Genomic DNA, 122,895 nt, shown 5'->3' on the forward strand with positions numbered 1-122,895 from the left:
TGTGGTGGCCTTGGGGACAAGCGAATCCCTGCCCACAAAGCCACCCCACCCCTTGGCTATGTCCCATTCCCACCTTGTCGGGAGCCAGGTGAGGTGGGGAAGCATCAATCTCCCAGTGGATGCTGCTAAAGCCACCAGGTCGATTCAATGTCCCTCGTGTCCCCAAGGGCACGGAGCCACCGCCACGCCCGAGGTGCTCTCGGTGTCCCCAGGCAGGTCCCTCCTGGGGTCCTCGGTGGCAGGTGCAGGGGGATTGGAGGCTCTCTCCAGCACTGCCAGAGCCATTAGTATTCCTGAGACACGGCTCCATCCCCTTAATAAAAAGCAAACACGGAATTGAAATGCCGAGCGCCGCCGGCACCTGGGGAGCCGCGGAGCGCGACGGTGCTGCCAGGCGGGGACCGAGGGGACAAGGCCCCGGCTGGAAGTGCCAAGGATGAAGCCAAGGATGAGTCAGTGTGGTTTGGGAACCTTGGCTGAGCCCTGCTCGCCCTCCTCCCAACACCTGGGCAGGTGCAGAGCAACCTGAGCCACACCCTGAGGCCTCTGAAGGGATGCCAGCAGGGAGGATGCCATCCTCCTCACGCCAGCATCACCACAGCCAAAATCACAGAGCCACCCAAAGCCTGAGTGGTTTGGGTTGGGAAGTCCTTAGAATCCATCCAGTTCTATCTCTGCCATGGCAGGGACAGCTTCCACTACCCCAGGGTACTCCAAGCCCTGTTCAGCCTGGCCTTGGGCACTTCCAGGCATGGAGCAGCCACAGCCAAGGCCTGCCCACCCTCACAGTAAATAGTTTCTTCCATGAAATCCCTCCCAGCATCGGCCCTCGGTGCTGAGCCCAGCAGAGCTGGCCCTGGAGCAGCCACAGGGACACCCAGCTGTCCCCTGCTGTCCCCCCAGGCTGGGATGGAGCAGTGCCAAAGGCACCCGGCACAGTCCCACCCATTTTATCCCCAGAGACCAGCCTGGCTGCCCCACACGCCCCCACCCACGGTGTGTCTTTGATGTGGGTTTTTTTGCCCTTTTTACTAAGAAAAAGACTTATAATTGCAGATGTGACCATTAATCCTCCCAACTTACTTTGTTCCCTTCCTTCCCTGCTTTCCCCTCCCTCCCTTCTCCCCCCACTGAGACCAAGAGCTTTAAAACTCTCCTTCTGGCTATTAATTAAAAGCAACCTCTCCACTGCCGTGAGTGTACTTGCCATAAATTAATAGCAGCCTTCTTAATCAAATCTTATCTCCTCTCCAAGCGCCCGGCGCGCGGGGCCGGGTGGGTATCCCAGCCTGCCCAGCCATGAAATGCAATTCCCAACGCTCCAGTGGCCTCGGCAGCTCCGCTCCATCCCCTCCTCCGCGGTGCCCGGACCTGTGCGGGCTCGGAGCGGCCACCTGGGCCAGCAGGGAGGAGAGGGCCCGGCCACCCGGCGCGGAGGTGGCTCCCCGAGGACACGCTCCATTTCTCAGCCATTTACCGCGTTTATCCGCAGCCCCTGCGGACGGCACTCGGCTTCCTGAATTATTTAGGAGGGGTTCGGTGCTCCGAAGCGGCGGGAGAGCCATGGGGGGAAGTTCTGCTGCCGGAGCTGGGGGTGGGAAGGCGGAGGGGCCGCAGCACAGTTTTTGGGAGGTCAGTTCCTGGACTGGTGAGCTCACGGTGTTCTGGTTCCAGCAGAATATTGGAGAACATCGTGCTTCCATTCCCCCATCCCGGGTCCCCATCCCTATCCCACCAGGTTTTCCTTCTCCCCACCCAACCCCCAGCCCTTCCTCTGAGGTGTGGGTTCCCCAGCCCCACAGCATTCCCAGAGAGCAGGGACAGAGGGGGACCTGGACATGCAGCTTCTGGGGCTGCTGTTCCAGCCCTCTCCTTTGCTGTGGAAAGAGAAAACAGCGCTGGACATGATTTTCCTTCTTATCTCTGCCCCCACAGTGGGCTGAGACGGGCACGGGGGGCTCGGGCTGGGCCCTCCCGCAGCACCACGGCCCAGGAGACAGCGGGGGCTGCAGGGGGAGCCCCAGTAAAAGGAGCTGAAGGGCTTTTCAGCCGAGGCACAGTGGCCGGGACAGCATCCTCTCCCCCCGGCTCCAATCCCACCGGGATCACTGGGATAAAACCGCCCTTGTGGAGCAGGGAAGCGCTGCAGGAGCATCTCACGGCGGCTACATCCCTCCAGCAGCAGAGCCCGGAGTCGTTCCAGGTGTTGTGCCCATCCTGCCCAGGACAGGGAAGAGCTGGGAGGCTCCAAGGCTGGCACCCGGTGCCCTCCAGCCGTCTGCCACCAGCACGTGCCCTGCGGTGACCTTGCTGCCGGAACACACCCGTCCCTGCTCTGGTGCCTCTCCGAGCTGCCCGGCTGCTCACGGCTCCGGGAGCTGCTGCTCTGCCGTGGGGAAGGGGCACGGGCAGCACGAGGGGCTGCTGGCCATGGGCACACTGTCCCTGGCTCAGGTCACAGCTGTCCCAGCTGGAGATGGGCAGCTCATCTCCATCCAGCCCCCCGTGTACTTGTCCAGCTGCTTTGGCAGCTCCTTGACACAAGAAAAAGGATTTTTGGGTCGGGGGTAGCTCTGGGGCTGTGGGGACACCTCCCATAAAGGGTGCAAGGATGTGTGCCCAGGACCCCAGGAGGGCTGGCAAAGGAGGGGAGCTGGAGCTGGCCTCACCTCCCCAGAGAGGAGCTGGGCTGAGCCCAGAGCTCCAGCACTGCTGGGCCGCTCCCTGCGCTCCCTCAGAGGGGATTTGGGGTTCCCTACATGCCCTAAGCCGATTGCTGAGGTGTGGTAACTGGATTAAGGGGGAGGCTGAGGGAGAGGCAGACCTGGAGGAGCTGCTCAGCAGAGCACGGCTCCCGCCCGTGTGACACCGCAGGATTTGCAGAGCTGCAGCTTAAACTGATTTCCTTCCCCTAAGCCTTTGGAAAGGTGAAGCTGCAGGAGGGCCGTGAGCTCTGCCCCCTCCTCACCCCACAAAAACCCCGCAGGGCCCCGGTATGGGCTGGCAGAGGGATCATGTCCTCACAGTGACCCCTCAGCCACCCACGTCCTCACACAGGCAGCGGCTCACATCCCCACGTTGGTCCCCACAGCCAGCCCTGCCTGTGATGCTGGGTGACATCCCACAGCCATCCCAACCCGTGACACTGGGTCACATCCCACAGCCAGCCCTGCCTGTGATGCTGGGTGACATCCCACAGCCATCCCAACCCGTGACACCGGGTCACATCCCACAGCCAGCCCTGCCCGTGGCACTGGGTCATATCCCATGGCCACCCCTGCCTGTGACACTGGGTCACATCCCACAGCCAGCCCTGCCTGTGAGACTGGGTCACATCCCATGGCCAGCCCTGCTCATGGCACTGGGTCACATCCCACAGTCTCCCTGCCCGTGGCACTGGGTCATATCCCATGGCCACCCCTGCCTGTGACACTGGCAGTGAGACCTCCAGGTGACCCCGCAGCTCCTCAGGGAGCAGCACAGTGACCCCAAACCCCCTCAGGGCCCTCAGCGCCCAGCAGCCCCCGTGGTGATAATCCCTGCTGGCAGCAGCCACCGCTCGGGGCTCTCGGTGACATCCCGGTGGCTGATCCGAGCTGACCACTGCAGGGCACAGCCACGGCCTCAGCACCCCCTCCCTGGCAGCAGCCAGCGCTGCCCAGATCCTCCCCACAGCCCTGTCCTGGGCACAGGTGACACCAGTGGGGACCACGCAGTCCCTGCCTGGGGGTGCAGGAGCAGCCCCCGAGTGATGCCCCCGGCGCTGTCCTCTCCTCCTGTGGTCCCCAGCGTGGCACTGGTGTCACCTGCGGGCTGCACGGCAGTTCTGCCGGTGTCATCCCTCATCCATCTCTGCTGGAGATCTGTCCTGGCACTTCCTGTCCCAGGGTGGGGGTAGAGGCTGCGGGGGGTGATTCCTGGAGCTGGCAGTGCTCAGGAAAACCCAGGCAGAGACCAGGAGCCCCAAGCCCAGCCAAGGTGGCCCTGGCCAGTGGAACATGGCCAGATCTGTCCTGGCACTGGCAGCAAGAGCCCCCTGCTCTCAGTGGCTCTGAATGGAGCTGGCAATGCCCACCCGGACCATGGCAGCCCCCAGGACAATGGATGGATGGATGGATGGATGGATGTCTTCCTCCCTCACTGCATCCCACCAGGCCAAGCCAGTGGGACACCCTGACCACGCTGCCATCTCCCCTTCCTCCTCCCACATCTGTCTCCAGGCCCATACTTATTTATTTATTTGTTAATTAACTGCTGTTTCCATAACAAACGCTCCAGCTTCTCCCAGCCTCCAACAGCCCTGGGGCTGGATTGTTAACTAGGATTTTAATTTGTTAATTAAAAGCAGGATGGCTCCATAACAAGCTCCTCTTCCACAGCCGGGGCTCTTGGCGGGCTCAGGGGGCCATGGGCAGCCTCACCATGCCCGGGTGAGCCCCTCCAGGGATGGGGCATGAGGGGAGGGGCTCACCCAGGACCAGGGGTGCTGGAAAAATGCTCAGGATCTCCCTTCTCCCAGCAGCAGTGCTGGAGATGAAACCTCCTTCCCCTGCAGTCTCATCCTGGCAATCCTTTCCCCAACACCTCAGCACCCATGTCCCCGGCCATCAGAGGTCCCAAACCTGCTGACAAACCCTCCTCTGCCCGCTGCAGCAGAGCCAGGGCCATGCCAGCATCATCCCCTCAGGCTTCCCATGGACCAGAGCCCGGGACAGCCCTCAGTCCCGATCCCTGTGGCACTGGGGACACAGCCAGGTGGGTAAGGTAAGGTTTGAACTGCTCCCACAGCCAAAGGAGAAACATCAGCCTGGCCAGGAAACAGGAATTTATTCAGCCCCACGGCTGGGAACAGAGGGGGCTGTGTGCCTGCCCATCCGTGCCGCTGGAAAAACCAACATTTCCCTCCCGGGAAACCCCAAACAGTCACACACACACACGGCTGCCTTGTGCCTGCCCAGCCCCGAGCCCGGGGGGTGACAAGAAGAGCTTTGTGCTCCGAGGCACCGGGCAGCCCCCGCCGACCCCGCAGTGCGATCCCAATCCTGGCCCCGGGGCACGGAGCTCCAAACCCAAACGCGTGGAGACGCCAGGAGCTGGAAGGGACAAGGGGCAGGAGCCCACCCAGCCCAGGGGGACAAGGGGCAGGAGCCCCCCCAGCCCAGGGGGGACAAGGGACAGGAGCCCCCCCAGCCCAGGGGGACAAGGGGCAGGAGCCCACCCAGCTGAGAGGGGACAAGGGGTAGGAGCTCACCCAGCCCAGGGGGACAAGGGGCAGGAGCCCACCCAGCTGAGAGGGGACAAGGGACAGGAGCCCCCCCAGCCCAGGAGATACCCTCAGGGCTGCCCTGCTGCAGGTGGCACGGACAGACATTGTCCTGCCAAGCCTGCCCCCCACAGGACACAGCCCCGTCCCCAGCTGGGGATGTTGAAGGAGCTCCAGGCTCTGGACAGAAGTCCTTCCTTCCCCAGCAAACTCCTTCCGACGGCAGAATCCCTCCGAAGCCCGCGATTACGCAGCTCCGCCGTATCTGGGTCACTGCTGTGAGTCACGGACACCCGGAGAGTGACTCAACGCTATTAGAGGGGCCGGATCCTGCGGCTGATTTTCCCGGGAGAGGCTCCAAAACACGGAGGAAGGGAAGGATGGACGGACATCACCTCCAGACCCCCTCCAGTAGCCGGACGCTGCCCGAGCAGGAGAGGGGTCAAAGTGCATCCCCCGTCCTGCGCTTCAGCCTTTCCCAGCCGAGCCCGGAGTTTCCCTACACGGATTTGGCAGGAACAGCTCCACACGCAGCTGCCAAGCGAGGCGGAGGTCCCAAAATCCCGGACCTTGTCCCCAGTCACCCACCCCACCGAGTGACACACAAGCCCGGGGCTGGGTTTGGCCCATGGAACGCGCTGAGTGCATCCTCGAGGAATTCCTGGAAGGACAGCACAGACCTGCGCTGCGAAACTCCGGGCTCACAGCGGCCGTGAAGGGCTGGGAAAGCAAAGCCACCACAGGCCTTGCCCTGCGGGAGCCACAGCAGCACCCGAGATATCCCTCCTGCCAGGGACACCCGTGTCCCACCCGCCCCTGCCCCGCAGGATGCTCAGCAGACAGACAGACAGACACACAACAGCCGCTTCCCAGACTGGCCCCGAGAATCCCAAGGAGGAGGCGTCGCCCAACCCAAAAAACGGCGGGGGAAGAAAAGCAGAGGAGAGAAACCACAAGAAAAACCCCGCTCAGCCCTTCCCAGGGCACTGACGCAATCGAGTCGCCAGCCCCGCGGGATGGAAAATGCTCTGCCAGCTGCCCCTGCCCGTGCCAGGCGGGATGAAGGCGCTGTGGCCGGAGTCCCCCTCCCGCGGCACGGCCCCGAGCCAGCGGGCCCCGGGCACTCGCCCATTCACTGGGGTGTTGCCCAGACTTTCTTTTTCCTAAGTATTAATTAGTCGTTGCATTGCTCACTTGAAACAGAAATAGCTGTAGCATGACGGCGAACATGAGCTTTTTTTCCAAAGCTTTCCCTTCCCAGACAGCCCTGTTGGCGGGGTGGGGGAGGGACAGGCAGCCTGGCATTCCCCCCCGGACAACCCTGAATTTCCAGGGCAGCGCAGCAAACTCTGGTCATCGCATTTATTCACACACTTGTGGCTCTCCCAGCCAGAGGGGCTTTTCCAGCCAACGCCGCGCCAGCGATTCCAGCCTGACGTGAAGCTTATGGGGAGAAGCCAAGCGAGCGAGACTCCCCCGGCGCCCCCGGGCAAGGGCTCCGGCAGCTCCGTGCCCTGCTCCCCGCACGCCTCTTGCTTCCACCGCCCTGCACAGCCCCGCTGCTCGCCAGGAAAACGGAGACAAGGAGGCGATGAAGGCACCCATCCTCTCCCTCCCCGACGGGGCCGGGTGCCGAGCGCTTCCAGGTGCTCAGCCGGCGGGGAGGGCTCTCCCAAGGGCGGCAGAGCTCGGAGTGAAACATCCCACCCTAATGAGTTGATTTTATTAGTTTGCGAACGCATTGAGAACTCATTATCAAAATAAACATCAGTTCACTCCACCGAGCACGGCACCGCACGCCCCGGCAGCGCCGCAGCTGCGGCCGCGCGTGGCTCCCGCCCCGGGACACCCCGCGGGCCCCCGGCACCGACCGGGGGGGCCAGGGAGAGCTGCCCACCCTGCCAAACCCCTCCGTGCCACGGCCTTCGCTTCTCCCTTTCACTGCGGGGCTCCAGGTGCTCGCTGGGGTGGGAGAGCTCCGAGCTCCTGCCGCTCCAACAGCTCCCCTGGGAGCGGCTCGGTGCGGGAAGCGGCACCGAGAAGCCCCCACGCCACCCCGGGCTCTCCAGCACCCCCGGGAGCCTGTGCGGAAGGTCCCCCCGGGGACAGCCAGGGCAGGGGACAGCGCCGAGCCCTGGGCAGGGCTGCGGTGGGACGCGGGGCACAGCGGGAGCATTGTCCGGCTCGGCAGGACGGGCTCCCTTTGGAAGCAGCAGCTAATCCCATTTCATCCCCCGTCACGGCCATCAGCTGTTTTTCAGGCATGCAGGAGGCGGGGTGCTGAAACCAGAGCTATTGTATCTGCCGGTCCCAACCCCCTCCATCCATCCATCCATCCATCCATCCATCCATCCATCCATCCATCCGTCCGTCCCTCCCATCCCCACCCTGGGCCCAGAGCCGGCATGGTGCCCACATCCCGCTCCATCCCCACCCAGCCCTTCATGGACTGCCAGGAGCTGGGGATGCCAGGTCCATGCAGGACCCATCACCTCCCTCCGAGCTCTGAACCTGACTCCTGATAAGCCCAGGCAAGGAGGAAGAGGAGGAGGGGAAGCACAGAGTGTCCCACCCTGCAGAGACCCGGGGGGCAGCCACCCATGGCACCCAGCGCTCGATTGCTCCCTGCAGGGGGACACTGGCTCCTGGGAGGAGCACAAATGTCCCTATAAACCCCCAGCACTGCCCAGCCCGTGCCCCAGGTTCCTGTCAAAGAGCTGGGACATGCTGGGGGGTGGCCCTGCAGGGTGGGGACAGAGGGACAGGTGCCTGCAGCCATCCCTGGAAGAACTCCATCCCTGCAGCAGGAACAGGGAGCACGTGTGTCCCCAGCCTCACTCTTGCCCTGGGGAAATGCCAGCAATTCCCAATTAAGGGAATTTGGACCCAGCATTTCTCTTCATCAAGCTGAAGGAGTCCCACCCCTGGGGGTCCACAGCTCATGGCCACCCTCAACAGTCCTCCCACGTTACATGTCCCCATTCCACACAAGGGTCACCACTCCAAGCTGTGGGCAGCAGGACCTTGCCAGGCACTGCAACCCCTCCCAGCTTTGTAGACCCCAATGTCCCAGAGAAACCCCTCCAGGGCCCAGTGATCCCACAGAAGGATCCCCATCCCACTCCCTGCCCTGGCAGGACCTCGGTGCTGCCGGGCACGGAGCTGGGAGGGCTCAAGGTTACAGCCGAGGACTCGTGGGTTGTGGGCTCACCCAGCAGTGCAGAAAGCAATTAGCTACCAGGGCTAAAATTAGCTCAGCGGCTTCTTCTGCTAATGGTCAAAGTCACCAAGGCTTCCCTGCACCCGGGGCTTCCTCAGGGACAGGGAGAGAGGACAGGAGCCAAAGGATCAGCTCACGTGTGCCCGGGTCCCCTTCCCGCTGTACCCAGTGCCACCAGGCTGCAGGACAGCAGCCAGCCCCATTGTCCCCTTCCCACTGTCCCCACCACCACTCCTGTCCTGTGCCTCAGTTTCCCTGCGCTGCCCAGGCCGGACGGAAGCTCCTGGAACGCTCAGGAGCTGCTGCATGTCAGGGTGGGTGGTGGGGACAATGAGGGCTGGCAGGGAGGGAGGGTGGCTCAGCACAGGGGACTCCAGCATTCCTGGAATGGCCACCGTGCCATCCCTGCGGCCAGCCCGGATGCCCAGCTGCTGGCACGCAGCAGCAGCTGATCCTGGGGCCTTCAGAGAGTCATGGAATGGGCTGGGTTGGAAGGGGCTTAAAGCTCTTCTCGTCCCATCCCTGCCATGGCAGGGACACCTTCCACAGACCAGGTTCCTCCAAGCCCTGTCCAAGCTGGCCTTGGTCCCCTTGCCTAGCCCGTGGTGGTGACACTGATCCACATAGGAAGGTGACACCCCGGAGCATCCACAGTGTCCCCAGGGATGGCCCTGCTCGAGCCCCCACGCCCCAAGTCTCCATTCCTGGGGGCCCCATCAGAGCAGAGAGACAAAGGGGGCTGGGGACCAGCTGCAGGCCGGGAATGTCCCCTGCCCTCGGCCCCCGTTCCCAGGGATCAGGTTTCCCAGTTCCCAGGCAACCCGAGCCCGGCATGGCTTTCCAGGCAGGCATTCCTGCACCCCCGGGGCTGGGGGCGAGGGGCGGGTGGGGCGGGGGCCACCAAGGGGGCCACTGCCTGCCCGGGGCACAGGCAGGTGCTCGGAGTCAGGCTGGAGAGAGGGGCTGCAAGGTGAGGGGTGCAGGGCACAGCCCCAAAGCTGGGAGTAGGGGTGGGAAATGTACCCCAAGAGCCAGTCCCCAAACCCACAGAGGGTGCTGAGGGCAGTGCCCATGCCAGTGGCATCACCAGCACGCCCGGGATGTGAGGGATGCCAAGGGGGGCGGGAGGGATGCCAAGCATGGCCAGCACAGCAGGGAGCTGCTGCCAGCACATTCCTGCCTGCTGGCCGGGCAGAATGATAGGAACACATCCTGAGGCTGAATCCATCCCCATGGATGGGGGAAACCATCCCAACTCAGAGCAGCAGCCGTGGGGATGAGGATGGTCCCTGGCATCACCAGCACACCTGAGTGGTCCTGGCACCATGTCCTTTCCAGCAGCTCCGTGCCACACTCCACTGCACCGGCAGAGAAGCTCCCAGGACACCCCAGTGCCCCCCACCCTGAGCCACCCCAGCTCCCCAGGGCTGCTGGATCCCCTCGGCTGCTTTGGAAGCCCAAGGCCCAGTGCCACAAGGGACCAGTGGAGCCACCAGCCCTGGCACAAGCGCGGGCACGGCGGGGGCTCAGCTCGCCCTTCGTTAGCACAATCACATCACCACTGACAGCAGCATATTTCTCCCAGGCCGTTTCTCACCCAGCCACACGCCAGCCACTCGTTAACGAGCTTGGGGCAGTAACGTGGGCTCAGAGGGGAGGGCACCCTCCACCACCCACCCAGCGGGTTCTGCTCCCACATGGTGCTGCCCCACGAGGCCATTTCACCCCAGGCACTGCCTGTGCTGCTGCTGCAACCAACACATCTCAAACCAGCTTGTGTAGGGCCTACAGTGATATGAGTGTGGCTGGAGCTCATCCCCAGGCAGAAACCAGCCACAGGCACAGGCTGGGGACAAGGACACAGCTCGTGGAGTGGCAGAGGCACAGAGGCAGGGTCACCCCTCGTCGCAGCACCGCCAGCCTCCCTCCTCGCGGTTTAATTATCAGCGCTTTCCCAGGTTCTCAAGCAGCCAAGCATCCTCCTGCTCCCTCCTTGCCGCTCTCCTCGAGCTCCTGCCTGTGCTCCCGCTGAGCGGAAATGCCACCGCAGCCCAGTCCCCGTCACTAAGGGACGAGCAGCACTTGACGCTGTCACTCACCCTGTCCCCGGATGGCACCGGGGCAGGAGCTGCTCAGCCACCGCCAGCTCTCCCTGCCACCAGCGCTGCAGCTGGATGTGGGTACGAGCTCCCATTTCCATCCCAGCTCTCATCCTGCGTGTTCTCCTCCCCAGCTGGCACCCCAAACCTTCAGGGACCAGTGCAGTGACAGGCACAGTGACACAGCCTGCCTGGGACAGGACTGTATCCCCCTCCTTCACTGTTATCAGGTCATCAAAATTTCATCATCGCTGTGCCCAGGCACTAATGGCTTCCCAAGCAGCATCAAATTTTAATCTTCCCTTCCTCTCCCCTAAAAGCCACTCTCCTTCCCGAGCTGGTGCCTTGCACGAGGTCACCAGCGAATGTGGCAGTGCTGGCAGGGACAGGAGAGCCAGGGCCATCCCCTCCTGCCCTGATGCCACCGGCACAGAGGAACCAGCAGCTCCCATCACCAAAGCCCTGGCGTGAGCCTGGCACCAGCATCACATCCGCAGGAAGGGCAGGGGCTCGTCCTTGCCCCCCTCCCGCCCAGTCCCACAGGGCACTGTGTGCAGACGTGCCCAGGCTGCACGCACGGGGACAGAAGATGCTGGAACTCCCCTGCTGCCACCTCTAATAAGCCTCTTTGGTGGAAGCTGCCCACGGCAGGCCCCTGCCCCAAATCCCGTCTGGAACCTTAAGCTGCCCAAATCCCTCCTGGGACTGGCCGCAGCCTCCTCAATCCCATTAGAGGTGCTGTGCCCGCACGGAGGGTCCCAGGCTGTGTCCCCACCACTGGGTGTGGGGAAATTGCACCTCTGGGTGTCAGAAAATCTACAAAGAGTGAGCAGGAGGGGGCTGGAGACCCCCAGCCTCCCCCCAGCTCTTGGGGATCCATTTATTGCCTTGTTCATCAGCCAAAGGGGCCTCTGCTGGTGGGCTGCCCGTGCCCCCAGCCCTGGCACAGCCCCCGGGCCCAGCACAGGTCGCACTGCGACAGCTCCCGCCCGGGCAGCGCTGCCGGCTGAGCCTTCCCCCGGCTCCGCATTGGGCTCCGGGTAATTAGCGCGAGGCCCCTAATCAATAAGTTATTTTTTGCCACGGGTAATTAATAATTACACAGCACAGACGGGCTGTAATTAAACTTCCATCCTGTCTCTCACGGGCAGCAAGGGACCTTTTTTTTACCAAGCACAGGTATGAAAGTGCCTCACCCCTTGCCCGGGCAGCCCCTGCGCCCCGGCCGGGGAGGTCTCGCGCTGTCGCCTCCTCCTTCCCTTCCCGATTGATCCCATTTTCCTTGGCTGCCAGAATCAATAGCCCCGGCACAAAGCGCTGCTGCCCCTCACTGCCAGCTCTGCCTGCCCCACCGCAGTGGGACAAACCGGAGCCTGGAGGAGCCCCGTGCCGGGCCGTTCCCAGCTCCGTCACCCCGCTCCCTGTCCATCCCGGCGGCACGCAGCGGAGAGCGCCGGCACCCCACGGGCACCACAGCCGGGAGGTGACCCTGCTGGCGTGTCCCCAGTGCCACCCGCGGCCGGGGAGGCGGGCACGTGCCAGGCTTTGGGAATGATCCCTCCGGCTCGTCCAGCTCGCCGGGGCCGAGCACCGAGCAATGTCACAGCGCCCGCGAGGACGTGACACGCGCCGCAGAGAGCCAGAGCCGCAAAGCTCGGCTGCTGCGCCAGGAGAGAGGAGCGAAGCCCCTTCCCCACCCCTCCGGAGCACTGGGACACAGGCACCCCACATCTTCCACCCCACAGCGAGACCCCGGAGCCCCACGGATAAATGGAAGGAGGTTGGGTCACCCCAGGAGCCCGTCCCGCGGGCAGGGAACAAACGGATCGCAGGGGAGCCGGCAGCCGGAGACGCCAGCCAGGAGAAGAGAAACTCGGCAAGGGAGTGAATCAATCAAAGAGACCTTCAGAGCTCCCCACACAGGGCCTGCCCGGATAATATACTGCCGCTTTAGATGTTATGTTCTGAACTTAATTACTGAGAAATTATAGCAGTGCTGGGGGAGGCTCAGGGGGAGCGGGAGCACGAGAGCGCTCAGGGACTTCTGGCTCCACTTGCTGCCACAAACAAGGGCAAGAAATGTCGTGGGTGAGGACCCCCGGCGCTGCGCTCGGCTGTGCCCCCCCATTTCCCATCTGGATCTGCTCAGTCCAAGCGCAGGGACAGAGGCAGCCACGCTGCAGCCCTGCCAGCCGGGAGCCTCCTCTCTGGGCCCGCAGGGACCCTGACGGCCAGGAAGGGGACCACAGGGTCCCCCTGGCTCCTCTGAACCCAAGCTGCACCCCAAAGGGCCACAAACTATTTTTCTATCCCTGTGGGCTAGCGGAGCATCTAAAAGCAGCCTGTGCTGTGCCCAAGCCCAAAGGGCGAGCAGCAGAGAGGGGCTCACCCTGCCGCCAGCCCCCAGGGGTTGTTGGGCTGCAGTGGGAGCCCCAGGCACCCACAGGGGATGGGGGTGCAGACTCCCCCAGCCCCCTGCCAGTTCGTACCAGCCACTGGAATTCGACAGGACCAATATCAGGGTATGAGCTGCTCCCTGGGAATCCCCCAAACTCGCACCCCGGGTTTTGTGGTACAACGGGGGTACCCGTGGAGGGGGGAAATGGGCGACGCTCACCCCTCGGGGTTGCTGACTCTACGGAAGGTGGTCCAGCACAGACTCTACCTCATGCTCAGAGCAACACGTTCCCCCCATCCCCAGCCTGAGGGCACTTATGGGGAAGGGGAAGGCGAAGGCAGAGCCACGCTGTTCGTCCCCCTGAACCACCACGGACACCGCGCTGCACCCGGCACCGGCGGGCCCCGAGTCCTGGCTCCGGGGAGGCTTTGCGAGAATCACGGATGCCGCTCTTCTCCCGGTAGGAGCTCCGGAGCCGCCTCGCTCCCATCCCCCGACTGGCACACCGATCTCCCAAGCCCGGCGTGGCAACAGGCTCGGTTGAGAGGTGCAGCGCGGGGTCCCCCCGTCTCCCGCCGTCCCCCGCATCCCCTTACCTTGGGCACCGGCTCCCGGGGGGCCGGGCAGGGCAAGCACGGCGAAGCAGAGCAGCCCCCAGCTCCGGAGCCGGGCCATGGCTCTGCCGAGACAAGCTGGGGGGGTTGCGGGGGGAGAACTTCCCCGACTTTATAATCCGGGCGGCTCCGGCGCAGGGATCCCCGCAGCAGCGCTGCTCAGGGGGAGGCGAAAGCGCCGGGGCGAAAGGCTCCTCGTGGGGCTGGGGGCGGTCCGCAGGCAGCTCCCCACCATCGGCAGCTTCCCCAGGGACGTGCGGAGCCGGGACCACCAAATCCGGAGCGGAGCCGGCAGCCGAGCCCCTCCCCGAGCGCTGCGCCCCGCGTCAGGGAAGGGGACGGGAAGCGCAGGGCGCCGCGCCCCCGGCCCCTCCTGCCCGCCCGGGCTCCATGGGGGCCGGGTCCCCGCCGCTCCGGGGCCGAGCGAAAAGTTTGGGGGCGGGGGGCGGCCCCTCCCCAGCGCTCAGCTCTTGCCGAGGGACATCCCCTCCCAGGCGGCTCCGGGCGACAGAGAGAGGATTCGTCCCCGGCGGGGAACGGGGGAAAGTGCGGCAGCGGCGGGCGGCGGTGCGGGGTCCCGCTCGGAGCCGCCGGCCTTGCGCGGCGGGCGGGCTGGCGGCGCCGCGCCGACCCCTTTCGGCGCTCCGGCCGCAGGTTCTCCTCCTTCGCTGGTCGGCGGCGGAGTGAGCGGCGGCGGCGGGGCTCGGCGGAGCCGGGGGCAGCCCGAGCCGGGGAGGCGGGGAGACGGCGCGGCCCCGAGCGCTACCCAGCGGCCGCGGAGGGAGCGGGCGCGTCCCCACCGGCCGCCCCCGGTTCGTGCGGAGCGGGCGGGTCCCCCCCGCTCCCGGTGCCCCCGCTGTGGAAACAGCGGCTCCAGTCTGCAGCTCCCACCCTAACCCACCCCTTGCTGCCCCAGTCCCTCCGACAGCACTCAGAGCATCAGCACTCTACCCCTGCGAAGGGGACACAGCACATCCCTCAGGTAGCTGTAAGGCAGAACTCAATGACACAGGATTACCAGAGCAAACGTTTTAGGGTTCTCACAAACAACCCCCCCAAAAAAACCAACAAAACGTTTAACCCCAGAGATGACCCAGCAGCACCTCCCTGGCAACACACCACCTCATCAGGCCTGGTCCTTCAATTCCTCAAGCCCAGAGCTCCCAACAGGATCACACATCCTTCAAAGATGTCTGTGCTTTCTGCTAGCACAGTGCCTTGCATTAGGTGGGGGAAAGCAGCTCAGTCACGGCTGCTACCGAGCATTAACACCCAAGGACCTGCACCATCTGCACAGGAGGAAATATCCATCCGGAATTCTGGATCAGCCTCCTGAGCACACACGGCACCTCTGAGCCAAGGGACCTGCAAGGATCAGGGTGAAACGAAAGCATGAGCAGATTAGCCTGAAGCCAGCCCCGGCAGTGCAGGGTCACACCAGGGCAGGGACGGAGGGAACACTCTCCCACAGGCATTGATACAAGTGCCTGTGACAATGCCCAGCCCCGGAGTGCATTTCCACTGCAATGTAACACTCACGTGGAAATCCTGCACAGCCCTTGGGGGGACAACGCCTGTGTGCACGTTGCGTATTTGGAGAGCTCCTGCCAAATTTCCCATCGACCTCTTGAAGAGAGACTGAACAATAACCCAGCTCTTGCCCACCCCGGCATTAATCAGCTCCGTGGCTGGCATTCTCAGCCGAGATGACGGGATCAATGTGCTGTGGGAGGCAGCAATCCTGGCTCACCCCTCAGGGAGGTGTTTCCCGCTGCCGGCTGGAGTGAGCAATGGGAGAGGCTGCCCTGCAGGGGGGAGCTCAGCCCCATCGGGGGTTCAGACCCGTTCCCCAGGCACCTCCTCACCCGCTGCAGCCACAATAACACTCAGCACGCTGCCAGGCCCCTTCAGGACCAGGGCTTTGTTCCATGAAGAACAGGAATTCCTGTCTCCAGGGCCATAAATCCGGGCCTGACCCTGGTGCCGGCACTGATTTATGGTTATTACCATTAATCTTTCTGAGCTGTGAGTAGTTTATTACCCACTTGCACAGGTACCTGTTTCCCCACGGTCACCCAGACTGATTGAGTCTGGATCTCACAGCAGTGCTCCCACCAGAGCACATCCCTCCCTCCCTGCTCCGTGCCAGCTCTCCTCTGCCCAAAACCCTCCAAGCAGGAGCAAGTTCCAGCAGGTAACACCACACCTGTCTCCAGGAGCGTGTGGAGGAGCCTGGAGCTGCTGGCACATCCCAGGGGTCAGGGAGGGCCCCACACTGCCACCCACCCGTGTCCCTGAGGACATTCCAGGGTGTCCTCCCCGTGCTGCTGGGTCACCCTGCCCCACACAGGACATTTCTCCATCTCTCATGAGTTTTGGCCCCCTCCTCCACCAGCATTACTGAGAATCCCAACTTAACCTACAATTTGGGGCAGCACCACTCGTAATTACTCCAGGAATGGTGACAGCACATCCCTACAGACCACCGTGAGCCACATCACACGACTCCTGCCTCTCCAAGACTTCTCTAAAAGGGGTTTTTGAGCTCCTCTGTAACCCCTGCAAGGGGGTCTCCAGCCCGCCCCGGCAGCTGCGCATCCCCGCATCCCCGAGCTGCGGCCGGAGCCGCGGCCAAGGAGGGGCCGGCCCCGCGGGCAGCAGGAGCCCGCCCCGGGGCTATTTGCGGATGTGAACGCTGTTATTTTGCCTCCTGCTTGAAGAGGGCGCATCAAAGTCAAACCCAAAATACGGCGCTGGGCTTGAATTAAAAACTCTTGTCTGAAACCAAGGCAAGTTCCAAAAAAAGATCAAGGCTTTGTTTGAAATGTAAAAAGTCTTTGCTGGGTTGTCAGGAGCTTTGGGGACCATCAGCACTATCCGGAGGCTGCAGGACAACAGCCAAGAGCTTCAGCTGTCCTCAGCATCCCTCGTCTTTCTCAGAGGAGCCACTGACTCCCAGCAGCATCCCTGTTCCTGGAGCAGAGCAGCGTCCGCGCTCCCCGCGCTGGGGAAGGGCGGGGAAGTGCAAGGAGAGGTCGGAAGCGCTGCCTGCTAGTGAGAGACTCCAGGAGCTCAGTCCTTCTCCGTTATCAAAGGGGAGAGGAGATGGATGGAACCACAGGCTGTCAGCAGCAGCGCAGGGAAGAGAAATTGGATCCGGGAGGCTGGGCAGCCTCACGGACAGCAGGGTAACGAGCTCCCACAGGCAGGAGGGGAAGGCAGAACGATCCAGAACAGCAGTAACCTGCCCGTTTCTAACAGGAAGGAGAACTCCAGCTGCAGCAAGGCTCCCTAACACCTTTTTGGTTTTGTAATAAAAATTGAAAGGGGCTTTTTTCTCCAGAAGCATCAGCTCTGCTGGAAGAGTCAACCCAGGGTAGCGCTGCAGGCCGGAGCAGCCTCTGCAATCATTTCACTGCTCTCTTCAAACCTGGGCTTAGCACAGGGCCCTTCTCCCCAGAGCTGCAGCTTGGGGTGAGTCACAGCCACCTCACCATTCCCTGGGCCCTGAGGGCCCTCCCCAGCCCTGGAAGGGCACACGCAGGCAAATGCCCCATTTTTGGCAGGGCTGAAGCTGCCACTCCTTGAAGGGCATCAAACAGGGCTCTACACTGCCCTGGGGTGCTGTGCAAGGAGCCTCCAAACCGGCTTGGAACAGAAACATCTTAAATCTTTGATGAGCTAAAAAAACACCGAGGATAGGAACGGCACCAGGAGCTCGCCCTCTCCTTCCTGCCAGGGCTGCTCCTCGCCCCAGCCCTGGGGCTGTCTCCCAGCATCAGCTGTTTGGGGCATCTCAGCCCAATTAATATCTTCCTTCAAGGCCGTGCTCGGTGCTGAGGGGGCTCTGAGCGGGCAGAGAGCAGAGCAGCATCTCCAGCACTGGGGGCAGGACTCCCACGGCTGAGCAGGAGCTGGCTCTCTCCTTGGAGAGCTTTGGGAATGAGCCACAAAGGGCCAGAGACTCTGCAGGGAGACCTGGGCCTGGCTGCCACCCCCCTGCTCCCATCAGATGGGCCCAAGTATTCCACAAATTCCATTCTGCTGGAATGGGGGGGTTAAGGGTCCCACCCCTCCAGGGGGGGATGTGGGGACGGTGGGACCCCCACCAGCCCCGGTTCCCCTTCAAACACGAGGGTTTGGCACACGCAGCAGCACCACGGCTCCCAAACCCCCGTGCTGGCACTGAGGTTCCTTCTCCTGCTCGGAGCCCCCTAACTGAGCCCCCCGGCACACCCCTCACCCTCCGGGTGGAGAGCACCGGTCCCAGCAGGGGGAGCGGGCAGGGCAGGAGCCTTTGCTTCATCCCGAGCTCCCATCCTCCTCCCCGCAGCGCGGGCGGCTCCCCGGAGCTCCGGGCAGCTGGCAGGAGCTGCTCCCGTGGGAGAGGGGGTCTGTCCCCCCATACCAGGATGGGGTGGTTCCCGCCTGGATCCCCGTGTGAGAGGGGCTGAGGGTGGGGCTAACAGCATTCCTGCTGCTCCAGACCCTCCCTGCCTCGACTCACATCGGTGAATCCTCCTCCAGAGCACCTTTGAGGCTGCAGGTGTTGGGGGGAAGGAACATTTCTAACACTGGATCCATGTAACCAGGACACCCCCAGCCCCAGACACACAAACTGCTCCTCCACTACCCTGCAAAGTCGAGTTCTCCTTTTCCTACGGGCTGGAAAGGGTCGAGAGAAACCCCAGGATGAGCCATGGGAAAAGCTGGCTCCTCTCAGCAGCAGCAGCAGGAGGGCAAAGGTGCAGCCCCCACTGCAGAGCTGACCCCACACCCCAGGACCACCAGCACAGAGACACCCACTGAGCAGCACCAGCCCCCACTAACAGCCCAGACCTCAAGGCTGAGTTTTTAAATCAGGAGATTAAAAATTTAAACTAAGGCTCTGGCTCATTTTAACATGATTTCTTAACATTTAAAGGCCACCTTCGGAGCGTTCCTTGGGAACAGCAGCTGGGGACCAGCCAGGTTTGCTGGGGGCTGCATCCAAGGCTCTCACTTAATCACATGCTTCCAGAAGCTGAGGTTTTTGAGGCCCTCACTGCTGACCTCCCCACAGCAGCCAGGGCCAGGCTGGGGGTGCCAGGGGCCCCCCAAACCCTCTCCCCTCAGCCAGAGCATCTGCAGTGACCCCATCCCTGATTCCCACACCCAAAGCTCACAGAAGTGGTTTTTTTTTTGGAAAATTCAGGGGGGGGGGGGGGGGGGGGGACACCAGATCAGTTTCTAGGAGATGTCACATGTGCTGTCACTCTCCCAGCACCCCTGACCTTGCCATCGCCACCTGAGGCACCCACACACCTGTGGGTGCCCACAGCAGCCCTGGGCACTTTTCACACCCCATAATTTGGGGTTCCTGCCAGCAGAACCCTACAAAAGCAATAGAGGCCAAAACCCACCTTACCAGTCCCCAGTGGGCATCACTTGTGGCTCATCCCTGCTGGAAAGGGCCAGGTCCAGCATTGCCTTGCCTGGCACAGGGTGGGCATCCCAGAGCAGCTGCACTGAGCCCACATCCCCACTTTACTCTGCACAGGAGATTTAACCAAGAGCAGCTGAAGCTCCTCCAGATGTGCTCAGGGAGGAGATTTAACCCAGCTGCAGCTGAAACTCCTCCAGATGTGCTCAGGGAGGAGATTTAACCCAGCTGCAGCTGAAACTCCTCCAGATGTGCTCAGGGAGGAGATTTAACCCAGCTGCAGATGAAACTTCTCCAGGTGTGCTCAGGGGGTACCTGGGCCCCCAGCCTGCAGCTTCCCAACTCCCTCCTCTGCCCGGGGAAGGGGGGAGCCCTGTCCCTGACAGCGGGACAGGATCCTGGCTGGGGGCTCCAGCCCTGCCTGCAGGTGATAAATAATGAGTGAAAATCGGGGAAATAGTAAATAATATATTTACAGACCTGCATAATGGATGACACCGAGCTCAGGCTGCAGCGAGAGATCCCTGCCTGGCAGGGGGGTGGGCACAAGTGAGGACACAGGGGGACACATGGCTCTGGCAGGTTCCCCAGGCCTGTCTCCCCATAAAAATCAGCCTTTCCTTCCCCACTTGTGTTCCCACAAAGCCCCAGGGGCCTTTTAGGGAGATGTAATTACCAGCTTCTCAATCAATCCCGTCAGCAGCAGCCAAACCTCAAAGTGAATTATCCCATAATTGGGTTGGGATGGGTCTGTGGGGGCACCCGGGCAGGAGGGGAAGGGGAGGTCCCTGCCCAGCCCCTCCCCATGCCCAGTCCACCCATCCTGCTGCATTTGCTGTTCCAGCCAGCTGGGCTCGGCTCAGCTCCTCTCCCCCCGGGGCTCTGGGTGTTCCTGGGGTCCCCACACCCCCAACATCACCCTGTGTTACCCCAGGGAGCATGGAAATGCTCAGAAATGGATTCTGGCTGGCTGCCACTGAGGAATTCTGTTTCCAAGGGGCTGTGGGTGGGATTTGCTGTCTCTGGTCACCCCAAGAGCTGTTGGCTCATGAACCATTGGCGAAGGACAAGGTTTGGGTGAGGGGTGAAGGGGCAAGTCTGAGCCCTGGCCCTGCTCCCCCAGCACATTCCTGACCTCCACAAACATCCCTGTGGGATACAGGGGGAAAGAGCCGACAGCTGGAGCAAATCCTCAGCACAACCTCGCAGGCAGGACTTGGGGGAACACACTGGTGCCTCAGTTTCCCTGGACGAGGTCCAGCCCGGCTATACCATGGTGAGATGGGGACAGGGGTGACACAGAGCCCTTCCTAACTGGTTGGTGCCACCACCTTGCTGGGAGGGAGGCTAGGAAAGATCCATCTTGCTGCCCTCTGGATGCAACAGCTACATTTCAGATAATTCCAGATAGTAAATTTTTTGAGTCCCTATAAGCTAAAATCAATATTGGCACAACTGTGCGTCATTAAAAACTAAATGAACACGACAAAGCCAAACTGCTGCCTATTAAACAAATGAGTTTCTATCCGCACAGGCACAGCGGGTTCCGAAATCCTTTATTCCAGGAGCAGAGCTTTTATCCGGGGGGTGGGGAGGGGCGGGAGCAGGGCGGTGAGTGCCTGCCCTTCCCGGGACACCGGGACACGCTGTACCGGGAGCTCAGCCCCGCTCCGCGCTGCCCCCGCCTCCCCGAGCTCGGGGCCGGGCTCGAGCAGGGGTTTGGCGTGCCAGCAGGAGGTGACCTCGGGGTGGGGACACTGGGACAAAGCAGGGACAAAGCAGGGTGCTCTGGGCAGGGTGGGATGTGGGAAGGGAGGTGGGGTGGGAGAGGAGGAGAGAGGGACAGGAGACGGGGGTCTTCTCCAGGGATGGTGTAGCAGTGCAGTGGTGACACAATGGTGACACAACAGTGACACAATGGCAACAAAATGGTGACACAACCTCAATGTCATGGCAATGCAATGGTGACACAATGGTGACACAACAGTGACACAATGGCAATGCAGTGGTGACACAATGGTGACACAGTGGCAGTGCAGTGGTGACACAATGGCAATGCAACGGTGACACAACTGTGACGTGACAATGGCAACACAGCAGTGCAACGTGCTCTGGGCAGGGTGGGATGTGGGAAGGGAGGTGGGGTGGGAGAGGAGGAGAGAGGGACAGGAGACGGGGGTCTTGTGGTGATGGTTCTCCAGGGATGGTGTAGCAGTGCAGTGGTGACACAATGGTGACACAATGGCAACAAAATGGTGACACAGCCTCAATGTCATGGCAATGCAATGGTGACACAGCGGTGACACAATGGCACCGCAGTGGTGACACAATGGTGACACAGTGGCAGTGCGGTGGTGACACAATGGTGACACAACAGTGACACAATGGCAACAAAATGGTGACACAGCCTCAATGTCATGGCAATGCAACGCTTACACGATGGTGGCACAATGGCAGCGCTGTGGTGACACAATGGGACTGCAATGGTGACAAAATGGCAGTGCAACAGTGACACAATAGTGACTTCAAAGGTGACACAACAGTGGCACAATGGCAGCGCTGTGGTGACACAATGGTGACACAACAGTGACACATTGGGAATGCAATGGTGACACAACAGTGGCACAATGGCAGTGGAGCGGTGACACAATAACAACATCATGGTAATGCTGTGGTGACACAATGGCAATGCAACAGTGACACAACAGTGTCACGACAATGGCAACACAGCAGTGCAAGGGTGACACAATGGGACTGCAATGGTGACACAACTCTGACACAATGGCGAGACAATGACAGTGCAACAGTGACACAATGGTGATTTCAAAGGTGACACAACACTGACACAATAGCAGTGGAGCGGTGACACAATGACAACATCATGGTAATGCTGTGGTGACACAATGGGACTTCAAAGGTGACACAACGGTGACACAATAGCAACACAACCACAACATCATGGCACTGCAACGGTGACACAATGGTGCCACAACGGTGCCACAAAAGCAGCAGTGTGACAATGGCAGTGCCTGGCAGTGCAAGAGCTGCACCCCACACCCAGCACTGCCTGACCCCTCCTGAATTGTGGCAGGAGCCCACACAAAACCTTCCCAGCCCAAAGCTTGGGAGTCCCTCCAGGGACTGGGAGGACTGACCCTGCCTGTCACCCTCACCTGCCACCATCACTCCTTGCTGTCACAGGCACGCACTGGGGACACTGCCAGCCGCCCACGGCCTGTCCCTGTGCTGCAGTCCCCGTGTCCTGATTGTGTCCAAGCTCTCCGCGCACACCCGGAGCTTTCCATGTGAGGAGGTGCTGGGGAGGGGGAAGGGGCCGGGGCCGCCGCCTCCCCCCGGCTCCCGGCGCTTCCAGCAGCAGGGAGAGCACCGGGAAAGGTCAGCGCGCTCAGCCGTGGGAAGGAGAGCGCTGGAGGGCGGCTGAGCCGCTCCCACCCGTGCCAAGGGCTCCGGGGGCGCTGGGAAGGGCTCCCCGTCACCTTCCTCCGGGACGCGCGGGGCCGCTGGAGCCCCGCGGGCTGTGCCGAGCTCTGCGCCCGCCGGTGGCTCCTGGTGGCACTGGTGACCTGCTCCAGCCCCCTGCCGTGCCCTCCCTGGGGACACCCCCCATCCTTCCCGCTCCTTCCCCCACCAGAACCTTCCTTTCACTGCTTTTCCTCTACTTAATATTCTAATTTCTTCTCCTTACTCCTCATCTTTTCCATTATGGTTCCCATTTCCTTTTTTCAAGCTTTCTGACATGGAAATATTTTATTTTTGGGAGCTCAGGGAAGGCCTTGCTTGGCACAGGTTCCCTGGACATCCTCTGCTCTGGCCAGCTTGGGGGACTGTGTGGAGGTGATCCATCTAGGTCCCTTCCAACTGGAAATACTCCATTCCTTTCTATCCAGAAGTGCTCCAATTCTGCAGCCTGCTTAGGATTTGGGAGAATAAAGGGGCAAAATGGGTGGCTGGGAGATTCTGATTGGGATTTTCCTGAGCAGAGCCCCCTGTCCCATTCTCTGGAGGATTCCAGAGCCTCGCTGGGCTTTGGGGGTGATGAATTGTGTCCACACGTGGAATTTTGGCTTCCTGGAGGCACCAACTGCCCATGGCACACATGGCACCCGTGCAGGGTGATGGATTGTCCCTCTGGGGACAGTGTGGAGCATCCCATCTCCTGCCTTGGTGGCACTGAGGGCTGTCACTTGTCAGCAGAGTGTGAAGTTCACCTCTGAGAGGAGGAAAAGTGACTGGGAATGGAAAACAGAGGCTTAGGAAGAATTTTCCCAAGAAAAATGTGCAGGATTCAGCCAAGGCCTCCATCCCCATCCTGCCTGATGCTCCAGCAGAGGGATGGATGGCAGGTATCTGCATCCCTGATCTGGAATTGCTCCCCAAGGAGCTGGGGAGAAGCTGCACCCCAGGAATGCCGGGTACAGGCAGAGGAGTCGATCCCATCCCTACAGAGCCGAGGCCGGGAGGCCTGGGAGCTGCTGGGGGAAGTTTTATGGTGCTCGAATCAATCAGTGGGAATCCCATAAAAGTCAGTGGGTATAAATGGGTTCCTGGGATAGGTTTTGACATCCAATTGTCTTTTCCATTTCAGTTGTCATAAAGCTCTGCAGACCCAGATATACAGCCCGAGCCGGGGTGCACACCACGAAATGCTGATGTGCAGCCACGTGTGCCACAAGCCCCGGCACACGTGCGCAGAGAGGCTCTGGACACAGCTTGGAGGAGCCCCCGCCCCTCCCCAGGACCCAGGGATCCATTTCCCTGCCGTTACCCACGGCAGGAGCAGAGCATGGGTGACAGGGGATCGATTTGTGAGGCTGCTCCAAAAAAAAACCTCATTTAAAGGAAAACTTAGATGAGCAAGCAAGTCGTACATCATCTCCCTGTGAATGGTTTGTCAGGCTCGGGGAGGTGAGACGCAGGGGTGGCTTGGGAGAGAGGGGATGGAGGAGGGCCCTGGCTGGGACCCCACTGCTGAGGCAGAGCACTGAAGGTGGGGGTCCTGGGAGCGGGGGTACTCCCCTTCTCCAGCCCCCCACCCTGGAGCTGGAATCGCTGGGCGAAGGTGACTCTGCCCCAGTGTAGCACTTCCAGATAAAGAGTTATGGATCATTTCCTTCTGCCCATCTGGCACTCAGGGAGGGGATGTGCAGGAGCAAAACCCCTGGCTCCGGAGTCTCCTTTTCCTCCTCCTCCCTCCTCTTGGCCTGTTTGGAAATGAGAGTTAAAGAAGCTGGAAGGGCTGGGAGGAAGAGCAGGGACAGTGTGGTGCAAAGATCTCACACAGCACACCTGGAACCTCTGGGGTTCCACACTGGAGAGCAGCACCCCTGGGTCCTGTGATGGAATCCTGTCATCCCCGGGGTCCCACACCAGAGTCCCTCCATCCCTGATGTCCCAGACTGGAGTGCCATCACCCTTGGGGTCCCCTGCCAGCTGGCACCAGTGCTCCTCTGCCAATAAGTCACACCCATGTCTCTGCCTCCCTTCCAAATCCATCTCTCCGGAGAGCAGGAACGTGCCGGCCGGGATTTATCCCCTCCCCGGGGCGGGTGACTCCGTGCGAGCAGCTGCCACTTTGTGTCACAGCCTGATTTCTCTCCCCTCGATTCGCAGCTCATCATCGGCTCCGGCGGTGACCGGTCCCCTAAATCACCGCCCCTGCTCCCGCTGGGATTGATGCCGCGATATTTCTCCTCTCCAAACAGCCACCCGCTGGCTGCGGCTCCGCAGGGACCCCGGGGAGGGAGGGCTGGGACAGAGGGGCTCCGAGCAGGCCCCCAACCCGTGGGGCACTCGGTGCTGGAAAAGGGGTGCCCAGGCAGGCACATCCCCGCACCAGGGCTGCTCTCCTGTTCCTGCTCGGCAGGGTGGGCACCCAAAGCCGCGGAGCTCCGAGCCGGGGCTTGTTCCCGGTACAGCTCCCCGGCCTGGCAGCCGCTGCAGCCCCGCGGCCCTGCCAGGCTCTGCCTCCCTGGCAAACAGCGGCTTCCTTCTGGCTGCCTGCAGGGCTGGGAGTTCCAGAGAGCATCCCGGTTGCTGGCAGGGCTGGGAGTTCCAGAGAGCATCCCGGTTGCTGGCAGCTCTGGAGCAGCGGCGCCGGGAGCTCCTTTGGCAGAAGGGTCCCAAATGCTCCCATGGGTGTCCCCAGGGGGCTGGGAAGGGCCGTGGCTGTCACCGCGGGGTGGCCGGGTGTGGGTGCACGGCCCCGGGCAGGTTTGGAGGTGGATGGTCCCCTGCACGGGCCACGCTCCTGTCGGATTTTGTGGCTGAGTGATCAGGCAGAGGACGCCGGTGTCCCACGGGGCTCCGCCGGGTCTGCTCCCGCCCCGCGGAGCTGCAGGGAGGGAAAGGAGAGATGGAGGGATGCTGTGCCAGAGCTGCTCCAGCCGGAGCCTGGGCTGCAGCCAGAGGAGGCTGGAGGTGGATAAAGCTCATCTCCTCCAGCATATGGAGCTCGGAGCGAGCTGTCCCCAGGCAGCGGCGGGGCGGGCACGGGGAGCTGCCCCTGAGCCCAGGGCTCCTGCCAGAGCCTGCCCACATCCACACGCTCCTGTCCCCTGCCAGGATCAGTCACTGCCGGCTGCCTGGGGAGGGACGTGGGCACTGATCCGTGCTGGCCCCGGCTCCTGGCACAAGGACGTGGCACAGCCCCACAGCCCCGGGGAGGGAGCGCTGGCTGCGGTGCAGGATGGAGCTCGAGGTCTCCATGACCTCAAAAGGGAGGAATGGCCCCTTCGAGCCCCCAGCTGGAGGCAGCAGGGACAGGCAGCTGGTGCCCCTTGTCCTCTGTGCCACACTCATGTGATCGTGGCCAGGCCATGGGGACACACATCCCTGGGCACTGGGGACAGTGGGACTGATTTAAATCCATTTTAAGTGCCTGTCCCCCTCTGTGAGCCCCTGTCTCATGTGACACTGGACTGTGGCATCATCAGGGCTGGACCCACGAGGTCCTGACCAAGCAGGATGAGACCCTGAGCCATGTCCAGCCTCAGGAATCAGGCTGAGCACAAGAGAGTTCAAGTCCATCTGCACCTCCCGAGGTGCCAATGAATCCCTCCCACTGCCACCAGCCCCTGCAGACCCCCATCCTGTGTGTCCCCAACCCCAGGGAGCTGTGGCCCCCAACGCCCTCCACAGCACCCCAGGACACTCCCTGCCACCCCCTGCCAGAGCCAGGGTCATGCTGGAGGAGGGTCCCCAGTGCAATAGCAGTAACAAGCTTCTGTTAAATAATTGAATTCCTCAAATTGTTCCCTTTTCCCTCTGGTTTTGGTACACATTTGTCACCGTGCCATTAGGCAGACGCTTTGCTCGCACTTCATTTATTCATAAGCGCAGCCGTGACAATGACAGCAGAGCTGAGCACAACTGCTGGCACGGGACACAGCCATCCTGGCACTCTCAGGTCTCACAGTGGCACCAGAGCAGTGACAACACCAGGGTCACAGTGGAGGATGGGAGCTCTGTGCATCCTGCTTGTCACAGCTTCCCCGTTTTGGGGACAGATGGGGACAATCGGCTCTGTGCCCTCTGTACCCCATCTCCTGCAGAGGCTCTGGGTGGTGGCGGTGCTGAGTGGTGCAAGAACCACCCCAGGACCTCTGGGGTGCCCAGAGCTGGACCTGCCCCAGCTCCCCATGTCTGGGGAGGGATTAAAGGTGAACCTGGCCTTGCTCCTGCTCAGCAGAGCCACAGTCACCATGGGCTCCTGCACCCGCACCAGGAGCCAGGCAGATGGGAGAAGCCATTACAGCAATCCTTGGTGCGCAATCCTTGGTGTTGGATGTCACCAGCCTCACGTGCAGCCAGGGACCAGCACCGTGGATTGCCACCAGACATTGGCACATGCCCATCCCGTGACAAGCTGCCCGTGCTGGGGGTGGCCAAGGCAGCTCTGGATGGCCACAGACCCACAGAGCCAGCTCCTGCCAGAGCCCCCAGGGGACTGAGCACCCGGAGGGTGCCAAGCTGGACTCCCTGATCCCGGTGGAGCACCCACAGGTCCATCCACGGTGCCACCTCCACGGGCTGGAGGGACATGCCTCGCCTTGCACAGCTCTGCTCAGCTAATTGCAGTAATTAGCCCGTAATGAAGCAATTATTTGAGGACGTGGTTCCATGTGTTCCTGCAGGGGGGAGGACGAGGGGGAAGCGGTCTCAGAGCGGTGGCAGCGGGCACAAGCCGTGTGAGCCGAGGGGACAAGGGGGGCACGGTGGGGGCACGGCGTTTTCTCCATGGGTTTTTGCCCGGGATTCCCGTTCCTGCGTGGCTCTGGTGAGAGGCAGAAGCCGGAGCCCAGGCTGGGACCCCGCGGTGGTGGCGGGGCGGGATGGACGGACGGGAGGGATGGAGCTGCGCTGGCGGGAGCTGCACGGACACGTTGCTCCCGAGGTCTGTGCCGGAGCCGGAGCCAGGGAGTGCCGGAGCCAGGCGAGGGGAGGCTGCCAGCTGGCCCGCTCCACACTGGAGCAGCGCCCGGCTGTCTCTGCTTGCATGGAAGGGGCCAAGTTAAACCCCCGCGCATGGAGAGGGGCCGGGAGCTGCGGAGCAAAGGCATCTCCAGCCCTGGGGTGCTGCCCACGGCCGGGGTGCCCATCCCAGTGACACCCCGCGGGTGAACCCTGCAGTCCCAGAGTGAAGAACCGGGGAATCACCCCTCTGCAGGGCTCCCGGAGCGGTGGAGGCACAGCTGGAGCTGTGGGAACATCAGGATTGTCCTTGGGGCCTGCTGTCCCCCAACCCCCCCCCCCCCCCCCCTCCCCCCCCCCCCCCCCCCCCCCCACTTGCACCAACCCTCGCTGACACCGGATTTCTCTAATTTCACCCCACTCTGGAGAAATAAGGCTCGTCCCAGCTCTGTTGAGGGGAATGAAAAGCCTCCCACGGCATCACATCCACCGGAGCACCGGCTTCCCCCCAGCCCCTCCGTGGCTCCGGGAGCATCACCCGGGGGTTGCGGCAGCAGAGCCCCGGCGCGGAGCGTGCCGGACAGGAACCGCGGCTCGGCGGGGAAGGAGCAGACGGGAGGGAAATAAAAGCAAATTACATCAGTGCTGGCATGGGCAGCCATCCCGGAGAGCTATTTCGGGAAGGGCCAGGCCGGCTGCGGGGATAAGCACTTGCAGATGTTGCTTGGAGCGCCTCGCCGGGCTCCTTCCGCCGGGACTGCGGGAGGGGACACTGCCAGCGCGGGGACACGGCGGGACGGGCTGGGGACCCTCCTCCTTCCAGCCCCACAGCGAGGGGATCCCTGGGTGGTGCTGGATGCCTGGTCCTGTCCTTGGAGCTCGGTGGGGATCCCCAGCACTGCCACATACACCGGGACGGCTCGGGGACTCTGCGTGGGGGGACACGAGGTGCCCGGTTGGTGGCCAGGACGTGGTGGCATCTCAAGGTGATTGGCAAGGGCAAGGAAAGAGAAACCTGGCCGTTGCCATGGTTACCACCTAACATCCTCCAGCACGGGCTCCGAGCAGTAATTCCGGTGTTGCATTGCCGGGATGGGCTGTGGCCGGGAAGGAAGGGATGGATGGCTCCCGGCTGTGCCGTTTGGTTTGGGGGAAACTGAGGCTGCCTCTCAGCAAGGAGCACTGAGAGCTCAGCCCAGGCTCGGCTGGGGGGGGATTCAATGCACAACCACCCCCCAAACGCTCCCAAATCCCGCTCAGGCTCCCAGCCCACGCAGGGATCCGGCCTTGGCTCCAGCTGCCGCGGGCTGAGCCCGGCTCGGAGCTGGGATCTGATCCCAGGTCTCCGTTACCCTCACACCAGAGCAAACAGCAGCTCGGGGTGGAACGGAGTCAAAGCAAAGACGTGGCAGATGTTTCTCCTCTCCCCAGCTCCCCGTTTGCTACGAGGGACACGATGCTGACGGCTCCCCGTGCCTGCTGCCCCCTGTGCCAGCTGGTGGCACGGGATGATGGGCACCGTGGTGGCAGGTGGCATTTGCCAGCTGCCCCGGCCGCTGCGGGGAACCGGCACCGCCGCCACGACAGGAGGGAGCAGCCCATTTGTGAGCTGCTGCCAGATGTTCCCCTGCAAAATAATTTGATGGAAAAACAGGGAAGGGAGAACATTTTTCCAGCAACATCTTGCTTTAATATTTAAAAAAAAAAAAAAAAAAAAAAAAAGGAAATAATGTTGGAGAAGGAAAGCAGTGCCCAAATTTATCCCCATCCCGTGCACAAACAAGGTCTGTGATGCTGGGCTCATCCCAGAGGGAATCCAGGTCCCACAGCCCCAGGGACCATCCCAGCACCATGAGGAGCCTGCGGGCGCTTGGCCGGGCGCTGTGAGGGCTGGTGACACTCTGCAGTCACAGCCATGCAGAGGTGACAGACTGACCCACACGGCTGACACGCGGATTTATTGCCGGCACAGGCAGCCAAGGCTCCGGGGAGCAGCCAAGGACAGCACGGTCCCTGTGTCACCCCAGCAGCTCCCCCGGGCCTGGATCCAGCCCAGGAACGTGGTGCCCTTGTCCCGACCAGCACCCGGCAGCCCCCAGGGGACACCAACCCCCATGGGGACCTCTGTGTCCCCCGCCAGCCCCACATCACCTCGGGGAACTCCAGGGAAGGCAGAAAGCCCGAAAATCAGACCAAGGGGAGGAGGAGGGGTTTTTCCACAGGGTTTGGTGTTCCTAGCCACATTCCTGCCTCAGTGCAGCTGGATGCCAGCGAGCAGAGGGGATGGAGTGGGGAAGGGAGCAAGTCACAACACAGGTGATGAGTAGATCCAGCCACAGGGCCATTGGCACACTCCAAATCCCCATCCCTTTTCCTTTTTCCATCCTTATCTCCACTCCCAACCCCTTTTCCTTCCCTTTTCCTTCCCCCATCCCTTATCACACCTCTTTCCCCACCCCATCCCATCCCATCCCATCCCATCCCACCCCACCCCATCCCATCCCATCCCCATCTCCATCCCATCCCATCCCAATGGATCATCCCCACCATAATCCAGGCCCACTGCCACATTGCTCCCACCATCCAGCAGCCCCAAACTGGGACCAGGTGGCTCAGGCTGAGCCAGGGCACCAACACCAAACGCCATCGTTGTCCCCAAGAAGAAAAAAGATCCCCTGGGAGAGGAGGGGGAAGGAGAAGAAAAGGGAAAAAAAAAAAAAAGTTCAATCAGCTTTGTAAAGGGCACAATTTACAAAATCCATTCCATATTTTACTAGGCTGGGATTTAGGGATTAGTCTGTAATACTTAGGTGGCTTTTTGTAATAAAACCCTGAGCTGCAGCAGCCTTGGGAACGGAGAAGGTGGCAGGAGTCTCCTCTCCATCCCGCGCTCATTTTCCCAGAGTTTCCTTCTTGTTTCTTTCTTTCTTTCGTTCTCTTTTTTTGATCTCGGCAGCCCCGTTAATCTGGGCTTTATCTGCCTATGGAGGAGGCCTGAGCTCTTTATTGGATTTTTGGCAAGAATAAATGATTTAGCTTGGGATATTACGGAGACGATTCCGTGGGATTACGCCACCTCATAAACGGAACAGCGGGGATCAATTCCTCACCGTGGGAATGCGCCTGTGCCTACGTGCTGCTGCTTCAGGGGGTGGGCACGGCAGCTATGGCACAGGTAGGGTGGCTGTGGCACAGATATGGCACAGAAATGGCATAGAAATGGCATAGAAATGGCACAGATATGGCACAGAAATGGCACAGAAATGGCCATCACGTCCAACCCCAACCCCATGGGCAGCCCTGGGATCAAACCAAACCCACCCAGATGTGTCAGGGAGGATGTTGGCATGAGGTCCCCGAGCAGGAACACCCACCCTGGGCGTGAGGTGGAAGGGGACAGCGCCTTCCCCTCTCGGGAGGATCCTATACCCACACCAAAGTTCTCAGTTCCCTCAGCACCAACCTCAGTGAATCCCAGGGGCAGGAGCAGCTCCAGCCTCTTCTCCCAGCTCAGCCCCACCCTGGGGCTGGGGGCAGGGTCCCTGTCCCCTCCTCAGCGTGCTGCTGGTGCCACCACGGTGTCCCCTCAGTGCTGTGGCAGGGGGTGGGCAGAGCTTTGAAGCATGGGGCTGAGTGGGTGAGGAGCCAGAGTGGCTGTCAATTCTCCTAATTAAAAAAATCCTTTGGGGAACGCAGATCCCTCGGCTGCCGGGGCTGTGTGGGAGCACAGCCGAGCCAAGGACCTTGGGGATAAGGGTTTCCTTGGGAAGCCACCCCTGTCCCTGTCCCCACACCTGTCCCAGGCCCACCAGTGATGCAGACAGGGGTCTGCAGCCCCCAGCCCACCCTGCAGATGGGAGACATGGCTGTTCCTTGGCATTCTAGCATGGAAAAGGCATCTTTCCTCCATTGTGCCACAGCCATGGATCCCACCAACCCGAGGGAAAAGCAAGGCAGGACAGCCCATAAGTCATGGCTGCCCTGAGAGGTTCATCAATAATGCACAAACCCAGGGCTGGGGAGGGCATTTCCCAGTTAATTCCATGCACGGGGAGTGCCCGTGGCCACAGCAGCACAGCTCCCTGCTCGCAGGGAATTCCTGCCTGCAGGACTGACACATTTATTAGCTCTCCCATAATTGCGTTATTGTGAGCATTGTCAGGAAGCTCCCTGGGAGTCACGGCCCCACACGGGGCTCCCAGGCAGGAGCCGGCTCTGGAACGCTGACAGAGAGGGATTTGATTGGGAAAGTAGGTCAGGATGGGACCTGTGGCCTCGGTGGTGCAGCCCGGAGCTGGGATTCACCCAGCTGCTGCACCGTGTCCTGGGAAGGGGATGGGATGGGATGGGGATGGGGTCAGGATGGAGAGGGGATAAGGGTGGGATGAGATGGTGAGGGGAGTGGCATGGAGATGAGATGGGAATGGGGAAGGGGATGGGATGGGGTTGGGAACAGGGACAGGATGGAGATAGGAATGGGAAAGGATGGGGTTGGGATGAAGACAGTGTGGGGATAGGGTTGGAATGGGGATGGGAACAGGGTAGGATGGAGTTGGGATCAGGAATGGACATAGGGTTGGGAAGAAGATAGTGTGGGGTTGGGGGATGGGGTTGGAATGGGAATAGGAACAGGGATAGGATGGGGATAGGAATGGGGAAGGACGTGGGATTGGGATGAAGACAGTGTGGGGATGAGTAAGGGGATGGGATGGGGTTGGGAAGAGGGAGGGGATGGAAATAGGACTGGGGAAGGGCAGGGGGTTGGGATGAAGACAGTGTGAGAATGGGGTTGGAATGGGAACAGGGATAGGATGGGGATAGGAATGGGGAAAGACATGGGATTGGGATGAAGACAGTGTGGGGATAGGGTTGGAATGGGATGAGAACAGTAATAAGATGGGGATAAGAATGGGGAAGGACGTGGGATTGGGATGAAGACAGTGTGGGGATGGGTAAGGGGATGGGATAGGGTTGGGAAGAGGGAGAGGATGGAAATAGGACTGGGAAAGGACTGGATTGGGATGAAGACAGTGTGGGGATGGGGTTGGAATGGGATGTGGTTGTGATTAGACGGGAACTGCTTTGGAGTGGGATGAGGTGGGGATGGGATGGCAGTGAGGACGAGTCCGTGGCTGTCCTGGGGGCGGGCACAGGGACAGAGGGGACAGGGGTGGCGCGGGGCAGCGTGTGCCCTGTGTGTGGCTGTCGAAGGCGGCGTTCCAGAGCCGCGGGATAATTGCAGCGCTGCCGCCCGGAGCCGAGCGGATGAGCCGGGCGACAGCTCCCAATTATTGCAGCGCAGCGGGAGAAAGGGAAAGAAAGGAAGAGAAGAAAAGCACAATTATCGGGGCCTCGGCGACGGCGCCGCACACGGCTGCAATTTCCAGGCACAGCCCCGCTCCCGGCGCGTGACACTTCCATTGATTTTAAATGGGCACTTTTCCATCTCTGCCTCCCGTCCTTCATCCCACAGACATCAGGATGGGCTCCTGAATTCCCCCGATGCTCCCTGGGCACCCCTGCCAGGGCCCAGCCAGCCCTTGGTGGGCACCCTAACACCACCCATCTGTCTGGAGACCCCGATGCTTCCCCCATTTCCATCTCACTCTCCCACCTTTCCCTCCCAGAGCTGCTCCCGGCTCTGGAATAGCAGCCCTGTATATTAAAAAAGGTCAGATTTCAGCTCTTGTGAGGAAGCAGAAAGCAGAGCAGCGTGAAGAGCCGCAGCTCCTGGTTCTTGGGGGATCAGGGATTGGGGGCACGGGGGGGGTCCCGGCGCCGGATCCACTCCCTGCTGCGGGGGATGGGCGGGCTCGTGCCGATCCCACATTGTCACTCCGTAATTGACAATTAAATTTAATTACACCTCTGAGAAATAACAGCGTGCGCTGGGTTAATGGGCCTGTCTGGAGCGGGGCGGGTTCCTCCCACTCCTGAGGTGGAGCAGGGGTGACATCCACGACGTGGTGACACCGTTTGCCAGGGTGGGGTGGCAGCTCTGGGGCTGAGCAGAGCTCTGGGGGCCCCAGCGGCGGAGCCGGCCTCAGCGTGGGGACATGCTCCTTCACCAGCAGCAAACCCATCCCAGGGCACATCCTGCACATTTTCCTGGGAATCCAGCAGCATCCAGAGGGAACAACGTCGCTGGCACCGAGCAGCTCCATGCTGGGGGTGCTGGAGATCCCCCAGCACGGGTGAATTATTTATCTCCATAAAAAACATGGAGCGTGGAGCTGCCCGGCTGCCTTTACCTGTTCCCATCCCCACTCTTTTTCCCTCTTTTTTTTTCCTTTAATTTTCTTTAAAGCAACATCACAGCTGTCTCCCAGATTCCCTTCCTGCTTTATGAACCTTTGGAGGCAGTCATTGGTGGCTCTCAAGGTTTCTGCTGCAATTAGAGAGATTTTCCAGAGCGAGGATCAGGTGCTCAGCGGGAGCTGGGGTGGTTGGAGGCTCAGCAGTCCCAGATTCCACATTTGGGATAACCAGCTCAGCACCGCCCTGGCAGCCTCCACAGCTCCATCCCTTCACACTTCTCTGTTTCTCTAATTAACAATGACCACCTGCAATTGCATAATTAGTTGGCTGATTTTTGCCCTCTGATCCTGTTCTCATTGGCTCCCTGGGGATGGGATGAGCTGGGAGCAGCAGCACCCAGGAGCAGCTGCACCCACATTTGGGGTCACACAGCACCCAGGTGTCCCCAGGCAGGGACAGGTTGGGTGGCCAAGCCTCCAGGTCCCCTCTGCTGTGACCCAGGTGCTCACAGACATCACCCCAGTGTGGCCCTCAGGGGGACAGGAGTGTCCTGGTCCCTCTGCCTGCCTGGAGAGCCACATGAGGCACAGTGGCATCTCCCCAAGGCACCCTCTGACGGGGCGTGGGGACATGTGCCAGGGCTGTGGGGACACCCGGAGTGCAGAGACTCATCCTGGAGGTCCCCGGTGCCACGGTGCTCCTGAGTGACACCAGACTGTGCAGAGACATCCTCAGCACCCACAGATTCCTGCAGCAATTCCTGGGATTGTGGCCTGCAGCATGGCACCGTGGCCCTGCTCTGAGGGATGGCACAGAGGTGACAGGGCCACAGCCAGCGCTGGGGATGGGTGACCCTGGCTGCTGGACACAGCACGGGAGCGCTGCAGGGAACGAGGCCAAAGCGCTGCTCTCTCCCTTCCAGTGATCATCGCCCTCATTAAAACCCAGCTAATTATTATTCAGGCTCATTAGCAATTATAAACTCCAGCGCTGGCACTTCATTAAAAAAATGATAACTTCGCACTTAATTGTGTTCCCCGGCAGCCCGAGGGGTGGGAGAGCTCGCCCTGCTGACCCCTGCCCGTGCCAGTGCCAGCACAGGTACCCACAGCAGTGTCAGAACCGGTGCCAGCCAGAACCAGCACCCACAGCACTGCCCAAACCAGTACCAATGCCCAAACTGGTACCCACAGCACTGCCAGAACCACTGCCAGTGCCAGAACCAGTACCCACAGCACTGCCCAAACCGGTACCAGTGCCCAAACTGGTACCCACAGCACTGCCAGAACCAGTGCCAGTGCCAGAACCAGTACCCACAGCACTGCCAGAACCGGTGCCAGTGCCCAAACTGGTACCCACAGTAGTGCCAGCACCCACAGCAGGACCAGTCCCCAAAACAGAGGCAGCAGCCACAGCAGTGCCAGCGTGCTGCATCCCAGCACTGGGCAGCCTCTCCAGGGCAGCACATGGCACACAGGGCACAGCACATGGCACATGGCACACAGGACATGGCACACGACACACGGCACATGGCACCCGGAGCTGGCAGCAGCACCTTCCCGCTCCCTGGTGGATAATTGGCCACTAAATCCCTCTGGGGGAGAAATGGTTGGGAAAAAAATTACAGCTGTGGAACCAGCTCTCCAAAATTATATCACCTTCTCTGACAGGATAATTGCTCCTTTTCCCTGAGATTTAGCACGGATCTCACATCCTTAAACAGTTGGGTGTTATTTTAAGGGCTCCCAGTTTTTTTCCCTCCTCTCCCAGGTACCGGGACCCGCGGCAGAGGGGGGTGGGAGGTGGGACATCTGTCCTGGGAGGTGACAGAGGGGAGGACACGCCTGTGGCACGGCAGGAGAGGTGGGGATGATCCCGTCGCGGGTGGCACCGGCGCTGTGCCTTGTTGTCCCCGCGCTCTAATGGCCACATCAATATTATCTCAGCTCCACGCTCGCCTGTGACAGGTGAATTAATGACACGCAGCCAGGGAGGGACACGCGGGGACACACAGGCAGGGTCTGCTCAGGACGGGCAGAGCCCACCCCGGGGGGATTTGAGGGGGCAAAGCTCTTTGCCAGACCCCGGACTCAGGGCGGTTTCAGCCCTGGGCACAAGGATCCCCTCCCTGAGAGCCCCCCGGATATTTTGGGGTGCCCAGCGCAGCACACGTGGCTCGCTGGGGTCACACCCTCTCCCAAGGAAACCTCTCCTCCCTCTGGCTCCCATCCAGCCTCCCAGCCCTCCGGCCCGTCTGGGGAGTGATAAATCAGCCGCAGCCCTCGGTGTCACCGGCGCTGCCACCGGCCGAGCCCCATCCATCACCACCGTCCCGCTGCCGCCTGCCACCTGCGCCCCGCGCGGGACCGTGACCTTCACCGGGGATGCTCCGGGGGACCCCAGCAGTGCCAGCCCCCGGAACAGCCCGGGCCGCTCATTAGGGCCCCCAGGCCAGCCCTGTGCCGCGGCAGAGCCGCAGCCATCACCGACATCCCGCAGCAGCTGGTGGCCGGCACACGGCAGCAGCTGGGGAGCGAGCCCGGGAGCAGATCCCGGCAATCACCGTCCTGCAGCACCCCACAGCTGCCCCGCGCTGCCGCCAGCCCGCTGCCAGCCGGGGGACCCCCCGTGTCACCCTGCTGTCCCCCGGCACAGAGCCCGTGCCAGCCGTCCCTGTCACCGAGCGCATTGCTGGGAAAACAAACCCCCATTAAAGCGTTTGGGGATTACAGCCGAGCAAGATCGACTTCGTCAGGAGCCAGGGAGCATGAAAAGACGGCTCAGCGAGAGGATTTCTGCCTGCGAGCCCTGGTCGGGAGCATCGCTTTGGGAGCCGCTGCCCTGTGACGTCCCCGTGTCACCCAGCGTGGGGACCGGCACCCTCCGGCAAGGTTTGGCTTTGCCGAGCTGCACCGAGCCCCGGCGTGGCACCTGCTGTGCCGCGGGGACATCCCTGCCAGCCCCAGGGCGGGGAGCAGGACTGCGAGTCTGTAAATATATTATTTATTCTCTCTATTACCCTCCTCCATTATTCATTGTTTAATCCGCTGCTATTCTATTATTAACTCTCCCAAGCGCTTCGGCGCTGCTCTGACATGAAAGAGGCACCGCGAAATTCCGCATCCCGCCCTCCCCGCAGCGGGACGAGGCGGGAGCGGCACCGGGAGCACCCGCAGCCAGCACTCCACTGGCTTTTCCTGGCGTTTGGAGCACGGCCCTGCCAAAAAAATCCCTCACCTCCCGCCGTGATGGATGGAGCAGCAAGAGGTCCCTGCTCCGGAGGGGAATTTGGGGTTCTGGGGAGCAGGGAATGTTCTCCCACAGCGTGGAGGTGAGGGTTTCCCACATTCCTGCGTGAAATGGCTCCAGTGAAACTACGCAGCAGGGTTTTGAAGAGCTGTTTGGGCTCCGAGGGAGCTGCTGGGGTTTTGTGGCAGTGCCTGGTGCCCAGCCCGGCCTCTGAGGCTTCATCCCAGGGTGACCCGAGGGCTCCGAATTCCTCCTGGTTCTGAGATGCAGGGAGCAGCTCCTGCCCTGGCAGCTGCGGCCCTGGTGCCTCATTCCTCCTTGGAGTGCTCCAGGATTTGGTTTTGGGGTGATTTTCAGTGAAGGCAATGAGGGTGAGGTGTGGAGGATCCTGAGCCCGCTGTCAGCGTGGGTTTACACCACGAGCCAGGGAAAAGGGATGCTCACTAATTTGGGATGATCCTGCGAGAAATGGGATCTGCAGGGGCGGGATCCAGCCCTGGGAATGTCCCCACGGATGCAGTGGGGAAGGGGCTGGGGGAAAGAGTGTCCCCCTCCCTCCTTGGGGACAGGGCCCCGCCCAGACCCCCCCCAGGCCCTGGGGACGTGTCCCAGAGCTCTGCTGCTGTCACACCTCCCGGTGTCACACGGTGCCACCACACCTGCCCCCAGCGCCGCGCCCCCGGAGGGAGGGAGAGGAGGCACTTTAATCTCAATCAATTAGAAATAAGGCAGCCTTAACGACAGGGCAATAAAAGAACACTTTAATTTTAGAGCTAATTAAATATCAACAATTGGAATGCAGCAACAGACAGTTAACCTGGAGTATCCCATTATTTATAAGGAATATAATGCATCGACTGGGGGGTGAAGTGAGTTGTAGTCATTTTAATATCAGCTGTCACAGTCTAACTGTTCTCTTTTGTCTCACTCCAGCACAATCATCTCCCCGGCTTCCTCCGGGACCATTCCCACTTCTCTGCTCGACAGAAGATTAATTAAGCCCGGGTCCCCGCAGAGGACGGGTGCGTGTGCTCCCGGCCCCGCTCCGTGAGCCCGCTGACACCGGGGCTCCGCCGGCGCAGCCGAGCGAGGCGATGCCTCCAGCCCCGGGGCCCGCTGTAATTGCTCCCTCCGACCGGTGACAACGCTCCGGAGCTGGGGATTATTGATGGGGAGCGTTCAAAGCTCTGCCGGGCTGGGTGGCACAGAGCCATCGTCCCAGCTGCCGCCCCAGCACCCCAAAACCTGCAGCGAGTCACTCCCACGCTGCCACGAGTGCCACAACCCCCTGCTGCAGGAAGAGGAGCCTCTGGATCTGGAGGAACCTTCTGGGGGATCTTCTGGGACACCCCAGCACCGCTCCAGGGCTCGGAGTCCCTCTCCGAGCCAGGACGGGATGCTGAGCCCGAGACTGGGGATACCAGCCCCAAAACGGGGGTGCACGTCCTGCCCACAGCCCCCTAGCCTCGGTGGCTGCACATCCATGCTCGGCTCTGGCAGAGCCTCGTGCAAGGGCCCCGTTTAATTTTGCACAATTTGGGGATTTTTGACTCCTTCAGCGGCGGGAGGAGCAGCGGGGACCGGGCGGGTCCAGCCACCCCCGGCAGCAGCTGCGGATCCCTGGAGTGCCGAGGGTCCCCTGCCAGCCTGGGGGACCACAGGGCTGATGTGACACCCTGGACACCCTGAGGGAATGGAACAACCCCCCTGGCAGCCGCTGTGCCCCACCGCTGCTCCCGCTGCAGGAAGGGAGCTCCCGCATTCCCGAAATTTACATTTTCCTCCGCCCAAGTTCCCTGGAGCTCATCTGGGTCTCACCAGAGGTCCCAGAGCTCACACCCTGCCACTGCCACCCCCGTGCTGCCACCATGCCACCCTGGTGCCACTCACCCTCCTGTCCCCATCGCGGCCCCTCCAGAGTGTTCCTGCTCCGGGCTGGGGTCGGGGCAGCGCGGGAGGAAGGGAATCACCCTCAGCTTCCCATCCACCTGCCCTGGGGGCACCGGCACGCTCTGGGGGGATGTGCCACCCCTGCCACCCATCCCTGCCACTCCTCTGCTCCCCCAGAGCTGCACTGAGGCAATTATTCCCATCTTTAGGCACTGGTGACTTTCCCTCCCCATTTTCCAGGCTGCTGGTCTGGCTCTGGCCTCGCTGCTCCCTGAAGGTGCCATGAGGCTGCAAACGGCAGCAAGGAGCAGCTGCAGAGGGAAGGGATCCACGGGGATCAGCCAGTCCAGTCCGTGGGGTCTGCACCGAGACCCCAATCCTTGGGGACAGGGGAGAAAAAGGGGGATTGGGGGGTGCAGCAGCAGTTGAAGGGAGCAGCAGCAAGGCAGGGAAAATGTTTTGATTCCCAGTCTCCCGTCACAGGTTGGAGATCCTGAATTTCAAAGCAAAATGCCAGCGTGTGACAAGGAGCCGGGGAATTTTCTTTGGGAAATGTCAAAGCAAAACACTTCCAGAGGGAAATGTCTCACTGCCCCCATGCCCAGAGCCTCCCTGCTGCTGGCAGTGCCACCCGAGGGGGCCGGGGAAGGGCAGGGCAGGGAGGGAGGACAAAGCCCCCATCCCTTCATCCTCAGCGTTTCCATGGGAGCTCTCACAACCCTCATTACTGCAAAATAATCCCAAGCCCTTTTCCACCTGCCAAGGCGGGAGAGGGGCTGCTGTGAGTGGGAAGTTCCGTGGGATTTCATTAGTGTTATTATTGTTATTATTTAATTCTCAAGGTCATGGGATTTAGGCCTGAGCTTACTTATTACCCAACCCCACCAAATAAATGATGGATTCCCGTTCCTGCCTCCAGCCGTGGCTATTATGGTTGCTAAAAACGTTTTCAGCTCATAAAAAAAATAAAGGAAGAGAAAAGAAAAAGAGGGGGAAGAGATAGAGCAAAAGGAAAACTGCAATAGGAGCCAGGGAAATGATGGATTGCGGGAGATAATCCATCTTGTCAGCCCAGGACTACATAACCTTGATGTCAGCGGGTATTTTTCTCTGCCTGAGTCTCCGGCGGCGTGCGGGAGAGAGAGGAGCAGGGATGCTCCCGCCACACCTCGGGAAAGCTGCCGGGATTCGGGGCTTTGCGCTCATTCCCGTGTCCCAGGCGGGGAGGGGATGGGAATGCCCAGCGCTGGGTCCCCAGGGGGAGGCGGGGAAGGACTGGAGACGTGGGGGACAGCAGGGGACATTAGGGGACCATCCCTAGGCAGCAGAATTTCCCTCCCCTCAGCCTCTTTTTTCTCACCAGCCCGTCCCTCCTGTCCCCCCACTTTTCTCCCCCCCGCGTCACTCCCCCTTCCCTGCATCTCTGCCATTTTTATCCGACGCTGCCCGTGAAAATTGGTGTGAAATAAAAAAAGGCCTCTGTGCCCAGAGATGAAATCAATTGATTTGGCAGGGTCGCCTGTGGACACCTCCGAGCAGCTCTTCCAATTTGCAGGACGGGCGCCGGCGCGGAGCAGCTCCTTCCCTTTCTTCTCCTCTGTCTCCCGTTCCTCCGCCCCCGTTTTTTTTTTTTTTTTTTTTTTTTTTTTTTTTTTTTTCCTTTTCCTTTTTTTTTTCCTTCTGTCTTTCCAATTTCCCTTTGATGTTCCCCTCATTTCTGCTTTCCGCTTAATGGGAATCAGCCCTGGGTGTGTGAGCAGCACGCGCGGCCGGGGAGGCGGCCCAGGATGTGCTGGGTCCCGGGGTGCCCGGGGACTGGGGGGGTTTGGGGGATCCCAAGGGGCTGGGCAGGAGCATCCCAGTGCTGTGGGTTCCTGGTCTGGCTCTGCAGGTGGGCTCGGAGCTGGGGAGGGGCCCCTGAGCTCGGAGCAGCCTCACACAGGGCAGGGAACCGGAGCAGGAGCTGCCGCACCTGGAACCAATCCTGTCCCGGGCTCTGCTCCATCCCTCCTCTGTCTCCTTCCTTCCTTCCTCCACCCACATCTCCACTGTCTCCATCTCCATCTCCTCATTCCCTCTCCATCCGTCCACCTCCATCTCCCTCCTCTCACCTCTATCCCATCCCACCCAAGAACACACTGGAGGATGCCAAAACTGGAGCCAGAGGTGTTTCAAACCAGCTCTCCCAGCTCCTGGATGAATATTCAGCCCCAAACCAGCCCCAGGCACCCCAAAATCCAGGGAAAATCCCAGTGTTGGTGGTGGGGAGAGTCACTGCCAACAGGGAAGCACCTGGGCAGCTCCGAGCCCCATTGGGGTGATTCTCCCTTGTTTGATGGATCTCCCTGACCTCGGGCACCTCCAGGGTGGGCACAGAGGTGCCAATGCCCACAGAATCCTGATGGATCCTCACTGGAAGGGCTGGGCAGGGTTAGGGCTGCCTCAACCCCACTGCCACCAACCCAGCTCTGCCCAAAATCACCCCTGCCACAACTTCCCTTCATTAGAGCTTCAAGGCAGATGCGACGCTAATCAGGAAAACCTTGATATTCCGCAGGAGCCTTAAGCCCTGAAAGGGACGGGGGAAAAATCCCACGCTCGCTTTGCAGCGCTTTCATTGCGCTTTGAGGTTAATGGAAGGCTAATTTGAAAGGACTCGGTTAATGAGAAAGCTAAAAATATTCCTCCCCTACACTGCAGCCCCTTCTCCGTGCGCCAGCGGCTGCCGACGGTGCTCCGTGAGCCCAGGGACGCCGTGTCCCTCACCTGACCCCTGTCCCCACCCCGGGGGACATCACAGTGGAGGGCTGTGGTGGCACATCCAGCAGGGATGTGTCCCTGCGCCGCTGAGGTTGTGCCGTGACCCCCTGGGAAGGGGTGGGTGGGAGTGGGAGACTCCTGTGGGGGTCTGAGATTCCCAGGGCTTCGGGGTGGGACGGGGTGGGGACACCTGGGCTGGCAGCCACAGCTTCACCTCCCAGGAAGGAGCAGGGCTAAGGGAGCTCCTCCACCCCACGGGTGAATGGATGGGCTCATCCCTATTCCTGAACACCCACCCGTGTCCGGGGTGGATCCACGTCTCCTGGGGCAGCCGACGCTGCTCCTGCAGGGAGGGACTGGGTTTAATGGCAAAGATGGAAACTCCAGGGGATTTTCCAGCTGTGGAAGAGTCAGGGCTGGTTTTGCTCCGTCCCTGCCTCTCATGGCAGCTGGATTCCAGTTTTCCACCAGTGAGACTGGACCAGCTCCAGGCTTGGCAGGGCCATGGGGGGCTGGGGGGCACATCCCATATCCCAGGAATCTCCCAGCTCACACGCAGCCCCTCGGGATGTGCTGTAATTAGGGAATGATCTGCACAGAAAATCACTCATTCCAGCACCTCCCATCCCAGGCTCGTGGCCCTGCTCCAAACCAGCAGAAAATCACCCAGCTCTGAGGACAATTCCCGGAGATTTTCCACAGCTGCTGGGGCTGGGGGGCACATCCCATATCCCAGGAAGCTCCCAACTCACACGCAGCCCTTCGGGATGTGCTGTAATTAGGGAATGATCTGCACAGAAAATCACTCATTCCAGCACCTCCCATCCCAGGCTCGTGGCCCTGCTCCAAACCAGCAGAAAATCACCCAGCTCTGAGGACAATTCCTGGAGATTTTCCACAGCTGTTGATTGGGAACAGCAGCCATGGCCACGGGGGCTGAGGATGGCACTGAGTGCTCGGAATGCCAGCAGTGCCATCCCAGAAGGAGCCACATTCCCTGCACCCCCAAACTAAACCACTGGAAAGGGACAACTGGGGGATCTCTGGGACCTGCCCAGGCAGCACTGGGATGTGGGAACCACCCTGGGACCCCTGGGACATGCCAGGAGAATCTGGGACATGCTGGGACATGGTGGTGCCCAGAGAAGCTGGGATGTGCCAGGAGATGCCCAGAGAAGCTGGGAAATGCTGTGTCATGCCAGGAGACGCTGGGACAACTGGGGACATGCCAGGGATTCCCATCCATCGGCAGAAGCAGCAGCCAGCAGCGTGTGGCTGTGCCCACATCCCTGGAATTCTCGTCTCCAAAGCCCCCCCAAAGCTTTTATCCCAAAACGGGGATCAGGAGGGCAGGGCTGGGTTGTCTCCCTGGAATAATCCAGGAGATTTTCATTCCCTTTCCACAGAGTCACATGGAAGGGTTTGTGCTCTCCTCACTGGAGAGAGGCTGGCACTTCCCATCTCCCTTCCCTGCTCCTCCAGAGACAGATCCCACATTTCCCCTCGAGGGGGCCCGGGTGCCTTTACCCTCCCCTTCCCGGGCAATTAGGGAAAATTACGGGGATGGCACGGGGAGATCCAGGGAGGGGGAAGGCACTGGAGCTCCCTGATCCATGGATGGGTTAATTTTCATTGGGAGATGTGAAGCAGCAGAGAATTGTGGCAGAAGGAGCTGATCAGGGGTGGCTGGGCTCCTGTTCCAGCTGTTCCCCAGGGGCCCGTTATGGAAGTTTTTCCTCTCACTGGGAAATTGTAGAACAAGTTGGGATGAGAACCAGCAAAGCCAGGCAGGAATGCATGGTTTAATCCAAGTCCTGTGCCCTGATGTCCCTGAGCCCTGTCCTGTGAAGTCCCCAAGTCCTGTGCCACAATGTCCCCAAGATCAGCTTCAAGATGCCCCAAGCCCTGTGTGACAACGTTCCCAAACCCCATCCCTCAATGTCCCCAAGCCCTGTGCCAGCTCCACCCAGTTCATCCATACCTGTGAGCATCCCTCTCCCCAAAAACCTGCTGGTGACACCCCAAGGTCCTGGCAGGGCTATAAACAGCTGGGTCCCGTTTGAAGGTTGGATTAAAAATAAAAGAAGGAGTGGAAAAAAATACCTCTGGCACCAGCAGCCCCCTCTGCGGGGTCACAGTGTCCCAGGTCACCAGGACAGCGACCTGTCCCCATCCCTGTTCCAATCTGGAGCCTAATTAGGATCAAACAAACCCTCCCCCCCAGAGAGAACTGTCCCCAGATGAGCAATGCAGAGACACCCAAATTAAGTTGTTTTCTTGCCCTGCTTTATTCCAGTTTTTAATTAGGTGGCTGCTGAGATGTGACGTGGCCCCATGGAATGGTGTCACCGTGATTTATTAGGGCTGGAGTTACTGTCACCCTCCAGCCTCCTTGTCTCCAGTCACTGATGGGGTCCTACGTGTCCCTGTCCCCATGGCCCTGGTGGGGACACCTCTTGCCACCTTCCCAGGGAAGAGAAACCTGCTATAAACAGAGTTATTTTTTAAAAATAACACAAAAAATCCCCCAGAAAAGAGCTGGAAATGTTCTGTGCCTTCTTTTTAAATAATTAAAATACGTTTTACAGCAGGGAAGGGAAGGGAAGGGAAGGCAAGGGAAGGGAAGGGAAGGGAAGGACACTCTCAATGCTCCATTTGAGTTCATTCCCTGGCTGTGATCTCTAACTTTTAGCAGCTCAGGGAAGAAAACATGTGAAGAAAATTTTATATATATATATATATATATATGTTGGGCTTTTTAAAAATTGCCGATTCTCGTTAATTTTGCAATGAAATGAGTTGGAGTGTGAGGAATGGCACAGCAATTCATCCTGAAGATGTTAGGCACTGTGCCAGGAGGATCCTCTTCCTGCAGTGAGGAAATTTCATTTTAAAATGGATTATTTTACCTTTTTTTGTTTCTTTTTTTAACAGTTGTTATTTTAACCCAGAGGCCATGAAGTTCTGAGCAGCGAAAGCCGCTCCAAACTTCCCACCACGCGAACTCCTTCCAACAACCAGGCAAACACTTGACCCCCCACTTCCTTTTCCCATTCTGATAATTTAATCCAGAATTATTTTATCGCCCAATGCCACCAAAAAAAAAAAAATTAAAAAAAAAAAAAAAGGAAGTGCCTAAGTAGTCATTTATTAACAGTTATAAGTATCATTAGGTAGAAAGATGTGGTAAAATATAGATTAGAGCGGGAAGAGCGGAGGAGCCGAGTGCCATTTTTCCTGTTCAGCGTTGTCATTACACATCCCGGCGTGCCGGATCACAGCCATGATTAGTGGCATCAAATGACTCCTGAAAAATGATTATGTGCCATTAAAACCATCAGTCTGCCTGAAACCAGCACAAACAAATGGCCGTGCCGGGCATGAGGCAGCAGCTCCGGGGATGTGACGGGAATCCCGGGGGATGTGGGGGCTGGGATGGGGGCTGGGGGTGGGTGGCACGGGGGGAATGACAGCCAGGGGTCCTGGGGGGGATCCATGCGGGTGGGAGGGCTGGATCTGGTGGCTCCCAGGCTGGGGTTGTGGGGTGCCCCCGCTCCAGCAGCAGCAATTCCACAATGTGGCCCAGGCACGCCCCTCACCCTGGAAAAGACCTCCCTGCCAGGGCTGTGGCAGCAGCTCCAGCACCCCAAACCATCACCCCAAACCATTATCCCAACCCATCGCCCCCAAATGCCCAGCACCCCAACACATCACCCCAATTCCATAACCCCAACTCCATAACCCAAACCCAAGGCCCCAAATCATTCATCTCAACCCAAATCCAACACCCCAAACTCATCATCCCCAATCCATCATCCCAAACCCATTATCCCAAACCCACCACCCCATCTCCATAACCCCAACAAATGACCCTAAACCTACCGTCCCAAACTCACCACCCCAAACCATCACCCCAGTTCCATAACCCCAACTCCATAACCCAAACCCCTGACAGCAAATCATTCATCTCAACCCATCACCCACATTCCATAACCCCAAATCCATCACCCCAAATCCATCACCCCAAACCCATCATCCCAAATCCACCACCTCAAATCCACCACCCCAAATTCATCATCCCAAATCCACCCCCCCAAACCCACCACTCCATCTCCATAACCCCAACCCATGACCCAAATCATTCATCCCAACCCATCATCCCAAATCCAACAACCCAAACTCATCATCCCCAATCCATCATCCCAAACCCACCACCCTATCTCCATAACCCCAACAAATGACCCCAAACCTACTGTCCCAAACTCACCACCCCAAACCATACCCCAATTCCATAACCCCAACCTCATAACCCAAACCCATGACCCCAAATCATTCACCCCAACACATCACCCGCATTCCATAACCCCAAATCCATCACCCCAAACCCATCATTCCAAATCCACCACCCCAAACCATCATCCCAAATCCACCACCCCAAACCCGCCATCCCTAGTCCACCACCCCAAACCCACCACCCCATCCCCATAACCCCAAACCGTGATCCCAACCCATCACCCCACCCCAACCCCGTGCCCTCTGTGCCAGCCACTTGCAGCCCTTCACTCCCTGCTGCTCCCAGGCCATCAATCCAGTCGGTCGGTGCAGGGAAGTGAAACCCAAATGTCACATCTGCCCAGACGGCTCAATCGAGGCTATTGATTGTCACCGAGAATATTCGCACTTCATTCACCTACTTAGTCCCTTCCCCCCGGCGCACAGGAATTCATCAAACCTTGTCACACCACATAATAATACTTGTTCCCAGGTGTTGTCGCAGCAGCTCAGACTTTCCCCAGCCTTCCTGGGCAAGCAGGAATTTAGGGAAGAAAGGATTCGCCGGCAGAATAAATGTGACGGTGCTGAGATGTGAATTAACCCTGTGGCAGCCCAGGAAGGGCTCGACCCCCTCCCCGTGCCCATGCAGAGGCTGCTCAGGTTTTGTTTCCAGCTCCTCGGGGTTTTTGGTGATGGGAATGAAATTAAGTTAAGGAGAAAAGACATTTTCCCATTGTTTGGAGCCTTTTATTGACGTGTCTGCACTGCCTTTGAACCTTTCGGAGCAGAGCAGGGACGTGGCTGCTCTCCTTCTCCAGAGGGGAGCCTGGGCAGGGAAGGAAACACAGCTGGGAAGGAGACTGGGAGGAGAAGGAAAGGCTGGATGGGGAGAGGGGCTCAGGGTGGTCCCCGCAGGGCTGCTGGGGCTGTGGGGGCTGCACGACCTCATTGGGGTGAGCAGGATGCTGGTGGGCCCCAAAAGGGACCCGCAGAAAGGGGCAGGGTCACAGCGGCACATCTGGTGTCATTGTCCCCAACCCCGGAGCTCTTCCGAGTGTCCTCTGTCCCTGCACCACGTGGGTGGTGGCAGTCACCAGCCCTCGCCTTCTGTTTGAGATAAACGGGAAGCAGGAGCGGCTGCCCCCGAGCCACGCTTATTATTCATATTATTTGTGCGCTGATCTGACTCCGTGTAATGATTTAATCTGCTAATGGCCTCTCCTGTTAATCTCCTCTTGCCATTTGCACCTGATTTCCTGATTTTTCTGACGGTGTTTTGGCAGCCGAGGGTCGGGTTTGCAGCTTTCCACGGGCACGGTGCCACGGCAGGTCACTCAGGGGCTGTGACAGGATCCTGCAGAGCCGTGGATGGGAGCGGGGAGGAGGAGGAGGAGGCAGCAGATCCTCTTGAGGCTGCCCAAACCTGGAGATCCAGAGGGCATCGGGGCAGGTGCCCAGCTGCTCCAGCAGCATCCCTGGACTCAAAGGTGCTTCGGGCTGTAGGCGCTGGATGGGAGAGGCTGCTCTCCTCCTGGGAAAGCTCCTGGCATGCCAGCATGCATCCCGACCCAGTGACAGGGTGGTCCCTGGTCCCAGTGACAGAGTGGTACCTGCATCCTGTCCCAGTGACAGTGATCCCTACATCCCACCCAGTGACAGGGTGATCCCTACATCCCACCCCAGTGCCAGGGTGATCCCTACAACCCATCCCAGTGCCAGGGTGGTCCCTGTGCCCCATCCCAGTGCCAGGGTGGTCCCTGTGTCCCACTCCAGTGACAGAGTGATCCCTACATCCCACCCCAGTGACAGAGTGATCCCTGCATCTTGTCCCAGTGACAGAGTGATCCCTGTGTCCCGCCCCAGTGCCAGGGTGGCCCCTACATCCCATCCCAGTGACAGAGTGATCCCTACATCCCATCCCAGTGACAGGGTGATCCCTACATCCCATCCCAGTGACAGAGTGATCCCTACATCCCATCCCAGTGACAGGGTGATCCCTACATCCCACTCCAGTGACAGAGTGATCCCTACATCCCATCCCAGTGACAGAGTGATCCCTACATCCCATCCCAGTGACAGAGTGATCCCTACATCCCATCCCAGTGCCAGGGTGGTCCCTGTGTCCCACCCCGGTGGCACGGCAGTGCTCGTCCCCTGCCTGTGCCATTGCCATTCCCCCCTCGCACGGCCGGCTCCCGCGCTGATTTATGGAAGCACAAGGATGCAATCAAGGCCCCGGCCCCCGAGGAGGCGGCGGCGGCTCCGCTGCCTTCGGACCGGGAGCGGCGGCGGCTGAATGCCAATGGGGCCCGGGGCCGGTCCCCGGCTGGAAGATGGATCTCTGCACCTGTGCCTGAGGATGCTCCAGGCAGCGCTGCGGGAGCGGGGTGTGCTCCCGCTAACGGGCACGTGGTGTCAGGAGAGGGGACGCGCCGCATCCATAACGCGGTGACAAATGCCACCCCTCCGGGAAGGAGCCCCGAGGCAGAGCAAATATCTCCCTGCAAAGACAGCGCCAGCGTGGCGAGTGACAGGATTTGTCACCAGCTCCTGGGAAGGCGCCAGAGCCGCGCAGCCTTTGCCTTCGCCTCTGGGGAGCCCCGGCACCCCGCTGTCCCCTGGATCCCAGCGCCCCAGCCCCGAGCAGCCCTTCCCGGCGGCGATTCCCGGTCCGTGCTGGCTCCTCTGGCCTGACGTGAGCTGATTTTGGGAGGCAGTGGGTGGCGAGGGAGTACAGCTGCCGCTAAGTTATCCAAACGATTTATCTTAAGATTCATCCAGAATTCATGGCGCGGGAGCCTGGGCCGTGTCCGCCGTTAATATTCATGCGGATTTGGAGCAGCGTTAATCACCGGCGCTGACAATTGGCACTTCCCTTAATTGCCCGTGCAGCCGGCTCTGCCCGCCGTGTCCCTCCCGCTCGGCCCCCCCGGGATGGGAGCAGTGTCACCGAATGTCCCCGCCTGGCTTTTTGTCCCCGTCTTGGTGCGGCACGAGGGGCTGCTCCCCAAACCCCTGCTCGGAGCATCCCCAGCGCCGCACCCACAGCTCCGGGGCCTGGCGCATCCCCGGGGGCTGTCGCCGTCCTCCAGTGGCACATCCCAGCGCGGGGACACGGATCTGGCTCCCGGGGGAGCCGTGCCCTCGCTGCCGCCGTCCCCGTGGCCGGTGGAGCATCCCCAGGGTGACATCGCCGCGCCCACGGCGGAGCTCAGGGGCCTGGGTGCTGCGACAGCCACCGCCGGGGCTGTCCCATCCTGCCGTGCCTCGCTCCAGCGCGGGCACACGGGGCTGGATGCCAGCAGAGCTCTGTCCTCGCTGTGCCCGTGGCTGCTGGAGCACCCCCGGCACCCCTGGAGCAGCTCCCACCCACCCGGAGCATCCCCCCGGGGCTCTCCCAGCCCTTCCCCGGCACATCCCGGCCTGGAGAGGCGGATCCGGAGCCCGGCGGGGCTGTGGCCTGGCTGCCAACCCGCCGGCTGCCGCTGTCGCCGTGGCTGGCGTTACCTGTCACCGCTGTCACTCCGCTGCCATCCCGCCAGCTGCCACGGCGCGCCCGCGGAATACCGATGAGGATGAGGGAGCTGCGGCACCCCCGGGGATGGGGGACAGCGTGTGCCACGGGCAGGGCTGGCAGCTGCCCCCAGCGAGGCGCCGGGACCCCTGCAGCTCGTGGCAGCCAGCGGGGTGGGACACAGGGGTGTCACCAGCACGGGCAGGACACGGCCGTGGGGTCATTCTTGGGGCGGTGCACCCCAAAACCAACATCGGGAAGCAGCACGTGGGGCTGGGACCCCCCCCCCCCAGTCCCATCAATCCCCCTGCAGAGCCAAAGTAATCCCAAAAAAATCCCTCAAACCCCGGCCCCAATCCCTGGTGCCCCTCTCGTCGCGGGTTTCAGCTGTCCTCGCGCTGTAATTGTCCTAATTAGATCGGCAGATTTGGATGAAGGTTTCACAAGGAACAAGAAGCAGGGAGGCAGGAGGAGATAATGGAATCGCAGATGACATTCCCATCACCCAGCCTCTCCCACCGCAGCCGCTGCTGCAGCCCGGACGGGAAATTATGCGGAAGGGGGGAGGAAAATTACCATAATCTTCCTCTGCAGGATGAGACCAAATTCGGCTGGAGCCGAGAGGGGGACGGGGAGCTGCTCTGTCCTCACCCGGCAGTGCCACACGGGTGTCACCCGTCCGTGTCACACGCTGCCCGTGCTGTGTGCCGTGGTGCCAGCACCCACCTGGCCCTGCTCTGTGCCCGCCTGGCACTGCCCACCCCCTGCGTGGGGTCTCCTGCGTCCCATCAGGTCCTGGATGTGTCAGGTGTCATCCCTGGAGCCCCACGGGTGAACCCCCGGTGGGTTTGGGGACAATGGGGGAACAGGTGAGGGACACACGGGGACAAGGCACAGCACCTCACGTGCTGGCCTGTGCCCCCAGCCAGGGCGGGTCCCCTCTGGGGGGGACATTGGGGTGTCACCCCCCGGCTCCAGCTTCTCAGAGCCCCCAGAACAATCGGGGGCAGAGCAGGAGCTGCTCCCCCTGCGGATGCTGCTCCTGGCTCCATCGGGGTGCTCTGCCCGGGCAGGATCCAGCCCAGCCCATCCCTAATTTTAAAAAATATCTGTATTCCAGAGCTTCCAGCAGTGCCTGCTGCCTGCAGGAAACTTCCAGCCCAGGGATCCTTCTTCTCCCTGCCCTGGCTACGCCACGGTCCCAAAAGTGGCCTAAAATCCCCCCCAGACCTTTCCCCAGCCCTGTGCTCCCCCTTCCCCACATTTGCTGCCTCCTTTCCAGGGCATTTCCATGAAAACAGGCGCTTTGTTTCTTGGGATTCAGCTCTGCCCCCTCAGCCTTTGTCCTCCACAAACACGGAACAAAAGGGGGAAGAGCCAGGAAAGCAGCACGGAGCCTCCAGAGGGGTTGGTTTGGGCCCCAAATTGCCCGTGGCTGCTCGGTGGAGCCGGGCTGATGGATGGGCCCGGGAGCCCCGCACGGAGATCGGAGCACGCAGGAAAATGAGAGTGAAAGGGGAAAAAAGAGGGAAACAGGGAGAGATTCCTGTCCCTGGTAGTGATAAATGCTCCCAGCACACGGCAGAGAGGGCAACCCACCTTTCTCCTCTGTGCTGGGGGGAGAAATTCTGCTAAACTGGGGGAGAAATCAATTCCTGCTGCAGTTTGAGCCCTGAATCTGCAGGGAACGTGTCCTGTCGTGTCTCCTGCTCCCTCTCCAGCTCCGAGGGACACGGGGCTGGAAGAACAGAGCAGGGGCTGCGTGGTGACAGGGACAGAGGTGCCAGCGCGGTCCCACCACCCTGGGAATGGTGTGGGGACACGTGCTGGAAACAATTCAGGGGGAATTCCTTCCTGAAGGAGCTGCCCAGGCAGGTTTGGAGTGCCCATCCCTGGAGGTGCCCAAGAAGGGCTGGAGGTGGCACTGAGAGCTCCGGGTTGGGGACAAGGAGAGGATGGGGCACAGCTGGGATTCACTCCTGGAGGTCTTTTTCCAACCTGATCCCGGTATTCTGCCGGGCACGGCTCCATCTGCCACACCCCTGCCGTGTCTCAGCCACTCGTGTCCCCAGAGTGGGGCTCAGCCCCCCTGGGATGTCCCCATTCCCGAGGACAGGGACACCTCCCGTGCCCAGGTCCATGCGGGACCCCAAAACTGAGCATGGCCGTAGAATCCTGGAATGGTTTGGCTGGGAAGGACCTTAAAGCCCCTCCAGTTCCACCCTTGCCGTGGGCAGGGACAGCTCCCGGTGTCCCGGGCGCTCCAAGCCCCGTCCAGCCTGGCCTTTCCCTCCTTCCCCCGGCTCTCCGTGTGACCTCGCTGGGTGGGGGCACCGGAGCTGCCACAGGGACCCCCCCTCACTGCCCCAAAGCCCTGCCGAGGCTCTCCTCGTTTGCAGCCCCATTAAGGACGGGCTAATTACGGATAATTGACGCTCGGGGGCCGGAGCTTCCTCCGGCTCTGTCCGCCCGGCATCCAGGGATGGAGCAGAACCGTGACCCAAAAAACCCCGGTTTTGTTCTGGTTTTAATGATCACTCCCTGCCGACGCTGAAAAGGCGAAATCACCACCGGGGACACCCCGCGGCACCTCCCTGTCCCCCGGGGGGCTGCCGGGGTCCCTGCGGTCCCCAAGGGACAGACCCGGAGCTGTGACAGCACAGGGGCTCTGGGGAGGGAGCCGAGCCTGTGCCACCAGGTCCCACACTGTGCCACCAGGTCCCACACTGTCCCACCAGGTCCCCAAGGGCCCAGGTGGCACCCGCAGCTCCCGGGCGGGGTGCCGGGAACGAAGGGATGCCTTGGGGTGGCTTTGGAATCTCATTTTTCCTCCAAGGACTCCCTTTGGAGCTGCCGGAGGCGAGGAGGAGGAGGAGGAGGAGGAAGGGGGAGGGTCCCCACCGACCTCACAAACCCCACACACCAAGGGGCTCCAGGGCACCCCCAAACCACGAGGCTCGACCCCCCCCCGATCCTCCCACGGCGCTTCCCGAGCAGAACCCGGAGGATTTTTAATCTAAACCTGGCAGCGGAGGGTGAATTAAGGCCGCTAATTGAATTTCCTCCGGCGGCAGAGCCGGGCCGGGCCGGGGGGAGGCGGCAGGAAACGCATTTGATGTCTTAGAAAAGCAGATTCCCAACGTGGGGGGGGTTTGGGGCTGGCATTTTTTAATTTTTTTTTTTTTTTAATTTAAAGTCGGTCGTAAAAGGAGCCTGACTTTGAGGAGCTAACGACTCTCATGAATTATTTTTGTTGATTTAGGCATCCACTCGGCTTTAAATGTTATTAATAAAGGAGAAGTGATGCCTTTGCCTGGGGAGGGCGGGAATGACGCTGCCCCAGGGGGACAGAGGAGGGGGGGACAGGGGACAGCCCCTTCCCCTGCCCCCAGGGTGAGGCCAGGCTGCGTTTTGGGACACAGAGGGGTGGATTTGGGGTGGAGAAGGAGCTGGTGGGAATGTCCCATCCCGAGGATCAGGGCGCTGACGGCCCTCAGGGTCCGTGCTGGGGCCGGGGTTACTTCACACCTTCATTAACGACACAAAAAATGGAATGGAATGGGTGGGAACAGACCCTAAACTCATCCCATCCCACCCCCCGACACCTTCCACCATCCCAGGCTGCTCCAACACATCCAACCCCATGGACCCAACCCGAATCTTTCCACGATCCCACAAAACCCGGGGGATTTTGGGGTGCCTGCAGGGTGTCTCAGCCCTCCTCGGTGCCAGAACGGGCACTTTTCGCGGCACTTTAGTTTTATTGTTATGCCAAAAGCTTTAATTCGGGGCTGTCGTCCTCCCGCGCCGCTGATTTACGCTGCCAGGGCTTTAATTACACCATTCAGCATTTCTGAAAACGTGAAAAACCGCTCGAGTTTGGGAGCAATTAAAAGGCAGCCGAGTAGATCAGCCCATCAGAGAGGAGGTAAGTAAATCAAACAATTAAAAAGCTCGTTTGGTGGCGAGGGGGAAGGGTCTCACCCCAAAATCCTCTCCTGGCTGGGAGCCCTGGGCTGGCACTGCGGGTTTCACCCCAGAAACTGGGCTGGGGTGGCACTGGGAGCTACTGGGGGGGTGTGACCCCATCCAGAACCCCTTAGGGGCACCCCAGCACCCCAAAAACCCGCCCAGCACTCCACAAAACAGCCCAGCACCCCCAAAAAACTCTCCCAGCAGCCCCAAAAAACCGGCCAGCACACCCAAAAAGCGGCACAGCTCCCCCAAAAACTCTCCCAGCAGCCCCAAAAAACCGGCCCAGCCCCGCTCAGGGCTTGAAGGCCCAGCACTCCCAAAAACAACCCAGCACCCCAAAAACCGGCCCAGCACCCCCAAAAACCCGCCCAGCAGCCCCAAAAAAACCGGCCCAGCACGCCCAAAAAACCCACCCAGCACCCCCAAAAAACCCACCCAGCCCCGCTCAGGGCTTGGCAGGATGGGGATGGGGACAGTGACAGGACGGGGATGGGGACAGAATGGGAATGGGGATGGGGAGAGTGACAGGATAGGGATGGGGACAGTGCCAGTGACACGATGGGGACAGTGCCAGGATGAGGATGGGGATGGGGACAGTGCCAGTGACACGATGGGGACAGTGCCAGGATGAGGATGGGGATGGGGACAGTGCCAGTGACACGATGGGGACAGTGCCAGGATGAGGATGGGGATGGGGACAGTGCCAGTGACACGATGGGGACAGTGCCAGGATGAGGATGGGGATGGGGACAGTGCCAGTGACACGATGGGGACAGTGCCAGGATGAGGATGGGGATGGGGACAGTGACACGATGGGGACAGTGACAGTGACACGATGGGGACAGTGCCAGGATGAGGATGGGGATGGGGACAGTGCCAGTGACACGATGTGACAGTGACTGACAGTACCAGGACGGGGTTCCTTCTCCTCGCCACCCACCCGCAAGGATTCTGCCCTGCGTTTTGGGGCGTTTCGCACGGCTTTGGTGTTTTCAGCGGGACCGAAGCTCTCTCTTGTGGCAGAACGGGTTCATTGCAGCCCTGCCCGGGTACCGGGCGCCAGCACCGCCCGGGGCTCCCCGGTTCGGAACCTCAGACGGATCATCCCCGGAGGGGTTCAGCGGCTCGGGAAACCGTCAGCAGCCCGCCCTGCTCCCCGTGCCCGGCAGCTCCCGGCCGTGCCCGGCTCCGGGAGGCTGGAGGTGCCCGGAATTCCCTCCGCGGCCGCCGCCGGTCCCGCCCGCACCGGGGCTGAGCCCCCGCCCGCTCATCGCAGCGCCCGCCTCCGCCATCCGAAGCTTTTTGTCCGCCGCCCGCGCCGTAGGAAATAAAGCCCCGGATGCGGAAGTGCCGCTCTCATTTCCGGTTTGTGCTCAGCGGCTGCGGGTGAGCGATGGCGGCTGGGGGGACCCCGGGGGGGCCTCGGGGGATCCGCCGCCATCCGCGGCCTCGCGGCACCGGGGGGCCTCGGGGCGNNCACCCGATGGCGGGGGCGGGGGGCGCGATGGCGGGGGGCTGCGCTGACACCACCTTGGTCTGTTTTTGCCTCAGGTTTGAGCTGCCGAAACTGGGCTGGAACCATGGTGAGGGGCCGGGGGCTGCGAGGGGGAGGCACGGGTGGCTTTGGGGGTCTGGGGCGCAGGATGGGGGTGGGTGAGCGGGGCCCTGGGGGTTCTGTGGCTGGGGAGCGAGCCCCGGGCCTGGAGCTGTGCCTGCCCATGGCTCGGGGTGGAACCGGGTGGGCTTTGGGGTCCTTTCCTAGCGGAACATTCCACGATTTTCATTCCGTGAGTTTGTGTTTGGCCTCGCAGCCTCGCAAGATTGAGGAGATCAAGGACTTCCTGCTGACGGCGCGGCGGAAGGACGCCAAGTGTGAGTGGGGTCTGGGCAGGCCGGGGGCTGCTCGAGCTGCTGGCCTTGGCAGTGCCGAGCCATCAGGGCTGGCCTGCTGTGCCCGGGGCTCGGTGACAGGTCCCTGCGGTGGGCTCCGGGCTGGGGTGTCCCTGGGACCGCTGCTCCCAGCCGTGCATTCCCTGGGGGTTCTGCCAAACCCCTGGAGGCAATTCCCAAACATCCCCCTGCTCTGTGGGATGGTGCGTGTGGAACCTTGGAGTTCTGCCACCACAGGTGATTCATTCGTCATCCTCAACGGGAGATTTCTGTTGCCACCACAGAACGAGGATAATTGAGACAAAGTGCTGCCTTGTCTCACTGTTCAACAACACAGGAGGAGTTTTTCCCCTCTTCTCCCTCTTGTTTGGATCTGGCTGTCGCAGGATCCCTGGGGAATCCTGTGACAAGGGAGAGTTGAGCCCTCACGGGGCTTTTTCTTCCCCGTGTTCGCTCTGGATGGAGCTGGAGGTTTCTGCACGGGGCAGGGCGTGCACTGAATTCCCCAGGGATGACATCTGGGATGTCCCTGCTGTCCCCTCCACCCCGCAGCCGTCAAGATCAAGAAGAACAAGGACAATGTGAAGTTCAAGGTGCGCTGCAGCCGGTACCTCTACACCCTGGTCATCACCGACAAGGAGAAGGCTGAGAAGCTGAAGCAGTCCCTGCCCCCAGGTATCCTGGGAATCTCCCGTTGGATGGGTGGGATTGAGGGGGGTGTGAGAGCCTCCTCCCTGTGCAAGGGTCCCTGGAGCTGGTGTCACCACCAGCGCCTTGCCAGGGTCGGTGCTTGGTGTCCTCGTGGAGCTGGAGGGCTCCGGGCCCCCCTTCCATGCCTGAGCCCCCCAGTCCATGGCCTCTCTCCTCCCCAGGTCTGGCCGTGAAGGAGCTGAAGTGAGCCGGGATCAGCTGCGTGCCTGTTGGATTCTCTGTGTTTGTTAAAATAAATAAAAAACTGTTCCTGGTGTCACGTTTGGTCTTTCACAACTTGCCGTTCCTGGCCCTGGAGCCACTCTGGGGTCCTGGGGCTGATGTTGCTCCCGGCAGAGGGGCCGTGGGCCGGTTCTGGTACCGGTGGGCACCGGGGACTCACCGGAGCTGGAGCTGCCCGTTTGCTCTGGGGTGACAGCTGGGGACAGGACCCGCGGGACTTGGGGGTGGCACACGGGGCCAGCGGCGCGTCCCGCACAGCAGGGGCTGTCAGGTGCTGGAGGTGCCCCTGCAGCAGGGGCTGCGGTGTCGCCGTGCCGGTCCCTGCCCGGCGGCCGCTGCCGGGGCGGGGCGCGGGGCGGTACCGGGGGGCGGTACCGGTGGGTGGCTCCCGGGGCGTGTCCGCCGCTCCCGGCGGCGCCCGGCGCCAGCTCTGATCTCACGGCGCACAAAGCGCCTTTCATCGCCCGGGCCGGCCGGCACCGGCACCCCCGGCCCCGCCGCTCCCCTCCCGGCCCCGCCGCTTCCTCTGCTCCTCCCGAGCCCCTGCTCCGCGCTGCCGGAGCCGCCGCGGCCCCCCGGCATCCCGGGGCACGGCCCGCCGTGACCCCTGCATGGGGAGGGGGACAGCGCCGCGCTCTCGGTGCCCCGACAGCCCGGCAAGGGGCGGCTGCTCCCCCGGCTCGGCCACCGCGGCTGGGGGACCCTGCGTGGGAACGGGGACAGGGCTGGGGACGGGGACGGGGACGCTTCTTCCTCTTCCACACGTGACAGTCCCGTGGGGCGCGGAACGCGGCCGCATCCCGGCCGCGCGAGCGGGTCACGGGCACGGCGTCTGACTGTCCCCTGTCTCCTTCCAGTCGCTGCTTGTCCTGGGCTTGGTGGCCGCCGTGTGCCTCGGCCTCAACCTCCTCTTCCTCATCGTGTACCTGATCTGCCTGTGCTGCTGCAAGAGGGACCAGGACCCCGAGACCAAGCGGCCGCACTCGTGTTGTGTCACCTGGATGGCCGTCACCGCCGGGCTCATCTGCTGGTGAGGACGAGGACAGGGGCCTGGTAGTGTCCCCCTGTCACCGGGGGGACTCTGCGCTCCAGGCACGAGTCGCTTTAATTAGATCTGTGCAACAAACGTGCTCCATCCCTGCCTCCTCCCGTGCAGCTGCTGGGGCAGCCCCAGGGACCAGCTGCGGGCCAGCCCCGGCCCCGTCCCCGTCAGGGCTGTGCCGCCTTCCCGGCTAATCCCGGGCGGGAGCGTGGCCGGTCGCTAATCCCAGCCCCGAGCAGATGGCGGGCAGCAGCGTGACCCAGCTGGCAGGTCCCTTGTGCCCGGCCTTAATTGCAACCACAACAATTAGACAAGGGGACGCTTCTTCACCCAGCACCGCTCTGGGGGCTTTCCAAACCCACCTCGGTTCGGGGCAGCTGTGGCTGGGAGGACCCCCAGGGCAGCCATCCCGAGTGTCACCCGGCATTGGTGGCCTGGGGGGGAGCAGGATGGGCCACGGGCCCCTTTGACTGCCTGGCCACGACCCTCGCTCCAGACAAAGGGAGCTGTGCTGGGGCGGAGCGAGATGGCTGCCTGCGAGCCTCGCACGGAGCAGGGAAACAGGGAGACAGGGAAATGGCACTAATGAGCTCAGCGAGCTCCCCCAGCCCTCCCAGCATGGCAGGGGGGCACTCTGCAGCTCCTGGGGGCTTTGAACCCCCCCCCAGCTGGGCTGGTGTGTGTAGGTTGTACCGGGGTTTGGCGAGCATCGTGTGCACTGGCCACCTGTGGGCACGTGCCCGGCCAGGACATGGCCACGGGCACCTCTGTCCTCGGAGCCAGCTCTGAGCTCCATGGGCTCCATGGGGAGCTCTGCAGCAGCTGCAGGGAGCCGAAGGTTTAATCGGAGCCACGGCGCTTCCAGCGGATTCCCCTAATCTGCTTGGCCCAGCCCCTCCGCCCTCAATCTCTCGGGGTTTGGCAGGAGGAGCTTCCAAGCCACCGTGCCCACGGAGCAGCTCCGGCTGTCCCCAGGCCCCTGTCACCAGCAGGAGCAGGTTCCCATCGTGGTGCTGTCCCTGCCCCACTCTTTGTCTCTGCCCTGCCGTTGGTGGGCTGTCCCCCAAAAGCAGGGCGGTGTCCCCAGTCCGGCAGGTGTGGCAGGGTGAGCGTGTCCCTCCCCGCTCATCAGGGTCCCCTCTCTGCCCACAGCGCGGCCGTTGGCATCGGCTTCTACGGGAACAGCGAGACCAACGACGGGGTTTTCCAGCTGCTCTATGCCCTGGACCACGCCAACCAAACCCTCACTGGCATCGACTCCCTGGTAGGGCCACGGCCCCCGGGCTGCCTCAGTCCCCCGCTGTGGGTTTGGTTGAAGCACCAGGGAGGGACGTCCGGCCGAGCCCCTGGGGTGGCTGTGCTGGCCGAGCGCGGGAGGGTGACGTCACCCCACAGAAAGGGACCTTTGTGGCCCAGCAGGGCCGGGTCGGGGCCATGGCAGGGCTGTTCAGGGGTGGGGTGGAGCTGCTCTCCCGAAGAAAGCATTCCAGTGATGGGGCATGTGGCTCTGCCAGGCTGGTGGGTGCTGACCATCCCAGGGCACTGACCATCCTGGGGGACTGACCATCCCAGGGGAATGACCATCCTGTGGACTGACCATCCCGGGGACTGACCATGCCGGGGCACTGACCATCCCAGGGACTGACCATCCCAGGGGAATGACCATCCTGGGGCACTGACCATCCTGGGGACTGTCCATCCCGGGGACTGACAATCCTGGTGGCCGCAGGTTGCCAGCACCACGCTGCAGATGCAGGGAGTGCTGGAGCAGCACCTGGCACGGCTGAACGAGCTGCTGGCTTCACGGGGGGATTACGTGCAGACCCTCAAGTTCACCCAGCAGCTGGCTGGCAGCATTGCCCTGCAGCTCCAGGGGCTGCCGGCCTGGCGGGGCGTCAGCGCTGACCTCACCGAGCTGTCGGGACAGGTGGCCTATGTCGAGTATTACCGGTGAGCTCCAGCGTCCCAGGGTGTCCCAGCAGGGCTGGGGACGTGCCTGTGAGTGACAGAGCCTTCCTCTGCACCCAGGTGGTTGGCTTACCTGCTCTTCTTCATCCTCGTGCTCACCGTCTGCCTGCTGGCCTGCCTGGGGCTGGCCAAGCACTCCCGCTGCCTCCTGGTCATGTGAGTACCCTGGGCATGGCCTCGGGGGGCTCACGGGGACCCCCAGCCATGCTCCCCTCTCGTGCTCCCTGCTCTCCCTGCAGGATGCTGTGCTGTGGGCTGCTCATGCTGGTCCTCAGCTGGGCCTCCATGGCCGTGGACACGGCGGCCGCGGTGGTGAGTGGGGCAGGAGGGGAGGGAGGGAGGGAGGGAGGGAGGGAAGGGCTGCTCGGGGCTGTGCCGAGCGCTGCGGGCATCGGTGACATCCCTCTGTCCCCACAGGGCACCAGTGACTTCTGCGTGGCCCCGGACAAGTTCATCATGAACCAGACGGACGATGAGATCAGCGCAGGTGAGGGCTGGCTGCGAGGTGGAGGCGAGCATGGGCAGGACCCCAAAATCCACCTGGGGGTCCGGTGTCCCCCCTGCCACTGTCCCCCCACGGCTCCCTGTGCCCCGGGATGCTCCTGCTGATGTTCCCGTTCTCTCTGCAGAGGTGGTTCATTATTACCTGTACTGTGACCAGAGCCTGAGCAGCCCCTTCCAGCAGGTACAGGGGGGGTGGGCACCCCCTTTGGTGCTGCCTGGGGCTGGGGGGGTCTGTGACTGTGCCCCACTCCCCCCTGCAGGCTCTCACCGTGTTCCAGCGCTCACTGACCACCATGCAGATCCAGATCCAGGGGCTCATCCAGTATGCACTGCCCCTCTTCCCCACAGCTGAGGTACAGGAGAGAGGAGCAGGGATCCCCATCCTTCTCTCTGCTCCCCAGAGCTGCCTGACCCCCCTTTTCCCACAGAAAGACCTGCTGGGGGTCCAGCAGCTCCTCAACTCCTCGGAGACCAGCCTGCACCAGCTGACGGCCCTGCTGGACTGCCGGGGGCTGCACAAGGTGAGGGGGGGGCTGACTGGGAACCTGCTCTGGGCTCCCCCCGCAGTGCCACCAGCTCTGCCCTGCCTGTGTCCCACCAGGATTACCTCGATGGCCTCATCGGGATCTGCTACGACGGCGTGGAGGGGCTGCTCTACCTCGGGCTCTTCTCCCTGCTGGCGGCCGCCGCCTTCTCCACGGTGATCTGCGCGGCCCCGCGCGCCTGGCAGCAGCTGGCGGGGCGGTGCGTGTGCCCCAGACCCCCAGCCCGGCCCCCTGCCCTCCCCCTGGGCACAGAGACCCCCACTTTTGTCAGCCGGGGTGTGACTGCCAGCACCTTGTCCCCACAGGGAGCGGGACTACGACGACATGGACGAGGAGGACCCGTTCAACCCGCAGGCGCGGCGCATGGCCGCGCACCGCCCGCCGCGGGGGCAGCTGCGCAGCTTCTGCAGCTACAGCAGCAGCCTGGGCAGCCAGAGCAGCCTGCACCCCCCGGCGCAGACCGTGTCCAACGCGCCCGTCTCCGAGTACATGTGAGCCCCCCCGAGCCCCCGCCGCCGCCCGGCAGCCGTGCTGGGCACGGGGGTGACGGGGGTCTCGCTGTGCCCCCAGGAACCAGGCCGTGCTCTTCGGAGGGAACCCCCGCTACGAGAACGTGCCCCTCATCGGCAGGGGCTCTCCTCCCCCCACGGTACGATGGGTGACCGAGGCCAAACCCTTGTGGCACCCGGGGGGGTCACGCTGGATCTGCTGGGTGGGGCAGGGATGGCAGATTCTGATTCCTCCTGCTCGACTCTAACCCAATTCCCGGCCACCCGTGGGGAGGGGGCACAGCCACGTGCTGGGGGACACCAAAATAAGCCTCCCCTCCCTCTCTTCCTGGTGCTTCCTCTCCATCCTGGCTCTCAGAGGATGCTCCTCGCAGTCTCTCCCCTCACATTCCCATTTCCCTGCTCGTTAATCCTGCCCTGTCTGGTATTGCTGCTTCATTTTTTATTCCTTGTCTTTTTTTTTTAATTTCTTTTTTCTTTTTTTTTTTTCCTTTCTTTTTTTTTTTTTTTTTTTTTTTTTGTGACTTCTTTTAATTTTTTGCATCCATTATTTTGGAGCTAAGTTGCCCATCAAGAGTAAGTTCAGCCACTTCCTTCTCCCTCCTTATCCCAGGGCAGCAGCCAGGTTCTCCCCTCCTTCTCACCCTTCCGCACCTCCCTCCATCCCCTTTTCCTGCTTGGCTTTTGGGGTGCAGAGAGCTCAGGGAGGTGGGGACAAAGGGCCAGGAGGATTTTCAGCTCCCACTTGTTGGGATGCTGGTCCCTGTCTCAATCCGTGCAGCAGTGCAACCCCTCCCAGCCAGGATATGGCTCCAGGAATGCTGCCCTGGCAGAAATACTGTCACTCTCCTCCAGGGATGATTTTTTCCACCAGGTGGAAGCTTGGATCCCATCTCCCAGACCTGGCAGCTGGCGAGAGCCTCCTCCCGGTGGGGGGGACACGAGTGGGGGGATTAATTGGAGCGCTTCTCCCAGCCCTGAATAGTCTAATTCACACAGGATTCAGATTCCTGAGGAAACACTTTCCGAGTCCAGAATAACAAACTCGGAATAATCTTCCTTAATGCCTGCCCGGGATGATCCTCCCTGCTGGGAAATCCTGGAGGGATGTGATCCTGGGGGGGGCTGCAGGCTTGGGCTCCTGGCATCCCACACACACCCCCCCATGGGCAGATTTGGGATGAATTTGGGAAGCTGGGAAGGCGGAGGATGAACCTGGGAAGGGACAAAGCAGGGCTGGATGGGCTGGAAGGGTTTTGGCTTGGGGAGGGGTGTCTTGTCTCCCCCAGCAGGGCCTGGCCCTTTCCGTGCCCACCTGGCAGATTAATTTGGGAACAGCCCGCGGGGCAGCGTGGGGCGTTTTGGGGTGCTGACCCCCACCATGTGCCCCCCCCAGTACTCCCCGAGCATGAGAGCCACGTACCTGGCGGTCACCGATGAGCACGTCCGGCACCGCGGCGACTTCCCGGCCTAGGAGGAGATTCGGCGCGGGACACCAAAGAGCCTGCAGGGAGAGCGCGGGGTAGGAGCCGCGGCGGGGCTGGGGGACCAGCCTGGAGCCCCCCAGCACCCCCTGCCCTCGGCAGCCCCACATCCCGCTGCCTTACGGGCTCCCAGAGCGCGGAGGGGGCTCCGGAGCTCCTCCCGTCCCTGTGGAACGTTCCGGAGCGCGAACCGCGGGCCGCGCTGCCTCGGGCCGCGGGCAGGGGCTCCCGTAGCAATGCAGCACCAACCACTAGTGATCCCAACCCCTTCCCCAGCCCTTCCCTGCTGCCCCAGCTCCCCTCGCGGCCGGAGCGTTCCCAGGATGGGGAATTGGGGATGTTTTGGCCTTGCTGGTTTTCCTTCGCTTTACCCTGGAATTTGGGGGGTGCTGGCTGTGTTCAGAGAGGAGTCGCTGCAGTGGGGTTTGTAGTGGGTTTTGGGGTGGGTTTAGGCTCTTTTTGGCTCCCCAGGGCAGGTGTGGTCTGGGGCAGGCTCCCCTCCTCCTGCTGCCCTGGAGTGGTCACACATCCCCTGGGAGAGGGACAGGAGCTGTTGGGGCATCCCTGGGAAGGGACAACGTGGACCTGCCACCCTGGAAGCTCAGCCAGCATTTCCAGGGCTCCATGGTGAGGAGCTGGGAGAGCAGTAGGAGCTGAACTTGGCCCTTTGGGGCTGCCCTTTGGCACACGGATCCCCAGGAAAGGCCCCTTCCCCCTGGAGCAGGGATGGACCCCCTGTCCCACCCACCCAGACCCCAAAGGGTGCGGACAGGGCAGTGCCCCCCCCCCCAGGGCCAGGACATCCCCCTGACTCCCCCTCTCCATATTCCCCATGACTAGCATCCCTCCCCTTGGGGACTGTCCCGAGGGATTTTTTTATTTTCTTGGCTTTTAACGTTTCCATGTAACGGTACTGGTAGAGGAGCTGTTGTAACCGCATGTGAACTAACCAAAGGACTCCGGCTGGGAGCTGGAGTCCGGCTGGATTTGTTTGTGCCCTTTTGGGAGAAAAGATAATAAACACTTGGACTAAATTACTGTCTCCCGCGCGGGTTTTTTTGGGGGGGATAAGTCAGTGTTTGAGGCGCTTCTGCGTTGACCTTCCCAACATGGCGGCGGACGTGACGTCGCACGCCGCCGCCATTGCTGTGAGGGCGGCGTCACGTGACTGTGGCGCCGGTGTCACGTGATCGGGGACAGGCTGTTGCCTGGCAACGGCGACAGGCTGTTGCCTGGCAACGGCGACGCGTCCCCGGTCAGGCCCCACCGGAGCGGGACGGGACCAGGCCCCACCGGGGTCCCGGGGCCTCCGCGGGGTCCCTTGTCACCCTGGGCGCTTCATCACTCCGTCCTTGTGGCTCAGCTCCGCTCTGAGGCTCCCTGAGGCTCTCGCTGCCTTTGGAGGCCCTCTCAAGATCCTCCCTGCACAGGATCCCTGCTCGCATTTGCGTTCCCTCTCCCTTTGGGATCTGCTGGGACTCCCTGAGGTTCTTGTTCCCTTTTGAGTCATTCCCAAGGCCCACACAGTCTTCTTGGGCTCTGGAGGGTCCCCACTCCCTTTTGGGGTCCTCCATCTGGGACCCCATTTCCTTTTGGGGCTTCCTGAGGTTCTCAGTCTGTTTCAGCATCCTCCCTCTCCAGGGCCTCTGTTCACATTTGGGTCTCCTTGAGGCTCCCATTCCTTTTTTCCTTTTCCTTCATCCCTGAAACCCTCTCTCCTTCTTGGAGCTCCCTGAGATCCCCACTCTCCATCCCTGCAAACCCCACTCCCTTTTGGGGTCCTCTCAGAGGCTCCCACTCTCCTTTGGAACTCTCTCTTCCTCCCTGAGGCCGCTGTTTCCCTTTAGCCTTCCCCAAGGCCCTCCATCCCCATTGCAGCTCGCCATCCCTGGGGACCCCGCTCCTTTTTGGGGTTCCCTTGGAGGACCCTCCCTCCTGAGCTCCCGAGTCCCTCCCATTCCCTGCCACCATGGAGATCAAGTACGAGTACTCGCGGAAGCGCAGCGAGTTCGGCCGGCCCTGCAGCTTCTCAGACCTTCTGGCCGAGGTGACCGTGGACATCCCGCCCGACCCCAGCCTGGCTGACGACTTCATCCCCCAGGACCCCGTGGACTTTGGGGTGCAGGAGGGTCCTGTCATGGCCGTGCACGAGGTATGGGCGGAGGGGACATCCCGGCGTGTCACCCGTGAGGGGGCAGCTGGCCGGGGGGGACACGGCATGACAGGCACCTTTAGGGCTCAGGGCTCCGTCCCCTCTGTGTCCCCACGGCCAGGTGAACACGCAGCGGGCAGAGGTGGCCATCCGGGGTGTGAACCACGTGGAGGGCGGCTGGCCCAAGCACGTCGACCCCAAGAACTCGGAGCTGACCTCTCGCTACCGGGAGGAGGTGGAGAGGGAAGAGGCCTACACCAAGACTGTGCAGCGCCTCGGCTTCGTAAGAGCCTGCCCTGATCCCCCCAGACCCCCCGGGCCCCCCAGAGTCCCCCAGAGCCGTGCTGTCCCTGCAGGTGATGGAGCACTACATCAGGCAGAACAACACCATCGACATCTATGAGGAATATTTTGAGGAGGAAGAGGAGGAAGAGGAGGAGGAGGAGGAGCATCCCTCAGCCAAAACCATCAATGTCGTCAGGTAGCACGCAGCTGGGGGGGCTCTCCAGAGCCTCAGCGGAGTCAAACCACCTTCACAGAAAATGGGGGAACGTTAGGAGTTAAATTCCAGTGGGTTTGGAGTGGTCCTGGTGCAGTTTGTGGGTGCAGTGATCCACAAACCTGAACCCTCCATGCCCCACCACTCCATCCCTGCCCCTCGCCCTGCCCAGGCAATTTGGGGATGGGAACCAGGGTCAGACTCAGCTCTGAGCATCTCCTGATGGTGCTTTGGATTTTCCTCCTTGTTCTTGGTGCCTCTAAGGTTAATTTCCACATCAGGGCTGTTTAGGAGTCAGATCCAGTAAGATAATTGGATTTTTAGAAAGTTATGACTGGAAAGAGGATGAAATCATCAACTCTTCTCCCCCCTCCCGACCCCTCAGGAGAATCATTTCCTGCACTCAAGGCTCGAGGGCTGCAGATTGGTTTCCTTGTGGTTTCCACAATTCCCTGTGGGAGATGTTCATCCCAGGGATTTGCAAACTGACCCATCTTGGCTGATGTGTCGCCCCAAAGGGACCCCAACAGGCCCAGGAGGATGGCCACGCACGTCTCCTGGCACCCCGACGGCAACCGGGCCATGGCCGTGGCTTATTGCAGCCTGGACTTCCAGGACAGCAGGAAGGACTTGAGCTTTGATTCCTACATCTGGGATCTGGGTAAGGGCAAGGCCAAACCCAGCAGGTGATAGGGGAAGCACTTTGTGTCTCAGAGAGCAGGTGGAGGCTTGCAGCACCCCGGGGAGGGTCGCTGGGGGAGCCTCAGTGCAGAAACAGGAGAAATGGGAGCTGGGAGGTGGGAAATCACCACTGAAATCCCACTCTATGGCTCCCCAGCCATGCCAGGCAGCAGAGCCTCACATGAGGGTCTTGTGTTGATGTGGTTCAGCTGGTAATGAAGGAAGGAAGAGGCAGCAGGAGCCCGGGGTGAGACTTGTCCAAGCCTGTCTCACACCTGATGTGTTTTGGAGTGAAAAGGACAAAGAGAAGGGTGGGAATGCAGATTTGTGTGCTGAGGGTCTGTCCCTAGGCCAGCTCCAGTGACATAGGCACATCATCCTGCACAGCTGTGTCAGGGAACGGGTGGGGACAGCAGGGTGGGCTGGGGGCTGCTTTTGGGGGCTTCACCCTTTACTCTTCACTCATCCCTCCTTGGCAGAAAAACCCTACACCCCAGAGCTCACCCTCAAGCCCTCATCCCCTGTGGTGACCCTGGAGTACAATTCCAAGGACTGGCATCACGTGCTGGGAGGCTGCTACAACGGGCAGATAGGTGAGGGGGTTAATTCTGCTCCAGCCTGGCTCCAGCCCTGTTGCACTGACAGAATCTGTGCTGCCCCTGGGAGCACAGGAGAAACCCTGGGATTTACCTGTGGCCAGGTGTGTGCTCACCTGAGCAGGCACCCAGGGAGGGGAGGACACTGTGCCAGGGAGCCCTTCACAGCGGATGGATGGATGGATGGATGAATGGATGGATGGATGGATGGATGGATGGAGGGATGGATGGATGGATGGATGGATGGAGGGATGGATGGATGGATGATGGAGGGATGGATGGATGGAAGGATGGATGGATGGATGGATGGATGGAGGGATGGATGGATGGATGATGGAGGGATGGATGGATGGAAGGATGGATGGATGGATGGATGGATGGAGGGATGGATGGATGGATGATGGAGGGATGGATGGATGGAAGGATGGATGGATGGATGGATGGATGGATCCAGAGGATGAGCAGGAGGATGGATGGATGGATGATGGATGATGGATGGATGATGGATGGATGGATGGATCCAGGGGATGAGCAGGTCGGGTGCTGTGCTCCTACCTCTCCCACCACCCTGGATGATCTCTGAGAAGCACTGGGTGAGGTTTGCTCCCTGTTGCAGCTTGGACAGTGGGGGAAACGTGACAAAGAAAGGAGCTGGGCCGGGGCTTTTCTTTTCCTTCCCAGTGTATTGGGACACCAGGAAAGGGGGGCTGCCCATGGAGATGACCCCTGTGGAGTTCAGCCACAGGGACCCCGTGTACGGAGCGTGCTGGCTGCCCTCCCGAACAGGCACCGAGTGCTTCTCAGGCTCCACCGACGGGCAGGTGAGGGGCTGCAACAGGAGAGGGGGCCAGGGGCTCCTGAAGAGCTTCCTGTGCCAGCCCTGCCCCTCAGCAGCACAAGATCTCGGTCTCCCAGGCTGGCACGGGGCAGCTGCAGGACTGTCAGCACCTCTGCCTGTGCTGGGAGCAGCCCCCACAGCCCCTGCCACGCCTTGTCCCCACAGGTCCTGTGGTGGGACATCCGCAAGATGTCACAGCCCAGCGAGAGGCTGGTCTTGGACATCACCCGGCAAGATCAGCTGAATCAGGCTCTTGGTGCCATCTCCCTGGACTTTGCACCCATCCTGGTGAGTGTCCCTGTGCCCACCACCCACACCCTGGCCTAGGCAGGAGGGGGAGCCCAGCACAGGGGTTCCAGTCCCTAAACCCTCCCGTGGTGGTGGGTCCCAGGGTTCTGGCTGCAGCAGGATCCCTCGCTGCCCCCCACACCATGGGGTCTCCATCCTGCTGACAGCTGCACTCTCCTGCTCCCACCCCCAGCCCACCAAGTTCCTGGTGGGCACAGAGCAGGGCATCATCATCTCCTGCAACCGCGATGCCAAGACACCACCGGAGAAAATCGCCAACATCTTCAGGAGCCACATCGGGGCTGTCTACAGGGTGACCAGGAACCCCTTCTTCCCCAAAGTCTTCCTGTCAGTTGGTGACTGGACTGCTCGGATCTGGACAGAGGAGCTGATGGATTCATCATCAATTATGGAGACCAAGTAGGTCTCCTTTAGAGGTAGTAGAGGACCTTTAGTCGGCCAGAAATCATCCCCAGGGCAGGTGGCGGTGGGGTCTGGTCAGCTCTGGGCTGGTGACTGAGGCAGGGCAGAGCCAGTGTGGCTGAGGACTGGCTCTGCTGGAAGGTACCACACCTGCTACCTGCTGGACGTGTGCTGGAGCCCTGTGAAGCCGGCCGTGTTCTTCACCGCCAGGTCGGACGGGACCCTGGACATCTGGGACTTCCTCTTCCACCAGAAGGAACCGTCCCTCAGCCTCAGGGTGGGTCCCCAGCACCTCTGCGACCCTCACATCACCCCAGGGCCGAGTGTCACCACCCACCTGTGCCCTGTCCCCAGGTGTCCAATGATCCCCTGCTCAGCCTGTGCTCGCAGGACAACGGGCGCATCATCGCCTTTGGCACCAGGCAGGGCACTGTGTCCCTCCTGGAGATCTCCCCAGGGCTCTGCACCCTCCGGAAGAACGAGAAGACCCTGACCTCTGCAGTATGTTCCACCTGAGCCCCACACTCTGCCTGCAGCCCCGTGCTGTCCCCAAACACGTCACAGGGTCCCCTGTGCCCCACATCTGCCCCCAGATGTTCGAGCGGGAGGCGAGGCGGGAGAAAGTCCTGCAGGACAAGTATCGGGAGCGGCTGCTGCGGGAGCAGGAGCGCCTGCGGGCCGAGCCAGAGGAGCAGGAGGATCCCCAGGAGGTGTTCAAGCAGGCCCAAGCAGATTTCCTCTCAAGCATCAAGGCAGAGCGGCGGAGGAGGGGCCTGGAAGTGCCCGGAGAGGTAACGGGGATGGGACAGCCTGGCCACCATGGCAGGGACCCCAGCTAGGGCAAGGGGACAGGGTGAACCTCTGTCTTTCAGGGTGAAGAGGGGGAGGCAGCTGCACAGGAGGGAAGCCAGGAGGAGTAGAAGGATGCCAAGGTCAGTGTCCTCCAGCTGCACCTTCCTTTCCCCTCCATGCCAGAGCTGCTGCAGGGACGAGGCCACTGTTCCCAGGCCAGGCAGCTCTCCTGGGCTCTCTGCCCTCCTGGGGTGGCAAGTGGGGGACCCTGCACAGCCCCCTGACCCCACAGCTGCTCCCTGGCCTTTGCATCATTATTTTCTTTGGTGTGAATAAACTGGTGCTTTCCATGTCACATTTCTTCTCTTGTCACAGCAGGGTCGAGCAGAGGGTGGGAAAGTCACGTCCCTCCTGCTCCTTCTGTCCTTTCCATGACCCAGGACACTCAAAGCCAGTGCCTGAGCACAGCCAAGCACCCAGGGCAGCACAGGGTGTCCAGGCCATGGAGCAGGGCACAGCAAGGTGGCTGGTGGCAGCAGGGGGCCCCTGTCCCCTCAGGGCCATTTGCACAGGAGAGCCCTGTGTCCCCACAGGAGCAGCCCTGGGCTGGGTTATCAGTGCTGGGTAAACACAGCCCTGCTGGTAGAACCGGCAGCCACCCCAACTCCTCACCCCACTTAATTAATCATTAACGAGCTGCCAGCAGCACTGTCACAGCGATGGGGACATCACACAGGTTGCTCTATGTGGGCTGAGGGCGAGCCCCTGGCAGGACCCTTCCCCAGGCTCTGTCCAGGGGCCATTACCCACCTGTGGGTGAGCAATGCCAGGACAGGGTTCAGGGGCCATTACCCCCCCAAACCCATGCTAAGCAGGGACCCAAATCCCACAGGGAAATGTATCCGTGCCTGCATGGGTTCTCTCCTTCCCAGGAGTTCCATTAGAAGGAGCTGGGCTAGGGAGCAGCATCACCCCAAAGATGCCACACACGTCCCACACTCATTTTCTGCTTTATTAGGAAAGGGGTGGGGGTACCTGGACAGGAATGGGGCAGCTGCCACTGCCAGTGGGGACGGTGCCCCCCACCCCTCCTCCACCGGGGGAGGCTGATGGGCCCCTCACCCCCAGACTGGGCAGCTCTGCTCCTGAGCTGGACCCAGCTGCCCACACAGAGGGACCCCGGGGCTGCCCCACGGGAAGGATGTGCTGTCCCTGTCCCCATCCCCACACCCGCTGGGGTCTGTGATGTGCCCGTGGGCTGCACATTTCACCTCCTGCACCCCCTACATGGGTCTGGGGTACTCCCAGCATCCTCCATCCCCAGGGACAGCGATGGGGACAGGACGTGGTAGGGGATCGCTCAGGGAGGGGTGGGCAGTGCAGAGCTCAGTCCTGGAGCCCCCCAGCGAGGGGACCCCCATCTACCTACGGGACCAAGCGTTCCCCCCATGGTGCTGGCACCAGCATGGCAGGAACAAACTGCGCCTCGTTACTTCTTCACCTTGATGAGGGAGTGGTAGACAGGCTTGATGATGATGTGCAGGTGCAGAGAGTTGTCGATGAGGTACTCGGAGGTGCGTTTCTGCAGGTCGGCGTGCACTAGAAAGTCGGCTGCCTCATCCGAGCTCTGGTGGAAGCTGTAGGCGTGTTTGACCAGCACGCGGCCCTGCTGCCGCACGCCCACCAGCACGGTCTTCTGGAAGCTGACGCCGGCAAAGTCGGGGCTGCTCATGGCCGGGGTGATGACGAGGCGCGGGCGCCCGTCCTCGATGCGCACGGGCTGGATGGCGCCCGCCACCGCGTCCGAGTACACGGGGCGCAGGCTGACGGGCAGCCAGCGCGGCGAGAACAGCACGTTCCAGGTCACCCTCTTGCCGGCGTCGTGGCTGCTGGGCCCCAGCTGGGTCTGGAAGCTGGTGCTGCGGTCGTCCCGCGCCGGGTTGGTGATGACCCACTGGGAGCCCCAGCTGGGCGCGAGGTAGTTGCGGGGCAGGAACATGCTGCAGTTGACGTCAAAGTACTTGGCGAAGTGGAGCGGGGAGGCAGCGTGGAACTGGAAAGCCTGGAAGAGCAGGTCCTGCACCGCGGCGCGGTGCCGCGCCAGCACCGCCGACTGCGCCTGCAGCCGGAACAGCTGGCTGGGCGCGATCATGGGGTAGCGGATGGCGCGCAGCACCCGCTCGGCCACGGGCGCCTCGGGCTGCCGGCGGCTCAGCCAGCCCTCCACGGCGGTGTAGAGCTCCAGCTCGCTGTGCAGCACCAGGTCGGAGCGCTCCAGCAGCAGCAGCAGCAGCTCCACGCTCACCGAGCCCCACTCGGCACTGCCCAGCACCGCGGACAGGTTCCAGGCCAGGAACTGGAGGCAGCTCTCCTGCAGCGCCGCGTCCCCGACGCGCACGGCGTAGTGGTACCAGCCCACAACGTGGCCCTGGCTCGACTCGCTGGCCAGGTGGGTCCTCATGTATTCAGCCACTCCACGCTGCAGCCCCCAGACCCGGTATTTGCTGGCCAGCTGGTGCATGGGGATGGCCTGGTGCAGCAGGATGGAGACCCCCCCACAGTACAGGTACCTGGGGCAGAGCAGGGGGTGGTGTCGTTGGGGACCAAGGGAGAACATTGGAACCCGGCCCAGGGGAACAGCCTCTGCCCTGGGCTGCTTTCCTCTGAGTATTCCCACCCCACGGGGTCCCCAGGGAAGCACCTCCTCTCCTTGGATACTTCGCTCCCATTCCACATGATCTCCACAGTCCCCAGGGGAGCATCCTCCAGCCCTGGCTGCATCCCATGAAGTACAGCATCCACTTTCTTTGGCTGCATCCCTCCAGGTACACCCATCCCACAGGATCTCCATGGTCACCAGGGGAGAATCCTTCTTGGGCTGCATCCCTTCCAAAATGCACATCCCACGAGGTCCCTGTGGCTCCCAAGGGAGCATCCTCCTTCCTTCATTGCATCCCTCTGGGCATCCCCATCCCGTGGAGTTCCCCGTGGAGTTCCCAGGAGAGCTGCACCCTCCTGTCCTCCCCACCCCACGGGGTCCCCACGCACCTGATGAACTTCTCGAAGAGCGCGGCGGTCTCGGGCGGCTCGTACAGGGTCACGGCGCTCTGGTTGCGCAGGAGGCTCTCAAAGACCTCGCTCTGCAGGCTCAGCAGCAGCTGGTGCGTGTGGAACACCTTGGGCTCGTCGGAGGCGGCCGAGCGGACCCGCAGCACCGAGTCGCTGCCGTTGCCGTTCTGCAGCAGCTCCTGCAGCCGCTGCAGCAGCGTCAGCGAGTGGTTGATGGTGGCCGCCGTGGAGTCCCCGCTAAAGTCGGCTTTTTGGGCTGCAGGGAGATGGGATCGTCCCAGAGCTGCACCCCAGTGCCAGGCACTGAGGTGGGGTGGGGTTACTGGGGGGCTGTGCACCTCCTGCCTCCGCTCCCCCGGTGCCAAAGGGCTGCTGGCGCCAAGGGAGTGTGGGGGAACAAAGGACATGGGGACATTTATGTCCCTGAGAGCCAAAAAACTGCCTTTCTGCAGCAGAAGGGCTGAGACCACCATGTCCCAGGCTGGGGTGTGCTGGGAAATGGCCGGGTGCCGGCAGCACTGGCTCTCAGCCCGGCCTGCCTGTCCTGATCCCGTCCCCGCTGTGGGCAGAGGGAGCCCCGGGCATTGCCCTGATCCCTCACATGCCAGATGGATACGTGGGGGGACAGAGAGCCCCTGGGTGCGGGGAGCCAGGCAGCTCTGCCCCACAGCCAGGAATGGGGTCCCGAGCAGCCTGGGGACTCCAGCTGCCCTGGTGTCACTTCAGGTCCTTGCTGGGATCCCAAAAGGGACTGGAGAGGGATCTGGGAATGTGGAACAGGGGTCTCCATGCTCCTGTGGGCACTGGGATCCTTCCTTCCACTCCTCTTCTCCCTCCTGACACCACTCCCACCCGCTCCTCAGAGCATCCTTCCCCCAGGAGGAATTTGGCCCCGTCTGTCTCAAATCCATCTTCCTTCTCAAATCCCGTCTTGCCGACGGATTACCCTTCCCAGGCCGGCTTAAGGCCGGGGGGTGAGGAAGGGGAGCGGGGATGAGGAAGGGGAGCAGGCGCCCTGCACCCCGCGGTGCTGGACTTGTCTGCCCGGCACGGAGCCCTTCCCCGGGCACCCACCAGCCAACACAACCCGGCTCCGAGAGCGCAGCACATCCCGCAGCCGCTTCCATCCCCTCGGGGCACCCCGACGGCGGCCGGAGAGCCGCGCTCAGCTCTCCATCAGCCGCCGAGCCGCACCCCGGCACCCGGCGAGGGCAGCGCTACCCAGGGCTCGGGGGGACCCTCCGCGCTTCCCCCCGCCACGGCCACCCTTACCGGCTTGCACGGTGAAGAGGAGGAGGAGGAAGGCGGCGGCACAGCCCCAGCGGCGGGTGGCCACGGGCCGGGTGCCCGTCAGCCTGGCCATGGCGTCGCAGGCGCATCTGCCGGGTGCGGCGCACGCTGCGCGCCCGGGGCTTATGTAGGCCACGCGCCCTCCCGGCCCGAGCGCCCGCGCCGCCGCATCGATTGGTGGAAACTGGGACCCGTGGTTGCCACGGGAACGGCTTCCAGCCTCCCCGCATCCCACCGTGACCCCCAGCCCCAGCCCCGCACCCCGGGGTGCTGCGGCGCGGGGACTTCGCCGTGTGGCACCTGCTGCTGGCACCGCCGCGCCGGAGCCCCCGCGTGGCCGCGGCCCTTTGTGCCGGGGTCTTTGCATTCAGGGCACAGCTCGGTGGCCTCCCGCTCCCCCCGGCTCATGGGTATTCATGCCGGCAGCAGCCCATCACCATGGCATCCGCGCTGCCGGCAGGAACTGCCTGCCCTTTTCCCAGCCTTTGCAGCCAAGAGGCCGCCCGTGCGCCCTGTGCGGCCTCCCTGGCACCCCGCCCGCCCCGACACCTCTTGGGGGGCTTCACCACGGGGCTGGGGCCCCCCAAAGCCCCAGCGCCACAGGTGCAGGCTGGGGCGGCGCTGGGTGAGCAGGGTACGGGCAGCGGGTGTCAGCCAAGCCGTGCCGACGCCGCTTGGGCTGTGGCCCCGGTGGCACCGTGGGGTGGGGACCCAGGAGCAGGACCCCGGGGGGGGACACATCCCACAGAGGAGGAGCACAGCCCGCAAGGGCACAGCAGCCTCTTACCCACTGCCGAGGAGCCCCATCCCCTGCACAGCGGTTTGTACACGGCCCGGGGGGGGGACACATCCCACAGAGGAGGAGCACAGCCCGCAAGGCACAGCAGCCTCTTACCACTGCCGAGGAGCCCCGTCCCCTGCACAGCGGTTTGTACACGAGCTTAGACACAGCTCCCAGATGTTGAGTGTGGGCAGATGTTGCTGCAGCTGCCGAGGGGGTGGGATCACCATCTGTCCCTAACCCTTGGGCGTGGAGACTCAGGACAAGACACCGATCACCCCACGCCACGCTGCTGGGGCTCCCTGGCCCCTTGCAGGGACGGGCAGGTGGGCCATGCTGGAGCCCTGTGTCCCTGCTGGGCAGGGGACCCCCAAAACCGCGGTGCCAGCAGAGCGCCCGGGCCGGGCCGCTGTCCTTGCACGGTGGGGGCGCGGGGGACAGGACCCCCGCCACGGCACAGCCGGCTCACGGCACAGTGCGTTCTCCGACGCCTCATTTCACCACCGCCTGATAAACAACAGCCCTTGCGAGCGTGTGCCCGGCGTGCCGCCGGCACCGTGCCAGCCCGGGCGGCAGCCACAGCCCCGGGACCCCCGTGCTGCTCATGGGCTGCTCACGGGGGTGAGGTGACCATGGGGGGACAGAAGGGACCGTGGGGCTGGTTCTGGAAGCCGCCAGGGGACAGGGTGAGGTGAGGAGCAGCTGCGCTGGCCCGGAGGTTGCGGCTGAGGGCTGGCTCAACATAGCGACTTGTGCCAGGCAGCAGTGCCAGGGCATCGCCCCGCGGGCTGGGGGGCACTGGAGAGACGGAGCTGGACCCAGGGACCGGCAGGGGACAGCAGGTCCCTCCCTGTGCTGCTGGGGGAAATGAGGCGCGGGCGCGGTGTCCTGGCAGTGGAGCAGCCAGGGCAGAGCCCAGCAGGGACACGCAGGCAGCGCACACGGATTCACGCTCTTGTGCACAGCCACACGTCACACCCTGCGCACACCCGCTCCTCTGGGTCCCCAGAGGTGGCCGCCAAGCCAGCTGCCCCCGGACCACCATCCCTACCGCTCTGGGGCGGGGACGAGCTGTGTCCCTGTCACCCGGAGCTGCCCCGGTGATCCCTTCCCCGGCCTCCGCGGAGCCAAGAGCCGGTGACGCCCCCGTGCCCAACCAGCCCAGCCCGCGGCTCTGCCCGTGGCTCTGCCCACGGCGCTCTCCCTCCGCCCATGTCCCGCGCCCCGGGAGGCTGTGCCATGCTGCGGGTGCCCGCGGGGACGGGGACACTGCCAGGGACACGGACACCAGCGGCACACGGACACTGAAGGGGACAGGGACAGCGGTATGTCCGTGGGAAACACCGAGCCCAGGGAAGGTGGCACTGCACGCCCGGCGGGTGGCATTGGGGCCACCCAGGTGAGGGTCCTTGTCCCGCAGGATTTGGGGAGCGGGAGCAAGGGCAGGGGGAGCAAAGGGGGGCCCAGAGCGAACCCGCCCCCAGCAGCACAAAGGGGATCGGGCTGGGAAAGGGTTAAGGCGCTGGCGGCGCAGCTGCAGCCGATCGATGCCTCAGCTCCGCGGGGGACGTGGATGGACGGGACCTCCTGCTGATGAACCGGAGCTAATTTGCAGTTAATTGGCACCCCTCTGCTCCCCCATCCACCCCTTCTTCTCCCTCGGGATGCGCTCAGGATCTTGCTTGGGTCCCAGGGTCGGGCAGGTGGGACCCCCGGGATCCCACACACAACTCGGGCACTTCTGGGAGAGCAGATCCATCACGGGGGGTCCCCAAAGGGACGAGAGACCTGGCCCCCCCTCCAACCCCGGCCCCGAAGCCATCGAGTGTCTGCGACAAGGGGAATTTGGGGTGTCCCTGGGGCCAGGGTCAGACTGGGAGGAGCGTGGTGCCCCGTTCGCCCTCCCTGAGCTCAGGACTCCTCTTTGCACCCCACACCCAAGACACCCCCCTCCCAAAGAGCACCCCACAACCCCGGGCCCCCCGCACCCCAGAACCCCAGATCCCAGGACCCCCGGCACCCCAGGACCCCCTGCACCCCCAATCCCCTATCCCAGGATCTCCCATCATCCCTGCGCTGGGACCAGGGGTGGCGGTCCCCATGGGATGCAAATTTGGGGGGGGATTCTGACCAATCAGAACGCAGCGCTCAGCTCTGGCCTCACCATTCCCGGGGAACCCCTCTTCGATTGGCTGGGGTCTGTCTCCTCTGAGCCAATAGGAGCGCAGAACTCGGGAGGGGGTGGAGCCGCTCTGGTTTATGAATGGGCGAGGGCAGCGCGGGCACGATCCGGGCGTGGGGAGTGGGCAGAGGGACGGGGCAGGGATAGAGCACAGATAGGGCAGGGATGGGGCGCAGATAAGGATGCGGATCCGGATCAGGATCCGGATGCGGGCAGGGCCGCGGGCAGGGCCGCTGCCTCAGCCTGAGGAGCTGAAAAAGGACCCAGCTGGCAGCCTGGAGATGGCCACCCCACATTTGGCACCACTAGGACCACCCCCATCGGCACTTCTGGGTCCTCTCTGCCACCACTGGGAGCCGCCTGGTGGCACCCAGCCCGGGCTGAGGGCCAGAGACTCCCTCTGCTGGCAGCTGCCCAAGAACATGATGTTTTAATCCGTTTTTCTACAAAAACGGGGCTGATGGATAAAGAAGGAGCGGCTCTAGCAGCGGGAGCTCTGCTGGCACATGGCACAGGGGGCTTGAGGTGCATCGTCTCCCATGGGTGCAGCAGATCCAGGTCTGTCCGCGGTGGCACGTTTGGGAGCTGCCGTCTATCCATGGATGCTACAGGAAAAGGGAGCTGCGATCCAGCCACAGCGGGGACCCCCAGGCGATGGCCCCTGTCCCCAGGCCCCCTGTGCCATGTCACGGCTGACCTCCCCACCAGGTGCCATCAGGACTCTGATGCCCCCGGTGCTCCTGTGTCTCCTCACAGCCGCTCCATGGTGGAAGATGTCACTGCCAGTGCCCAACAGCACGGCGGCGTCATGGGCAGAGCTGGAGCGGTCACCCTGTCTTGTCGGCATCGTGCCCATCGTGTACTACAGCGTCCTGCTGGGGCTGGGGCTGCCAGGTGAGGGGGCTGGGGGGCTGGAAAGAAAACCCCTCAGGATGGAGGGATTTTACCTGATCTCCCCCAACCTCAGAGCTGGCCCCAGTGCCTGGCTGTGCTGCCCGGCCCAGGGCAGGTGCCACCACCACAGGGACAGATGGTATTTGCATTGCTTGGGCTGGCACACAGAAGAGATTAATCAGCCCAGCAAATCCCCAGGGCACCGGGATATTTATAGCTCCCCTCGGCTGCAGCCTGGACAGCTCCAGGGTCTGGGTGCTGGGGGAGGGCTGTGAGCTCCCACCTCTCACCTCCACCCACGGCTCCCCTCCCTGCAGTGAACATCCTGACTGCCGTGGCCCTGTCCCGCCTGGCCACCAGGACCAAGAAGTCGTCATACTGGTACCTGCTAGCCCTTACCACCTCCGACATCCTCACCCAGGTCTTCATCATCTTCGTGGGCTTCATCCTGCAGACGGCCATCCTGGCACGGGCAGTGCCCAGCGCCTTCATCCACACCGTCAACGTGCTGGAGTTCACGGCCAACCACGCATCCACCTGGGTCACCGTGCTGCTGACCGTGGACCGCTACGTGGCCCTGTGCCACCCGCTGCGCTACCGCGCCGTGTCCTACCCGCGGCGCACCCGCAAGATCATCGCGGCCGTCTTCGCCGCGGCGCTGGCCACCGGCATCCCCTTCTACTGGTGGCTGGACATGTGGCGTGACGCCGACCCCCCCACGGCGCTGGACACGGCACTCAAGTGGCTGCACTGCGTCACCATCTACTTCCTGCCCTGCAGCATCTTCCTGGCCACCAACTCCGTCATCATCCGCAAGCTGAAGCGGCGCAGGCGCGCTGGGGGCGGCAAGACCACGGCCCTGCTGCTGGCCGTCACCACCGTCTTCGTGGTGCTCTGGGCTCCCCGGACCGTCGTCACCATGTGCCACCTCTACGTGGCCTCGGTCAGGAGGGACTGGCGCGTGCACCTGGCCCTGGACGTCGCCAACATGGTGGCCATGCTCAACACCTCCCTCAACTTCTTCCTCTACTGCTTCGTCAGCCAGACCTTCCGCCGCACGGTGGGCGAGGTGCTGCGGGGTCACCCCCGGGCAGCCCCCCGCGGTGGCAGAGGGCACTTCCCACCCCCGGCCCTGAAACCGCTGAAGCTGCTGGGCAGCACCGCGCTCTGAGCTGGGGCAGTGCCCGGCTGGCAGCGCTGGTGCTCACCCAGCCCCACGCATTGCACCGGGACCAGGAAGACCCCCACCCTCCACAGAGCCGGGGTCACTGCTGGTGGGGCAGGCAGGAGGAGGTGGTCGTGTCCAGACACTCATTTGGGGATATCAGGGTGCCTGCCTGGCAGCAGCACCCCAGGGTGGGTGCGCAGCTCAGCCCTGCCCATGCTCAGCCCCTGGCGCAACACTGGAACTCACCCAGGGAACTCATCCGGGACACACTCCAGCCCAGTGGCACGGAGGGTCCTGGGGACCCCACCCCTCACCACAGTCCCTGCCCGTGGTGAGGGGTGGAGAGCACGAGTGATCTCCTGCGAGCCCTGACAAGGACGTGGTGCCCGCTGGGTGCCACTCCATAAACTGCTGTGCTGAGACCAAACTCTGCCTGGGTCCGGCTCCCTGTGGGCAGCTGGAACAGAGGCTCCCTACTCCAGCCTCTCTGGCACAGGGTCCCTCTGCCCTGCCCACCCCCGTGCCCCTGCCCCTCTGCCCGGGGCAGCTGGGGGGAGCACCCACAGGGTCTGCTGTCCTCCGTGGTGGGGTCTGGACACATGGTAAGATCACAGATCCCGACCCTCACCCATTAATCCCCCTGGCAGCAGCCAGGCTGCAGCCCCCGGGCAATGCCCCCCTGCATCGAGTGCACCCAGTGCTGCCCTCCCAGTTACACCAGTGCCAAACTGGTGTGACACTGGAGGAGCGGCCGTGCCGTGCCAGCCTGTCCCCAGCTGCCGGCAGAGGGCAGGGATGGGACACTGCGGAGCTGGCACTGACGGGGCAGGGAGCTGGCACCCCCAGCTCCCCAAACCAGCCCTGCCGCCACCCTAATTCCCCTTAAGGTCCTTAACGTAATCCCCCAAAACCGTCCAGCCTTTCCGCTCGGATTCCCGAGAGGGGCAGGACAGACCCAGGGGGTGCCCGGGGGGGATCAGGACCTCAGCTGGCTCCTGGCAGGGCACAGAGACACCCCCAACGCCCCCAGACCCCCTGCCCACCCCGAGCCCTGCTGTACCCGCACTGGGGTGGGATGGGGCGCAGCCTTTGCCCCCAGGGTGTGGGGCTGGCCCCCCCACGGAGCCCTGCCCCGGGTCATTCTCCGGCGTGGACAAACCCCTCCGGGGATGTCACCTCATCCCAAGCCGGATCCCTACCGGGGGACAGGGTTAAAGCCCGACCCGGTGGCGCGGGGGGTACCTGGGAGGTTCTCGCTCCATTAATTCTGGCACGTGAGGAGAGCAGAACAGGGAAAGGATTAGTTATTAACCCGACCGCGGGCAGGGGCTGAGGGGCCGCGGGGCGGAGGGCTCGGCTGCCTCGGGAACCCTCGGCGGGAGCTCCGGGATTGCCACCGGCCCCCCCGATTGCCACCGCCCCCCCCGTGCCAGCCGGTGCGTGTTTACTTGGCAAAGGAGGTGGAAATGTGCTGACGGCGTCCGCCGGAGCGAGGGGCTCCGCTGGGAACGGCTCCGAGCCCCGGCCGGAGCGGCGGGAGGCTCTGGGAGGGCAGCAGGGACCCCCGGCTCCAGGCACGGCTCTCGCCTTCCCGAGGGGAGCCGCCGGGAGACGGGGCTCCGCCAGCCGTGCCACCGTGCCCGCCGTGCCAGCCGCCCGTCCCTGCGGCTCCCGAGGAAAGGTAAGCCTGGAAAAAATGCGTGCTGATGTTTTCGGGTAGAGCCTGGCCGGGGTCCAGGTGCCGGTGCTGAGCGACATCGCAGCCCCCCAGCGTGGCCTCAGCGCTGGAAGGAGCAGTTCTGCCCAGTTGCACCGCTGGCATCGCGGCTCCCAGCCCACCCAGAGCAGCGGCGGCAGGGATCGGGCTCTGCCCGTGCCGGGAGGTCAGGGCCAGGGACCCCGAGAGGAAACCGAGGGTGGCATCACCCCCCGGTGACCCCACAGCCTGTTGGGGTCTTTCTGTAGGACCTACAAAAGCGCCGGGAGCAGGCAATGGGGGCTGGAAACTGGGACAGGGTCCCGATGGGAAGGGGGAGCGGAAAACGCCCACGAGGGGTGGAACACGAGGGTCTCCGTGGGGAGGGGGCCGGAATCACCCGCCGTGGGGGGATGGGGAGGTTCCCATGGGAAGGGGATGAGGAAATCACCCGCCAAGGACAGGACACGAAAGCAAAGGCTGTGCGACCGCGGGGAGCCCCGGCGGGACGGGAGCTGCCGGTGGCCCCACGGGGGGTCACGGGGGTCTCGTGCTGAGTCAGCAGCCGGGAAAGCCTCCGGCGGAAGGAAGCAGCCGGTGGAGAGGCCGGGCTGCGGTGTGGGGGCGGCAGGACAAGCGGCCTCCGCTCCCGGCAGCGCTTATCCAAAGCTGAGCCTTTCCCGGAGAGCGAGGGCTGACCAATCCTGGGGCCAAATCCCCGGGGAAACTGAGGCACGAGGGTTGCTGCAGAGCCCCTCGCCTGCCCTGCTCTGCCCCGTGCGAGGGCAGGGATGATCCAATCCCAAACACCATTCCGGAGCCGAAGGATCCTTAGGAAGAGGGCGGGAAGGTGGCGGTGCCGCAGCTCTGAGCCCGGACACACCGTCCTGTGCCCGGGGGCTCCGGCGGGCGCCGGTCCTTGTGCCACGGGTGCCGCCGGTTCCGGTGGGAGCCGGTCCTGCCGCTGGAGGCTCTGCTGCCCTTTATCCCCGGATTGTTTTCATCCCGGCCTGGATCAGGGCAGGCCCCGCCGGAGGCACACTGAACTTTCCTCTGCATCCTTCACCCTCTTGCTTCACCCTCCCGAAATAGCAGCTCCTGCCTGGAAACCTCTCCCAGGGCTGGCGGGGCCCCGGGGTGCCCCAAATCTCCCAGGGCTTTTCCCCATCCCCAGGGATGAATGGGGTGATTGTGGGGTGCCCATCCCAACTAGAGGGTCGCGGCCACCCCCGTCGGGACAGGGACCACCAAACGCTGCCAGTGCCCCGGGCTGGGGCTGCCCTGGTCCCCGGCCCTCTGCTGAAAGGGGTTTCTGGGGTTTTCTGGGTCCTGCTGCCCTGCCAAGGGCTCCGGCTTTACCCATCAGCTGACATTCCTCCGGGAGGCCCCTCCAGGCCGGAGAATCCTTACAGGGCGGGGCCGCCCGTGGAGCGCCACTCCCGGCTGCCATCCCCGAGCCCACCGGAGCTGGGAGGTCCCGGCTGGGTGACACAGACCCCGCTGCTCCGTCCCTTGTCCCCTGAGGGTCCTTTCTGCTGTGCAGCGCTCAGCAGGGCCAGGCTGAGACCCCCAGACCCATCACACCCATGGCCGGGTGGGCTCAGCCCTGCTTCACCCCCAGCCCAGGCTCTGCCCCACTCAGCCCCGTCCGGGCCCCGGGGCAGCCCACCCCCCTCCGTCCCTTGTCCCCTGAGAGTCGTTCCCGAGGAGCAGCGCTCGGCAGAGCCAGGCTGAGCCCCCCAGGCTGGTCGCACCGATGGCTGAGCCCCCCAGACTCATCACACCGATGACCAGGTGGGCTCCTCCCCGTCCCGTCCCCCCAGTGTGAACTGTTCCCGCCGCAGCCCCCTCCGTGCCCCGCTGCGGGACCGCGGTGTCCCCGCCCGGTGCGGCGGGGCAGGTCCCGGCCGGCCCCAATCGCGCTCCCGGGGCCGAGCCGCACCTCGGGGAGGGGCCGGGCCGGGCCGGGCAGGCGCACGGTGCGGCGGCACCGGGGCTGGCTCGGCTCGGCACGGGGGGAGCGGAGCGCCGGGCACCGGGGGCTGCGGCCGGTGAGCGGGGCGGGGTGGGCGGCGAGCCCGGCGGGACTGGGGGGCACCGGCAGCGCCGACGGGAAGAGACCGGGACCGGGACCGAGAGCCGTCCGCCCCCGCAGCTCCTCCGGCCGGAGATTTGGGGGCGGCTCCGGCGGAGTTTCGGGGCCAGGACCTGGCGGGAGCACCGGGAAACACCGGGACGGTGCGGGAGGACCGGGCGGGGGGGGACCGGCGGAGGGGCAGGGGAAGCGGGACGGGAGTGCGGCGGCACCGGGCCGGGGGAGAGGGGGAAGCCAACGGGAGATGCGAGGGACCAGGCGGGGTTGCAGCAGGAGCAGAACTGGGGACGCGGGTGCAGCCGCCGGGGGCGCGGGGGAAACCGGGCGGAGGGTGCGGGGGTACCGGGCTGGGGGACGCGGTGGGAACCGGAGGCGGCGGAGCTCCTGGAACCCGCGGGCACAGGGACTCCGTCCCGGCGTGGTGTTGGGGGTCCCTGTCCCCGTCCCGGGCCTGGGGGTGCCCGGTTCGGGATACCCCTCGGGGGACCGGGGGTCCCGGCCCCGGCATGTCCTTGCTGGGGTCTCCTCCCGGTTTCCTCCCCCAGAAGTGAAGCTGCGGCTTCCTCGCTGCCTCCTCTTCCCCGCGCCCACCATGAGGTGGCAGGAATGGGGTGGCAACGGTGGGGACAGGGACTGGGACCCCGTGTCGTGCCGTGCCGTGCCGTGCCGTGCCGTGCCGTGCCGTGCCAGGCTGCGGCTGCCTACGTGCCAGCGGGCTGGACATGCGACCTGCACTGGGCCGGTGCCCAAAGCCAGAGGGAAGTGGGACAGAAGTGGAAAGAGGAACGTGGTGCACGCAGGGACAAGGCAAGGGGACAGCGCTGTCCCCCAGTATCTCCTCTGCCATCTGGTGTGGGCCTGCATTTGGGGTTCCTGGGAAGCATCAGGCACGGTGCTGCTCCTGACACTGGAGGAAGGGATCAGGAGAATTCCCAGAGAATTCCCATGCTGGGAGGGATCATATGGGGCACAGGGGGGCTGAGTGCCTCCTCAGCTGCCACCAGCCTCCAGCCAAGGAGCCAGTGCGACTGCCTGGTCCCATCTGGAGCTCCGTGGCCGTGTTGGCTGAGCTCAGCTGTGCCAGCAGGGCAGAGCTCCCCAGGACCCCACTGCTCACCATGGGGTGATGCCCAGTGGGGACCATGGGCTGGGATGCTCTGAGCTGGGAGCTGATCCCCGTCCCCAGCCACTGTGCCCTGACCCTGCTGTGTCCTGCAGGGTCCCTGGATGCCACGGTGCAGGATGGGCACCACGGCCGTGCTGCTGGCCCTGCTCCCCACAGCCTCTGCACAGCCCACGCCGCCCCCAGGCTGTGGCCATGACCTTTCCTCCCTCTACTACAACCTCTGTGACCTCTCGGCGGGCTGGGGCATCGGGGTGGAAGCAGTGGCCAGCCTCGGCGTGGTGACCACCTTTGTGCTCACCATTGTCCTGGTGGCCAGCCTGCCCTTCGTGCAGGACCGCCGGAAGAAGAGCCTGGTGGCCACACAGGTCTTCTTCCTTCTGGGCACCTTCGGGCTCTTCTGCCTGACCTTCGACTTCATCGTGGGGCCGGATTTCTCCACCTGCACCTCCCGCCGCTTCCTCTTCGGCGTCCTCTTTGCCATCTGCTTCTCCTGCCTGCTGGCCCACGCCGTGGCCCTCAACTTCCTGGCGCGGCGCAACCGGGCCCCGCGGGGCTGGGTGACGCTGGCGGTGGCCCTGTCCCTCGCCTCGGTCGAGGCCATCATCAACACCGAGTGGCTCGTCATCACGGTGGCGCGGCGCGAGGGCGGCCCCGCGGACCCCTGCCAGCTGGCGGACGCTGACTTCGTCATGGCCCTCATCTACGTCATGGCCCTGCTGGCGGCCGCCTTCGGCGCGGCCTGGCCCACCCTGTGCGGCCGCTACGGCCGCTGGCGCAAGCACGGCGCCTTCATCCTGGCCACCACCGGCCTCTCTGTGGCCATCTGGCTGGCGTGGAGCGTCATGTACCTGTACGGGAACCAGCGTGCCGGCCACAAGCCCGGCTGGGATGACCCCACGCTGGCCATTGCGCTGGTCTGTAACGCCAGCGCCTTCCTGCTGCTCTACGCCATCCCCGAGGTGACGCACGTGACGCGGCGCAGCCCCGAGCAGGCCTTTGAGGACGACGGCTACCCCACACGGGGGGTGGGCTACGAGACCATCCTCAAGGAGCAGAAGTCGCAGAGCATGTTCGTGGAGAACAAGGCCTTCTCCATGGATGAGCCATCCTTTGGTAGGTGCCAGGGCTCGCCAGGGACCTCCTCACCCCATGGCAGTGTGGGCACCATCCTCCTGGGGACGCTGGGGATGTCCCCACCGGGGATGGCAGCGGTGGGTGGGTGACGAGACGTCTGGCAGTGACCTGCCCGACGCCTGCTGCTGTTGTGGCTCTGAGAACTGGCCGGGCTGGGTGTACCAGTTTGGGCTGAGCCCAGCAGCCACAGGGAGCTCCCTCCCCAGCGTGGGGTGCCCGCGGCTCCTGCCCCTCCGCCCCAGGCCCACGAGCCCCTGCAATAACACTGGGTGGTGACAGTCCCAGTGGGGATCATGGGCGGGCACACGAGGTGTCTGCTCCCCATGGGGGAGGGAGGGTCCCAGCCCGCGGCTCCTGCCCCTCCGCCCCAGGCCCACGAGCCCCTGCAATAACACTGGGTGGTGACAGTCCCAGTGGGGATCATGGGCGGGCACACCAGGTGTCTGCTCCCCATTGGGGAGGGAGGGTCCCCCTGAGCAGCACCTGCACCCGAGAGACCCTACAATAACAAGCCACAGCTAGGCAGCAGCGATGCCACCCCTGGGGACAGGAGTGTCCCGCGGGAATGGCACGCAGCTGCTCAGTCAGCTCGTTAAACCTGCTAACGAGGTACAGGGAGCCCCAGTGGGCTGGCACTGGCTCCATGGTGACTGTCCCCGTGTCTCGGCAGCCAAGAAGCCGGTGTCCCCATACAGTGGCTACAACGGGCAGCTGCTGACCAGCGTCTACCAGCCCACCGAGATGGCTCTGATGCACAAGGGGATGGTGAGTGTGACACCAGGGTGTGGGGGACAGGGTGTGGGTGGGGTGTTCCTGTGACCCCTGCGTCCCAATGGCTCCTCTAACGGGGTCGGGACCTTCCAAGCCTTCCACCCCCGGGGAACCCGTGGGGCTGGGGCGCTCCCGGTGCTGTGACCTCCCACCCCCCGTCTGTCCCTCAGAGCGAAGGTCCCTATGACGTGATCCTGCCCCGCGCCTCCACCAGCCCCATGCCCGGCAGCGCCAGCTCCACGCTCCGAGCCGAGGACGCCTTCGCGGCGCAGGCCCGGCACTCCAGCATCCCGAGGGACACCCGGAGCTGCCAGGTGGGTGAACGGTGGCTGCAGCGGGGGCAAAGTCCGGCCCTGCCGTGGTGACGGCGCTGCCCGGCACCCAGACCCCTCCCGGTGGGTCAGGGTACACGTCCGCGGTGCTGGTGCCACCGCGGTGCCACCCCGCTGTGCCCACAGGTGCAGTCCCCGTACAGCAGGAACCGGTGGTGAAGCCCCCGAGGCACAGCTCCCGCAGCGCCGGCACCGCCGCGGCCCCTCCGTCCCACTGCCAGGGCTCGCCGAGCCTCGTCCCTCCCTGACTGAGTGTGAATGCCACCCTGGCTGGCAGCCAGAGCTGCTTCCTGCCCCTGGGACGCCTGCACACGGTCCCAGAGCCAGCGCTCCCACCTGCCCGTCCCACCTGGCCACGGAGCCCCTCATCCCTGCCTCAAGGACTGGCTCCCGTGAGGACACCCCCGTCTGTCGCCTCTGCCCTCGTGATGCACAGACCTCCCACCTCCCCCAGGCCATGGACCCTCCAGAGCTGGGGAGCCCGTGGGACCCCACCCAGGGCACCCCCAGCACCGAGCCCCTGGCCCCGCACTGACCCCCCCAGCCCTGGGGACCCCGAGCTGAGCTGGCCCCATCGCACCGCAGGGCACAAGGGGACACCAAGCTGTCCCCAGCTCTGCCTCCTCTTGTGCCTCTGTTTCTCCGTTGCTGGGGGAGGGGGATCAGTGCCTTGCTGGGGCTGGGGACCGGCCCCCCACAGCTCTGGCCGCCTTCTCGGTGCCTTTCCCCGCCTCGGGGCTCCCCCTGCACGGAGTGGGGAGGGAGCTGGGCCCCTCGCCCTCCTTGCGGCTTTGTCAAGTTTCCTTTTCATTTTTTTCAGGTCGCCCCAATAAAGGTGGTTTTTCCTATGATGATGTCACAGGTGGCCTGTGATGGGGGTCCCAGGTGTTCCCCACCCCACGGGCTCAGCCCCATGCCCCCATCCAGGGGAGGGACAGGGAGCACGGGGGGGCTCCGGGCAGGCTCCTCGGCACCCCCATCCCCCAGCCGGGGCCGCTGGGCCGGGATCCCGTGGGCAGATGGGCTGCCGGGCAGGAGGTGGCACGGCACGGAGGACGTGCCAAGGTCGTGGTGGTTTTCCCGCTCGGATTGCCTTCCCCTCCAGAGCCATTCCTCCTCCTCCGGGCAGGAAGCCTGCGGCCAGCAGTGCCATGAATTATTCAGGGCTGGAGCGGCTCGGTGGGGGCAGCGGGTGACCGGGTCTCCTTGAGCCGGAGCCGGGATGGCGGCGCTGGGGTGGGCACGCGTGCCCTGCACGGTGTCCGCACAAGGGACACACAGCGCCAGGGTGGCACTCGCCACGTCCCGGCTGTGCCTTTAGCTGGCACAAACCCACGCTCCCGGCTCCGGGGACACGGCCGCGAGAGAGAGCCGGGTGTTGGCAGCGGGATGTGGCCGTGCCCCCCGGGCTGTGCTGCGTCAGCCGTGTTTACCTGTCACCTGTGTTTACCCGGTGCCGAGCGGCAGCGGGGACATTGCCCAGCAGCACCAGGCACTCGGTGTCACCAGGGCCACTGTCACCACAGCACACCCTCCCTCCTACCGCCCGCGGGCACCGCATGGCACAGCGCGTCACCCCCCAAAGGCACCTCCACCTTCCCGGGGACACAGCGGTGACACCTTGGGGAAGGCAAAGCCACCCGACAAACAAGGCGCTCAGGGGTGGCAGGGGACAGCGGAGGGGCCCCGCGGCCGTGCCCAGCCCCTCCGGAAGCGCGGGATCCCACCGGCCCCGCCAGCGCCGGCCGCAGCGCGGGGCGGCCCCGCTCCAACAGGGAACGCTTTGTGCCGGCGGGGCCGCGGAACAGCGGAGCCTTTGTCCGGCCAGGTGAGGCAGACACGGCTGCGCCGCGCCGGGAGCAGCCCCGGAGCCTCCCCGGAGCCGGGGGCTGCCCGGGGGTGGTCGCAGGGCAGGTGGCACCGGGGTGGCGCGGGCGCAGCGGTGGGGACGTGGCAGCACACCTGGCACCGGGGTCACCATGACCGGGGACAGGCAGGGACACGGACAGGGATGCCAAGGGCAGGGCTGTGTGTGGCTGCAGCCCTGGGGCTCAAGCGGGGTCACCAATAGTGACAATAAAGGCAAGTGGCACAGTCCATGTCCCCAGCACCGCCTCACTTTCCTCCCAGCGGGTGCTGAGTTGGCAGGCACTGGGGTCTCCTCACGGCTGAGGAACGAGGCTCCTGCCCCCACCAGAGCCCTGGCAGGGCCAGCCCACGGTGACAGTGACATGCCTGGGACTGCCATCTGCCAGCACAGCAGTGTCCCTCAGGACCCCTCAGGGACGGGGAGCACAGACACGCTCACACCCCCGGCTCCACCAGCACCTTTTACTCCAAACAAGTCCACAGGGACCCACGCCGGTGCTGAGCTGTGCAGCGTGGAGCTGTGGCAAGTCCCGGGGCTCAGCAGTGACACAGAGCATCAGGACAATGTCCCTCTGGAGTCGCAGGGGCTCAGCCCGGGCCGGCCCGGGCGCGCTCCCGCTCCAGCTGTTTGCGCCGCTGGATGTCGCGGTAGGCGCGGATGACGCGCGCCCGCTCCTCCTCCAGGATGCGCCGGCGAGCCATCGACACCGCCGGGGACACGGGGGACACGGGGGACACGGGGGACGCCTGGCTCTGGCCCAGGCGAGGCGTCAGGAGGAGCTGCTTCCGTCCAGCCTGCAGGCAGAGATGGCACAGCTCAGCGCTGAAGGATGACACACGGGACTGCGCTCCAAGGAGCTGGCACCGGCTCACTGAGGCCACCGCTGCCCTCCCAGGTACCGAGGGGTGGGTGGCACTGTCCCCAGAGCTCACCTGCTCGGCAGAACCCTGTCCCCTGGGCCGTGAGGTGATGGTGGGTGGCTGTGTCACCACCTCTCCAAAGGGCACCGTGTCTGCAAGAGAACGGGGTCAGTGGGAGACCCTCGGGGTGCCCAGCTCCCCCCACGTGCTGCCCCTCGGGGCTGGGGTCACTGCAGCCCCCCCCCCCCCCCACTCCATCCTCACCTTGCAACAGGCTCTTCTCCAGCATGGCCTCCTTCTTCTCCTCCTTTTTCTTCCGAGCTTTTTCCAGCTTCCTTTTCTGAAACCTGAAGAGCCACATTATGGCTCAGGGGTGGGTAGGGAGCAAGCAATGAATCCCCACCCCACGGGAGCCCCCCAAACCCCACAGCTTTTCCCCCAGAAGGGTGAAGCAGGCTTGTGGCTCTGTTCCCAGAGATCCATCCCCATGGAAAGGGCGCCCACCGCCCCCCAGCTGCACCCCCCCGACCTGCCCTGCAGAACTGGGCAAGGGGACATGCCACAGGCATGGGCTGGCCCCATCTGGCTCACACGGCCTTGCTCTCACTCTTTTTTCCTTTTGGACTTCTCTGGAGCCGTCGCCTCCTTCTCAGGCTCCCGCTGGAGCTGGTTCTCTGTGAGGAAGAGGACGCGCTGCACCTCCTGCTCCATGCGGCAGATGTAGGAACGCTCCGACTCGCCCCTGCCCCTCCGGAACCTGGGCACGGGAACGTCCCCCGCGGCCTCGGGGCCCTTGCACTTCTGCTTCTGCTTCTTCTCTAGGAGAGACGGGTGACATTTCTGCAGGGGTGACACCACGGGAGCCCCTCGGGCCGGCACAGCGCGGTGGGACATCACCGGAGGGAGGAGGATGTCCCACGGCAGCATCCAGCCATGCTGTAGGCTCCTGGGCCACCTGCTCGGGCCACCTGCGTGTCCCACCTGTCCCCTGCCCCTTGCCAGGGCCCGGGCGCTTCAGGGCCTCGCGGCTCCGCATGAGCTCCCGCAGGCGGAACGGGATCTCCTGCTCCTCGGGATGTTTGGGCTTCATGTTGTCCTTCTTCTCCTTCCTGGTGAAAACGAGCGCAGTCAGAGGGCTCCAGGGAAGCACCGGCACCTGGAGGCTGGGACCCCGGGACCCAGGCACCGGGATCCCTGTACGGAAGGATGCTGGGATTTGAGCACGGTGGAAAGCTCAGACTCAGGCACGGCTGGGCACCGGGACGGAGGCATGGGGAGCCATCAGGGTCAGCACGGGCAGACATCGGGACCCGGGCACGGTAGAGATCAGGACGCAGACGCCGAGAACGGGACCCGGCGTGGGTCCAGCCCCCAAACCGGGAGCGATCCCGACTGCATCCCGCGGGCACTGACCTGCTGCGGAGCGGCACGGCCGATCCATGTTCCGATCTCGGTGCCGCTTTCTGTGCCGGTCCCGCTTTCCGTCCCTGTCCTGGTCCCGGTCCCGCTTTCTGTCCCTTTCCTGATCCCGGTCCCGGTCCCCGGCCCTGTTTCGGTCCCGATCCCCGTCTCTGTCCCTGTTTCGGTCCCGATCCCAGTTTTTGTCGCGGTCCCCGGGCCGGTTTCTGTCCCCGGGCCGGTCCCGGTCCCCGGGCCATGGCTTCGCCACTCCTCACGTGCCCGTTCCGCCGCCACTTCCGGCTTTCTGGCCCCGCCTCTTGGTGCTTATTGGTCCCACCTTCCCCTCCGCTCCCGCCCTGCTGAGCGCACCGGGCTACCATTGGCTGAGAGAGCTGTCACTCGGGGAGAGGGGCGGGGCCAAGGCTCGGAGAGGCCAAGAGGTGCTGGGCATGACATGTGAGCGAGGACGGGGGGACATGGGGGGTGCTGGGGCGTCATAGCGGGTGCTGAGGGTGACGGGGGACAAGGAGGGGGATGTGAGGAGATGTAGGGATAAGGGGGGCTTGGGAGATGTGAGGGAGATGTGGGGACAAGGGGGACTTGGGGGAGATGAGGGGACAAGGAGGGGATGGGGATTGAGGGGAGTGGGGGGAACAAGGAGGGGATGGGCATGGGACTGAGGGGGGTGCAGGGAATGGGGTGTGGGGCAGGAATTGGGGTGTTGGGAGGTGGGTATGGAGGGGCTGGGGATGGCAATGGGGGTGCACTGGGGGCAGGGAATGGGGTGTGGGGCAGGAATTGGGGTGTTGGGAGGGGGGTATGGAGGGGCTGGGGGTGGCAGTGGGGGTGCACTGGGGGCAGGGGGTTCCTGTGGCTGAGCTGGGGGTGCAGCAGCCCTGCCGTACCCCCCCAGACTGGCACCAGCACGGGGGTCTCGGTTCCCTGCAGCCCCCCAACAGCCCCAGGGGGACCCCACGCCCCCCCACCACCACCTCCTGCAGCCCCCGGGAGCGTTCCGACACCGCCACAGGGGCTGGGGGCACCTCGGACACCCCGGGAAGGGACAGCGGGACAGCCACCCCCAATGGCGACAGGGGGGACCCCCCTGCAGCCCCCCCGATGCCCCCCCCGCCCACCCACTGCTGCGGGACCGGCTGCCCCAACTGTGTCTGGGTGGGATACGTGGAGGAGCTGCTGGAGCGGCACCGGGACGGCGGAGCCCAGGCCTTGGCGGCCGTGGAGCAGCACGTGGAGGACGAGAACATCAAAATGATCCTCAGGATGGAGATCAGGCTGCGTGCCAGGAAGGACTGAGCCTCCCACGGGCTCCCCAGATGGGTGGGGGATGCCCCGGGGGGGACAGGATCCGGGCCTGGGTGGTTGGGAGTGTTTGTTGTGCGCTGAGCGCGGCACCCCGGGAGTGTCACGCGAGGTTGGGTCACCTCCTGTCTCAGAGGGAGCTGTCCTTGGGGACAGGTGGTGGCTCAGGGCTGTCCTGAGCCCTGGATTTCCCGGGAGCTGGATGCTGTGCCCTCCCCAACATGGCAAATCCCTGCCAAGGGCAGCCTGAGCAGCCCCCCAGCCCTCCTCCTCCTCCTCCTGTGCTCCCAGCTGGAATTTAAGCACCTTGGGGGGATTTTCAGCACCTTGGCCATGCCCTGGTGATGGGGGGGCCAGACCCCTCCCCACTGGCACCACAAAGCCTCTTAGGAGCCTCTCTGGGGGCTCGGGGGCAGCGTGTGGCACCAGGCACGTGGGAAGCAGCAGCCTCCTGTCAAGGACATGGTCCCTGGTGTCACATCCAGGCTGCTCATCCAGGCTGCTCACCAAGCTGCCTTTTCTGCCTCCGTCTTGAATCCCCAGACACTTGTCCCAAACTTGGCCCTTCATCCTGGGGGACTCGCAGCTGTTGAGACCCACCCAGACCCCCCCATGTCATCCCAGGACAAGGTCCCCAAGATGCCACCCAGCCCTGGAGTGCCACGCACTAATGAACCCCAATTAACAGCCAGGCTTTGCTCTCTGCCAGGGAAGTAGGTGCTTTTCCATGGAAAACACTCCTGCATCCCTTTAATCCTATTTGTTGGAGCCCAACTAATTGCAATTAGTGACAGGGGCTGAAGTTCAATTAAAGTGTGCCGAGATTAGTCCGTTTTTAATTGCTTTAGTGCTAGATTAGGGAAGCTTTGGAGCAACACGAGCCATGGGCAGGGGCTGCTGGACCCTCTCTGGAACCAGGACCCCCACCAGGCTGGGCTGGAGACTGGAATGGGGGTCCCATCGCTCCCTGTGGGATCAGGGGACACTGGAGGAGTCTCTTTGGGAATGGGATCCCCCTGGGGGGAGGCAGGATTCCCCCACGTGGGATCCACTGCCCACTGGCACGGGCAGGGCTAATCCTGACACCTCCTCCCCCCCAGAGAGGGGAAGGACACTGGATTACCCCTGGGGGAAGCAGGGAGGTAAATAATCCTATTACCCCCGGGCAGGATAAATCTCCCTCCAGAAAAGCCCCCCAGAGCATCTCCAGGCCGGAGGGAGCCGGCTGGGCAGAGGGAGCAGCTCTGGAGCCGGGAATCGCGGCACTCTGTGAGTCAGGGGAGGGGACGCGGGGTTGTTTGCTGCTCTTCCTGCATCCAGGGACATCGAGGAACATCTCCCTGCCTTGGTGTTCCCAGAGCTGTGTTCAGCTCTGCAGCAGGGCCAAATCCCTGACAGGATCCCAGAGCGGGGCTTGTGCCGCAGAATTCCCGCTCCTGGTGCCATGGGCCATCCCCTGCTCCCCCTTCCCAGCCTGGGGTACCCACCGCCCCCACACAGACCTGGGCACGCCATGGAGGGTCCTGGCAGTGCCCTGAGGGGTCCCCGGGTGTCACACCCACACTGGGGTGGGGGACGGGGAGGAGGAGTGGCAGCAGCCCTGGTGGCCCTCGGGGTGCCCTTCCTGCCTTTGGGGGTTAACGCTGAGCTGGGCTGAGCCAGCCTTGTGGGGAGGGGGCTCTGCAAAGCCCAGCAGGGCGGGGGGGGAGGAGAAGCTGGTGGTTCCATTTCCCTCCAGCGGGTGTGAGGAGCTGTCCTGTGCCAGCGCTGAGCCCCGGGGAGCACCGTGAGCCCCGGGGAACGCCGTGAGACCCTGGGAACACTGTGAGCCCCGGGGAACGCCGTGAGCCCCAGGGAGTGCCGTGAGACCCTGGGAACACCGTGAGCCCCAGGGAGTGCCGTGAGACCCTGGGAACACCATGAGCTCCAGGGAACGCCGTGACCCCCAGGGCTGCTGGTCCCCCACAGCCATGAGCCTGGAGCCCCCCAAGCTGGAGGTCAAATCGGCCACGAGGGTGAGCGGGGGTCCTGCCACCCCCCGCAAGGGACCGCCCAAGTTCAAGCAGAGGCAGACGAGGCAGTTCAAGAGCAAACCCCCCAAAAAGGGGGTGCAGGGGTGAGTGGGGAAGGGCCCTGGGATGGGGTGGGGGGGCCTGTACGGGGATAGGCCAGACAATTCCTCTTTCCTTGCAGGTTTGGTGACGACATCCCAGGCATGGAGGGGTTGGGAACAGGTATGGGAATGCCACCCCTTTGGCAGTGGGGGGGTAGGGTCTGGGGGGGGTCACACTGCAACAAGCTCTGTCCTCTCTCTCCTCAGACATCACTGTCATCTGTCCCTGGGAAGCCTTCAGCCACCTGGAGCTGCACGAGCTAGCTCAGTACGGAATCATTTAGGATTTGGGCAGCCTCACCAGCCCTGTAGTGCTGTGTAGGTCGAGGCCCCCCCACCCATGCTGGGGAGGGGGGAGCTCAGCTTGGAAAAATGCTCATTAAACCCTAACGAGCACAGGAGTCAGTGTTGTGAGCTGGGGAGGAGGGAAAGCAGCTCCTCAGGGCCTGGGGTGGGATGGGCAGGACACAGATGGGTTCAGGATTCTGACAAGGTTTATTTGGGGCTGGACCAGCACCCCAGACATCCCCAAAGCTGCAACGTCCCTGCACACCCTCAGCAGCAGCACCAGTGGCGATGGCAGCACACACAAGACCCAGACACGTTCAGGATTTTTGACAAGATTTATTTAGCACCAAGCCACCCCCTGCATATCGCGATCCCCATGCTGCCCTCACAGCTGCGCTATCCCCGAGCACCCTCAGAGCCAGGAGCACTCCCACTGCCTCCAGCAGCAGCAGGACACCGGCCCCGGCCTGGCCCCAGCGCTCAAGACCCTGGGGTGGGATGGGCAGGACACAGATGGGTTCAGAACGCTGACAAGATTTGGGGCTGGACCAGCACCCCAGCCATCCCCAAAGTCCCTGCGCACCCTCAGCAGCGGCGCTGACGGCAGCACAGACCAGACCCACAGACGGGTTCAGAACATCCGACAAGGTTTATTTAGCACCAAACCAGGCAATCCCCATATCCCTCACGGCCGGATATCCCCGAGCACCCTGAGAGCCAGGAGCGCTCCCAGGGCCTCCAGCAGCAGCAGGGCGCCGGCCCCGGCGGCGATGGCCCCGGCCTGGCCCCGCAGCCACGCGGCCAGCGCGGCCCCGCAGCCCCCCGCGTGCAGCACGGCCCCGGCCGCCGCCGGGCCCAGCGCCAGCGCCCCGAACCCGCACTGGGCGTTGGGCACCGAGCCCTTCTGCAGCGGCTCCTGGCAGCAGGAGGCCGGCACGCCGCACGCCTGCACGCCCGGGGCGCTGCAGTTGAAGTACCTGTGGGATGGACACGGAGATGTGGGGTCACGCACGTTCGGGGTGCGGGACGGGGTGTGCCACCCCCAACCACAGAACTGGGCACCAAGTATGGGTTCCAGCTCATCCCTCTGCTTTATGGGCCGTTCTGGGGATCCCACCACCCCGAACATGAGTGCCTAGCACAGACCCCAAAAGGAACGGGGGGAGTCCAGCCCTGGGGTGGGGATGGGGTCCCACAAAGGAGGTTTTCAGCCTTGTGGTGAGAATGGGGTTCCACACCCAACACGGTTTTCAACCCCAGCATAGGTATGGAGTCCCACAAAGGAGGTTTTCAGCCCCAAGATGAGCATGGCCTTCCCCACTCACCCCCAGCCCCGACTCACGGGTTGCTCTCCCAGTCGCGGTAGGACTCGAGGCCGCAGCACTGGAGGCTCCTCTGCACCTCATCCAGCAGGAACTGCAGGTCGGGGTCCTCCTGGTAGCGCAGGAGGCAGAGCAGCAGCAGGTCCCGCAGCGCGTCCCGCAGCCGCCGCCGCAGCAGCAGCAGCAGGAGCCCCCCCAGCAGCTCCAGCCCCCCGAAAGCCAGCACGGCACCCAGGAAGAAGCGCAGCAGGCAGGGGCTGGCTCGCAGGGCGCCCAGGCAGCCAGCCAGGGACACGCTGCTGGCCCCCAGCCCCGCCAGCACGAAGAGCAGCATGGGGTCCGAGCCCAGGGGCGCCCCACGCTCCCCCCCGGGCAGGGGGCTCTTGGTCAGCAGCCCCCAGACCCCCACAGCAAGGGTCAGCAGCCCCAGCAGGAGGAAGAGGAGGTTCCAGAGGATGGCCAGGTAGCGCACGCAGCGGCTGAAGGGGCTCAGTTTGGGGGGGTCGGGGTACCACACCCCGGGGTCCTGCTCAACGGTGTCATCACCATCATCATCATCATCAAAGGAGGAGTAGGGCAGCTCCACCAGCCTGGATGCCTGCACAGACAGAGGAGCCACTCACAGCCCCCAGGAATGTTCTTCCAGCCCACAGCCAGTCACTGCCACGGGCTCCTGGAGCCACCCTACACAGCCTTGCTTAGCCCCAACCCCCCCCTGCTCATCACGGGGCTCTGCAGGGGAGCACCCCAAAGACTCTGACCCTAAGGGACCCCCAGACCCGTCCCTATGGAGACCCCCGGGGATGCAGCACGCTGCTACCCAGGGGTCGGGGGACGCGGGGTGCTCGGGTAAGGGGTCCCGGCATTACCTGGGGCAGCAGCCGGGTGCCCTCCCCGCGGGGCTGGAACAGGCGGACTCTGCTCAGCGCCATCGCCGTTACCTCGTGCCCGGACCCGTCACACTCCCATCATGTGAGGGGCTGCGGGCGGGCTTAAATGGGGCTGCGTGTGCCGCCCCACAGCTGGGCACCATCCTTCTACCCTCCCACGGCCACAGCTGGCCCCGATCGCCCCCTGCTCCACAGCTGGGCCCGATCCCTTTGGCAGTCACCGCGGGGCCCCTCCGGGGCCCCTCCGAGGCCCCCCGGGGGCGCTGGGTGCGTGCGGAACTGAAGAGCGAGCCGGCGGAGGGAGGGGACGCTTTTATCTGTAACACCGAGGCAGCATGAGGGATCATTATGGCGGTGACACCGAGGCAGCACGGGGGGACGACTGGTGGTGACGCCGGGGTAGGAACCTTGGTGCGGCGGAACGCGGGCGCGGGGCGCGGGGCCGGGGGGGCGGGCGCGAGGGCGGGCCGGTCCCGGGAGGCGGCGGGCCGGGCCGGGCCGGGAGGAGCCGGGCCGGGCCGGGCCGGGCAGGGCCGGGAGAAGCGGAGCGGGACGGGCCGCACCGGGCCGTGTTTGTGCGGCGCGGCGAGCCCCGGGCCCGCGGGCAGCGCCATGGCCGAGACGATTGTGAGTGCGGCCGGGGGAGGGGCGATGAGGCAGCAGATTCCTGTGGGGCCGGGACGGGGCTCCGGGACGGGGGGGCCGGCGGTGTGCGGGCCGGGCAGCTCCCCGAGGCTTTCCCCGCGGGGTCGCTCAGCCGCGGGCGGGGGCTCGGGGCGGGGGGCCCGGGGGCTCCCCGCTCCGGTGAACGGCTCCCGGCGCCGTCCCGGCGGGCTGTGCCCGGGAGGGAAGTCGGGAGAGTGGGAAGGGGTGACGGCGGGACACGGGCAGCTCGCCGTGTGCCCTCGTTGCCCGTGTCCCCTCCCCGCTCTCGCTGTCCCCGTGTCACACAGCTGCGGTTGAGCGTCCCCTTCAGACCCGCTCGAGTCCCCGCTGCCCCTCACGCTCCGGGGACACCGAGGTTTGCATTTGTCCGTGCCCTGCTTGTCCCCGAGGATTCCTCTCCCCGTTCCCCCCGAGCAGGAGCCCGGTTTCCCGGGCGCCGCTGGAGTCTCTCCCCTCCCTCGTTCCCGGGGCTGTGCCACAGCAGTGCAGTGCCCGGTAACACCGGCTGGGCCGGTGCCTGTGTGAATGACTCCCCTTGGAAGGTCTGGTGCGCCCTCCCGAAGGTGTAATTCCATCTCCGAGGTCAGAGCTTTGGCCAAAGGTGTTTTCCTTGGAGCCAGCTGGTGCCAAGAGCCCGGAGCGTTGCAGTGATTCCCCCTGTGCTCACAGACACCTCCCAGTGCTGCCCCAGCACCGCTCCCCTGGTGTTTCCAGGCCCTGTGGAGGAGGGAAACAGAAGGGGGGGACATCAGTCTGGGGGCTCAGGGTGGCTCTGTCCCCCCTCCCTGACCCCGTGCTCCCTCATTCCCAGATTATCCGTGTGCAGTCTCCGGAGGGAGTGAAGAGAATCACGGCCACGAAGAGAGAAACCGTGGGGACGTTCCTCAAAAAGGTACCCCGGGGTGCCAGCGCCCTCCCAGGGCATGGGGCAGGGCTCCCCTGGCTCTGTCCCCTGGGAGATCCCCGTTTAACCCCCTGGCAGCAGCGAGGAGCAGCATTCCACGTGGAAAAACACACTTGGATTGGTGTAGCTTGTGTTGTTCCAGAGGGAAAATCACAAATTTAAAGAAAAAACTGCCTCAGCTTCTCTGTCGGGGCTTCCTAGGGTGGGAATTTTCCTGGGAAGGACTTTTTGGGCCTCTCCCAAAGAAGTGGCAGCTGGGAAGCAGAAGGGGAGCTGTGGGATGGTCAACCCTGCTGCTCCAGGAGGGTTCCAGGCTGGCTCAGCTGCTGGATTTGGGTTTGGAATATCGTTTGGGTGGGCTGTGTGTGCTCCTGGTTCTGCAGTGTGGATTTGGAGAGAGCAGGGCAGGGATGGAGAGAGATCCCAGGAGCTCTGGGGAGGGGAGCACACTGGGGATAGGGCTGGCCCTGCTGGGATGGGGCTGCTCTGTGTTCCTCAGGAGGGAGCAGCTCTCCCTTTGCTCCCCTCCTGGGGTTCCTCTGGGGGTTCTTTGCTCCATGAGTGTATTCCTGAAGGGAAGGGAATGGCAGCAGTGGGAACCTGCCCTTTGTGAGTCACAGCTTGGGCTGAAGCTGTGGCCCAGACAGGACAGCATTCCCTGACAGCGTTCCCACCTGGCCAGGAAAATCCTGCTGTTTTTCAGGGCTGCCTCAGGGACACTCCCTGCAGCCCCAGCCAAGGCAAGAGGAGCTTGCAGGAGCTCTGGAGCCTGTGCAGAACGAGCTGCTGCTTTCCAGGGCTCGGGTTACTCAGGTTGGAAAACACTTCCTGCCAGGACAAAGCACCTGGAGTTGCCTGTTCTTCTGGGGAAGGCTCTGTGCTCTGGCTGAGCTGCAGCAGGGATGTGTCCAGTTGGGTTTATTTCCTGCTGCAGAGTCTGCTTGGAAGAGGAAAGTGGCAAATTTTCCCACCTGAGGTCTGTGTTTTATCTAAATCCAGGTCTCTCCTACCTGTGCTGTGGATTTTAATGCTGGAATGTTCACCCAGGGGCTGGGTTTGGTGTTTAGGGGGGCAGCTGCAATTAGAGAGGTGTCAGATTGCTGCTTCCATGCCAGGAATTAACCTGGATCTGCTCCAGGAGTGCTCAGGGAATAAAGGGCTGGAGAATCTTCCCTGTCTCCTGTGGCACATCCTAGGGAAAAGCACCAAAAAAGTCACTCTGGCTGTGCCCAGGATCAGGAATCAGCTCAAACCTGCTGTTAATGTGTTGTGGGATTTGTCTGCCCCCAAAAATGGAATTCTGTGGCCTGAGGAGCAGGAGCTGGTCCCTGTGAAAGGGTGCCATTCAAAGGGATCACTGAGTGCTGCAAATCACAGCTGAGCTGACAGGAAAAAAAACTGCTTTTCATGGCTGTGCTCATGTGACAGCCCTTTGTGGCTCATCAGATTTGTCCTGTGGGCAGGATCCCATCCCTGGCTCTGACCAACACCATGGGGATTGTTTTTATCAATAAAAATAAAGGCCTTTCACTTCAGAATTTAGGGCAAAACCTGGCAAATAGACAAACTTTAAACACCACTTTGAAACTGATGAAGTTCTCAAGGGGCCAAATGTGCAAATTATTTTGGCTGGGAAGAGGTGTTGGAGTGATTCCAAGTAAACCAGACTTAATCTGAGCTGGGAGAACCTGCCTGGGGACTGAGGGGTGGGAATTCCATGGGAGAGAGGAGAAAAGGGGGAAAAGCAAACAGAACAGCAGGAAGAGGTTGAGTGGAGCAGCTGGGAGGTGGGAATGGAGCTGAGGCAGAAGATGCACAGAGGTGGGGGTGTGGATTGTGGAATTCTGGTGGCAGGGAGATGGGAATGACTTGGTGGTGTGTGCTGGTGCAGCTGGAGCAAGAAAACTGGGATAGTGGAGAAGTTTCCCCCTGGAGTCACACAGTGCTTGCCTGGCTGTGGCTGGAACTCTGCATTTGGTGTTGTGTGAGGCAGAGACAGTTCTGGTGGAGCTGTTTCAGCTCCTGGTGTTTTTCCAGGTGTTTCCATCTCTTGCTATCCCGAGCTCAGGAATGGCAGGGAATTGAGCTGAGTTTCTGGAGGAGAAGTTCTCTGGGGTCAGCTGTGGCTCTGAGCCCCTTCCAGGAGGCTCACACCTCACACCCTGTCCCTGTTCCCTGCAGGTGGCCAAGGAGTTTGGCTTCAGGAACAATGGCTTCTCCGTGTACACCAACCGCAACAGGACCGGCGAGATCACGGCGGCGCAGAACAAATCCCTCAACCTGCTCAAGATCAAGTGAGTCCTCACCAGGGGGGCTCTGCCTGGGGCTTCCAGAATGGGGAAGTCACATCCCAGGAGTGCCCAGCTTCCAGTGTCCCTCCAGTGTCACTGGGTGGCCGTGCTGGAATGGGGGTCGCAGTGACACGGGACAGGTGGTGGCTGTTCCTTGGGTCACTTCTTGGGCTGTGTTTGCTGTGAGGAGGCTTCATCCCAGTTTTCCCTCCCTAATCCCTGCTTTCACCTCTTTGTCCCAGCTTTCCCTGCCTTATCCCCCCATTGCCCTCCTCTATCCCTGTTTTCACCTTTACATGCCTGCTTTCCCTCCCTCACCCTCCTTTCCCTCCCTCATCCCAGCTTTCTCTCCCACATCCTTGTTTTACTCCTTCATCCCAAAAAACTCCTCCATATTTTTCCCTCAGCTTTGTCTCCTGCTGGAAGGATTTGCATTTGTTGCAAATAAAAGCAGGAAGAGGTGGCTCACAGAGCAGCTTCCAAGTGCCACCTGTGCAGGCCTGGGTAGAATTTGTGCCACATTCCATGCCCTTCCATGGAAGCTGCTGCCTGCTGGGAAGCCCCTCCAGCTTCCTGGCTGTTGTCTCCCACAGCTCCCACTAGCCATGTGCGTTTCCCACCCTGCAGGCACGGGGATATGCTGTTCCTGTATCCCTCCAGCCCAGCTGGCTCCTCCTCAGAGACCATGGACACCTCTGTCTCCCAAAATTCCCGGCCTGGGGGTGCCCCCCAGGTGGTGGAAGATGAGATTGACCAGTACCTGATCAAGCAGGATGGGAAGATCTACCGGAACCGAGACCAGCAGCTGTAAGTGGGGGTGGGTCCTGGCCCTGCCCATGGAGCTGGGGCTCACCAGGGCCTGGAATGTCATGGCCCAGCCCAGCAGTCAGGAAATCCCTGGGGGAGCTGCCCTTGGCTTCATCCTGAGTGCCCTGGGGACGTTCTCAAGGGAAAACAGCCCCTGGTGAGACCAGGGAGGAAGCAGATGCCCAAATTCCAGAGTTTTTGGTAGGAAGGACTCACTCAGAGCAACCATTGTTCAGATGGAGACCCTGGTGCTCGTGCTCCTGGATTTTGTGCTCCTAAAGCACTGGAATTCTCTAGATTAGAATAAACGTTCTGCATTCTTCCTAGGCAGAGTTAGATGAGGTGTTGGGAAGGAATTCTTCCTGTGAGGGTGGGCAGGCCCTGGCACAGGGTGCCCAGAGAAGCTGGGGCTGCCCCTGGATCCCTGCCAATGTCCAGGCATGGGGATGGGAACACCCTGGGATGTGGGAAGGTGTCACTGCCCATTGTACAGGGTGGAATGGGGTGAACTTTAAGGTCTCTCCAACCCAAAGCATTCCAGGATTTGCTGTCCCAGGCAGGAGCACTCTGTGCCTTCAGATTCAGCCACTCCTCATAAAGGAAAACATGGAAGTGAAGGAGTGCAAGTATCCAGTGGCAGAGGTTTGGAAGTGGGACTTGGGTCTCTGCCTGCTCTGGCTTCCCTTCATCACATGTCTGCCTGACCTCTCCATGAAACCAGGGAGTCCCCTTTGCTCACAAAAATGCACCAAAGTCCAACTTCCCAAAGCTCTTCCTTGCAAGAGGCTTAGGGAAACAAAGCAGCTTCTCTTTCTGTAAAAATAACAACAAGTTAAACCCACCCAAAACCTGCTCTGATGCTGCTAAAACATCCTCTGCTGGGAGGGGGCTTTTAATTATTCAGTGTTAATGACCCACTTGGGTCCTGGCCTGATGTCTGCACTGGCTGTGGCCTTAGGGCTGGAACCTCTGGAATAAGACTCCTCAAAAGGTTGGGGGGAAAATTTTAAAGGCAGGAATTCCTGCTAAAATAGAATGGTTTGCCCTTCCCCCTGGGGTTGTGCTCCACGTGGTTTATCCTCAGTGCTGCAGCAATGAGGAAGTTTGTGGAGAATCCTCCCTGACCTTCCCAGCTGACCATAAATGATGGGATGTCACATCACTGGAGCAATAAAGGCAACCCCACCACTCTGTGGCAGAAATGTTGGCTTGAACTCGCCCACATTTTCCAGAGGAATTGATGGAGTTGTTCCTAGCAGGGGGCCAGGGCCCAGGGGAGGGTGTTGAGGATAAAAGGAGTTGTCTGGGCTGGTTCCTGCCTTTGGGAGTGTGGATCAATCTCCAGTGAAGGATGCTGAATGCTTTAGCAGCATTTAACTCTCCTTTCTGTACATTATCTGCCACAAAACATCCTTTAAAAACCTCCTGCAACTGGATCCCATCCATTGTTTTCACAGCCCGACCTCCCTGCTCCTCTCCTGGGCCCTTCCTTTGGAAACCAGCACTGACCTGGTGTTGGTTTAGGGGTTTTTTTAAAGCAATCACCACAAAGGAGATGTTTTCCCTTCTGTAACTCTACCCAGCTGGACTTTATCTGCTGATAAACACACACTTCCCTGGTTGTTCCTCCCTGCCTGATAAAGGATGAACATTTTGGGTGGCTTTTTGTTAAAATCACCCTGCCACGTGGGGAGTGGAGAATTGCTCAGAGCTTGTGTAGATCTCCCACAGCAAACTTACTCCAGAGAAGCTTGTACAAGTTGATTTTTCCATGATTAAATAAGATTTATTCCTCCTTCAGCTTCCAGGTGAAATGAGATTTAACCCCAGTTCTCTCTCTCTCTGCCCAGGTGTCGCCACGGCCCCTTGGGCAAATGTGTGCACTGTGTCCCACTGGAGGTAAGAGACCCAGGAAGGGGCTACAGACTCACCCCAGTTTCTCCCACTAGGAATACTTTTCCTAGGAATGGTGCCTGCCAAGAGGTGGCAGCTCCAGGCTGGAATCCTGCCCTGTGCTGCCAGAGCTGCTGGTTCTGGGATCACTAAAGCTCGAGGCCTTTGTGGGTTGATCCTGGTTAAAGCTGCTTTTCTGCAGTAATGAGTTTAACAGAAAGTGCTTCAAAAAAGCTCCATTCTCCTTCAGTCTTCACTTTTCCCTGGGTTTTCTTGTTTTGTCCCCTCTCTCCTGGATCCCAGCACTTCCCAGTTTAACCACACCTGGCACAGGGTGCCCAGAGCAGCTGTGGCTGCCCCTGGATCCCTGGAAGTGCCCAAGGCCAGGTTGGACAGGGCTTGGAGCAGCCTGAGATAGTGGAGGTGTTCCTGCCCTGGCAGGGGGTGGAATGAGGTGGGCTTTAAAGCTCCTCCCAACCCAAACCATTCCATGGCTATCCAGGTTGAAGCAGCTTTAGTGACACCTCCAGAGGTGCAGGGCTGTGTAATTTATGGCACGAAGCAGCAGCCACCTCCCCAGGGGGATCCTGCTCTTCCAGGATGGCTCTTCCCCTGTGCTGGAAGAGCTCTGGGAGTCCTTGGCCATGTTGGAACAGCTGGGCCTGTTGTTTGTTGTTAGATATTGAAAGGAAAAAACCTTTTGCCGTTGAGATTCTGATTTGTGGGGCCAATCTGTTCCCGGAGCAGGAGGCCACCATAAAACTCCCTGTTGTAAAGCTCCACTGTTTGCATCCCAGTAGTAGCTGCCTTGCAAATGAGCCTGAATTTCCTTGATTGCTTCCATATTGGCGGGGTTGAGTGTGGAACATGCATTTGCTGAGGGATCAGGGTGTTATCAGACAGGTGTGTGACCTGGCTCTGCTCTGTGCTGTGTTTTTGGCAGCCCTTCGATGAGGATTATTTGAACCATCTGGAGCCTCCTGTGAAGCACATGTCATTCCATGCCTACATCAGGAAGCTGACCGGAGGGGCAGACAAGTAAGGAAATCTCTGGGTTTAAGGGAATCTGGTTGGAGCTTTGGTTTTTTTAACACAAATGAAAGTACAGACAGATCTCAGTGTTGGACATGAGGATTGAATGGCAAACGAAGGGGAAAAAAACACATTAAAAAGTTGAGGTTAAAAGGAAAAGGCAGGAGGGAAAAATTAAGTCTGTCTTTTTATTTTATGTCCTCATTTTATTTCTATTTTTTCTTTTCCTGTGGCAATATGATTCCTTCCAGGAAACACTCCTGATGGGGAGGGAAGGCCAGATGGAAGGAAAGAAGTTCCCTAATTACACCAAGCTCCAAGCCTGTTTCTCAGACTTGGTGGACATAAGTTACACAGAAGAGTAATCTTCTCCTTGCAATTCCCAAATAGCATTGGAACTTTTTTAAAATCTCTTTGGGAGGTGCAGCTCAAGTCCATGAAACTGCCGTTTGCAGGGAATTTCTCTTTCCAGGAAGGCTTGTGCACATGAAAGGAGGGTTTGCTGTGGTGCTACAGTCTCACTTCTCACACGCTCCATAAATGATTGCTCCAAGAGCATTTACCGTGCTAACAGCAGCCTTTTCTTCTCCCTCTTCCTTTTCTTCACCCTCTTCCTTCCCTTCTCATCCTTCTCCCTCTTCTTCTCCCACCTTTGTTTCTTTCTGTTCCCTGTTTCTCTTCCCCCCTTCCTTCTCTTCTCCCTCTCCTCATCCTTCTCCCACCTTTGTTTCTTTCTGTTCCCTGTTTCTCTTCCCCCCTTCCTTCTCTTCTCCCCCTCCTCATCCTTCTCCCACCTTTCTTTCTTTCTGTTCCCTGTTTATCTTCCCCCTTTCTCCCCCTTCCTCTCCCAGAGGGAAGTTTGTAGCCCTGGAGAACATCAGCTGTAAGATCAAGTCAGGGTGTGAGGGACACCCTCCCTGGCCCGAGGGGATCTGCACCAAGTGCCAGCCCAGCGCCATCACCCTCAACCGACAGGTGAGAGGAGCTTGGGCACCTGCCAGGGGATCTGGCTTTTAATTTGGGAAAGGTGACTTCCAAAAAAGCCAAGCAGGAGCACAAAGCCTCCAGGTGTCTGGGCAATCCTGTCCTGGTCTTCAGGCCTTGCCAAATGGGCTCCAAAATGTCCTGGGTGAGAATTTCCTCCCAGCGTGAGGACTGAGCTAGCAGCACTGGTGATGAATCCTGCTGATGAATCCTACTGGTTTTTCTCAGGGGATCCAAAAGGCCACTGGTCTTTTGGATCCCGTGATCCAAATGCTTTGCCACAGCAGACCAAAAGGTTCTGCTGCTTTCCTCCTAAATTTCAGTGTCCTTTTCCCTGCCGAGGTGGGACCTCCACCCTCTTGGAGTGAAGGTCCCAGTGAAGCCCCCGAGGTGCTGGGGATGCTGAGCACATCCCATGCCCCAGGCTGAGCAGGGAGCAGTGCTGAGGGGTGGGAGCTGAGCAGAGGGAAGAGGGAGGGAGCCCCCAGCCTCCCCCAGCCCTGCTGTGCAGGGTCCAGCTCCGGAGGGTGGTGTGTGTCCTGGGAAGGGACCGGAGCCAGCGGAGGACGGCCTGACACTTGAACTTTGTCAAACAGAAATACAGGCATGTTGACAACATCATGTTTGAGAACCACACAATTGCAGATCGCTTCCTAGACTTCTGGAGGAAGACAGGGAACCAACATCTGGGATATCTGTACGGCCGGTACACGGAGCACAAAGACATCCCGCTGGGAATCCGGGCGGAGGTGGCAGCCATCTATGAACCCCCGCAGGTGAGAGCCAGGGGCCTCTCAGAACTGGGGAACACACCTTTGTAGTTTGGAAAACCTCACACAGCATTTCCAGCTGCAGGTCCACAAGGAAAACTGTCCTGAGAAAAGGTGAGACCCAGGGCCCTCAGTGCCGACTCAGGATCAGGCAACACACAAACACCTTTTTAGTTTGGTATTTCCAGCTGCAGCTCCCCAAGGAAAACTGTCCTGAGGAAAAGAGGACATGATTTGTGTCCTTGACATCACCATCCAGTGCAGCCAGAGAAAGAATTTTAAACCCCCGTTTTGCTTTTTGTTGTTTTTTACTCTCGGATTATTTAAATCCAGGGTGACTGTAACAGCAGATTTCACTTTTAATCTTTCCTGGATTCCTGGTTTTCCAGCAGATTCTGTGCTAGGAAAAAGCAATTGCATCCCTTGCTTCAGTTCTTTACCAGCTCTCTGGGAAAATTGAAGCAGCTTAATTAGATAGAATGAAGTCTAAATTATTTGAAGACGAAATAATGGAGAGGCTGAGGATGGGTTTGGCTGGAGCAGCTGGAATCCCCACTAGGTGGGGCACGGCACCACTCCTCAGCCGAGTGCTCCTCACGTACTTCCTTCCTCCTCATGGTTTCTGCACGGCTGCCAAGTAAAATCCAACAGATTGTCAGTGGAAAAGCAACAAATGGATCCTTGGGAGTGTGGCTTGGGAGCAGAGCGGCACAGGGACGTCTCTGGGATGACACCAGTGTGTGGTGATGCCTGAAGGGAAGCCCAGACCTCTGCTCCCAGCCTCTGCCTCATTGCCCACAGTGGCTGCACTGGTTTTTCCCCAGTTCTGTGTCACTAACCAGTGTCTCTTTGCTGCAGATTGGCACCCAGAACAGCCTGGAGATCCTGGAGGATCCCAAAGCCGAGGTTGTGGATGAGATTGCAGCAAAGCTCGGCCTGAGAAAGGTCAGGATGTGTCAGATCTCGTGTGTCTGTGTGGAGCAGGGAAGTGGTCTCTCCAGCTCCATGGGGTTATCCAACACCCTCTAGGCTACCTAAATCTTGCTAAAGTGTCAGTAGCTGGTACATATTTAGGTCTGAAACCCAAATCCAGTGGGTCTTCCTGAGCACACGCCCCTCACAGGGCTGTGTGGCTGCAGTAGCGGGGGCAAAGCAGCACAAGCTCCATCTTCCCTTTCTTTCTCCTCCAACAGGAGCCATTCCAGGAAGTATCTCCCTGGCAAGTGCTAATTTGGCCCAGATGGAGCTGGAGTTGCCTCTGTGTTCCGTTTCCAGGAGTAGGGGCTGCCCTTGGCTTGTGCTCCCCTCCTTGGTGCTGCAGGGAGTCAGCGGTGTGTGGGGTTAGGGGTGCAGGTCCCCCTCAGTTCCAGGCTGCAGTGATCCCATCAGGGTTCCCTGATTTCCTGACAGCCCTCCAACCTGCACTGATGTTTTCCGGTTCGGGAGCAGTGTTGGTATGGTGGGAATGCCAGGAATGGGATGTACACAAACAAGATTTGACTTGCTGGAGAAAACCCGCCTGGCAGAAGGCTCAGTGCAGACTGTAAACATCTGGGGAGGGCTTTGTTCTCTCAGATAAGATCCCACCCCTCGCCAGAGGCTGGAGCAAAACTTCTCAGAGCGTTATTTATTTCCATGTTCTCCCATCAGATATTTTTAATCCATGGGACTTAACACATCACCAAGTGCTGTGTGCAGGGTTTGGTCTGCCTGGGCTCCAGGGGAGTTTGGATCAGTTCTGCCTTGGAAGGGTTAATGCTGTGGGAGCTGGGGTTGGCACCTGGGTGGAGAGGGATCATCCCAAGGTGTGTGTCCATGTCACAGCTCTGTGGAAGGATTGGTGCCAAGGTATTTGGACACACATCACACATGTGTGAGAGGATTCACTCCGAGGTGTGTTTGTACCACAAAAAGCAGGAATGTGCTTGCTGGGGTCAGTGCTGACTCCAGTCTGGAATGAGTCACACTTCAATATGAGCTTTCTCTTAACCAGTACATGCAAGGTTCAAACTGGGATTGTGTGAGAGGTTCAGCCTGGGGCCACGTGAGCTCCTCTGTCACCCCCGGGCGCCAGGTCCTGCTCCAAACTCCCGTAGGAAATGCTGGGGGTGGGAGTGGCTGGTGGCACAGAGGCCTCTTGCAGCCTCCAGATCTTTCCATGAAAAAATATTCCATAGTGAAACCTAATGCTGCAGGTGCCCTGGCTGGCCAGCTGGCATGCTGCTGCTCCTGGAAATGGGATTCCAAGGAGCCCGGCACAGCTGGGAGAGCCATTCCCTGCAGCAGTGTGCACAGGGCCCAGAGGAGCCAAGAACATCGTGTCCTGTGAGCAGAAAATGTCTGAGCTCTTCTGGTTTCCTCTTTCCTTTCTTTTTTTTGTCCTTTTTTCCTTAAAGCAACGTTCTCCATCCCCCTTTGTAGGTTGGCTGGATATTTACTGACCTGGTCTCGGAAGACACACGGAAAGGCACCGTTCGATACAGCAGGAACAAGGTGAGATCCAGGTGTGACCCAGCGAATTCCCAGTGAATTCCAGCTCCTGAGCCAGGCAGAGAGCTGAGCCAGGGCTGCAGGTGGCACTGGAACTCTTGGGAGATGGGGTTTTCTGGGCACTTCTGAACCCTTGGAAATGTTAGGGATTGAGCTGTTTGGGAAGCAGGCAGAGCTGCTGAAGCAGCTTCACACCCCTGCTTTGAGGAAATGGTGCTTATGGAATAGTTCAGGTGGGAAGAGACCTTAAAGCCCATACAGTTCCACCATGGGCAGGGATAACTTCACTGTCCCAGGCTGCTCCAAGCCCTGTCCAACCTGGCCTTGGACATTTCCAGGGATCCAGGGGCAGCCACAGCTTCTCTGGGCAGCCTGTGCCAGGGCCTCACCCTGCTCACAGGGAAGAACTTCTCCCTGAAATCTCATCTATCCCTGCCCTTTTTAGGGCTAAGAAAACTCCAGGGAGTGGAGTGGGATGTGAGGAACAAACCCAGTGAGGCAGAGTGACTCAGAGGATGTTCCCATGGGCTGGGCTTTGTGACACATACGTGGCTCAAACTTCGACCTCCACAGCTTCCTGTCCTTGTAAACCCAGTGATATCCATATTTGGAAAGTGAAACTTGATTTTTCAAAAAAAAAGAAGGTGTGTAGAGGTGGGTGGGACTCGATGTGGGGCAGTCCTGAGCCAGCCCGGAGCTGGGGAGCTGACAGGTCACATTCTTGTCCCGGGCTCCACAGCAGCTTTCCACGAAAGCGTGTTTTCCTGGGGTGTTGGTCGTTTTCCTTGGCTGCAGCTCAGGGAAATAGGTCTGGGCTACGTCACCTTGTCCTTTGGCTGATTGGAGTCCGTGCTCTCCCCTCAGGACACGTATTTCCTGAGTGCAGAGGAGTGCATCACAGCTGGCAACTTCCAGAACCAGCAGCCCAACATCTGTCGCCTCTCTCCCGATGGGCACTTTGGATCCAAGTTTGTCACAGTTGTTGCTACAGGTATAAACTGGCCTCAGCCCTCTGGGCTTCACCTGAATTACCTCTTGTTAGTAGAAGAATATGCCAAAAATCACATGTCCTGCTCCCCATCTGTCCTATTTGACAAGGGGTTTGCTCTATAAACTGAAATACTTCCTCATTCTTTGTTTTATCCTCTCTACAATACTCACTCATTATTTATTTGCCTGGTTTTTACTCTACAACTGTTTAAAGAGACTTACTTGAGGCTCAGCCCCACCTCTCTGACCCAGAAATCACTCTCTGCCTGCAGCCAGGGCAACAACTGTTGCTCACTTTTTATTTCAAATCCTTAAGCTGCAGATTCTGTTGCCTGGAAGCAGCAGTGCAGAACCACAACACTCCAGAGTTATGGATTAGTTCCTCCTTCAGGAGGGATCTTTACCTCCCTCATATCACTGTCAGGGAAACCTGACAGGGGAAAAAAAAAATCTGTCAGGGGAAAAAAAATGTTTGGAAACATTTATTTGGCTGAGTAAAACAGAAGCTCCTGCAAAGTGCTTATGGTTGAAGCCTCTGGTTTTAGCCATTTCCAGGGAGTCTCCAGAGGCACTGTAGATGGGCTGGGCTGGGAGGGGGGACACTGGCATGTGCTGGGAGGGCTGGAGTGTTCCCAGTTCACTCTGTTCTTCTCCATGGGATGACACATGTCTTCATTTAAACCTTCCCTGGAGCAGGATCGCTGGTTCTGGCTCTGTTTAACACAATGAAAAAACCCCCATGACTTCCAAATAACATCCAGAGTAAAAAGTGAAAGTGGGATGGGACACTGCCTGCCCTGAGCCTGGCTTTGTAAGGGTTCCCAGGGCCTTTTTTTCAGTGAAAAAGCTCTTTTTTAAGTTAACAGGCCCGTGCCTGTACGTTCCAGACTGCTAAACACATCCATCTCTCATTAAATATAGATCTGTATCTCTCTTTTATATATATATTTTTTTTTTTTTAAACAAGGTGTTTTACTGAGCAAACACACTTTGTTCAGGCCTTCCCCCGTCCTGGTCTTTGTTTAATTTCTAGGAGTGTTTGTTCTGGAGCAGTGAGTGATTGAGGTTACAGATCAAAGGGTAGAAAAGGAATATTTCCTCTTTGCTGTTAGAGCTAATTTCATTCTCCTCTGTTCAATCAGCCCAGCAGGTTCTATTTAAACACTTGAGTCCCTCTTTTTGTGTTCCAGAAATGTATTTGGATAGTTTGCCTCAACTTTGCATTTAAAACCTCCACATGGATTAATTCCTATTCCCTCCTGAATTCCTGGCTTTGGAAATTGTAACGTTTTCCTACCATCTGCCTCCCTCCTCTCTTTCCAGTTGTATTCCAGTGACACATGACCTGATGTTGCTTACATTATCCAAATGAAAGTGCCAAACATGTGATCCTTCCATGAGCCAGGCTCCTAATTCCCACTTTCCATGTCAGATTTCCACCAAACCATCCAGTACAGGCTGAGAAAACACTGTTCAGGCCTGGCACGGCCAGGTGATCTGCAGCTCAGAGATCCTTGGGAGTGGAACAGGGCCACAGGAGCTGCATGCCTGAGTTGGGTTTGGAAAAGGAGGAGATACCTGCAGGGTAGTGGAGGGTGATGCTGTCACAGCCCCCAAAAGGGTTGCTCCTCCTCCTTGGAGCTCCTAGCAGAGCAGTTCTGCTGTTCCCTGGGCTCTGTGCTCTTGGGATAATTGTGGAAATGTGTGTGGCTATAAAAATGTGGAATTTAGAGGGAATTCTTGCCTGAGATTCTTGCCATGCAGCAGCACCAGCAGCTTCATCTCGGTGTTCATCACTGTTAGCTTTGTGTTTAATCATGGACACATGGAATTGTTAAGGTTGGAAAAGAGCTCCAAAATCATCGAGTCCAACCTTAATGCTGCTCTTCCAGTCATTTCTGTTGGAGTTACACCAAGGAAATCACCCCTGTGCAGGATTTTCATGGGAAGGGTTGTGAGATGGTGTCCCCACCCCCGGAGGTGCCCAGGGATGCTGGCCTGGGTGACAATGTGTGGATCAGTCACAGATCAATCCTGGAGCACCCTTTAACCATCCTCTCCTCCTCCAGGTGGTCCTGACAACCAGGTGCACTTTGAGGGGTACCAGGTGTCCAACCAGTGCATGGCCCTGGTGCGGGACGAGTGCCTGCTGCCGTGCCGGGACGCGCCGGAGCTGGGCTACGCCAAGGAGTCCAGCAGCGAGCAGTACGTGCCTGATGTCTTCTACAAGGTGAGGGCTGAGGGCCTGGCCAGCTCTGGGATGTGCCCCTGGATCCAAGCACTGATCCTGAGCAGCAGCAGGGAAAATGTGCATCCAGATCAGGTCCAAAATACTCAATGTCCTAGAGGCGTGGAATGGTTTGGGTTGGGGGAGGCCTTAAAGCTCATCCCATTCCACTGCTGCCACCTTCCACTATCCCAGGGTGCTCCAAACCCCATCCAACCTGGCCTTGGACACTTATAGGGCTGGGGCAGCCACAGCTTCTCTGGGTAAACTGCCAGGGTCTCATCCCCCTCACAGGGAAGAATTTCTTCCCAATATCCCATCCATCCCTTGCCCTCTGGCAGTGGGAAGCCATTCCCTGTGTCCTGTCACTCCACCCCTTGTCCACAGTCCCTCTCCAGATTTCTTGGGGCCCCTTTAGGCACTGGAAGGAACTCTCAGGTCTCCCTGGAGACTTCTCCAAGTAAATATCTCCAGGTGAATTCCCTCCTCTGGACTCCAGCAGCTCCACATCCTTCTAGTTCTGAGGAGCCCAGAGCTGGAGGCAGCTCTGCAGGAGGGGTCTTGGAAGGACATGAGGTGTCACTGCTGTCCCTGCCTGCTGCACTTGGCAGTTGTTGGTGATGGATGGAATGTCCTTATTCCCTTGCCAGTTGTTCTGGAGCCCTTCGGCCCTTCCTGTGCCTGCATGGCCGAGTTGGGGAGCTCAGGATCAGGCTCCCTGTGGATGCCAATAGCGCTGCTGCTCCAGCCCAGGGCTCCTGGTGCCCCATAAGCAGGGACAGAGGAGTTAATTAATGGCACTGCTGGCTGGCTAATTAGCCATCCATCACCCTGTGTGTTATCTCCTTCCTGTCCTGTCTGCTCCTGCTGCCTGTGTTAAAGCTGTCCTTTAAGGAGCACAGGACAAGGAAAGCTGCCTTTGTTTGGGAGGAGTGGAATGAGGGGATTGTGCTCCAGCAATGGGAATAGAGCTGACCAGGGTGTTCCTGCATGCCCTGAACGAGGGACTGGGAAGTGCTGGTTTCCCTGTGAGCCTCCGTGGTTTCCACCCCTTAGAGCCAGACTGCTGGCTTGCCTTGACCCCACCTGGAAACAAGGAACACCTCTGGGCTGAATCCAGTGCTGGAGAGGGGGAGCGGATGGAATCCTGCTCTCTCTGGAGCAGGCAGCTTCCTCCTAGGGGCTGATAAGCCAGGGCTGATCACAACCAAGCAGAGCTGGGTGTGCAAAGGTTGGCCCTGAACGTGAGGAGGGTGAGATCATCTCCTGGCGTGCCCCCATCCCACTCTGGAGCAGCCCAGGCCGTGCCACACTCGGGCAGCCTCGCAGGAGGTCCCGCAGCTCTGTGGCCCATATGTGGCCCACCCGGGGTGCTGGGAGCAGCAGGAAGCCAGTGGGTGTTCCCAGAAGGGCTTCACTCCCATCTCTAATCTGAAGCAGGGAGATAAACAAAATGGGAACGGATGGCTCCAGCCTTGCGTGGAAATTTCCATCATCCACCGATTCACTGGCTCGGGCTGCAGCTGATTTCGTGTTTCAGAGCTTCTCTCCCTGATTGCCCTTTCCACGGAGCGCTCGAGGATGGCCCCGCCAGGTGGGATTCTCCCTCAGCCTCCAACGGATTTGGCTCTAGGATCCCTCAATTATTTTTGAATGTTCTTAAATCTGTGGAAAGCTTAGTCACTCCTGGCTTGGGAAACCTTTGGGGTCCCATTAAATGTGCAAGGCTTGAGATCAGAGACACTACCTCATCCTGGGGTGGTGACAACAGCCGTGTCCGAGCCCTGGTGAACTCCAGGAGGAGCAGGAATCTGCTGGCACAGGATGGAATCTCTGGGGTCCAGTACCTTGCTCTCCCTTTGTTCCCAGTCTGTGATGTGGGTTCCCCTCTGTGCTGCCCCCCTTCAGCAAATTTTGGGGAGAAAGCTGCACTTTGGAGTAGTTGCTGTTTCCTCTGGGACTGTGCAGAGAAAAGTCCATGTGCGTTCCCATACAATATCCAAGTATTCATCTGAAAAGCCCTTTAGGATGAAAGAGCTCTACAAATTAATTCTAATTGGATGAGGACCAGGAGGCTGATGTTTGTGGAGTGTGGATGTATTTATAGAACAGCCAGATGTGAGGCAGGACCCGTGGAACTCAGATCTGTCCAAGGGCAGCGCAGTGGATCCAGTTTGTGAATGGGAAAAGGGGCTGCTTTTCTTCCATGGAAATGGGAAAGCTGATGGCACTGGCACTGTCCTGTGGTTTTCCTGAGCCTGCAGCTGGGTGGTTTCTGTATTTCTTTACCATTCCCTTTATGTTGGCCCATGGCCTGCAGCTCTGAGGAGCCATCCCCATGGAATTGGCTTTGGACACGCAGCCGTTGCTGTCCTGGCTCAGGAAGGGAGAGCTCTGCTCCAGTGGGGAACTCGAGGGGTTTGGGCACTGTGAGAACAAGTTCCTTTGCTCTGAGGTGCCTCCCCAGGTAAGATTAGCCAGGAGGAAAAACGGATCCCTCCTGGCCTGCAGGGGTGTGTGGGAAGCATCAGGGCCCAGCACTGGTTCCAGCTGGAACGGGGCATAACCAGCACGTGCTGCTTGGCCAGCTCAGCACACAGAGCTCAGGAAGGAGTCCATGATGTGCAGACACGAACACAGGTTGGGATAAAGACCCTGTGAGTGAAGATGATGATGTTGCAACGGCCACTTCACCCAGTTTCCCAGCTGGAGGAGGGTGAGCCTGGCTGAATATTCCACACAATTTTCCATCCTGTCTTCTGTCCTTGAGCAGCCTCCTCTGTCCATCTGGTTTTAGAAAACAGCTGGATTGATTTGGATTTCATTGAGAATGTACCTTGGGTTGATATTCAACACTGAGGGAGTGCTCAGGGTGCAGCTGGGGGATCCCTCCCTGGGCTGCTGCACCCCGTCCCAGCTGTCACCTCCTCCCAGTCCACTGGAACTCTGCAGTGCTGAACTGCTCCACCATTAACTTCATCAACTGTGGGAATAGATTCCTGATGTTTTACAGACGCTTTAAAACTCCTGGATAATTGGATTTGGGGGCTGGCTGGCTTTGTCTCTTATCACAGGTATTTGTGACAGCTCAGTGCAAACACGATGTCATCGTCATCCTCACAGTGAATTGCATTTTCTAGCTGCTTTAACATCCCTCCAGAGTTTCTTTAGCATGGTGTAATGTGCCTCCAGAGTTTCTTTGGGATGGTGTAAGATAAAAGCTCTTTACAAGCGTTGTGCAAGAGCCCTTTGCCCTCGAGTCCTACACGTGCTCTGAGCTCTCCTGTGGCTGAGCCATGTCTGAGCCCTGGCCTGGCACCAGTGACATATGTCCCAGCCCTCCCTGGGACAACCCAAGCCAGGGCCCTGCTTTTATTAGAGCCCAGCAGGATCTCTGAGGCCGGCTGTCCTACCATGGCATTGGAAATCCTCTTCCCAGGGAGAGCCAGGCTGCGGGGAGTGTTCACTGGGGGGGAAGGACTTCCCTGGCTGCCCTCCCACCAGCTCATGAGCTGCCTTAGCCTCAAATGTCCCAGCTGCTCCGGGGAGGAGGATGCTGGATTAGCTCAGCAGGAGTCTCCTGGGAAGGGTTTCAACTCTCCCTGACCTGTCACTTGCTCTTGGAGAAGTCGCTTCATTTCTGCGCCTCAGCCGCGCTGCCCGTGCGAGGGGCAGCGCTGCCCGGGAAGGCACCTGGAAAGCAGCAGAGGGAAGAGCAAAGCTGGGATTTACTCACACATGGGAAGGACAGATGGCTGCCAAGCTCTGCCGTGCCTTCAGCAGAGGGAGCAGGTCGGGAATAACGGCGTGGGATGCGGGATGCTCACGGCATGGGATGGTGACAGCGTGGGATGCTCACGGCTGTCCTGGGATGCGGATTCTGAGCCTCCCTCCTGGCTGGCAGCTCCCCTGGCTGCTCCCCTCCCCCTCCCTGGGTAATCCTGAGGCCACCCAGAAGTTTTTCCATCCTGCTGAGGTGTCTGTGTTCCCACCCTTTTCCCTGTTCTCCCTCATCCCTGTGCAGCTCCTGCCTCCTAACAGTGGGTTGAAGGGCTCTAATCCCAGCCTTGATGCAATCTCCACTGGGATGATGCATTGTCAGACCCTCCAGGCCTTGCTGCTGGATTTTTTCCTGAAGCCAAATGCTCCTCGCTCCATTAACCCTTTCCTGTCCTCCCTTTGGAGCTGGTGCCACTGGGCTTTGGGGGTCTCAAGCTGCAGCAATAACAGGATGCTGGGAGGGTCCTGGTGATGCCAAGCTCAGGATAAGTATCTTTCTTCCAGCAATCCCAACTTGATGTTCATTAAGGCCTTTAAAACATAATTAGATAGTCATGGTAGTGGGAGAGGAATGTTGGGATTTGGGGGGACTGTCTTGTCGGGATCAGGACATGTCCTCTTGGGGGGAGCGAGGTTCCAGTCTGTGGATGTCTTGGAGGCCTCAGCAGCATGCCATGAAAAGCAGGCATTTAACATGGAAATCCCCAGAGGGGGAGATTAAAGCCAACAGGTGCTGGAAAAATGTTTCTGCATATTAGAACTTAATTAGATTGGAAAATAAATTCCAGATGGGCTAATTATGCGTGAGTTGTTGCAGGTCCCTTCATGCAGGGGCAGGATTGTGTTTGGGAAGCTGATTGGATCTGATTCCTGTCTCTTGTGGTATCACTGAGATCTAGAAGCAGGTTGGCTCTGGGGTCCTGTGATCTCCCAAAAAAAGGCTCCACAGCTCCTCCTGCTCCTGTCGGAGCTAGTGAGATCTGAGGCCACAACCTGTCATGTGCGAGGAGCAAAGATCCTTATCAGGATTGCCTTTCAAAGGCGCTTCAAAGACTGGAAGGGAGATTTTTTTACGGAGGGAACAGTTCCTGGGGACAGGGGGTCGGGAAGGGGGGCTGTGCCTGGAGGGGAGCAGCGTGCTGGAGCCTGCTGGGGCGAGGTTTGACTGGGAGAGGGGTGGTGCTGGCTGCTGCTCCACATAGCTGTGCTGTGTAAACAGCAGGGAGAGCGGGGGAGTGGTGTTCTCCGGGAGAAAACACGGCTGGGAGAAAGGGGAGGGAGGCCTGGAGTCAGCCCTGCATGGTGCTCCCTGGCTCAGCCCATGGAACGCTGCTCCCATCCCACATGGGAAGAGGAAGAGCAGGGCTTTGTCACCTTTGGGGGGTGACAGCTCCAGATCCAGCTTCCACCACTGAGAGCCCATGGATCGTCCAGTACGACGTCCCTGACTGGGAATTATGGGCGTATGATTTATGTGGGGCTCCATGAATGATTTATGCCACGTTAAGTGATGATTTAGGGAGAAAACACAACCCCCTCGTACGGAATCTTTAATGAAAAGTGTCAGTTCTCCGGGATTTATTTCCGAAGCGGCGTTTGAACCCGGCGTGTTTGACATCAATCACGTCTAATTGTCAGGTTATGATTAATGAACATATGCCGGCCGTTTGTCTGCCTAATTAAACTTTATGTTCCCTTCGTCTGGCAAAGCAAAACAAGTTTACGCCATGGGATGTGCTGGTTCCAAGGGTCTGGGTGTGAGGAAGTGCCCAGATTCCCAATTCCCAGGTGAAGAGTTGGGTGAGGCACTCCTGGATTTGCAGAAAGGCAGGTTTGCCTGGGCTGAGGAGGCAGAGGTGACCTGTCCCTCTCTTTGAGATGGAGCTGCCACCTAAATGGAATTTAAAATCATGGAATGGTGGGATATCTGCTGTTGAAAGGGGTGCACAAGCATTAAGGACTCCAACAACTCCCACCCCAAGAATCCCACCTTTACACTCCGGTCCCTCTCTTTGAGATGGAGCTGCCACCTAAATGGAATTTAAAATCATGGAATGGTGGGATATCTGCTGTTGAAAGGGGTGCACAAGGATCAAGGACTCCAATAACCCCAAGAATCCCACCTTTACGCTCCCTGGATAATTCCAAGCCTCTCTCTAGTGGGAAACAAGCCCAAGGTGGTTTGTGACTCTGCAGTCTCTTGGCTCACAAGGAGACAGAGATCCTGATTCCAGAGATGATGGAATTACAGAGATCTCCAGCCCCAGGGAGCAGCAGGGAATGGGGCAGCCCTGCACCACACATCCAGGTTCTTTCCACACCCTCATTGATCTGCCCAGAGCACAGGATTCTGCATGAGCATCTCCAGGGCAGGATCCCTTGGGCTTCACACCACTTCCATGCTCAGGAATAATCCAGCTCTTTTTCTTTCAGGACATAGACAAGTTTGGGAATGAGATCACCCAGCTGGCTCGCCCGCTCCCGGTCGAGTACCTCATCATAGACGTGAGTATTCCCTGCATGTGTTTGCTTTCCACAGGAGATGGTCACAGGGGAGCAAACTCCTAACCCACCTCTGAAATTCACAGTGGAGGGGATTCCTGAGACAGATCATCCTCCTCTGCCTGCTGCTGCCAGGCATTCCTAGCAGGGAGGTGGCTGCCCCGCTCCGTGGGGTCAGTGTGGTGCCAGGAACACATTTGTTTTCAGGGAAAACACTGCCTGCTGCCTTATCAGGGCTCTGACCTGGCCCAGAGCCACATGGCCGGGAAGCAGCAGCCCCACGGACCCGTGTCCCGGGCACTGCCTAATGAGGAAACTCCAGAGCAGCAATTAGGGATCCATCTCCTTTGAGTGACTCAGCAGGTTGTCCAGAAATGCCTTTTCTTGGAGGAGGGAATTCACTCTCTGGCACGGTTTGGCCGGAGTAGAGCTGCTGCCAGGCACGGCACAGCTCAGCCCTGGGGCTGGGAAACAAAGTTATGGCGTGGAAGGCAGGAAAGCAAATAATTGGGATGCCAGATGATCCTGCTGGAGTTGGAGGTGGTGCCAACAACCATTAGATCCACCTGGAGCAGCCTCTCAGGTCCAGCTGCCCCTGGCACAGGCAGTGCCAGAGCACAGGAATTCCTGCAGGAGTGAAGGCACCTGTTCCTGGGATACCTGGGGTGTCACTGGGATGAAAACAGAGGGTTGGAACGTGCATTAGGATTCCCCCAGGACCTCCCTCCAGCAGCAGCTGCCTGGCACAGGGCACAGCTGTGACAGGATTGCTGTATCCCAGTGACCTGTGCAGAGAGGGATGCTCTCCATGGCATCTGTCAAGACCAAACCCATCATGTCCCTCCAGCTTCCTTAGAAAGGGAGCCAAGGGGTGTGGTGATGGAATATCACTTTAAATTAAATTGAAAGCCATCAGATCCCTGCAGGATGCCTCACTCTTTGGCTGAGCTGGGATCATAGCCATGGCTGTTCTCAGCTATCTGGACTTGCTGTCCATATCCCACTGGTCTCTGATCATCCTCCCTTTAATTGTTTCTTTTTTTTTTTTTTTTCAGATTACTACAACTTTCCCCAAGGATCCAGTCTACACTTTTTCTATTTCTCAAAACCCATTCCCCATCGAGAACCGCGATGTGCTGGGAGAAACTCAGGTGAGGGGACATTCCTGACAGAGCTGGGTTCCTGGGAATGGGTTCTGCCTCCATGTGCTCACTGACATCTGCAGAGGGACAGCTGTGCCCTCAAGTCACCCCTTCCTGGCTCAGCCTGCCACGGTCCTTCCTGCACAGAGCAGCGTCTGCATGCCAATGCCGACTGCTCAGCTCAGTGCTGAGATCCTGCCACATCCACGATGGGATCAGGGCTCCCTTTGCCTGCCAGACAGCTCCAGAGGGGCCAGCGGGCTCCAGCCCCATGGTGACAGCACAAACCTGCAGAGACTGGGCTCTGTTCTTGCTCCCAGAGTGCTGCCTTCTCTTCCTGAATGTAATCCTTAATCACAGAAAGCAGTTCCTGCAAGAGGTCAAGGAAGAGGATGGAATGGGATGGGATGTCCTCTTCTCCCTCTTTTCTGTAGGAACAATGCTGGAGTTGCCTGGCTCCCCTTCAGCACCTCTTGGATCTGAGATCAGCTCTGTGGGTGCTGGGGTTGGTCAAGAGGAGCTCCTGTGGGCCCAGAGATAATTTTTCCTGGAAGCTGTTAGCTGGGATTCAGTCAGCCGGGTGGGGATCTGATTTTGGGAAAGTCCCTGCACATTGCAGACGATAGCCAGAGGAACAGGAATATCTGTTAGTGGATCCAAATAGGAATTGACTTCTCTTCATTACTGTCCCCTCTCCCCAGGACTTCCACAGTTTGGCCACGTACCTGTCCCAAAATACTTCCTCCATTTTCCTAGACATCATTTCCGATTTCCATCTGCTCCTCTTCCTGGTCACAAACGAGGTCATGCCTCTGCGGGTACGTAACGGGGCTGGGAGGGTTCTGTCCCCACGCCATCCCCCCCATCCCAGGGCCCTCAGCCCCTTCAGGGGTCCCTCAAGAGGGTGGAGGTGACCATTCCTGCCATCCCATGACCCTGCACGGGGCCTTGTGCTAGCTCTTCCCAACCAAGCTGTTGGGAGAAGGTTTAAAGAGTTTTAAAACCTTTTTTAAACTCTAAACACAAAGCCCTTGAGCTGCTGGGAGCACTGAGGGGGGTTGTTGTCCACACGATCCCAGAGCCAACTTGGCTGCGGCTCCCAGAGCTGGAAATGTTTTAAAAATTATCTCAGAATCAGGAATTTGGTGGGAACAGTAAGGAGATCAGAGCCCCCGGAGCTGAAGGCCAGCGAGGTCCTGGCTGTGCAGCTCTGCTGCCCTTGGCCGGGCATCGGGGCCCTGGCGGCTGCCCCGGCAGCGCCGGAGCTTCCCGGTGAGATCCAGCTGGGCTGCGTTTGCCAGAGGCTGCGCATGTGCGAGGCAGCCGGGATGACCGTGGGCAGCTGGAGATCAGGATGGGAACGGGGATGGGGCTGGAGTGCTCCAGCATGGAGGGATTGCACCTCTGGAAGGTGGGACTGGCCTGCAGTGCCAGGACACTGGCCCACAGGGCTAGGGAATACCTCTTGGAAGCTGAGGAAGGGAGCTTTTGGGGTGTTGGGATCTGTCTGAATGCTGGGGAGCAGAGGGATAAACTGGGGCACCCTAAGGATGTTGGGAAAGGGGGAACAGCTCAGATTCAGGGTCCTGCCTTGCACTGGAGGGGCCCCCAGTGCTCATTTCCCACCTGTGACTTCCAGGACAGCATCAGTTTGTTGCTGGAAGCCGTGAGGACCAAAAATGAGGATCTTGCACAGACCTGGAAAAAATCAGAGCAGTGGGCAACCATCGAGCAGCTCTGCAGTAAGAGGGGGTCCCTGGGGCAGGGTGTCCCTCAGGGAGAGGGGGTCCCTTGTCCCTCGGCTGAGCTGGCTTGGGAGCTGCTCCCAGGCTGCCACAGAGGCTGCTGGAGGCTTGTGGGGAGGAGGCTGTTCCTTGGTCACGGGATCCTGAAATAGTTTGGGTTGGAAGGGACCTTGAAGTTCACCCCACCCCGCTGTCATCTTCCAGGTTGCTCCAAGCCCCATCCCAGCTGGCCTGGAGCACTTCCAGGGCTGGGGCAGGGCTGGTGAGGGCGCTGCAGGGTGGGACGTGCAGCGGGATCCCAGCACTGCCCCGGGCTCTCTCCCGCAGGCACGGTGGGTGTCCCGCTCCCGGGACTGCAGGAGTACGGCGCCATGGGGGGCTCGTCGCACGCCGTGGCCGCGGCCATGTGGCCCTGCCAGCACTGCACCTTCATGAACCAGCCGGGCACGGACCACTGCGAGATGTGCAGCCTGCCCCGCTCCTAGCCCCGCTCCTGCCCGGAGCCATGCGGAGCGGCCGGCGCGGCGCCTGTCCCTTCCCTCTCCTCCCTTCAGCTTCCAGCCCGGGCTGCGGAGCCAGGCACGGGTGGCTCCAGCCCCCCGGTTACTCCTCGCTCCCTTCTGGGGGCTCCCAGCCCGGAGAACCAACGCTTTCTTCAACCCGTGCCTGGGCTGGCCCCCCACCACCCTCAGCTGCTGTCAGCCTGCCCTGGGGGAGCTGGGGGGCTTAGGGAGCTGCCCGTGTCCGCTTCCTACCCAAGGGGAGAGGGAGGCTTTGGCATCTCCCTGCCCACAGCTTTGCTCTCATTCCCTGCCCGCCTGAGTGCCTGGATCCGGGCACTGACCAGCCCCGGTGGCACGGGCAGGTGGCTGTCATGTTCCCAGAGCAGGACAGGCACCCCTGGACACCGAGCGTGGGGTGGGCACGTGCCAGCTCGTGGCTTGGCACTGTTTGGTGAGCTTTGGCACCCCGTGGGGGCTGCGAGAGGGGCGTCCCCTCCGGGTGCCGTGTCCCCCCACTGTGCATGGTTGGGCTCCCAGGGAAGGGTTGCGGGGCAGCCACGTAACTCGGGCACCCACCTCGCTTCTGTCGTGCCCTGGGAGCCAGTCCTCCAGTTGGTGCCTTCCCATCCCTCCGGAGCGTGTCCTGGCCGGAGCTGGGGTTCGGGGGTCTTGCCCCCCATCCTCCCTGCGGCCCCCAGCTGGGGCTGTCCTGGGCACCGCTGTGCAGGGGCGAGGGGCAGCTAGATGCTGGAGGGGCTCAACCCTCCTCTCACAGGGCCTCTGCCTCCCAGGCCCATCCTGGAGCTCCCCAGCCCTGGCTCCGCCAGCTCTGGTTCAATCCCAGGGACACCAGTTCCAGCACTGTCCCGTGTCCCTTCATGGGAGGGGTCCGGAAGGCCTGTCCTGCTCCAGGCACTGCCCAGACCCCAGTGGGGCAGGGACCCCCCACTCCTCGCTGGGGCTTTCCAAAGGCTTCATCCCAAGGCCCGGCTCCGGGCTGCGGTTGCTTTTCCCCTGGGTGTGCTGGGGTTTGGGGGTGCAGCGCTGGGAGTGCCCGGGCCGGGCTGGGCTGACCTAGGCGCGGGGGCTGCAAGTAACGTGGAATAAAAGCACCTCAAACCAGAGCCTCGTGCACTCTGTCACCTGTCCCAACAGGAATGGGGGAACACTGCACCCCGTGCATGCCTCCCTACCTGGGTGCGGATGGGACTGGGTTACTCTGTGTTCCCAGTGGAATTTGGGGGAACCTGTGTCCCACCAGTGTCTCCTGCATTGTCACCTCGGGTGGGGTGGGATACTCTGTGTTCCCGATGGGAATGGGGGGACCCTGTGCCTCAGCACGGTGCCACCTCTGCTGTGTCATCCGTGCCAGTATGGGACCAGGATGGTCCATGTTCCCAACTGGAACAGGGGGACACAGCACCGTGCCTCCCGTGCTTTGTCACCTGCCGGGACGGGAACCAGGGGACCCTGCTCCCCGAGGCCGTGCCACCTGCACTCCATCACCGCGACGGGCCGGGACGCTCCGCATCCCGCCGGGACTGTGCTCTGTTTGCAATCAGCCCCGGAGCCGCGTGCGGCCGGGCCCGGTGCCAGCCCCAGCCTGGAAAAGGGGGAGCGGGAGCGGCGGGAGCCAGAGCCAGGGAGTGCAGCCCGGCGAGCGGCCGCGGCAGCGGGACTGGGGAGGTGGCACCTGCCCGGCCCTGGGGGACAGCAGCCCTAGGGGACACGGGGACATGGCCCGGCTGCTGCCCCTCCTGCTGCTCGCGGCTCTGGGCTGCGCGGCCCGGCCGGGCCGGCGGCCGGCGGCGTGGGACGATGGAGCAGACGGTAATCGCCACCCTCGGGACCCCTTCCCACCGCGGGGTGGGCACGGGGAGCGGCTGAGCGGGCAGCCGGCCGGGGTGAGGGGCTGGGCGAGGCTCCTGCTCCTGGGGCTGCTCGTGGTCCCAGCCCGGCCCCTCCAGCCCAGAGACCCCCGGCGAGGGGCTGCGCCAACCTGACGCTGGTCCTGGACAACTGGAAATTCGCCATCACGTCCCAGCTGAGGAACCTGCTGCTGTCCGACCACCAGACCGTGCTGCCCGACTACGGCCGGTGAGGGCCCGGGGGTCCCTCGGGGGATATTTGGGGGTCCCCGCCCTCACGGCGCTCGCCCGCAGGATCCCGGCGCTGTCGGGGGCTCTGGACGAGCTGTACCGGGATTTCCGCGGCCTGAAGGAACAGCTGGGTCGGCTCTCGGATCGCTTCGCCCACCTGGAAGCCTCCGTGGAGCAGCTGAGCCGGGCCCGGGGCGCTGCAGCCCCCCCGCGCCGGGGAGGGGTCCCGCAGAGCCCCCGCAGAGCCCCCGGGGCCCCGCTGTGAGCGACCCTCCCCGGGCCCGCGGCGGGGACGGCGGCCGGGGGGCTCAGCCAGGCTGGGGGACAGGGGCATGGCTCGGGGGGGTCAGGCTGGGGACATCGCTTTGGGGGGGTTCGGAAAAACGGGGGGCAGAGACATCACTTGGGGGGTCTCAGGGTCATCGCTTGGGGGGTCTCAGGCTGGGGGGCTCAGGGTCATCGCTTGGGGGGTCTCAGGCTGGGGGGCTCAGGGGCATCGCTTGGGGAGGCTCAGCCAGACGTCTGGAGGTCCATCCCCGTGGGTCAGGGTCAGTTCGGGGGGGTCTCTGCCCCCCTCAAGGGTCGCACCCGGCCCCCTTCTCTGTCAATAAAGCCGCTGTCGCCAGCATCGCCTCGCTCCTTTCTCCCCCCGTGCCGGGATGGGGGGGTCACTCATAGGGCGGGGGGGGGTTCCTCCCCTCCCGGTACCGAGCCCCGGAGCCGCCTCCCCGCTCCGCGCCGCTTTACGGCCTGTCGTAAACTCCCCCCCGCCCATTGCGGCGGCCGCCGCGCAGCCGTAAAGCGGAGCCGCCCGCGCCCCCCGCCCGGTACCCGCGGCCCCTCCGGGAGGGATTTGGGGGGGCGGGATGGGGGGGAGAGGGGCGGGGGTTGGGGTGGGGGGCTGTGTGCTGGGCAGGGATGGGTCTGGGTTTGGGGGCTGCCAGTGGAGCTGGGCTT

The 122,895-nt window shown here is 61.4% G+C and overlaps 13 protein-coding genes across 16 annotated transcripts in view; 9 read left to right on the forward strand and 4 right to left on the reverse strand.

Annotated features, from left to right (window-relative positions):
• The window catches only part of SDK2 (sidekick cell adhesion molecule 2), a 46,044-nt gene extending 31,881 nt beyond the window's left edge, over positions 1-14,163 (reverse strand). Inside the window, exon 1 of the mRNA XM_041409550.1 lies at positions 13,577-14,163. Coding sequence (XP_041265484.1) covers positions 13,577-13,655 — 79 coding nt within the window. The 5' untranslated portion in view covers positions 13,656-14,163. The remainder of the gene's footprint in view (positions 1-13,576) is intronic.
• Positions 14,164-54,698: 40,535 nt separating this feature from the next.
• Positions 54,699-56,217, forward strand: RPL38 (ribosomal protein L38). Its single transcript, XM_041409196.1, has 5 exons — positions 54,699-54,753; positions 54,919-54,950; positions 55,179-55,239; positions 55,810-55,932; positions 56,130-56,217. Exons 2-5 carry the CDS (start codon positions 54,948-54,950, stop codon positions 56,153-56,155), a joined length of 213 nt encoding a protein of 70 aa, XP_041265130.1. The 5' UTR covers positions 54,699-54,753; positions 54,919-54,947; the 3' UTR covers positions 56,156-56,217.
• A 584-nt stretch (positions 56,218-56,801) lies between these two features.
• On the forward strand, positions 56,802-63,276 carry TTYH2 (tweety family member 2). Its single transcript, XM_041409396.1, has 15 exons — positions 56,802-56,846; positions 57,048-57,220; positions 58,385-58,496; positions 58,962-59,182; positions 59,261-59,356; positions 59,440-59,512; positions 59,618-59,687; positions 59,830-59,885; positions 59,965-60,057; positions 60,133-60,225; positions 60,306-60,448; positions 60,555-60,740; positions 60,820-60,898; positions 61,317-61,334; positions 62,155-63,276. The coding sequence occupies exons 1-15, from the start codon at positions 56,802-56,804 to the stop codon at positions 62,230-62,232; spliced, it is 1,536 nt and encodes a 511-aa protein (XP_041265330.1). The 3' UTR covers positions 62,233-63,276.
• Positions 63,277-64,211: 935 nt separating this feature from the next.
• Positions 64,212-68,639, forward strand: DNAI2 (dynein axonemal intermediate chain 2). The gene is made up of 12 exons (XM_041409307.1): positions 64,212-64,394; positions 64,516-64,677; positions 64,751-64,875; positions 65,412-65,554; positions 66,054-66,167; positions 66,852-66,991; positions 67,174-67,296; positions 67,490-67,716; positions 67,861-67,996; positions 68,074-68,220; positions 68,313-68,510; positions 68,592-68,639. The coding sequence occupies exons 1-12, from the start codon at positions 64,212-64,214 to the stop codon at positions 68,637-68,639; spliced, it is 1,746 nt and encodes a 581-aa protein (XP_041265241.1).
• Positions 68,640-69,567: 928 nt separating this feature from the next.
• On the reverse strand, positions 69,568-72,958 carry BTBD17 (BTB domain containing 17). The gene is made up of 3 exons (XM_041409424.1): positions 72,853-72,958; positions 71,560-71,836; positions 69,568-71,081 (listed from the first exon to the last, which is right to left on the reverse strand). The coding sequence occupies exons 1-3, from the start codon at positions 72,941-72,943 to the stop codon at positions 70,001-70,003; spliced, it is 1,449 nt and encodes a 482-aa protein (XP_041265358.1). The 5' UTR covers positions 72,944-72,958; the 3' UTR covers positions 69,568-70,000.
• Positions 72,959-76,015: 3,057 nt separating this feature from the next.
• GPR142 (G protein-coupled receptor 142) lies at positions 76,016-77,898 on the forward strand. The gene is made up of 3 exons (XM_041409397.1): positions 76,016-76,166; positions 76,590-76,727; positions 77,045-77,898. Exons 1-3 carry the CDS (start codon positions 76,016-76,018, stop codon positions 77,896-77,898), a joined length of 1,143 nt encoding a protein of 380 aa, XP_041265331.1.
• A 1,360-nt stretch (positions 77,899-79,258) lies between these two features.
• On the forward strand, positions 79,259-85,888 carry GPRC5C (G protein-coupled receptor class C group 5 member C). 3 transcript variants are annotated; one of them, XM_041409422.1, is made up of 5 exons: positions 79,259-79,576; positions 82,905-83,925; positions 84,617-84,711; positions 84,888-85,031; positions 85,176-85,888. In XM_041409422.1, exons 2-5 carry the CDS (start codon positions 82,914-82,916, stop codon positions 85,206-85,208), a joined length of 1,284 nt encoding a protein of 427 aa, XP_041265356.1. In that variant the 5' UTR covers positions 79,259-79,576; positions 82,905-82,913; the 3' UTR covers positions 85,209-85,888. The 3 variants fall into 3 exon arrangements, with proteins under 3 accessions (XP_041265356.1, XP_041265355.1, XP_041265357.1); XM_041409421.1 differs by lacking the exon at positions 79,259-79,576 and adding an exon at positions 81,583-81,642; XM_041409423.1 differs by lacking the exon at positions 79,259-79,576 and adding an exon at positions 81,655-81,829.
• A 1,478-nt stretch (positions 85,889-87,366) lies between these two features.
• Positions 87,367-89,476, reverse strand: CCDC137 (coiled-coil domain containing 137). The gene is made up of 6 exons (XM_041409251.1): positions 89,193-89,476; positions 88,761-88,888; positions 88,387-88,597; positions 88,044-88,126; positions 87,852-87,931; positions 87,367-87,713 (listed from the first exon to the last, which is right to left on the reverse strand). The coding sequence occupies exons 1-6, from the start codon at positions 89,435-89,437 to the stop codon at positions 87,507-87,509; spliced, it is 954 nt and encodes a 317-aa protein (XP_041265185.1). The 5' UTR covers positions 89,438-89,476; the 3' UTR covers positions 87,367-87,506.
• A 502-nt stretch (positions 89,477-89,978) lies between these two features.
• Positions 89,979-91,327, forward strand: OXLD1 (oxidoreductase like domain containing 1). Its single transcript, XM_041409252.1, has one exon. The coding sequence runs from the start codon at positions 90,000-90,002 to the stop codon at positions 90,492-90,494; it is 495 nt and encodes a 164-aa protein (XP_041265186.1). The 5' UTR covers positions 89,979-89,999; the 3' UTR covers positions 90,495-91,327.
• Positions 91,328-91,371: 44 nt separating this feature from the next.
• On the forward strand, positions 91,372-93,014 carry PDE6G (phosphodiesterase 6G). 2 transcript variants are annotated; one of them, XM_041409254.1, is made up of 5 exons: positions 91,372-91,769; positions 92,239-92,268; positions 92,326-92,616; positions 92,694-92,734; positions 92,821-93,014. In XM_041409254.1, exons 3-5 carry the CDS (start codon positions 92,420-92,422, stop codon positions 92,895-92,897), a joined length of 315 nt encoding a protein of 104 aa, XP_041265188.1. In that variant the 5' UTR covers positions 91,372-91,769; positions 92,239-92,268; positions 92,326-92,419; the 3' UTR covers positions 92,898-93,014. The 2 variants fall into 2 exon arrangements, with proteins under 2 accessions (XP_041265188.1, XP_041265187.1); XM_041409253.1 differs by having other exon boundaries at positions 91,468-92,284; positions 92,342-92,616.
• A 572-nt stretch (positions 93,015-93,586) lies between these two features.
• Positions 93,587-95,155, reverse strand: TSPAN10 (tetraspanin 10). The gene is made up of 3 exons (XM_041409398.1): positions 95,093-95,155; positions 94,244-94,821; positions 93,587-93,878 (listed from the first exon to the last, which is right to left on the reverse strand). Exons 1-3 carry the CDS (start codon positions 95,153-95,155, stop codon positions 93,587-93,589), a joined length of 933 nt encoding a protein of 310 aa, XP_041265332.1.
• A 406-nt stretch (positions 95,156-95,561) lies between these two features.
• NPLOC4 (NPL4 homolog, ubiquitin recognition factor) lies at positions 95,562-120,963 on the forward strand. Its single transcript, XM_041409162.1, has 17 exons — positions 95,562-95,740; positions 96,591-96,671; positions 98,865-98,977; positions 99,602-99,781; positions 101,632-101,680; positions 102,618-102,712; positions 103,558-103,681; positions 104,287-104,466; positions 105,319-105,405; positions 106,882-106,953; positions 107,815-107,941; positions 110,010-110,170; positions 116,381-116,452; positions 117,505-117,600; positions 118,293-118,409; positions 119,231-119,333; positions 119,664-120,963. Exons 1-17 carry the CDS (start codon positions 95,726-95,728, stop codon positions 119,819-119,821), a joined length of 1,830 nt encoding a protein of 609 aa, XP_041265096.1. The 5' UTR covers positions 95,562-95,725; the 3' UTR covers positions 119,822-120,963.
• Positions 120,964-122,350: 1,387 nt separating this feature from the next.
• Positions 122,351-122,895, forward strand: part of FAAP100 (FA core complex associated protein 100) — a 7,870-nt gene continuing 7,325 nt past the window's right edge. The window contains exon 1 of the mRNA XM_041409054.1: positions 122,351-122,765. The gene's annotated coding sequence lies outside the window, so the exon portion shown is untranslated. The remainder of the gene's footprint in view (positions 122,766-122,895) is intronic.

The sequence above is a fragment of the Onychostruthus taczanowskii genome, unplaced genomic scaffold, assembly GCF_017590055.1.
Source record: "Onychostruthus taczanowskii isolate IOZ18803 unplaced genomic scaffold, ASM1759005v1 scaffold30, whole genome shotgun sequence".
NCBI classification, from domain to species: domain Eukaryota; kingdom Metazoa; phylum Chordata; class Aves; order Passeriformes; family Passeridae; genus Onychostruthus; species Onychostruthus taczanowskii.

Coding starts and splice junctions, on each gene's coding strand:
- TSPAN10 (XM_041409398.1), bottom strand. CDS start 95,155: ATGGCGCTGAGCAGAGTCCGCCTGTTCCAGCCCCGCGGGGAGGGCACC. Junction 94,822..95,092: donor GCACCCGGCTGCTGCCCCAG/GTAATGCCGGGA, acceptor CTGTCTGTGCAG/GCATCCAGGCTGGTGGAGCT. Junction 93,879..94,243: donor CGCGACTGGGAGAGCAACCC/GTGAGTCGGGGC, acceptor TCCATCCCACAG/GTACTTCAACTGCAGCGCCC.
- TTYH2 (XM_041409396.1), top strand. CDS start 56,802: ATGGGGAGGGGGACAGCGCCGCGCTCTCGGTGCCCCGACAGCCCG. Junction 57,221..58,384: donor ACCGCCGGGCTCATCTGCTG/GTGAGGACGAGG, acceptor CTCTGCCCACAG/CGCGGCCGTTGGCATCGGCT. Junction 59,357..59,439: donor TCCCGCTGCCTCCTGGTCAT/GTGAGTACCCTG, acceptor CTCTCCCTGCAG/GATGCTGTGCTGTGGGCTGC.
- DNAI2 (XM_041409307.1), top strand. CDS start 64,212: ATGGAGATCAAGTACGAGTACTCGCGGAAGCGCAGCGAGTTCGGCCGG. Junction 64,678..64,750: donor CTGTGCAGCGCCTCGGCTTC/GTAAGAGCCTGC, acceptor CTGTCCCTGCAG/GTGATGGAGCACTACATCAG. Junction 68,221..68,312: donor AGAAGACCCTGACCTCTGCA/GTATGTTCCACC, acceptor ATCTGCCCCCAG/ATGTTCGAGCGGGAGGCGAG.
- GPRC5C (XM_041409422.1), top strand. CDS start 82,914: ATGCCACGGTGCAGGATGGGCACCACGGCCGTGCTGCTGGCCCTGCTC. Junction 84,712..84,887: donor CTCTGATGCACAAGGGGATG/GTGAGTGTGACA, acceptor TCTGTCCCTCAG/AGCGAAGGTCCCTATGACGT. Junction 85,032..85,175: donor GGGACACCCGGAGCTGCCAG/GTGGGTGAACGG, acceptor CTGTGCCCACAG/GTGCAGTCCCCGTACAGCAG.
- BTBD17 (XM_041409424.1), bottom strand. CDS start 72,943: ATGGCCAGGCTGACGGGCACCCGGCCCGTGGCCACCCGCCGCTGGGGC. Junction 71,837..72,852: donor CCTCTTCACCGTGCAAGCCG/GTAAGGGTGGCC, acceptor ATCTCCCTGCAG/CCCAAAAAGCCGACTTTAGC. Junction 71,082..71,559: donor CTCTTCGAGAAGTTCATCAG/GTGCGTGGGGAC, acceptor GCTCTGCCCCAG/GTACCTGTACTGTGGGGGGG.
- CCDC137 (XM_041409251.1), bottom strand. CDS start 89,437: ATGGCCCGGGGACCGGGACCGGCCCGGGGACAGAAACCGGCCCGGGGA. Junction 88,598..88,760: donor TGGCAAGGGGCAGGGGACAG/GTGGGACACGCA, acceptor CGTCTCTCCTAG/AGAAGAAGCAGAAGCAGAAG. Junction 87,932..88,043: donor GGAGAAGAGCCTGTTGCAAG/GTGAGGATGGAG, acceptor GTTCTCTTGCAG/ACACGGTGCCCTTTGGAGAG.
- OXLD1 (XM_041409252.1), top strand. CDS start 90,000: ATGGAGGGGCTGGGGGTGGCAGTGGGGGTGCACTGGGGGCAGGGGGTT.
- RPL38 (XM_041409196.1), top strand. Junction 55,240..55,809: donor GCGGCGGAAGGACGCCAAGT/GTGAGTGGGGTC, acceptor TCCACCCCGCAG/CCGTCAAGATCAAGAAGAAC. Junction 55,933..56,129: donor GAAGCAGTCCCTGCCCCCAG/GTATCCTGGGAA, acceptor TCTCCTCCCCAG/GTCTGGCCGTGAAGGAGCTG.
- GPR142 (XM_041409397.1), top strand. CDS start 76,016: ATGCGGATCCGGATCAGGATCCGGATGCGGGCAGGGCCGCGGGCAGGG. Junction 76,167..76,589: donor ACCCCCATCGGCACTTCTGG/GTCCTCTCTGCC, acceptor GTCTCCTCACAG/CCGCTCCATGGTGGAAGATG. Junction 76,728..77,044: donor GCTGGGGCTGGGGCTGCCAG/GTGAGGGGGCTG, acceptor CCCTCCCTGCAG/TGAACATCCTGACTGCCGTG.
- PDE6G (XM_041409254.1), top strand. CDS start 92,420: ATGAGCTCCAGGGAACGCCGTGACCCCCAGGGCTGCTGGTCCCCCACA. Junction 92,617..92,693: donor CCCAAAAAGGGGGTGCAGGG/GTGAGTGGGGAA, acceptor CTTTCCTTGCAG/GTTTGGTGACGACATCCCAG. Junction 92,735..92,820: donor CATGGAGGGGTTGGGAACAG/GTATGGGAATGC, acceptor CTCTCTCCTCAG/ACATCACTGTCATCTGTCCC.
- NPLOC4 (XM_041409162.1), top strand. Junction 107,942..110,009: donor TGTCACAGTTGTTGCTACAG/GTATAAACTGGC, acceptor CTCCTCCTCCAG/GTGGTCCTGACAACCAGGTG. Junction 117,601..118,292: donor ATGTGCTGGGAGAAACTCAG/GTGAGGGGACAT, acceptor CCCTCTCCCCAG/GACTTCCACAGTTTGGCCAC.